Genomic DNA, 142,186 nt, shown 5'->3' with positions numbered 1-142,186 from the left:
ATTCTACCGATGATCGTATGGTGAAAAACAGGTATTGTTTTAACTTTTATAAGAAATATTATTAATATTATATATCTGATTCAGAAAATCAAATTAATATTTGCAGTTATTGATTATTGTTGCAGAAAGACTATGAATGGTGCTAATAATATCCCAACATTTATGGTATATTTCTTAAATAAATGATTTTTTATTGTTTAAAATTATATACTTTTTTTTTTTGGATATAACACCGTTAGTTTGATTTATCAACATATTAGAGATTCAGGGTCAGCAATACAATGTCTTTCGGCTATTGTTCGGTAGTGGTTTATGTTAAAAAAGGAGGCTTGACCCTAATTCTTGGTTTTAAACATGTTCCAACGTTTGTTACTAATTGCTTATTTTGGTATTAACACGGTAACAATTTGTGTTTAAAAGTCATCCTGATACTAATACTTTAATAACAACATGATACTAGCGTTTATGTTCAATCTTTTTACCCTAATCCTAAATTTTTGTGGTATATGCAGAGAAGCTATTAATCGCAAAGAATCTAAGCCGTCTCTTTTCCATTTAAGATACACGGTAATTACCTAAAAATGTTCTCATTAGTTTTTTCAATTAGATATAATATATGACATTGTTATTTTTTTTTTAAAATAGACTGCATATGGAAGAAGAAATGATTGGTGTCGTAGCAAATATTCTGGCGTGAAGAGAGTAGAAGAACAAAAATCAGAGAATAATAGGATGAATGTTCTGAGATATTATAATTGTTGTTTTTTTAATATTGTTTTAGATGGATGAATATTTTACGAAATAGTAATATTTTGAAAGTCTAATTATTTTATTAATGATAATCTGGTATGTTTATAATATTAACCAAACGTGGAATACAATTATTAACACTACAATCGAACGGATTCTAAAGTTCTTGATCATTTTCAAACTTTGAATAAATCAATTAATCGCTGTAATGATAAATATTATTTTAAAAAAATGTGATAAAATTTCGTTCAAAAATTTGAAGATTATTGTTAAATTAATGTAAGGTTGTTAATTAAAAATAATAATTATAAATGTTATGATAAAATCTTAAAAATAAATGTTATGACAAATTAAAGAAGTATTCTATATTCAAAACAGAATAGAATACATATATTATCACGATTAATGTAAAAATAGAAAATGTAAATTAAAAATTTAAAGCCGTAATGATAAACATTAAGAAGTTTACTATTTATCTCTAAAATAAAGGGAAGTGTAGAGATATTATGCCTGGAGATCTATGCAAATTAGTTAAATGATTCGCTAAACATGTATTCTTAAATATCACTTACAAAAAATAAATGTAAATAATATATTTATTAAATTACATATATATATATACGTCAATTCGACTCTCTTTGGCTTTTAACTTAAATTAAAGAAGAAGACAGAAAACAAAAAAACAATGGTTAGGTATAGCCTTTTTGATGATGTTTTGCGATTGAATTCTTCAAAATACGAATGGAAAATTCTTGTGAAGGTCTTGTGTCTGTGGGAAGAGAAAGGTCCAAGTTTGGAGATGGTTTTATCTGATATAAAGGTATTTAGTTTATTCTAATCACAAGCTCATTATATATTCCAAAAATAAAACGTATATGCAATTATACCTTAAAGTTATATTTCCAAGTTTTGAGAATAATGTTTTGACATATAAAATTATATTATGCGACAATAATTAACACTATATTTTATTAGGGTGTAAAGGTCCAATGCTCCTTTCGTGGAGATGTTTATGATCGTTTTGTCTCAAAGTTCAAGGTTGGTGATTGGCTTGATTTCGAAGACTTTAAGGTTGTTGAACAGAATGGTTCATGTTTAGCTACTACACATCGTTATAAAATTGTTATTTTGTACAATACCAAGATCAAAGAGAATTCAATTGTTGGAGGGGAAGATTTCTATGATTTCGTCGATTTCAATCTCATTCATGATGATACCCAATGTGAAGATTACTTAGTCGGTGAGGAATTATTTTAGTTATTTTGAAATTAATTTCAATTATTATTTGTAATACTTTGTATTTGAACTAATTTAAATTTTATGCAGACGTCATTGGTGAGGTTGTAAATGTTGGCGAATTCAGTTGTAATTTCAGAAAATTGCAATAAAAAGAGGAAATCAAGGGGTTGGAAAATAATAAGAAACATGTGGACGTAACACAAAGTGACAATATCCGTATGTTATTTAAGTACTGTACCCGATATGGTTCAGAGCAAAAGAAAAACATTACTTTTCATGATCACTCTGAATCAGATTGCACAATCTTTGAAGAATCTGATGATGACAGTGATTGTGGAGATCAGGACGATGATGATTATATACAAGAAGGAAGCGATGAGGAAGATGATTTTTGTTATGATACAATGGATGAAGAAGAGGATGATACTGAAGAAGAAACTGATGATGAGGGCGAATATCAATCAGATGATAGTGGTAACGATGATCATAATGACGATAAATATGTCTAAGATTTAGATGAGGATGAAAAAGAGGACGATGAGCTGCAAAGTACTGAAGAAAATCTTAAAATAAATTCTAGAGGAGAGGATTACTCAATTAAGCACAAAATCTCTTTTGATCTTCGTGATTTCAGGTAAATTATAATACTCATATATATATATATATTATATATAATCATAATCTTGAGCCATTATATTGAAACATACAATTTAAATTCTTGAAATTTTAGTGGAACCATAATAAGGTGTGAATTATTCGAAACAACGACTGCAAAATTCTACGATGCTTTAAAATCATTCTGGGGTGATCGTTTAATTTATGTTATTCGATGGGGTGTTATTGAAGATTTCCAAGGTATACATTTAATTTGATTATTTTTATTGCACAGTTCTGTTGATCGGGTATCAAAAGAATTAATCCTGTTATAACTTTGTAGGAAAAAGAAGTATATCTTCTACAGTTTGTACGCGAATAAAACTCAATCCGCATAATTCAGAGGTGGCAAAAATGATGGAATTGTAAGAATATCATCTCTGTTCATGCTATATATTAGATGAACTCTAAATTCGTTTCTAAACTTCTTTCATGTACTACTTAACTGTTTTATAGGAGACCAAGGAAGAGGACTCACAAATAGAAGACTGACTCCCTCATTTTTATGGCTTATTAGGGATTTTAGGGGATTTTGATTATTTTATATTTAAATAGTAGATGGATTATTTTTAATTCTTGCTTTAATATAAATGAAGGTTTTAATTTACTTACATATAACGATTTATGGTTAAATTAACCATAAATTTTCTTTTAACAAAAATTTGATAAAAATAGCTACATATAAAATACTTACAAAAAAATAAGAATATAAAGTCTTTTAGGTTTCCAATAAAGTTTCAACAAAAATCGTAACAAAAAAACGATAGCCCAATGCATGGTAATTAAAAGATGTCAGCATGCGAGTTGGAAAAAAAAAAGAAAAGTTAGACATGCAATCTGAAATTTAGAGTTTCAACCGTCCAGATTAAATTTTAAAAATAAAGTATTCTGAAAATACGAAAACATTGTTCAGTCTTATCGAACAAAGACTCATGCAGCTTTCCCTGTGTAGACCACGGGTTTTAATACAATCCACACAAATCTATAACTCTGATTCTTATAATCCTTATCTTCTTTGTTCTATGAATATACGAACTACAACAAAAGATATTGTAATATTTGAAACTTCTCTCTGAAACTTTTCCTTGCTTCTAAATACACGCAAAAAAAAAAAGGGCAATCGGGATGGTGATGTACTTGAAAGATCTGAATCCTACTTTACGTAACCCGAAAGTTGCTGTGAAAATTCTTAGAGAATGGCCATCTCATTTTATTCAAGGACAGCCTTTCTATCAAAGTTTGATTTTGGTAGACGAAAGGATAAATTTTCTTCCTCATCCCATTTTGCCGTTATTTTTTTCCAAATATCAAATGAGAAAAACAACAAAAATAAATCAATTATGTTTCTATCATAGGGAAATAGGATTGATGCCAAGATAGATGCGGAACTTTATGTAGACAATTACTATGGAAAGATCAATGAAGGAGACTGGTACGAGATTTCTGGATTTTTAGTGATTGAAGGTCAACAAACATTCTGAAACTCAAACCATCCGTTTGAGATCCTGATACAGAATAAAACAAAAATGATCCCAATTAATCCGCGAAGTGCTGACAATTTTATCCTTATGTATGATGCATTGACAATGCATAATGCAACGCCTGACGAGAACCGTTGTGTAGGTAAGTTTTTATACTTAAGTCATCTTAATAAATCCATCCTTAAGTGATTATATTCTACTTTAAATGATGTCTTTTTTATTTGTTTTTAAAAAAAAATTGTTTTTGTTTTCCATTGGAATTATCCTTTATGTTAGATGCCTTAGGAATGGTGGTACATGTAAACGAGGCTCAGACAATTGATTTCCTTGAACATCAAAATGGCTACATTTCAGATAATGGAGTTGTGATATTCACCATCCTTGAACACAAGTAAGATAAGATATAAAACTTTTGATGATATTTTAATACATTCGATTATTATTTAAAACAGTTATTGATAAACTTATACACCAATAATGTGTTAATCGAATGATCTCTTGTATGGCCATCACTTCTTCTTGTTTCTCAATCACAATCTCTTCTTTCAAAGCTTGCACTTCCTCTTGTTGCAAAGCCATCATTTCTTTTTTCTCAATGATCTCCCTTAGTTCCTTAAGCTTTTGTGCCTTGAAACGTCCGGGGAATGGTAGAGGCGGTTTGTAAGCAGGAGGGATGTACTTAGCAGGCTTGACAGCTTCTGACTCTTCAGCTCAATCGACCACTCGAACACTCACTCGGTCGAGTGCTTGCTCGAGCACCTGGTCGAGTGCAATACCGGATTCAGTCTGCTTTGCAAAAACTTCACTCTGAGCTTCAAGAAATGACCAATCCTCCCCAACTTGAACTTCACTGTCCTCAGTGACTTCTTCTTCAAAGATATGAATGGCTTTGGCAGTAAACTCCCTTGGGTTTTGAACTGCTTTTCCAGGGAGTTGGGTGGGTTTTGGAGCTGAAGTAGATGCTATATTGCTCTCCATATACTTCACTCTTGAGTTCAGACCTTCATACTTCATATTGAGATCATTATATTGTGATGTTAACCTTTGATTCAACTCAGCAAATTGTTTGGCTTCCTCAATCTTTCCATTGGTTTGCCCAATCAACAGCTGTTGTATCATTGCTCTTAGGTCTTGTTCCTGGCCTTGGTTAGTCTGAAACCCTGGTGGAGGACACAATTGGGGCTGGAACACCTGTTGTTGCTGCTTGGGTATATAGTTTTGTTGTTGTTGAGGTTGTTGAGGCTGTTGAGGGGGTAGAATTGATCTTGTGGGTTAGCCACATTGTTACTCCTATAAGATAGATTGTTATTCTTGAATCCTCCTTGGTTGTAACCTTTGAATCCTCCCTGGTTTTGCATGTAGCACAACTCAGCAAACTCCCTATCTCCTTCTTGAACTGGAGCTTCTTCTTCACCAATGAAGTGGATTGTCTGTGATTGGCTTAGTAGGATCTTGTAAAGCTTCTCATTGACCATCTTCAAATCCTTCTTGTACTTGTCCTCTTGATCAGTAGATGTGGACCTTATTGTTCTGTCATAGTCCTCATTATAATTTCCATCAGACTGAGCAAGGTTCTCAACCAATTCCCATCCTTCTTCCACATTCTTGTTGAGGAAGTTGCCATTTGAAGCTGTATCAAGAAGCATTCTTATTTTGGGAAGCACCCCTCTATACAAAGTGCTTAGAAGGGACTCATTGCTGAAGCCATGGTGAGGACACTGAGTCTGGAATCCTTTAAACCTCTCCCAAGCTTCACAAAAGCTCTCATTATTTCTCTGAGCAAACCCATAAATTTCATTCCTCAACCTAGCAGTCCTTGCATTGGAGAAGAACTTGGCCAGAAAAGCTTTCTTGCATGCATCCCATGTGGTTATTGCTCCAGTAGGAAGAGTCTTCTCCCAAAGATGAGCTTTGTCTCCAAGGGAAATGGGAATAGCCTTAACTTGAAGCCATCTTCACTCACTCCATTGATTTTTGTGAGTCCACATATCCTGTCAAACTCATCAAGGTGATCTAGAGGATCCTCCATTGGCAACCCATGAAATTTGTTGGCTTGTATCATGGAGATCAATCCACTCTTGATTTCATAATTATTATTGGCAACTGCAGGAGGCACAATACCAGCTCTTTGGTTGTGTGTGTTAGGTGCATCCCCAACACCAATGTTCCTTGCCCTTGGAGCTTGTTGATCTTGTTGCTCCATTAGCACTTGTTGTTCTTGTTCCTGATTGATTCTTGTTCTCTGCTGTCTCAGGTCCCTTGGTGGTCGGTTGATGTGACCAAGGAGTCTCTGAAGATTGTGATGACCCTTGGATCTTGTTTGCATCAACAAATTTGAGTACAGACTCGGACAGGCACTCGGTCGAGCGCAGGCTCGAGTGGATGGTCGAGTCGATTGGGAAGTGATGTCTATTTGTATCCGACTTCTGACTTGAGCATGAACTCGAGCACTCACTCGGTCGAGTGGAGGTCGAGTTGGAGGTCGAGTTGGTACCTGAAACTCAATCACAAACAAGCAGTAGAAGAATCGAGATCAGTAGCGAACAAGGGGATAAAGGAACTTAATCTTAGACTTCTATTGATCCTAATTGTCACAAAAACACACTCAAATAGGCAACGACGCCAAATTGAAACTAGTATCTTTCTTGTGTGTGACGGAATGTGAATGAATGATATGATGATGAACAATGATGAAAGCAAGGTGTTTCAATTCCCCTTATGCAGTAGTAGTATAAGAGGTGTCAATCAAATCTGAGTGTTTGCAAGCAATCAGGATGTGCATATATGTCTAAGTCAAGCCAAATATTAAGGATGTTTGTCACTAACAATCCTATGATGAAATGCAAAATGCAGAATGTAAAAGCTACTAGAACTAGGTGCTAAATGTAAATGAAACAGAATGATTATAACAGTTATGAAGCTAGAACAGAAATAGAAACTATGGTAATGAACTAATGCAAGGCAAGTAATGAACATGACACTAAGTAAATGCAACAGAAATGCAACTAGAATGAGACAAGAGACAAGACAGGACAACTACAAAGCATAAACGAAATTTCTGGGGATGAACTCAAGCAAGCACTCGATCGAGTGTAGATCGAGTGCAGGGTCGAGCTGGACAAATCCGGAAAACAGAGCAATGCAAGAAAAACAGAGTAATACAAAAGCAAATCAAACAACGATCAAACAACAGGATTTAAACTAGGAAATCAATAAACAAGGAAGGTCTTGAGGAGGGAATCAAGGGCTGGACTATGATTGAGGTCATCTAACTTGGTCAACAAATCTCAAACAACTTGAGCGAATCTCTAGACATATATTTCTAAGACATGTTTAATCCACTCTCATGGCAAGAAACAATCAAACTCATGCATCTCTAGACTTGTTCTCACAAAGTAAAGAATCTACACAAGCAGGCATTAAGCAATATGTCAAATACCAAACAAGACCTCTAATCTCTTAGCAAGTCTAATGGTAAACTCTAGATCTAGCCTTATCTATGCTTCTTAAACATTGGTGTGATGCTAAGATGCTTGAAATCAGATCCTACCCTCTCAGTTATAGGACCAGCATTAAGAACATCTAGCCTAGAAGTGATCTACAACAATCAAGCTTGACCAAATAAAACAAACCTCAAACTCAACCCAGCCTAACCCATCCTCAAGATCCTAAGCAACTACTCACAAGAACACATGATGAACATCAAAGTCATAAACCCAGAAAATGATGAAACTTGCATGATTAGATAGATAAATCAAAGATCTACAATATTGAAGAAGGAATCAAACACGAATTCTTAATATCTTGAAAGTTATGGAACCAACAAAATCCAAGAATCTTATGTTTTTCTCCTTCAAAGAGGTACAAGATCTAAAAATAAAAGTGCAAAAGGAATAATTCCCAAAAAGGTAAAAACTAGGTTTTTGACTCTCTAAAAAATTGGACTCTTGGTGGCTGCAGGGTACAAGGCCTTTAAATAGAAAAAGTAGAGGAAGCCCTAAAAATGCTAAAAGACAAAATAGCCAGGCGGCTCGGCCAACTCGACCCGGTGCTCGGTCGAGTGACCGGTCGAGTTGGGTTTTCTTGTGCTCCTTCCACTCGGTCGAGTCACTCTCAGCACACGGTCGAGTGTCTGGTCGAGTGGGCAGTCGAGTGGGACTCCGGACCTTGGTTCTCCAGCCTTAACTCCTTTGCTTTCTCCTCATGATTGCTTCACTTCTCCTCAGCATTGATTCCATGCTCCTTAGGCTCCAAAATCACCTATTTATGCAAGAAAAGATGAAAATGCAATGCAACTACACTCTAATGCAAGAACAATCCTAAAACTATGCAATAATGGTCAAAAAGGATAGCAAAGGATGCAAAAGATGTGAATATATTAAGGGAAAACAGGGTAAAATATGTGAACATCAACACCCCCAAACTTAGTCTTTGCTTGCCCTCAAGCAAATAAACAAGACATAAGAAGGTAGGTGAGGGTTGAAAGTGGGATCTCAGCTCCTAAAGCTTGCAAATAAATCAGCTAGAATCAATGTCCAAGTTACTAGTACTATGATGCAAGTTGAATGAGCTATACTTAAAGACTTTAGACAAACCTATCACAACCTTTACTGATTTGAGCCTTAGATGTCCACATGCATTCAAATCAACAATTTCCTTTAACATTCATTTAATCAAGAACATGGATCAATCTTATGCAATGTTTTAAACTCATTTGGCTTGGAAATAAAGGTTTAGAGACAATGATGGTCTCTGTTTAGAGTGGGGCTTATCAATATCAAGGTTCTCTCATAAAAAATGGATTGAGCTTTAGAAGAATGCTAAAGGTAAGAACACTTAGACATATACAAGAACAAAACCTTGTCTACCCAAAAGTAACCCAAGTGTTTGATCCTATCATTCTAAGCCCAAATGATCCTAGTTCTACCCTTTATCTTCTTCTCTTCTCAAATACTTTTTTTTCTCTTTTGTTTTCAAGCCTTAGGAGAGGTTTATTATTTGATCTTTCTAGTGGAATGGGAGATTCTTACGTATTTGCTATGGTTCTCTTTTCTTCTTATTCTTAAGACATAAAAGCATTTTGCTATACTCTTCTTTTTCTTTCTTTCTTTTCTTTGAATGAAACCATCTTTAAACAATATCATACTTCCCATTCTTTCACTAGACTTTGATTTTACTTAAACACATTCCCCTCCTAAAGACTCTAACCTTTTCTTTCTCTTTTCCTCTTTTCTTTTCTTTCTTTTTCAAACAACCAAATCCCAAACCCAACAATAAAATCACCTAGTCCTATCTAGTTTGGAAAATGCAAACTAGAACTACACAAGGCATTATTTTTGTCAGTTCAAACCTAACACTTTCTACCAAGCTCAATCCCAAAATAGGCCTTACACACTCAAGAATAAACATGGCTTGAAAGAAGGGTTGGTTAAGGGTATTTGAAACTGATTTTAATGATTCAATCAGCTACTTGGATCAACAAGAGTGGTAAAAAGGAGAAAGATGATCCAAATATGTATATGGTATCCATGAGTTTAAAGCAATGCACAAACTGATAATTATAAGTCAATATTAGGTTCTTATAAATAGGAAATGACATCAAATCACAACATGTTTCAATTTAGACCAAATGCAATGCAGGAATTCAAGGCTTGGTTCAATTTTATGCTTCTAACTACTCAACTAGCATCAAAGTACTATTAACTTGGGCATTGATCCTAGTTTAGTGAATTAAACAAGCTAACAAGGCAAAACTCATCATAGATCCCTAATGCAAATAATTAACAGTCCTACATGAAACATGCTAAACAAGATGCTATTATGCAATGAACACTCTTTTTTTTATAAAGATTTTTGCAAAAAATTTCAAATTTTTAGGAGTTTTTTATGCCTTAGATGATATGCAAATACTAACATGATTATGCTAAAAATTTGAAATAAGAAAACAAAACACAATGTCAAATGCTATCTCAAACCCTCCCCCAAACTTAAATCACACACTCCTCTGTGTGAAAGAAATTTGTAAGAGGATTTAAGAAAGAAAACAAAACACAATGTCAAATGCTATGATATTTACAAGTGAAGGTGATAGTGGTACCTCAAGGATTGGAGAAAAAGATACTCCACATCTTCATCAATGGCTAGCTTCTCCATGGTTTCCTTGTGTGGATATCTAGTCCCCAAGAACTCCATTCTCATGAAGGCTTCATAAAGTTGCCTCTTTGTCAAACCACAAGATTCTGCTTCTCCATTATCCTCTCCCTCTTCTTCTTCACCTTCTTTTTCACTCTCACTCTCAACCTCCTCTTGTTCAATCTCAACTGCTGGCCTCTCCCCTTTGGCCTTGTTTCTCCTCATGAACTCACTAAGATTTGGCTCCCTTTCTTCTTCACTTTCAGTTCTCTCAGGATCTTCCTCAACTGACTGATTTCTTGAACACGGCATCTGACTCGATCGACCACTCTGACCACCACTCGGTCGAGTGCTTGCTCGAGTGGGGCGTCGAGTGGTTCTTCCAGCCTCTCCTCTTGATTGTAGGCGATCATCACAACGTTGCATGGAGCTCGCAGCCGCTTGTTGAGACTTCCTAGTAATCCCTGAAGACATTTTCGAATAGAACTGAAGGGAATAGACTCAAAGCTTAAGGTTAATAGGTTAGTGACCCAAAAACTTAAAAGAGCTAAGCTTGAGCAAAAGATGAACTTTGAGAGAGATTTTAAAACTTGATTTTAGTTGTTTTGAGCAAATGAGAGAGTGTGAGAGATATAGGATCGTGTAAGGCTCTATTTAAAGAAGCTAAGGGGACAAGGAGACAAGGGTGGAGCGTCCATACCATTCAAATTTGAAATGGGAATCTTTGACCTGCTTTTTGCTGCCACTCGACCAGCACGTGGTCGAGCTCCTTGACCAAAGTTTGAAAATTCAAAATTTTCTTCTTTTTCTTCCCTCCACTCGATCATTCTAGAGAAATGGGAATCGAGTGGACCTTAGTTCTTTGCCAACTCGGTCGAGTACCTCTCGTGGGCTGGTCGAGTGGGCCTGCGAGTCTACTTCCCCAAGTCCAAATCTCTCCATACCCATCTACACTTTCATTGAAAGGCCTGCCCAACACAAACATAAAAGAAAACAAATCAAAACTACTAAGAAAATAAAGCATATTTACAAAGGATACCTTAGGGACTTCCTCCCTAGTGAGCTTGTTTAGAGTCACTAAGCTTGACTTTGGTTGCCTTCTTAGGCTTTGTTTAGATACCAAGGATGTGATGAAATCCTCCCTGGCACTTCTTGATCATTGTGAGTCTGATCCTTGATCACCTCACCCTTAACACACAAACCATATTTCTTCTTGATTTTGAGCTTTGGTCTTGCTTTCCTCAAAGACCTCTTGTTTAGCTTGACTTGGAGATCCTTAACCATACCAGTCAACTCTTGAACTGACCTCTTAAGCTTTTCCATAGAATCTTCTTGAAGAGAGAGATTGTCCTTTGGAGTTGCCACTTCACTTAAACCTTCATGACCACCTTTTTCCTTGATAGTAAAAGGTTGATCATCAATGGTAGGAAGGTTGGTTGGGTTATAGATGTTAAACTTCATAGCTATACCCTCAGAAATGTTCAAGGTCACAAGACCTTCCTTAACATCAATAACAGCTCCAACTGTGGCTAAGAATGGCCTCCTAAGGATGATAGGATCTTCAGGTTCCTTGTCCATCTCCAATACCACAAAATCTGTATGAACCCTTGCTCTTCCTATCTTGACTGGAATATTCTCCAACTTGCCAACCACATCTCTGTTTGAACTATCAGCTAGGCATATATGAAGGTTGGTGGACTTGAAGTCAGTGTGCCCAAGCTTTTGTGCTATAGAATAGGGCATCACACTGATAGATGCTCCCAAGTCACATAAGCACTGGTTGTAGTGAAGATAGCTAAGTGTGCAAGGCAGATAGAATGGACCTGGATCCTTAAGCTTAATTGGGATGATAACTCCTCCAAGGTCTTCAAGATCCTTCTCATCTTGAGCTTGAGCCTTCTTCTTTGATAAATCAAGCAAAAAATCCTTATAGAGAGGATATGGATCATACTGTTCCAAGGCAGGTCCTCTCTCTTCTTCTTGGTAAGAAATGATGATCTTTTGTATGGCCATCACTTCTTCTTGTTTCTCAATCACAACCTCTTCCTTCAAAGCTTGCACTTCCTCTTGTTGCAAAGCCATCATTTCTTTTTTCTCAATGATCTCCCTTAGTTCCTTAAGCTTCTGTGCCTTGAAACGTCCTGGGAATGGTAGAGGCGGTTTGTAAGCAGGAGGGATGTACTTAGCAGGCTTGACAGCTTCTGACTCTTAAGCTCGATCGACCACTCGAACACTCACTCGGTCGAGTGCTTGCTCGAGCACCTGGTCGAGTGCAATACCGGATTCAGTCTGCTTTGCACAAACTTCACTCTGAGCTTCAAGAAATGACCAATCCTCCCCAACTTGAACTTCACTGTCCTCAGTGACTTCTTCTTCAAAGATATGAATGGCTTTGGCAGTAAACTCCCTTGGGTTTTGAACTGCTTTTCCAGGGAGTTGGGTGGGTTTTGGAGCTGAAGTAGATGCTATATTGCTCTCCATATACTTCACTCTTGAGTTCAGACCTTCAAACTTCATATTGAGATCATTATATTTTGATGTTAACCTTTGATTCAACTCAGCAAAACTGTTTGGCTTCCTCAATCTTTCCATTGGTTTGCCCAATCAACAGCTGTTGTATCATTGCTCTTAGATCTTGTTCCTGGCCTTGGTTAGTCTGAAACCCTGGTGGGGGACACAATTGGGGCTGGAACACCTGTTGTTGCTGCTTGGGTATATATTTTTGTTGTTGTTGAGGTTGTTGAGGCTGTTGAGGGGGTAGAATTGATCTTGTGGGTTAGCCACATTGTTACTCCTATAAGATAGATTGTTATTCTTGAATCCTCCTTGGTTGTAACCTTTGAATCCTCCCTGGTTTTGCATGTAGCACAACTCAGCAAACTCCCTATCTCCTTCTTGAACTGGAGCTTCTTCTTCACCAGTGAAGTGGATTGTCTGTGATTGGCTTAGTAGGATCTTGTCAAGCTTCTCATTGACCATCTTCAAATCCTTCTTGTACTTGTCCTCTTGATCAGTAGATGTGGACCTTATTGTTCTGTCATAGTCCTCATTATAATTTCCATCAGACTGAGCAAGGTTCTCAACCAATTCCCATCCTTCTTCCACATTCTTGTTGAGGAAGTTGCCATTTGAAGCTGTATAAAGAAGCATTCTTATTTTGGGAAGCACCCCTCTATACAAAGTGCTTAGAAGGGACTCATTGCTGAAGCCATGGTGAGGACACTGAGTCTGGAATCCTTTAAACCTCTCCCAAGCTTCACAAAAGCTCTCATTATTCCTCTGAGCAAACCCATAAATTTCATTCCTCAACCTAGCAGTCCTTGCATTGGAGAAGAACTTGGCCAGAAAAGCTTTCTTGCATGCATCCCATGTGGTTATTGCTCCAGTAGGAAGAGTCTTCTCCCAAAGATGAGCTTTGTCTCCAAGGGAAATGGGAATAGCCTTAACTTGAAGCCATCTTCACTCACTCCATTGATTTTTGTGAGTCCACATATCCTGTCAAACTCATCAAGGTGATCTAGAGGATCCTCCATTGGCAACCCATGAAATTTTTTGGCTTGTATCATGGAGATCAATCCACTCTTGATTTCATAATTATTATTGGCAACTGCAGGAGGCACAATACCAGCTCTTTGGTTGTGTGTGTTAGGTGCATCCCCAACACCAATGCTCCTTGCCCTTGGAGCTTGTTGATCTTGTTGCTCCATTAGCACTTGTTGTTCTTGTTCCTGATTGATTCTTGTTCTCTGCTGTCTCAGGTCCCTTGGTGGTCGGTTGATGTGATCAAGGAGTCTCTGAAGATTGTGATGACCCTTGGATCTTGTTTGCATCAACAAATTCGAGTACAGACTCGGACAGGCACTCGGTCGAGCGCAAGCTCGAGTGGATGGTCGAGTCGATTGGGAAGTGATGTCTATTTGTATCCGGCTTCTGACTCGAGCACGAACTCGAGCACTCACTCGGTCGAGTGGAGGTCGAGTTGGAGGTCGAGTTGGTACCTGAAACTCAATCACAAACAAGCAGTAGAAGAATCGAGATCAGTAGCAAACAAGGGGATAAAGGAACTTAATCTTAGACTTCTATTGATCCTAATTGTCACAAAAACACACTCAAATAGGCAACGACGCCAAATTGAAACTAGTATCTTTCTTGTGTGTGATGGAATGTGAATGAATGATATGATGATGAACAATGATGAAAGCAAGGTGTTTCAATTCCCCTTATGCAGTAGTAGTATAAGAGGTGTCAATCAAATCTGAGTGTTTGCAAGCAATCAGGATGTGCATATATGTCTAAGTCAAGCCAAATATTAAGGATGTTTGTCACTAACAATCCTATGATGAAATGCAAAATGCAGAATGTAAAAGCTACTAGAACTAGGTGCTAAATGTAAATGAAACAGAATGATTACAACTACAAAGCATAAACGAAATTTCTGGGGATGAACTCAAGCAAGCACTCGATCGAGTGTAGATCGAGTGCAGGGTCGAGCTGGACAAATCCGGAAAACAGAGCAATGCAAGAAAAACAGAGCAATACAAAAGCAAATCAAACAACGATCAAACAACAGGATTTAAACTAGGAAATCAATAAACAAGGAAGGTCTTGAGGAGGGATTCATGGGCTGGACTATGATTGAGGTCATCTAACTCTGTCAACAAATCTCAAACAACTTGAGCGAATCTCTAGACATATATTTCTAAGACATGTTTAATCCACTCTCATGGCAAGAAACAATCAAACTCATGCATCTCTAGACTTGTTCTCACAAAGTAAAGAATCTACACAAGCAGGCATTAAGCAATATGTCAAATACCAAACAAGACCTCTAATCTCTTAGCAAGCCTAATGGTAAACTCTAGATCTAGCCTTATCGATGCTTCTTAAACATTGGTGTGATGCTAAGATGCTTGAAATCAGATCCTACCCTCTCAGTTATAGGACCAGCATTAAGAACAACTAGCCTAGAAGAGATCTACAACAATCAAGCTTGACCAAATCAAACAAACCTCAAACTCAACCCAGCCTAACCCATCCTCAAGATCCTAAGCAACTACTCACAAGAACACATGATGAACATCAAAGTCATAAACCCAGAAAATGATGAAACTTGCATGATTAGATAGATAAAGCAAAGATATACAATATTGAAGAAGGAATCAAACACGAATTCTTAATATCTTGAAAGTTATGGAACCAATAAAATCCAAGAATCTTATGTTTTTCTCCTTCAAGGAGGTACAAGATCTAAAAATAAAAGTGCAAAAGGAATAATTCCCAAAAAGGTAAAAACTAGGTGTTTGACTCTCTAAAAAGTTGGACTCTTGGTGGCTGCAGGGTACAAGGCCTTTAAATAGAAAAAGTAGAGGAAGCCCTAAAAATGCTAAAAGACAAAATAGCCAGGCGGCTCGGCCAACTCGACCCGGTGCTCGGTCGAGTGACCGGTCGAGTTGGGTTTTCTTGTGCTCCTTCCACTCGGTCGAGTCACTCTCAGCACACGGTCGAGTGTCTGGTCGAGTGGGCAGTCGAGTGGGACTCCGGACCTTGGTTCTCCAACCTTAACTCCTTTGCTTTCTCCTCATGATTGCTTCACTTCTCCTCAGCATTGCTTCCATGCTCCTTAGGCTCCAAAATCACCTATTTATGCAAGAAAAGATGCAATTGCAATGCAACTACACTCTAATGCAAGAACAATCCTAAAACTATGCAATAATGGTCAAAAAGGATAGCAAAGGATGCAAAAGATGTGAATATATTAAAGGAAAACAGGGTAAAATATGTGAACATCAACACCCCCAAACTTAGTCTTTGCTTGCCCTCAAGCAAATAAAAAAGACATAAGAAGGTAGGTGAGGGTTGAAAGTGGGATCTCAGCTCCTAAAGCTTGCAAATAAACCAGCTAGAATCAATGTCCAAGTTACTAGTACTATGATGCAAGTTGACTGAGCTATACTTAAAGACTTTAGACAAACCTATCACAACCTTTACTGATTTGAGCCTTAGATGTCCACATGCATTCAAATCAACAATTTCCTTTAACATTCATTTAATCAAGAACATGGATCAATCTTATGCAATGTTTTAAACTCATTTGGCTTGGAAATAAAGGTTTAGAGACAATGATGGTCTCTGTTTAGAGTGGGGCTTATCAATATCAAGGTTCTCTCATAAAAAATGGATTGAGCTTTAGAAGAATGCTAAAGGTAAGAACACTTAGACATATACAAGAACAAAACCTTGTCTACCCAAAAGTAACCCAAGTGTTTGATCCTATCATTCTAAGCCCAAATGATCCTAGTTCTACCCTTTATCTTCTTCTCTTCTCAAATACTATTTTTTCTCTTTTGTTTTCAAGCCTTAGAAGAGGTTTATTATTTGATCTTTCTAGTGGAATGGGAGATTCTTACTTATTTGCTATGGTTCTCTTTTCTTCTTATTCTTAAGACATAAAAGCATTTTGCTACACTCTCAGCACACGGCCGAGTGGGCAGTCGAGTGGGACTCCGGACCTTGGTTCTCCAGCCTTAACTCCTTTGCTTTCTCCTCATGATTGCTTCACTTCTCCTCAGCATTGCTTCCATGCTCCTCCAAAATCACCTATTTATGCAAGAAAAGATGCAAATGCAATGCAACTACACTCTAATGCAAGAACAATCCTAAAACTATGCAATAATGGTCAAAAAGGATAGCAAAGGATGCAAAAGATGTGAATTTATTAAAGGAAAACAGGGTAAAATATCTGAACATCATCGATTCCAGTGATGAAGACAATGAAGATGAAGATTGAGCCTGTGGTTCGAGCAGCAAGCTATAGTTCCACTTCTCAATGTTACTTATTATGTTTATTTTACTATTGTTGTTCTAGACTTTCAAAGACTAATTTGATGATATTTTGGACATGAATCTTCGTTTTTATTTATTTAATTAAGTTTGGAATGATTTTTATTAGTTTCATTAAGTATTTTTCTAATATAAAATATCTAACAAAGTAGTCTCACTTGATGCTAATTAAACTTTATTCTAAGTTTTGACAAAGAGGATCGATGATTTTTCTTGGTTAACCTATATGGGCCCGGTCTTAATAGACGCCAATATGAGAACCTTCGCGGCTCTTAGAACTAATATTTAACCGTTCTACGTCTTTATATTAATATTGTCACCTTTTGTTTTCCCCTGTCAACAAAGAGAAAAAAAAAAGGTTTGTTATCATCCATATCCTTGTGGTAAGATCTCGAACGATATTTACTTACTTTTTCGTTTCATGAATTCTTAGTTTCTAAGTTTAAAGTTTTTCATAAATATTTTTCAGAATTAGAGATGGAGGGTGGAAGTTCTAGGAAATGGAAAGAGCTCATGTCAGATTTCAAATGGGAAGATGGAGCAATCGATATGGTTAAACAAGCGTTTCAAAAAGCGAGAGACGTGGTTCTAAAGGAAACGACGAGACATTTCACTGCGATCTTTGATATGTTGAAAGAGTATATCAAGAAAATGGAAGAATCTGTTGGCTTAATTTGTCAACTTGAAACTGTCGATGCTCAGATCTCGCTAATGAACGATATCTTGGAGGGGCAAATCGACTTGGTTGCAGAGCGTAACAGGTTAGAAGATGTCAGGGTTGTTATTGAGAAAGATGTCAAAGAATGTGTTGTTCCTAATATTGATTGGGATAAACTTCGTGTTCCTTATAATGGTTAATATTCTTTAGTATTTTTTTGTTATTTTACGTAAAATATAATCGGGGAATTTATTTTATTATTCTAAAACTCAAAAATTCGTTAAAGTGATAATATAAAATAGAGATATTAACCTATTTTCGAAATCTAAAAAAATTATTTAAAAGTTTTTTATAAATCGGAAATAAACATAAATTAGTCTAGGATTTTAATAGTTTCCAAAAATGTTCATGGTTATATAGTTCCTATATTCATTGAATGAGATATGTAGTCAAATATTAAAAACTTTTTAAAGTCGTAATTTTCTAGAAAGAATTTGGAAATCTAATAATATATTTGGTGGTTAATGAAAAATGTATATATACCATTAAGTTTATCCAATGATAAAGAAATATTGAGATTTGACAATATTGTAAAATGTAAAAATTGCCAAAAACAAGGTATTATGTATATATATATATATTGTAATATTGTAAAATGTAAAAATTCCTTTTTGTAAACATGGCAGACCTTCTATCCAATGCTATTAAAAAAAATACGGGAAAAGAGACTATTTTTACGATGTGGATGACTTAAACCCCTTCATTCATGAGTGGACAATTAATGTCAAAATACTGAGGAAGTTTGAGATCCGTCATCCTCTTTTCAAATCAATAGACTTGATTGTAGTTGATGATAAGGTAAATTTACAGTATACATCCCGTTTGATAAATTTCACAAAAAAAAAAAAAAATATGTTGCTTATATATTTCTTAATGTAGGGTAAAAAAATTCAGGTAATGATCCGTCCTCCTTATCGTGAAATCTGTTTAAACGATCTGAAATAAGGTGAATGGATAACGTTATCAAGATTCTCACTACCCATGGTTGATGGGGTTTTTAAGCTAACTGATCATCGTTTTATGATACATTGGGGAGACAAGACATGGTTTAGAAAAATTCATCCTTTGTCTTCCAAGCAGTTTTTTTTCTTTTGTATCATTTAATGATATCTTAAGTGGAAATTTAGATCCTGATTATTGTGTAGGTGAGATAAAAAAAAACTATATCATAAATTTAAATATACCTTTAATTTAACTTCTAATGGAAATTTTATGAACAGACATTATTGGAAGAGTGTACACTGTTGGAAATCGTTTTGATGAAGGTCCACCATATAAAGAATGGAATGAGTTGTATGTTGTTTTGGAAAATATTGAGTAAGTCGTTCTATTATCAAAAATTTAATTTAATAATATAATCGTATTCATTAATATCTCTAATTCTAAACAACGTATAATTGTAGGTTTGAACGATTATCATGTTGTTTACCAAAAGACTACGTGAATGCCTTTTTCAATAATTGGATTCATTGTGATTTTGATATCATATGTGTGTTACGTTTTGCCAAACTTGAGACTATCAAAGGTTTGAATTATTTCTACACGTTAAAAATATTATTGCTTAGACTATAAAATATGTTAATTAATTATATATTGTTAATGTAGATACATGGATGGCAACAACGGTGCACGATTGTACAATGGTCATGATCAATCCTAAATGTTCTCAAGTCACGCAGATGTTTGAGTACTTTGCCTTAATGGAGAACTGATTTTAAGAATATTTAAAGTGTAATTTGATATATCATAAAATAGCTATGATATTTTACCTTGGATTTTAATTTGATATATTTATATTTATATGATAAACTTTTTGGTGATTATCATACAATAAACCAATTTTGAAGAAATTCTCAGAGAAAATTGAATTAATAGATTCATTGACATTAAGATTGTTTGAAATTAAATTAAATAATTTGAAACTAAACAATAATAATTATAGTATGATCTAATCAATGAATGCTATTGTAGTGTATATATATAATAACAAACTAATTATGGTAATTACATAATAAATTGTGAAGATAATATAAAATATAAATATTAATTTTAAACTGTTTTTAAAAGAAGTTTTTCAATACGGATCAGAAAAACAAAAATATGAAATATATAAAATATATTTGAATTATTTGATTATCCCGAAATGTTTGTGGAGATAACATAATTTGGAATGTAAATATCTAAAAAATATTGAATACTTATAGAAAACGGAAATTTTGAAAATATCGGGAAACATAATAATATTCTTTTAGTAATTAATGATAATTATACGTATACCATTTAAGTTTTGACGATGATAAATATTTAGAATTTTGACAATATCTTTAGATGTAAATATTCCAAAAACAGAATTATGTATTATGTATATATAAATACGTTTAAAAGATAGAATGTATAATTCTTTTTAAAAAAGATTTTTCAAACATAATATGGCTAACCTTCTATCCGATTCTATAAAAAAAAGGTTCGTGAAGAGAGACTATTTTTTCGATGTGGACGACCTAAATCCCTACGTTCATGAGTGGAAAATTAACGTAAAAATTCTGAGGAAATTTGAGTGTCTTCATCCTCTTTTCAAATCAACAGACTTAATCGTAGTTGATGAGAAGGTATATTTTTCATTATATAGTGTTTACTTAAATTTATTTTAATTTTTATGTACTAATGTATAACGTTTACGTAGGGTACGAAAATCCATGTATTGATGGATCCTCTTTATCGTGACATCTTTCTAAACGATTTGGAAGAAGGTGAATGGATAATGTTATCAAGTTTCTCATTAAGCAATGTTGATGGCGGTTTTAGGCCAACTGATCATCGTTTTAGAATACATTGGAGAGATGGAACATGGTTTAAGAAAATCCTTCCTTTGTCCTCAGATCAATTTTTCTCTTTTGTATCATTCAGTGATATTAAAAGTGGATATTTAGATTCTGCTTATTGTGTAGATAAGGGTAACAATTTATTATTATATTATAAGTTAAGTTTGAAGTGTTTGATTAGTTTAACTATTGGAAAATATTCGTAGATCTTATCGGAAGAGGCTTTAGTGCTGGAAATAGCTTGGAACAAGGTCCACCATACAAAGAATGAATGAGTTATTTGTTGTTCTTGAAAATATTGAGTAAGTTGTTCTATATTATTAAGCTTTATGTTTAAAATTCCCGATGATTTGAAAAGTACTCACTAATGAAAAATTGTAGGGGTGATCGTTTCTCATGTCGTTTACCAAAGGACTACGCGAACGGCTTCTATGATCATTGGATATATCGTGACAATGATATTATCATATGTGTATTACGTTTTGCCAAATTCGAAAGTAATAAATGTTCGTATCATTTCTTGCTGATATATTTATAATTGATTTCTCTATAAAAAAAGAGTTAACTAATTATAAATTTTTTATTAATTTAGATACATGGATGGCAACCACGGTGCACAATTGTACCAGCGTCATGATCAATCCTCCATGTCCTCAAGTCACACAAATGTTGGATGCCTTTGCTGAAATGGAAATTTGATTTTAAATTTAAAGTGTATGTTTTTTATATTTCGTATTTACAAAAATGATACTTTAAACCCCTATGATAATGTGATTTGATTTAAAATTGATATATAAAACTATTTCATTTATTATATATTACATAAATCGAATTCTTATATTATATTAATCCCCCTTTGTATTATAAATAGTTTTCCCGTCTGTATAATTCAATGATATCTACATATTCATGAATCTTTCAATTATTTAGTCAATGGGTGTGAGTGGTAACATCCCTCCGAGTCAATACTTTTGATGCAACCATTAACACCTTATAAATACTTATAGTCGAGTTAAAAAAAAATAAAACTAAACAATTACCTTTTCAACTTCTACATTTCACTCTCTTTTAAGATTTCTCTCGAACACAAAAACTTTTGATTTTTTTTTTTTAAATGACGAGATTTGTGATGCTCGACAAATTGAATCCTTGGACAATGGGATGGATGATTTGTGTCAAGGTTTTTCGTTCATGGAGAGTGAGAGATTGTTTGAATGATGTATCGACTGAGCTAATATTGGTAGACGAAGAGGTATGTTTTACAATTTTATTTCGTTGTTTCTTCATATGTATGATGTGTCTAAATACCTTGGATAATCATACTTTTAATTAGGGTACATTTGGACATGCTACCATCCCGACATCACTCCATGGTGTTGCGGAATTTAATATGTCGGAGGATCGAACTTATGTTATAGAGAAGTTCGAAGTCAAGGACGACAGAGAACAAATCCAGAAAACTAATCTCGGTTATCGGATTTTATTCACAGAAAAAACTATAATCAGTTTTGCAAGAGATCCTATCATTTGCAAACCTTTTGATAATGTAGATTTTAAACGTGTTTATGATAATGCGTTTCATGGAAGATGGCCCTACGGTAAGTCATACTTTATTATGTATTGTTTTAGAAATCTTATATTTGTTATTTATAATACATAGGAGTCTATGCCAATCATATGTTCAAAACTTTCAAACTGCGTAACAGGAAGAGGGTCTGTCTGTTCAAGATGTGGAAAGCAATAAGATTTGGAGGTGATTACATATGTTTATAAATTATTATTTTAGAAATTCAATGCGATTAATTATGATAATGAATAGTTTATTTATTTAATAATCGGTGATGCTAGATGATAATGTTCTCCTAACCAACGGTGATGGATGCTCGGAGATTATAGAGGACCCAAAGAGTGAAGAATTTGCAGACTACATGTACATGTAAGTCAGAGTCTTATTTCGGATCATTTTTCGATTTTATATTTTAAATATGTGGATATATCTGACTATCTTCAAATATGTAGGTACGATTACGTTGATCATGGAGAGTCAAGAATCAAAGATTTAGATGATACCGACTATAGGTTCGATATGGACATAAGGTAACAAACAAATCTAACTTTATTTGTTTAATGATAAATTGATATGAACAATACTGACTAAAATTTATCCTTCTGCAAAATACAGTGATGCACTTGACTCCTATGTTCATCTTGTTGTTAAGGATTCCTTTGAGAAGCATCGAAATCCTTATTGAGAACTCTGTTCAGATCCGATTTTCGATATTCTGTAATTTTATTTTTTTATTGATAAACACATTTGGTTAATTTGTATTTCAAATTATGTTGAGATTTTATAAAATAATTAAAATAACATTTTCCGGATTATTTATAAAATTACGTTAATTGCAAATGATAACATATAGATATTTGTGTACTTTTAAAATATAAAGTCCATTATTATAATTTACAAAATAACGTTTATTTTAAAGATCGACATATGGTAATTTACATTAAATTTTCAGGAGTAATAATATGTTAAATTTTCTTTTTAAATAATGATATTAAACATATTGAGAATATTGATAAATGATATGTGTACATTCTTCATCATTATCATCTTAAAAAATAAAGTAAGTAAATATTCTAAAAATAAATAAAATCAAGTCGGTTGTATAACATCTCTATAAATATTGATTAGCTAATGTGTTAAAGAGTCGTATGCACAACTCAATATGACTTCTAAAAATATGAACGTTCGTCCTTTTGTTCAGTTAGGCAATCTCAACCCTGCGTTAGACCATCATAAAATTAGAGTTCGTATCATAAGATTTTGGAAGTCATTCAAGTCCCTACAGATGGTCTTCATTGACAGTGATGTAAGTTTTAATAAAATATTTAAAACATGATGTTTATTTGATATCTCTATGAAATTTTTAGTGAAACTCGATAATAGCTTATTAACTTCAAATCGTTATATATAGGGTACAAGGATACATGCAACTATTGAAGATGGTTTGATCAGCAGATTTCAGAACCAACTCGCTGTCGGCGAGTCTAAAATAGTAGATACATTCAGCTTAGTAGATTATGATAGTAGTTATAAGACAAGTTCTTTGGGATTTAAAATCTTCTTTTATAGAACCACTATTGTGAAACCATGTGATGAATTCCCAGTTCGTGTTCCAGAAAAATATTTTCAGAATTTTACTTCTATCTTGGCTGGAGAATTAGACAAGAATATATTGTTTGGTGAGTTGTTAACTTCATTTTTAAAAGTTAATTTTACGAGAAAAAAAATATATTAATTCATATGTTTTTTTTGTAGATGTAACCGGTCAGATCGTTGGTGTCGGAAATCTTGATAGCGTCAAAACAAAAGGGAAGGATAATGTCAAATTGAGTTTCGATTTGCAAGATTTAACGTACGAATCCTTAATAATTATTCTTTAAAATTAAAATTAGTTTGAAATATCATATCTAATGTTTTATTCTTATTTCATGCATTCGTAATATAGTGGAATCCGGTTAAATTGTACGGTGCGGGGTGATCTTGCGAAGGACTTTGTTACACAAATAAAAGAACATCAAGATACTGTTGTCGTTTGTGTAATACGATTTGCATGCTTGAAGGAATGGAAAGGTAGTTTCTGACTTTCGGAAGAAATCTTAGAGCTTATGATGGTCAAATCTAACGTTGCCAATTAAATCCACGTTTCAGGGAATTATAGTATTTCCAATGCGTTCAACTCTACCGACATTCTGATAAATCCAGTTATGTCTGAAGTAGACGCGTTTCGAAAGAAGTAAGTATATATATAAGTATATATATATATATATATATATATATATATCCCTTCTATATTATTCGGCAAGACATGCTATATTCGTATACATATTCTTATTATTATCATAACTTTACAGGTTGCCCAATGATGTTGTTGATTTAATACAACTTGATGATGATCCAAGCCCTCAATAACCAAAGGTGACATTATATGAGGAGTTTTTCATTATGAACGAAAAGAGTACTATGGACCAAATCGTTTATGCACTTGAGGTAATGTTTCTAAAGAAAAATTAATATCGTGAAACTTAAATTGTTTCTGAATTCTCTAAGGGAGAATGAACGTTTGATTTATTCTTTACAGGCGCGAACATGTGTGACAATCGCGACAATTTATTCTGTTGAAGTGTTGCCTAAATGGTATTATATTGCCTGTAAAGTTTGCAATAAGAAGGTGCAGCCGTATCCACCAGAATCTCAAACTGGAAAAGATTTACTTTATAGTTGTGGAGTTTGTGATGCTGATGTTACGGATGTTGATTACAAGTAAGTTTCACTTAGTCTGTTAAAATGTTCTTCAAGAATTGTGATTTGGAACTATACACACATTTTAAGTGATGCCAAACTGTTTCAAAGGTATAAACTCATTCTTCATGTTGGGTACGGAAGTTCTCAAAAGATTAAGCTACTCTTCTTTGACGGTCTTGCCCAACTATTTATTGGAAAAAAAACAGAAGAACTGGCTTTGGAAAAACCTAAAGTAAGTATAGTAACATTTGAAGTCCTTTTGGTTTTAAAATATATAAACAAGTATTGAATGAAGCGTTCACCTATGGTCAGGATGATATTGCAGCTATTCCTGGAACTCTCTCTGTCTTAGTAGGGAAGACTATGCTGTTTAAAATTTTGATTACAATCAATAATTTAAAAAGCGACAAGTCTGCTTATGTTGTCGAAAAGTTTTGGGAAAAGGATGACATGGTTGTGCAATTTGGCAAGGTACTAAGGAAAAAAAAAACAAATACCCATAATACCATTATGAGTTCTATATCTTTTAAATCTCAATGTATATAATTTCAATGTGGGAACTCTATGGAAGGAATGAACTTTCAAATAATTCTTCGGATGTCGACGATCATAAGTTGCAAATCGCACCAACTGAAATGATTTTGTCTTTATCTAAGAGAGATCATACAGAAAGCAATGTTGGGTCGAACGGGGGTCATAGCATGAAGACAAGGAAAAGAATCAAAACTGAACCCCAAGATTGAACAATTTACATCACTTCAAAACATGATATTGGTTTAAATTTATTTTAGACTTTTTCTTGGTTTATTTTTTGAAACAAAAGTTTAAATTATTTTAGACAATTTCAATCGCTTCAACACATCTTGACGTTTTGGTATTGGTTAAAATTTATTTTAGTCATTTACTATAATTATGTTAGAAATAGATAAATATTATATTTATATATATAATGTGACATAAATAAAAAACATACTATATAATCGTTTGGGAAATAATGATAGTTAGGATATCTCTATACCCCAAAGTAAAACTATTTTGAAATAAATCAAAATTCCAAAAAATAACGATAATACATTAAAAATAAAAGGCCAAATTTAATAGTCTGAATATTTAATACGAGAATTTAGGAAAATTATCATTAACAAATATGTTAACAAAAAAAAATATATTAAAAATTTAATGGTATTCTGAATATTGTGCTTATTCAATACGAAACTTTAGGAAATATCATATTATCAAATGTAAAAACTTATCTTCTACATGTTATATATATATAAGTCTTATTATTGTACCATGTCAACTAGAAGAAAAAAAAACTGAACCAATTCTTGAGTTCTTGCTGTTTGACGTAAAAGGTAACGCAAAAATCAAGATTTTTACATTATTTTGTATTATTGTAAATTTACATTCACATGTTTCAAATGTATATGTGCAGAATCATAATGAAACGTCCATCTGGAGTTCGTCGATCCACCAAGAAAAGTTCAGTTGCTGATGAAGATGCACTCCATTCCGGAACCAGTTAAAAAAAATCCAGACAAACCAGTAAAGAATCAAGATCTTCTGAAGAGAACTCATTACCGCATCTTAACGTTTAAAATTCCATTGTTGACGGTGAAGATAGTATATTGAAATCAACGAACAAGAAATCTCAATTTCATACTTGGATGGAATACAATATGATGACTATCAATGAGTCAATTAACACATATGATAAGGGTGTTTCTGGATCTATCTGGTGTGAGAAGAACAAGATATGGATGCAAAGATCAAACATGACAAAGGATTGACTTTCGAAAATCGTTTTTGAATTTAAATTTTAATTTAAATATTTAATAATAATATCTATTTTTATTTATAATTATTATCATGATGTTCTTATAATTCGTTTTGATTTTTGAAGGGATATTATCACTTTCATATGTTTCTCGAGTGTTAGTTTTGATAACACAATAAAATTACCTTTTTAATAATAATTATGATATGATAATCCAGCGAAAAGTTCGATAATAGTATAATGTTACTAATGGAAAAATTAAATTATAAGTTGATATAATTGATTTGTTATAACAATTATGATATATAAATTAGAACAATATTATATAAAAAATAATGGTCCAATTATGATCCGATAATGATATTAAAGATTATGGAAATATAACAAAAAAAAATATATTGATAAAGACCAAGAAAGTAAATCTCAAAAAATACGTATTAGAGATCCCCATACATAATTGGAAAGATAAATAACATAAGTTTAAAAAAATTATCAAAAAAGTTAAGAGGATATATAGAAACATATGTCAATATTCGTATATATCAATAATTAGTACATTTTAGTTTACAGAATATATACGGCACCGTCTTCTTATATAAACAGACCTAACAACGAAATTCAGACTAAAATGGTCAGAATTACTCGATTATATGAATTCTTGATCGTAGTTTGATGTTCATTTTGCAGATCGCTACACTTGACGTACTATAATGAGACCTTCGAAGATTCCATATCGGAGGAAGAATGTATCGAGACATGCCGTCTCTAGAAAACGTACAGACATTTTCAATTCTTTACATTAAGAGATATGTTTCATTCAAAACTAATAGAACGTACGCAATAACATTGAAATACATGTGTTAGTTCTACGATAAATCTACCTGCTTTTACGAATTCATTGAATTTTCAGTATCCTGATCCACATAAAACGGCAAGGTTCAAAAGAATGCAAATACTGAAGTCTAAATGGGCACAAAAGAAGAAAAAAGGTTATATGTTCGTAAAGGAATTTTAAAATAAATATATAAATATATATATATATATATGCTAAATAACTAATTCAATCGTTACCTATGCAGAAAATTTTCTTCTTCCCGGACTACGGGAATATTTCGCATGTTTCGTCGCAACTGATTCGGATACGAACGATGAAAGTGATTCAGATAGCTCTACTGATGGGAATTCATTAGAGATTAATGATAACGATGTGACATCTGATATGTTTCTTGGCTTCCCTCCCGTAAAAGCTAAGTTACTAAATAATGGTATTACTCGATGCATATCTGATTGGTTATATGATAGATTTGTAAATATGTATTTAACTAATACATATTTAAAATATTTTTATTGAAAAATATATGTAGGTTATTATGATGATGGAGATCCTTATTTTTTATGTGATAATTGTGGAACATATATGTGGTATGGAGAACGGGTGAATAAAAAGACTAAAAAGGCAAAGCCGGATTTTTCACTGTGTTGCCATCGTGGCAAAGTAACACTTCCTACCTTGAAGACTGCACCTAAAACGTTATTATCGTTGTTTTATAATAACGACGACAGGGGTAAAAACTTCCGTGATAACATACGAGCATACAACATGATGTTTTCGTTCACATCGTTAGGTGGAAAAATTAACCATTCTATAAATAATGGTAAAGGACCGTATCTATTCCAGATGTGCGGAGAAAACTATCATCGTATTGGTGATATTTTACCAGAGCCAGGCAAGGAACCAATGTTCTTGCAATTATATATACATGACGTATGTAACGAAGTAGCGAATAGAATCTCCGCATTTAGGTAATTGCTAATATTTGTTATATAAATATATATATAAATATTATTCATATCTTAAAATATGTTAAATATCTTAAATATTTGTTATATGTTACTAATCATGATTATTATAAATTTATGTGTTTTGTCGTTGATATAGAACATCTGGATCTTCGGGAGATTTAAGATCTGAGATTGTTGGACTCTTAAAAAAAATGCTTGATAGTCATAACCCGCATGTTAGGGCGTTTAGATCGGCACGTGAAAGATTTAATATGGAGGATGGTAGCGAAGGTTTGCGATTAATGTTACCTTCAGAAAGAACTACTGATGCAAGAACTCATAATCTTCCTAAAGCAAAGAGGTTGCTGCTCTAATACCCGGAGATTTTACGGCTGGTGTGAATAAACGTGACATTGTTATAGAAAGTCGTTCGGGAAATTTACAGAGGATAAGTGAGCTTCATCCCGCATACTTGCCTTTACAATACCCATTGTTGTTCCCTTATGGTGAAGATGGTTTCAGATTAGGCATCGATATAGGGTTCGTGGATACCCTTGGACGTAAAAGGAAAACGGTTACCATGAGGGAATTTTATGCGTATAGAATATTTGAAAGATACGAAGAATCTTCGATTATTGTTATGGCAGGCAAATTATTCCAGCAGTTTTTAGTCGATGCATTCACTACTATAGAATTAAACAGGTTGAACTATATTTGGATGAATCAAAGCAAACTCCGAACTGAAAGAGTCGATAAGATAATTGAAGCTGCTGAAAAAGGACATGGAGATCTTGCACAACATGGAAAGAGGATATTTATTCCGTCATCGTTTACATGTGGATAGAGATATATGATGCAACATTATCTCGACGCCATGGCTACTTGCAAGTATTATGGATTTCCTGATCTTTTCATAACTTTTACGTGCAACCCAAGGTGGCCTGAAATAAATCGTTATCTAGAAAGGCATCGTCTTAGTAAAGAAGATAGACCTGATATATGTCGTCGAGTTTTCAAGATGAAACTTGATAGATTATTGGATCAGGTGACAAAGGAAAAAACTTTCGGTGTCGTAAATTCTGGTATGTTTTAAAATATTTTTATTATTATTTATATATTAATGTTTAAATATTAATGTTTATTTGTTTTCACATTTTTCAGCCATGTATACAATAGAATTTCATAAGAGGGGTCTGCCTCATGCGCACATGATTCTGTTTTTGCACCCAGACAATAAGATGCGTACAACAGACGACATTGATGATGTTCATATATTTTGCCATGTTTTTCCTTAGTATATTCACATCTTTTGCATGATTTTCTATATCATTTGTCCATTATTTCATAGTTTTAGAACTGTTTATGCATTAGAGTACATTTGCATTGCATTTGCATAGTTTTTTGCATAAACAGGTGATTTTGGATCCTAAGGAGCATGGAAGAGATGCTGAAGCAGATTGGAGCTGTCAAGAGAAGGAAACAAGGGATTTGGAGCTGAAGAATCAAGGTCCGGAAGTCCACTCGACCACCCACTCGACCAAGCACTCGGCCGTGTGCGGAGAAGGACTCGATCGGATGGGAGAAACAAAAGAAGAAGCCACTCGACCAGCACTCGACCGAGCACTTGGTCGAGTTGACCGAGCCACCCACTTATTTTGTCTTTTAGCATTTTTAGGGCTTCCCTTCCTTTTCCTATAAAAGTCCTTGTACCCTGCAGCCACAAAAAGAGAGACTTTTTAGAGTACAATCCTAGACCTAGTATTTACCCTTTTGGGAATTATTCCTTTTTCTTTTTATTTGCTTAGATCTTTTAGCCACTTTTTTTTATTTTTAAGAAATCTTTGATATTTGTTGGTTCCATAACTTTCAAAGTATTAAGAATTTGAGTTTGTTTTCTTCTTCAATATTGTAGATCTTCATCTCATCTTTCTAATCATGTAAGTTTCATTGATTTCTGGGTTTATGACTTTGTTCATCATGTTTTGTGATTGTGAGTAGTGGCTTAGGATCTTGAGGATGGAGCAGGGTGGATAAAGGCTATGGTTGTTTGGATTGGTCAAGATTGATTGCTTAATATCTCTTCTGGGTTAGATATGCTCTATGCTATTCTTATACTGAGAGGGTAAGGGTAGATCTTAAGCTTCTTAGCATCATACCAATGTCTAAGTTGTTAGATAAGGCTAATACTAGAGATTATCATGAAGCATGCTAAGAGATTAGATGTTTTGTTGATTTTTGACATTAATGATCTGATTGTTTAATGCCTGCGTGATATGTAATAGCTAGTGAGAACTGGGTCTAAGAAGTATCTTGGCTTGATTGTTATTCCTGTTTAAGTATTGTTAATTAATTGCTGCTTGCTCTGTTTCAATATTTGCTCTGTTTCTGGCATTCGCTCATCAACTCGACCATCCACTCGATCGAGCATCCGATCAAGTGCTTGCTCGAGCTCCTTCCAGAGTTCCTGTTTTATGTGCTGCATCTTCCTGTTTCATTCCCTGTTTCATTCTAGTTGCATTGTCCTGTTGCATTTCATTTAGTTTCTGTTTAATCTTGTGTCATTGCTTAGTTTGCTTACTATAATTTATGTTCCTGTTTCACTTCATTATTGCCTTGATCATTCTGTGTACTTTGCATTTAGTGTCCTGTTTTACTAGGTTTACATTCTGCATTTCATAATCATCATTAGGTTGTTAGTGACAAACATCCTTCATATTTGGCTTAACTTAGATGAGTATTCATATCCTGATTGCTTGCATCACACTCATTATGGTTTGACATCCTTTATGCTACAACTACATAAGGGTAATTGAAACACCTTGCATCCATCTCTATATTCATCATCATATCATATCATCCATCATCACCATAGAAACCAAGTTTCAATTGATAAATTCATAAGCGCTGAAATTCCTGATAAAGAGGTGGATAAGTATTTATACGAAGTTGTTTCTGATGTGATGATCCATGGTCTGTGTGGTCCTATGAACAGAGATAGTGTCTGCATGCATAATGGGAAATGCACTAAATTCTTCCCAAAACCATTCATGGATAATACTATTGTTGACGATGCTGGTTATACAATATATAGACGACGAAACGATGGGAGAGTTGTGGAAAAAAGGGGTTTTCAATACGATAATAGTTACGTTATTCCCTATAATCAGGATTTGTCCCTCCGTTTTCGTGCTCATATCAATGTTGAGTGGTGCAATCAGACACGTTCAGTAAAGTATTTGTTCAAGTACATCACTAAAGGTCCGGACTATATAAGAGCCAAAGTAGAAGAAGAAGATCAGGAGAATGAAATTAAAAAGTTTTTCAATTGCAGGTAACAGTTTATTCAAATTGTCAAACATTCTCATATTTAATTATTTACACTTTTTAAAAATTTTAAAACGTGTCTAACTAATCCGAGATTTTTTAGATACGTATCTGCATGTGAGGCTTCTTGGCGAATTTTTGCTTTCCCGATTTGTTATTGTACTACACCAGTAGAAAAACTCCCGTTTTATCTTCCAGGACAAGAATTGGCTATTTACAACGAGAATGATCGAATAGAAGATGTTTTGCACCGTACAACAAATAGAACTTCTAAATTTTTGGGCTGAATGGAATGCAACAAGATTTATCCCCAAGCCAGAGAACTCACATATGCTGAATTTCCATCTAAATTTGTGTGCAATAGGAGAGAAAAACTTTGGAAGCCAAGGTCAGAAAAACGGAAAAGTTTTGCAATAGGCAGGATTACGTACGTACCGCCTTCTGTAGGACAAGCCTATTACTTGTGAGTTTTGCTTAATAAAATTCCAGGACCAACAAGCTTTGACTATTTAAAAACAGTCAATGGTGTTCTTTATAAGGATTTTCAAGAAGCTTCCTATGCATTGGGATTACTGGATGACGATAAGGAGTACATTGCGGCTATAAATGAAGCAGGTGAATGGTGTTTTGGGGAATTTTTAACTAAGTTATTTGTGATCCTACTGCATACAAAGAGTTTACTTGTTCCTCTTGAAGTTTGGAATAAAACAAAACACATCTTGTGTGAGGATATTTTGTTTAAAGAAAGGAGAAACAGGAACGATCCAGGTACATCAAAATATTATTTTGTTTATTGAAAATATTTCATTTTTTCGAAAGACAAAATTATAATTAAGTTTTTTAACTTTATTGTGGTAGGTCTAATGTTGACACGGCTCAGATAGAAAATATATGTTTAACTGAAATAGAACTTATGTTACGATCGAATGGGACATCTCTTACGGCCTTCGAGAAAATGCCTAATCCAGATGATAGTATAATGAACATGGGAGTAAATAGGCTTATCGCAGATGAGAAAATATATAAGCCTCATAAACAACAGGAATTGTACGATAAGTTGTTACCTATGCTAACTGATGAGCAGAGACGTGTTTATGAAGAAATCATTCACTCTGTGAATCACAACAAAGGTGGTATGTTTTTTGTCCATGGTTTTGGTGGTACTGGGAAAACTTTCATGTGGACTATTCTTGGTGTTGATATAAGGTCTAAAGGTAATATTGTTCTTAATGTTGCTTCAAGTGGTATAGCTGCTTTGCTTTTGGAAGGTGGTAGAACGGCTCATTCAAGATTTGGTATTTCAATCAATCTTAATGAATATTCTGTGTGCTCGATAGATGTTGAATCTGATCTTGCTGACTTAATTAGAGAAGCAAAGCTCATAATATGGGACGAGGTTCCAATGATGAACAAGCTTTGTTAAGAAACTTTAGATAGGAGTTTGCGAGATATTATGAGGTGTGACAAGATTTTTGGAGGTAAAGTTGTTGTGTAAGGAGGTGATTTTAGACAGATACTACCAGTTATTACAGAAGGAGGAAGGGTAGCGACAGTTTTAGCATCTATCAACTCATCTGGGATGGCAAAATCAACGAGTTAGATTGTGGGGATGTGGAGATAGAAATTCCGGATGATTTATTAATTAATACAAGTGGAAATACTATTGAAGCAATAGTTAAAGAAATCTACGAAGAACATTTTACAAGGAGGACTGATCCAAAATTCTTTAGTGAAAGAGCTATTCTAAGTCCAAGAAATGACAATGTTGATAAGATAAATCAGTTTATGCTTACTAAGCTTCCAGGTATGCAAATTAAATAGGATATGGAGTTTTTTTTTTTTTTTAAATACTAATATTAAAAACATATCTAAAATTCTGAAATTTTCTTATTTACAGGTGAGGGGAGACGATATCTTAGCTCTGATAGTATTGAAACGTCGGATACAAGCGGACGTGATGATATGATCTACACTCAGGAATTCCTAAACAGTATACAAGTTTCTGGACTGCCAAGTCATGTTTTGACGTTGAGAATAGGAGCACCTGTCATGTTGCTAAGGAATATAGATCCTAAGGGAGGTTTGTGTAACAGTACGAGGCTAATTATTACTCAGATGGCCAATCATGTAATCGAAGCAAGAATCGTGACAGGAAAAAAGGTTGGTGACTGAGTACTTATCCCTAGGATGTATGTTAGTCCACCTGATGCAAAGTCTCCCTTTCGTATGAGTCGACGACAGTTTCCTGTTACCGTGGCATATGCAATTACTATAAACAAGATTCAAGGTCAGACGCTAGAACATGTTGGATTGTTTCTACCGAAACCGGTTTTCACACATGGACAGCTTTATGTTGCCTTCTCACGAGTCACAACCAGAAAAGGATTGAAGGTGTTAATTACAGATAAAGATGGGAAATGCCAGAATAAAACACTTAATGTTGTTTTCGAAGAGGTTTTTGAGACTATATAATTATGGTTTGTAATTGGAAAATTGTTTTGGATATTTAGATTTGAACTTTATTTACTCTCTTAAAATAATGAAATTTTAGAGATTTTAATCATTTTAATTATTTATGGTAAAAACATTACATCTTCTATAAGTCAGATATAGACTTTCCCATTGGAGAAAACCATTTTCTAAATTTTACTTATTCTATTTTAATTATAAAAAAAAAGATAGATATATTGTAAATGGTATAAGTACATATTATTACAATTTTCACATTATTTTATTTTAATTAGTTACAAAAATGTTATTTGCAAATATATTGTTTTGCTGAATCATAAAATATATATTTAATTATTAACTCTTAGGTACATTTTAAAAATTATTTCACATCATATCTACTGACTATAAAAACTACCTTTAATCTGTAATTATATTCATAATAATAAATATTTAAAATGTTGAATATTCAAAAAAGGAAAATTATACGTTAAAACAATTAAGACGCAACGCAGCGTTTAATCCTGACTGTTTGTTGGACGTTATTACTTAAACCATTTGATGGAGCATCAAGGTGAGAGATCAGGAACTCAGACATAAAGAATGGAGGCAGAAATGAAATAACGGTGGATTAATAAACTTTTTGTAAATGCAAAATTAAAAATAGATTTAAATGTTGGTAGTAACAGGTACAATTTTTGTAGTAACAAGTACAATGGTCTTAAAGAAAGAACATTTATGGGTTGCTTAAAACAAAAATAATAATCTAAACTGGACTTAAATTTAAAAATGGACTATAACATTCCAATTAAACTTTGAAATTGGATTTTAAAATTTCAATCTATATTTTATAAATGTAGAGAATTACTATAAAATTTTTATTATATATTCATCTTATTATTAAAAAATTAAAAAATGTAATAAATATGAAACTATACAAAAAACAAAAAAAAAAAAAAAGATCAAAGTTGTTTTGAAAAAATAACCAAAAAAAATGATTCAACAATTTAAATTTGCCATAATTCTCATTATTAATTATTGCTGTAACATATCTCAAATGATAAGATTCTACGAAATTAGGATATAGATTTTCATATTGAAAAAAACCATTTTTGTTATTAGTATCAACAATGTTGTTTGTAAATATGTAATTGTTAGCTGTATCATAAAGTCTATATATTAACTACCAATTCGCAAACACATTTAAATTCTAAAATTGCATCATATCTATTAACTACAAACTTTGTCTTTGTTCTGTTATTATATCTATAAAAATAACATAAATTAGTAAAAAAAAACAAAAAAAAAAGATGAGACACTAAAACGTTTAATACGCAATGTTTAATCGTGACTGTTTGTATTCTTACAAATCCAGAAGCCCCTTTTCGTCTTCGATAGCAGAGAAGAAACAGTAAAAAAACCTAATTTGATAAAATCATGAGAATCGATTACATTTCTAATCTTCATCGGGAAAGAATGAATTGGTGTATCCACGCTAAAGTTTTAAATTCTTGGCATGTAAGGGAATCCATCACAAAACGTATTCTTCTTCTGGTGGACGAAAATGTTAGAGAAGCTAATCGTATGACAATTCTACTTATATTTGAAATTTTTACAATGCTTATATATTAGATTACTTACACGATGATTATCAAACTTTGTAGGGTGACACAATTGAGGTGGCCTTTGTGACAACTACACTTAAAAAGCTGTGGAAATATATTTACGAAGGTGAATGGTATGATATTAGGTCTTTCAAAATCATCAATCCAACAATCAGGGAAAGGAATACTCATCATCCTTTTCAGATCAAGTTTACGGATGATTCAACCATGACCCTGCTCGAATCAATCAACTCCAAAAATTACTTCCGATTCGAAGATTTGGATGATATATTTTGTGGAAGAATCAATCATCACATCTCTTTCGGTACGTTTTTCTATTATTTTTTGTAATTTGTTTAAGTTAGACTACATGAATATGGTTAATGCTATTTTTGTGTTGTGTAATCTAGAAACGTTTTAGGAATTTTGGAACTTTGTGTATTCGTCCCTCCAATAGAAAAGTACAAATTGAACTTTTTAGCAAAATATTTACATGTGAATGTTAAAAAGCTTTGGAGACATTCATTGTAAAGATAATTCCTGTTTTTTTGCCAAAAATAGATGTTTGCGGATGTGTAGTAGCTATGGAGGACAGAAGAAATCAGGGAAATGGAAATGGTGAAAATGAAGTTATTTTGACACTATTAAATGGCAGGTAAGACACATTTATTCCACTTTTATTGATTCTAAGAGTTATAAGTTTGGCTTTATTATAGAATGTAACAAGTATCTTCATCTATAGGAATGAAACTCTAAAGTGTCGTGCAATAAATTACTATGCTAACCTTTTCATGTCTTCATGGGAGTCATCTGGATGCCATCTCACATATCAAACTGAACCGGTGTTTTGTGTACTGCGTTTCTGGATGGTTGGAGAGTATGAAGGTATGTACTATTAATAACACTTGCTAGATTTAACAAATGCTAAAGACTAGGTTGTATACTCATTTACCAAACTTTTAAAACAATTTAAACATCCCTAGGTGAACCGTGTATTGTAAACACATTGGCCTCCTCCAAGATTTTTATGAAACCGGAATTTGAAGGACTTGAGCATCACAAGGCTATGTAAGTTTTTAATGTTTATTAATATCAAGTAGTGTACCATGCTAGAGTTTAACTTATGAATTTGTTTTAATATTTGTAGCTCGGAATTTGCTGGACGTTATTACATAAATCATATCATGGAGCATCAAGGTTAATCTTCAGAGGCTTAAGCTTTAGGCACATTAGTTTGAAAACGTTTTTTTGTATATGCAAATTTTAATTTTTTTTTTGAATGTTTGTATGAACAAGTACTAGAAACCCTTTTATGGGTTGCTTTCCTAAATTATCTCAATCGTCTTCACGAAATTATGAAATATTTTGGCCCAAATCATTATTCAACCTAATTTAAATTATCCATAACAAATGTATTGAGCTCATTAAATATTTAAAAATTTGCAAATGAGCTTCAAAATCTTAATTAAAAGTTTACATATATATATTATAGAAAACTATAATAAACATCTTATTAACTATTATTATTTATTTGTCCATGAAATTTAAAGTTTTAGATACAAAATTAATTAGAAATTTTCTAACATTATAAAAAATAACAAAACTTTACTTTAAAAATTTGGACAATTAATTTAGATTTTTTTTCTATTTAATTCTTGCCCGCACAGGCGTGTGGTAACTCTCCTAGTTACTTGTTTATGAAAATGTAACCATGCCTACGACAGAAGGCAGCTCCGCCTACTAGCAATAATGCAAGCAGTTCAGATTCAGCAGATAAAAATTCTGATGAAGTGTCTCCACAAAGCAGGTGAATATATTGACTTTTTCCATGTTGCTGTGCTTGATAATTATTGTCACTGATATTGGTGGTATGGCAGTGTTCAAACGATTTACGTTGAAGGATTCGGCTCTTCACTTCCAGAGAATGATATCAAGACCGCATTAAGTAAACATTTCAGTGCCTGTGGGGAGATCACAAGGGTTTTTGTTCCAACAAACTTTGAAACCGGTTTTTTCAAAGGGTTTGTGATTTTCTCCTCAAATTGTTACAAGTTAAAGTTAAAGACGTTATAACTAAAAGCTATGTTTTTTATTTTTCTTTTGACAGATTTGCTTACATTGATTTAAAAGGAGAAGCAACGAAGGCGTTGGAACTTAATGGTAGTCATATGATTGGAAAGGAACTTGTAGTTAAGAAGGCTCTACTTATAAGAGATTCCTACACTGGACATTCTGGTAGTGATCGAGGTTCAGGCGGTCATTTTGGCAATGTTGGCGGCCGATTTGGCGGTCGTTTTGGAAATGTTGGCGGCCGATTTGGCGGTGGTCGATGTGGAGGTTATGGTAAGTGTGGCCGTTGTTGAAGCTTTAGAGGTCGACGACATTATTTGTCTTCTGTAGTTGATTTTATTTTACCAGAACAATCTGTCAATCGTCTTCATTATATAGCTTAACCAGTCCTTCAATAACATACACAGTCAAGTCAATGTTTGGTCGCCAACATATGTCTCACCGGAGTTCCATAGATCTCCCGATGAGCTCTCTGATAATGAAATTGTCTCCACTCACTTCCGATTTCAGCTTCTTCTTCTACTTCTCTCTCTGTTCACGACAAACCCGTTTTTAATTCTGATCGAGAGCTTCGAGAATCCCGTCGAAAGGAATGGACTTTCTGGTTGTTTATGTAACGATCCACCAGAAATGGTTCTCTGCTTTGTTTGATCGAAGCACAAAGATAAGAGGAAATTTGATTCTTTGAGGAGACGTCAAGTTTTAAGGAAGAGACTGAAGCATTTGATACGTTTTGGGTGACAGACTTGAGAACAGAACAACGACAAAGCTAGAAAGTATTGTTTATTAAGAGACAACGGTAACAAAATGAGAGAATTGCTTTATGGAGTCTCTCCCCTCCCCCTTACATAGTTTATCAACTCCCCGATGAAACATTCTCCTTGCCCAACCTACTACATAAGTATTACTACTGAGACCCTGTCTCCACATACTAAACCGTTACAGCCATATACTAGGACAGTAACATTTATTCATTAACTAAGATAACTCTCCAAGGCCCCATTACAATTTCTTGGAGCTATTGGATCCATTAGTTTGACTGCTAGCGACTTGGGTTTCTCTTCTTCCTTTGGTAGCGGTAGAGAATAGGAGGATGCTGGACCTCAAATGTATCATTACTCCGGCCTTTGAAATTAACCTTGTCCTCAAGGTTCAACTTGGAAATTGTCCCTTGATGGTGCTAACCCATTCCCAGAGCATTCATAGTTTGGCAACCCCCTCCATTTGATTAGGACCTCCGCTTATCCGGACACATGATTCTTGCGAGAGTCCAGCACTATTTCTGGTTCTGCTTCGAGCATTCCTTCCTCCGTGAGTTGCTTTGGAATAGAGGCTGCCACAATCTGGTCCCCCACTGCTCGTTTTATTTGTGACACGTGAAATGTCGGATGGATCTTTGTCGTGTCAGGGAGCTTCAGCCGGTAAGCCACCTGTCCCACTCTGGCCTCGATGTTGTAGGGGCCATTGAACCTTGCTGCTAACTTCTCATTGGTCCTTCTGGCCAGCGACTGGCGCCTGAAAGGTCTCATCTTGAGATACACCTGCTCCCCCACCTCAAATTCGACCTCTCGGTGGTGTGCATCTGCTATCTTCTTCATCCGCTGCTGAGCTTTATGAAGTTGTTCCTTGATCAGCTCCAACATTGCATCTCGTTCACGCAACTGAGTCTCCAACTCAGCATTAGCAGTGGAACCGTTCTCGTATTTCACCAAGGTAGAAGGTTTGCGGCCATAGACCACTTGAAAGGGTGACATTCTGATGACAGAATGGTACGACGAGTTATAGAACAGCTCTGCCCATGGAAGAAACTTCGACCAGGTGTGTGGTTGTTCCCCCGCGAAGTAGCGCAAATAGGTTTCTAGACTCCTGTTGGTGACTTCAGTCTGACCATCAGATTGAGGATGGTAAGCCGTACTGAAGTAGAGATTGGTTCCTGCTAGGCGGAAAAGCTCCTTCCATAATTTACTGGTTATCACCTTATCCATGTCCGAAACAATTGTTTTTGGGAACCCGTGCAACCGCAGAATCTCCTGAATGAACAGATTAGCCACGTCCGTGGATGTGAACAGGTGTTTGATGAGCAGGAAATGAGCATATTTGGTCAACCTATCGATCACCACCAAGATCGCATTATTACCACCAGACTTTGGCAATCCTTCGATGAAGTCCATGGAGATGTCTTCCCAAACCTTTTCTGGTATTGGTAAGGGTTGTAACAGTCCACTAGGAGCCAACGTTGAGTATTTGTAACGTTGAAAAACCAAGCAAACTGCAACATGTCGCCGTATATCTGTCATCATCCCCTCTCAATAGAATAATTCTCCAATCCTATTTTGAGTTTTCAGAACGCCCCCATGTCCTCCCAACTTTCCATTATGAAACTTTCTCATAATCAGTCTCGTGATGGCTGAGTTCTTGGGAATTACCAGCTTGCCTTGTCTTAACAGTCGGCCTTGGACTAAAGAGAACTCAGGATGGGTTCCCTCATCTTATTGCAGGCCCTTGATAATGTTGTTCAATATATGGTCCTTGTCCACCTCTGAACTGATTTCCTCTAACTGGATGGCTGCAGGGACGAATATAGCAAATAATGAGGGCACTACTTCCTTACGGGACAGCGCATCTGCAGCTTTGTTCTCCAGACCGGGTTTATAATGAATATCAAAGTCGAATCCCATTAGTTTGGTGAGCCACCTCTGATACTCCATGTTTATCTCTCGCTGCTCCAACAAGAATTTCAGACTCTTCTGGTCTGTTCTTACCAGGAACCTCCTTCCTAGTAAGTAGTGGCGCCATTTCTGAATTGCAAAGACAATTGCCATGAGCTCTCTCTCATATATAGACTTAAGTCTCTGTCTCCGATAAATTCTGGCTGTAATAGGCAATGGGTCTCTCCTTCTGCATTAGTACAGCCCCCAACCCGAATCCAGACGCATCCGACTCCACCACGAACACCTCCGTAAAATCTGGCAATGCCAGAACTAGTATTGTCGTCATAGCCATTCTGAGCTTGACAAAAGTTTCTTTGCTTTGTTTACTCCACTCGAACTGATATTTCTTTAACAGGTCCGTGAGTGGTTTGGCTATCTCGCCATATCCCTGTACAAATTAGGTGAACTCATGGCTACGCGATTTAGACCTACGAGCATTCAACGGAGGATTGCGACCAAGTCAGAAAGATTCAAGCTATGAACCAAATTTTTCTGGAATCTGGATCCATTCCATAACCACGGATATTTGTAATAACATTAAGATCAGTTCATATGTGAAAGATATGGATATCTCAAGTAAGTGGATCTATCCCAGTCTCTGTTTCACGTCTGAGCCAAAGATCGTATTACACAGATCAACTCAGCAATAATTTCGACACGAAACCACTTGTAGGATATTAATGGTTCTCTTATGTATCTAACAAGCTCAGGAACATAATATTTTTCCCACGGATCACGGGGATACACTCCATTTGCCAAAGGAGGTCAATCTAGTTCTTCACATGAAGAGTTTTAGATCTAATTGTTTAGGTGCTTCCAGAATTATGTTTGGCACCCAAGAGTTGTTTCTACAAAGCCCAAGGTGAAGAAATCATACAGCCCATGTTTTTTCTCAACACCAAATTGGACCAAGGAGTCAAAGGGAAAGACGGTCAAGGATGCACTTAATGGGTTAATTTAGGAGCTTATGGCCAAAGAGAGCATGAAAAATTCTATAAGTGATGATGTTTATCATGTCTTGTCCACTTTGAGCCTAATACAAGCCCAAAAAAGCCCAAAATAATCACTTTATTTTGTGGTCAAAGAGAAATCACAAAAATAAAGATCAAGAGTCACTTTGGAGGAAGAGAAACATGCACCAAGAGTTGGGTTTTGATTCAACTTAATATCTCTACTGTCATCTAGTTTCAAGAATAATTAATTATTGGCTTTGTTACCAAATTTCTTATCTCTATGTAAACACATGTAATCTCATCTGAGAAATAATCAATTCAAGAAATCTTTATCTTTTATTTGAGAGTGGAAAACTCCTTTGTTCCTTTTGGAATTTGTTCTTTCTCCTTGGTGGGCTACATCAAAGAGATCTCCTTGGTGGGTTACTTCAAAGAGTTTACGGTATATCAAGTGATTCTGCCGCGCTTGACGTTGCTATTCATTAGTTGAGGATTGAAGAATCATTATAAGAGAGTCTAGGGCACAAGGATTTTCGGGATTCATCTCACTCCTTGTCATTTGTCTCCGCGAAGCTTCTATCTAAAGTTTCACCGCCTTGCTTTGTTTGGTTTGTTTTAAGAGAGTTTGAGGCATAAGGATTTTTGAGTTCATCTCACGCCTTATCATCCAGCTTCGTGAGTCATCGGAGTTCTAGGATTATCAGTCTACCTACCTTAGAGTGTCGATTTCTTGAGAGAATCACATCAACTCTACTGTAGATTCCTTTGTCGTTATTATTTTGGGAGAGAAGACGATAAATTTGCTCGACTTACTTTTCATACATAAAGAATTAAAGTGGCTCAATAACCACTTATTAAAAACATAACCCACAGTCCATTAACCTTGTTTAGCATTAGAAAAAAGGGGAAGAAAAAGAGGACAAATGTCAGATATACAAGTATCAGATATACAAGTGTCACGTGGCAATCAGTTGGATTTTCCTTAGAGGTGGAAGCTTACTTTATTATATTAAATGTTTAACTTAGATAACTCCTAAGTATCTTAAACTAATCCTAATCCATATCTCGGTAGGAAATAGTATAGAACCTTCTTATCTTTGCTTGTCCTTCAAGCTTAAGCTAACATAAACAATATTGCGTCAAGATTTTATTAACCCTACCAAATAGGAATCACAATTTCCTTACACCAAATTTGATATAACAGTTTTTGAGGTTGGACTTAGTATATTAGCTACTATGGCATCAGGTCTTGATTGACTTAGTATATTAGCTAATTTCTATCTTTATTATAAACTAGATAAAGACCCGCCCGATGTGCGAGTTTAAAGTTTTGTAAATAAAATTTAATTTAATATAAATATATTAAAAATTTATTGTAAATTATTTATAAATTTTCTTTTTGATATAATACACTGATTTATATCACAAATCTTTTATGTATGTTCCCATTAAATGTGTATTTTTGTACACCTAGGTATATTGTATGTTACAAATATATTATTTACCACCACCTAGAAAATGTCTATATGAACAAATTAAACCAACTATTATATGTCTTTTTAGTTTTACTTTTGCATAGTTTCTTTAATCACTAAAATTGTTGGCTCAAAAAATATTTCAAATAAAAAATAAATTACAACACAATAGTGTATGACCAACCATGCAGAGAACCTCGGTTCTGTCCTTCTCCTTTATGGAGAGAACCTTGCGTCCAACCACCTCCACCATGGAGATAACCTTGGCTCTGCCTTTGTCCTTTGGAGAGATAACCTTACGTCCAACCTCCTCCACCATCCTCTCTTGGGGAGATAACCTTGCGCCCAACCTCCTCCACCATAGAGAGAATCTCGGCTCTGCCCTCCTCTTGTGTGGAGAGTACATGTTCACGTCTTTTAGCTATCTCAAAGTGGCTTACTCCAACAACCAATGAAACTAAAGACTCTTTTCCAGTGACACAAAATCTTTTAATAATAACTAATGTTAAAATTTCCTATGTATTCGTGGAAGTTTCTTTGACACACCATGATGTTGTCTTTGTCTCCGAACTCCTATGGATCTATCAACAACAATTTATGTTTATCCAATCTATCTATCTATGTTTGTTGTAAGTTTGTGTTTGATTAGCTTGTTTTGTCCAACCATTAGGTTGATGAGCTTCTCCTTTTTATCTCCTTTTGGGATTGAACGAATGATAATAATTATGTTTGCACAAAAAGGTCTATAACCAACCAATTAAGGTTAAGAAATTATAAAAAAAAATAATTTGAAACAATTAAAAAAATAGTAAAAAATTATAATCACGGTAATTTATGAATCTCAAATAATTCAAAGGTGAAAATATAAATTAAATAAAACAATCTAAAACTACTACAATAAATTTTAAAATACAGTATTAAAAAAGAAGATGCATATATTAATTTTCCTTTTTTTTTGTCAACATATTAATCTTACCTATTCCAAACTGAAAAATAATAAATTATGAGTATATTTTGGAAAAAAAAAAAAAAAAAAAAAAATTTGTCTTCCCATTAAAAATGTTTCACCAATAAAACAAAATTGAAAGCATTATTTTCGAATAAATTATTTTGTTAAATGAAAAATATGGGATGATCTATGTTTATATAGAAGCGATTATTTACATATTTTAGAATTAATAATTTACTGTATATTTTCCGTAATCTCTTTTCTATTTTTTGTAGAATTAATAATTTAAAATTTAAATAGGTAAATAATGTTATAAATTTAAAATAAGTATATAATCTTATAATTATTTTTAAAAACTGCTTAATTTTTGTAATTTTTTTATAATAATTATTTTTTATATTATTAATGTTGTTTAAAACAAATTTTTTGTATTTTTTTGTTGTCGTAATCTTAAGTTCCCTATTAAATATTAACTTTTACACATGTTAAAATCTTAGATTAATAACTTGATATGTGTCAAAATTATGGTAAGGGCTAACTTTGAAAACCCAATTATATATAATAAGATATTTTTACTATTTTATCACAATTTCTTATATAATGTAGAGTTTGTTACTTCATTAAGGTGATTTTTTTTGTCCAACAAAAAAAGAAGAAATTAAGGTGATTTTTTTCTTAATAATGTAGACATCCTATAAAGATAGAAAATTTCATATATAAGAGCTACATTAAAAAATAAAATAAAACATAACTATTCTTCAACACTCACGAAGATGGCCGTTTCTGGTGTGAGAAGTAATGTATTTTCATTTCTTCTTCTTCTCCTTATTTTATCAATCACCCCTTTGTCTTCGTCTTCATCTTTTTCACCGAGTGACAAAGTCACAAAAGCATTACTTGATCAACTCTGTTCACAACCAACAATTTACAAGCACTTCTGTATCCCTTGGCTAACCTCTGACCCTACAACGTTCACCCTCGACCTGAAAGGTCTTGTCCCTGTGGTCTTCCAGAAGGCGGAAATGTTGGGCTATAAGAACCTGGCCATGATTGAAGGCTTGCATAGAACAACGAATGATCCGACGCTTAAGATCCCATATGGGTCTTGCATAACAGGTTATGAATTCTCAAATACAGCACTGAAAAAAGCTAAACAGCTTGCAAGGTCTAAAGCGTACGTGTCAGCATCTAAGGCAGCTTTTGAGGCCTTTGATAGTATAAATATGTGCGAATCTCTGCTAGAAGGATTGGCAACACCAGCTAATGTTTCAAAACGCAATATGTGGTATGAAAGAATGTGTAACACTGGCATGGCTTTCTCCGATATTTTGGCTTTTGGACTATGAAAATGTCATTATCTTGGTAGTTTTTTTGAAACCTATAAAATCATAGCACTACAATAAATATCTACATTGATAGCAGTTGATAGCAGTAGAAAAATGCTATAATAGGTCATTCATAACTTTTTCACAAACGCTATGTTAGATCACTGTTATCGTAGATATCACACATACAATAGCGTCGTATAAATATGCTATGATAGAGTCTTCTACCATATTGTTATCAGGTTTTTTTAATTTTTTAAAATAATGTTATAAGTCATTTTACACAGACCAAAATGACGTATTCTTTATGTTCTTCGTACTGCAAGACAGACCAAAATGCAACAATAAATATGCTCAGTTACATTTTCACTAACTGGCAATAAGCAAAAAGGTACAGCAGATAGTAATCCATAAGCAACAATTCAGTCTTTTCTCAATTACACATACTTACAAGGTGTGTAATCACTTCACAGTCGCTACCAGTGTGGAATTGATGAGACTTGAGCTTTTCACGCAAAACCTTGTGGTTGTATATCTCTCCATTGACCTGACATCGTGAGCACATTTGATTTACTATTCAGATGATACAATTGACAAAGGTCTAGAATTTGACATTTGTTCACACATGATTGACATTGTTTCAAGTACCGTGACAACGATGGTCTTGTCTTTGATATAGAGCGGTTGGTCTCCAGAAGTTGGGTCAATGATGGCTAAATGCCCATGAGCAAGATAACAATATTCATAACAATGGACTCCACTCCAATCAGGACCTCTATGCCTCAACCTACACAAACAGAAGTAATCAATCCAAACAATCAATTCGGGTCTTCTCTACAAAGATCAAATCTTTTTTTTTCAGCCAAATCAAACAGTGACTGATTAAGCAAACACATCTTATTCCCTCCTTAAAAAAGTTTTCAACTTTTTTAAAATTCATTCATAAACGATTCTTCAGTATACAATGCGCAGCCTTTATAGATTATGAGAACAAGTTGATGGGTGATTGATAAAATGAAACAGGGGAAGATTGAGAGAGAGTACCCGCGATAGAGTTCGATGATACGAGAACGTTTAGCTTAAGTGTTGTCGATGCAACCAAGAACAGCGAGAATCCCACACACATTGTGTTAGAGTCAAAAGAGTCAAAACTTGACGAGAAGCTTGGCATGATCAGTGATTACTGCCATTGATTCCCGCAAACCATCATATCTTCTTAACAGTCTACCCTGTTACATTTACACATCTTTAGAATCAGAATTGATTTAAGAGACTTAATTAAAAAAGGTTTCATACTTTATTAAACCTTTCAAACTTAAAGTCACTTCAAAATCTTCCCACAATGCTTGGACTTTGGAGATCACTTCCTGAGTAACATAAGGAAGTTTACTTTACTTATTAGTTACTTGACTCGAAACTGTAACACTTCTACTCGTAATAAAAGAATATGTCTTTCTTATACAAAATCTAGAGAGCTTATCAATGTCGCTACCGGGTAAAGAGTGAGACTGACTTTCGAATCTGGCACATATATTCTCTTCCCCTAACAAAGTACTAAACCAAACAAATTAAACTAGTTTGATGGTACCTTCACTATCACCCATCTCTCAATGCAAAAACCTGTAAGGTAGTTAAACTTTTAGAGAAAACAACAACAACCACAATAATGTACTAACTCAACCATTCAAAATACTAACCTGTCTTGTGATTACAAGAAAAGAGAAGCTTCTCTATCTCCAAACCTGTGCGACAAACAACAACAAAAAAATTAAATAATTTGGACCACAAAAGAAGAAACCAAACAAAGTTCAGCACTTTTCCCACAATACCAAAGCAGTAACACTAGTGATAAATCAAAAATGTTTTTAACTTTTAACCCAAATAAACCTAAAGAGAATCACAAAAAAAAAAAAAAAAAAAAAAAAAAAAACATAAACGTTGCAACAGATATGAGAATGTGTTGAGTTGTTTCCTTAGGATTCTGATAAGGAAAGAGAGAGCTTACAGCGGAGAATGTGGGGAAGGGCGTGAATTGCCTCCTCGTCTTTTTCTATCTCCAAACTAATTAAACCAACCAAAAATCCAAACTTTTAGATCTCTATCTCCAACAACTTCTAAATCAACTCCCAAAAACCAAAAACCCTAACATGAGAACGAAATTGAAACTGATTTTCGGGAGAACTACTCGAATCTAAGAAATTGAAGAGGCTTACTTGCAAATCGCGATTGTGTGAGAGCGACTGATAACAAGAGCGAGGAAGAACAACAATCGTTGTTTAAGATAGAACCCTTTCAATATCCCATCACAACACCATCACAGTGATTTCATCGAACACATGGTGTGTATACGACCGTCGAAGCTCTTTGACAAAAAAAATGACATAAAGGGGGAGAGAGAGAGAGGACGACACAGTGAGAGAACAAAGAAGGTTTAGGGAAACAGTGGAGAAGAAGAAAAAGATCAGAGACGGCGAGGCTATATGGAAGAGAAGATGATCTAGCTCGTGAAAGTTTTATTTTCCTCTCTAACCAACTTTTTATTTATTTTTTAATGTTTTGATTTGGCACTTTAAAGGTTTTTTGGGGTAAGATCTGAAAATTTTCACTAAATTTTTGGCGGAGTAAGTGATTTTATCTTCCCGGTTGGTTACTGATTATTTTGTCATAACATTGTTTTAATGCTATGATAGAGTAATCAAAATAAAACATTTATCTTTCATACCAGTTTAGAAAAAGGAGCTATCTTGTACTGCTATCAATGTGGACTTTTGTAGTTAAATTATTATCTTTTAGACCGGAATATAACCCTCCGACGCGTATCCTTCCTTACATAAAATACCAAAACTATGTGTTTTCACATTTAAATGAAAAACAAAATAATTTGACTTGGAGTCTTGAACCCATAACCTCTATTATGAATCAAAACATGCTCTAACAATCATAGCCAATTATTCCGCGATGACTTCTTGCAATTCAACAAACCAATAAATATATAACCTCTTTGTATTTTTCACTCCTTCGCCCACAACACAGAAGGCCCGCCTTTAGGATGAGAGCATGCAGCTCTTCCTGTTTGTTCACTCAAGTAACAATGTAGATATGTTTGGTAGTATTTTTAGTTTCCGTATGTAATGAAACAATGAACACAGCGCTTCATTTTCACTCGTCTCACACACAAGACTAATTGGTGTCACTGGCGTGTCTCACACATGGTACCATGATTGTATCAGAAACTTGTGTAGACAGGACATGATGTTTAACGTTTTTGTGGATTTGGAAGTCCGTATCAGGTATGATACTTAGTAATTTTGGCTTTGAAGTTTTTAGCCTTTGATCAGGTCCAAACTAATTGACGCAAGTACAATAGTGGCGCTGAGATAGTGAGATGGATTCCATGAACATTGACTTATAACAACAGATCAAGAATACATAAGATCTAAACGAAGAAAAGAGCTCATATAATCATCAATCATGTTTCTCTCGTTGTATCTTCTGGCAACACAAACAAGATTACATATAGAGTGAGAAGAGAAAGAACAGTCAAGACTGTTTGCCACTGCTAGGGTTGGACTTGGGACAGAGGTTCCAGCGTCCCTTGACACGCTCTACCACTAGTGGTCCTCATCCTCCTACGGAAACCATGAGTCCTAGCCAGAGATTTTCTTGATCTGCTTCTCTTCGTTTGACACAGAGCAGTTTTTCCAGCTCTCACCACAAGGCCTCTGCGTCTCTGGCCATTCATTCCACACCAAACAATACTAGAGACTTGATCAATTAGAGTATACCCTAAAACCTTGACACACTGCCCAGAACCTAGACCTAGACAAATCCAAAATGACCCTTGAGCTAAGGTCTGTTGCTGCTAAACTAGCAAAGCTTATATAATTCACTGCTCAACTCTTAGAGGCTAGTTACAACTACATGAGCTAAAAAAAAAAAAACGCATGGCTTCCCTCACTCCCTAATCGAATCCCCCATGACAACAACTATGTTACACTAAACAATTTCCGTTTGCTAATATATTTTGGGATTTCTTAGTTTATTTTGGTTCAAGTTCGTCAAATTTGATTGTATCCAAAAATTAACCACAACATGTCTTTCTTTTTTGGAAATTTTTTTCCCACGGGTTAATACCAAATATTCAGAAATTGGAGTGACGGAGAAAGCAATGGTGGAAAAGAAAAGAGGTTCTTTCGTTTATCTCCTCAATATTTAACAACGTTTCATATAGATGTATTTATATTCATTTCACACGTATAGTAGTACATATTGAAATGCTGGTGTCTAGAACTTCAAAAATGGTTATAACGATCTTCTTATCCATGCTTTTTTGGCTTGAATAGGTTGGCATAAGAGCATATAATCATGGCCGATGTCGTTGAGTATGGTTCAACAAACTTCTGCACAACATGGTTAGTATGAATTTGATTTTCAATTTAATGGTTATACATCACTTCTGAGTTTAGAAAAGTTTGTTTAAATTTAGTTGTGTTTTGTTTTATAAATAGTAATTCTGTGCTAAATATATAACTTTTTAGTTTAAAAAATTAAGGCATAACTCTTCTTATTAGGATCCCCTATATAAATATACAGAAAAGACTCAAATAAAATCAAAAAAACTGTCTATTCAATTTAATGGTCATATTACATAAGTGAGTTTAGAAATGATTGTATAAATATAAAACTGTCTATTCAATTTAACCTCAGCTTGCTCTGCTGGAGCCAACTCAAATGCAGTGTGACCAACAATCTGTTGAGCAAGATTGTCGAAAAGGAGGAAATTGGTGTTCCCAGTGTGATCAGTAACATGAATGTGTAACTTAAACCTATAGTCAAACAATAATTATTTCGAATTTCTTAAACCTAAAAAATAAACATTTTCTACCTTAGCACAAGTATGGGATTGTCGAGTCTGCATCGGGTACAATGGAAAGCCATTGGTAAGATGTCAACAGCCTCATCCTCGTCGAGGCCATCAAGAAGGACTGGGACAACCTTCTTGGAGCAATCCTTACAGCTCCAATAATACCAACCCATATCGCTATCGATGGCTAATATAGTAGCCTTAACAATACACTTACTAACCTGTTATTTATAATACACGTCAGAATTTTTAACAAATCAATTTTATTGACAATGTTCTTCCTAATGTATATTATTTGCTATTTATAGGTACCTCTCGGGGACAAGATACGTTATTGGGAAATACCATATATTCCACTCTCTCGGGCACCATTATCGAGGCAGTCTTTTCAGCAATGTTTTCCGACGCCGGCGACGGCATGTCTCGCCGGCGTCGGGAGATCCAGCCATCTCAAAGCTTTTTCACAACGTTCTCACTTCTTTGGCTCATAGTTTCTTCATTCACTCTAAACATTTTGCATCCCCGTTTTGTCGCGGCCGAGGCTTCCGATGGAACTAGTTGGTGTCTTTCGGCGAGTCATCTTCTTTCTCTTCCTCGGTTCTTCCTCCAAGCGCCTAAGCTAGTAAAAGATGAGGCTCTCACCTCTAAATATTGTTTCTCCTCAAAATCTGAGAACTGTCTCATTAAACCACACAGATCCGTCGGATCTGAAACCTTCCTAGATACCACCGGAGAACCTTTGCAAACCCTTTCGCCGCTTACCCATCCTCCGACCAAGACTCATCACCCATCCTCCCCAAGTGGTACCTTAGCTCACCCGCATTACATGATTCCATTCTACAAACCTCGCTGACAAGCATATCGCCGCTGTTCAGCCGCCACATACTCACCATCATCCGAACAGCCAAAGGGAACCTAGGGTTTTGCTTATTGGATCTCTTTCTTTTTGGCCCAGTATGCATCCCATGTAGGCCCATCTTCAAAAGCTGTGGACCAATTTATACATCTGCTAGGTCCAGGTCTGTTATAATTAATAAATGTTTAGCTCACTTAAGCTTGATGGTCCGATACTTTTCTCGATTTGCTATGCTTGGTCGAGAGCACAAGTCGCGGCTAGTGTCGACATCTCTAAAGTAGCTTTGTAACTATCAGCTAGGAATCCTGGTCCAAAGTTCTTCTCTGATTACATCTCATGTTTGTATAAGTTCAAAGATTTTTGATTCAATGCACAACCATTTCAACACCAATTACAAGCTTGCCCCAGAAGAATCCATTCTCCGGATTTCGTTGATGGCAGGAGATAATCCTGGACCGTTACTTGCGCCTTTTCCGGTGAGTTTGTCGAGGACGCACGACAACTCTTCTTTCTGGGTGGAAACCTCCGTTATCGTTCTAATGATAAAAAGAATTATATCCGACCTTGAGGGTCTCCGGCTTACAATCTTTGCCTCTATGGAGATTTTCTTGCTGCAACCATCCTCCATTGTGGAGAGAACTGTGTTTTCTATTGATGTATTATTAACTGAGTTTTACAACAAGATGAAAAGAAAAAGAAAAAGACATTTATGAAAGGCATAGATGAAGATGAAGATGTTGATGTAGTCGCTGCACTAGTTCAGAGTACTACAAGAAGTAGTTCAACGAAGCAGATAACATGAAGCGGTTAGCAGCTAAGGCGATTAACATTCAAACCATGAAGTTTATGAAGACTAGAAGCTTGGAGAAGAGTCTAGAAGCATGAAGAGATTCCTTTTTAGTAGAAAAGGAAACATGATGAAGAATTTCCTATTCCATAAAAGAAAAGGAAATTCGCAAAGAGATTTGGCAATTCCTATTAGGATTAGAATAGGAATTTAAGCTTGTATGGCCACAACCTATTGTGTATAAATAAGGGGCTAAGCCTTTGTAGAGGTGAGCACAAAAAGAGCAAGAGAATTCTTACACATTAAGGTTATGTGGGTTTTTGTAGGAAAGCATAACGCTTAAGGGGACTAAGGGGTTTGTTTTGAGAGGTTCTTGGATTGGGTATAGATCCATGAACATGAGAGATTAGATAATTGATTGAGTGAAACTTGTAATTTTACTAAACAAATTATCTAATAAAGAAGTTTTATTTTGAAGAACTCATGTCTTAGTTTGTGACTCAGCTTTGTGCATCAGTTTCCATATATATCAATAGCTCTTGCGTTTTCATTTTCCCCTTCCCCCTTTATGGAGAGAACCATTTCATGTCTCGGATTGATGACTCTTAAGTCGAGAGACTGCCTCTTTGTCCTAACCGTTATACTGTCTTGTGTAGAGAAAGTAATGTGTCTTGTGCCGACGAGACCTATGGTTACGGATTCCTTTTCAACGTCACGTTGTCATATGACAGTGACCACTCATCAACCTCCCGAATTGCTCGTGGAAGTGCTCGCGACTTACCCTGAATTTACTTGTGGCAAGATGCTTTTTAGCTCATGTCTTCAATTGTTCGTGGATCTACAGTCGTTCTATCATAGTTATATTTATGCTGCATCTCTGAATGCTTTCTCTTTGATGTTTATAACCTTGAGTTTTCTCGGAACTCCTATCCATCCTTGTAACCAATGTTTTCCTTTTGAATGAATGAAGAAAGAACTGGTTTGACAAAAAAAAAAAAAAAAAAAAAAAAGGTAACTCTCGGGAAGACTTCACTTCAGCACTTGTTCTCCTTAGTGTATGGACAAAGAAATCATCTCTGTCAGAAACCCCACCAACAATTGCAAGGGGATTTGAGTTAACCACTGCTAAGTAAGGCTAGGTTGTCATTGGAAGCCTAAATACATATGCACGTATATGTAGTTAGTTGTGAAATCAGAATAAAGAAAATGTAGAAATCAATATTCTTTTTTAACTCAACATATCGTTTACTTACAGAGCCTTGAATTCGTTCAGAGAAGGCATGTCCGGGTTAATCATCAAAACTGAGCAATGGTAAGCATTGGATAATGAACGATTTTCTGGATATTTACATTGTGGGATAATTTATCTCAGAAAACAATATGAAGTTATAAACTCATCAGTTATTTTATTATTAAGTCAGTACCTTTCCAGATCTTGATTTTTCCAAATTGAATTGCACAGATGACAGTGGTTCCAGGAAATGCTTGGATGTTGTTGTTCACATGCTCAGCGAATGATCCCCAGAGCACAACAGTGAGCCATTCATCCCTTCAAATTGAAAAATGGTAAATAGTTAATTTTGCTGATAAATTACTTTGAAGACAATAAAACACTATACTTCGTATATACATTTCATTCCTCAATTCGATTTTCCCATTAACAGGTACATCTTCAAATTCAGTGACATTGACCAGTTGGCCAACGACGTCTAGAACAAAAACGATTATAACAGGTCAGATGTGCATCTTAATTCGTTATTCTTTTTGCAAAAATACAATAAATATAAAAAGACCTACCAACCAAGTAGTTGTCATCCAAAGTACCATCAATGATTTCTCCAAACTTCACTGGAGAAATTCTGTTCAATTCAGCAGGTAAAGGAATGTCACATTTCCTAACACGTGTGTTAGGAATGAAGGCAATCCGATAAGGATGATCTGTTGTCTGATACATGCTTGCTGAATGAAAAACAGCAAAGTTGATGATGATTCTTGAGTCCCCTTCATCAAGTTGGTCGCTAAACGTACCGGTGAGAGCATTCTTGATGGTAGCTTGAATTTTGCCGCCCTATATAGATAGAGAATAAAAGGATATATAAGTAAAATATAATATTAGCAAATATATATGTAAAAGTAAGCATATATATAGCAACCATTTGCATCTATCAAGATCATATCAATAGTTTCACCGGTGGTAGCTGAGTATTGCTTCCACTACCTGATGATCTTCACCTTGATAGAAATATTGTTGAAAGAAGCCATTAGAGAATAAAAGATATATTGCTTGTAAACTTTGTATTTGTTTGCTTGTTGAAGTGGTGGAAATGATGGTGTATGGAAACACGTATTTATAGGGAGAGTATCATATGTTTAATTCCCTCCAATTGAGCAAGTTCGAAATTATAGAAAATATTTGATTAGGTATTTGATTTCGGATTTTTTGGCTAAATTTGTTTATGGAAATCCAGGAAATTATTTAATCGTTAATATGTTAATCGCTTTTTCTACGGAAATCAAAAATTTTGTGTGTTGTAAATGATTCCTTTTCCGGTGTGTAGTATATTTTGTGTTTTTTTCGTTGAGTACTTTGGAAACTTAATCACTTTTGTAGAATAAAATCATAATATTAATTAGTAATATCTTCTTTGCTACTGTATTCAAGGTTTACGGTTATATAAATTTAATTTAAATTGAATTAATTTAGATGAATGTACTGATATGATTGTAAATTAGCTCCTAAATAAAGGACATTATTGAGTTAATTACGTCAGAATCAATCTTTTTTGAGCGAAATTTGGTTATGCAAATCCAAGAATTTTGATGATTTGTGATTATGTTAATCGCTTTTCCTACGCAAATGAAAGATTTTGTGTGTTTTCCATTCAGCTTTTTCCGGTGTGGAGTAGATTTTGTGTTATTTTCGTTGAATAATCTGGAAACTTAGGGGAGGTATTGGTTTAGGATTTAGAAAGAATTTTAATGATTTTATGTTCTTGCTGATTGTTAGAATCATAGAAAATTGAAAGTTAAAAATGAAGGATTCTAATAGATTGTTTAGGAAGTTTTTTAAAATCTTGATGATTTGTTTTGTCTAATCTTGTAAAATCTTTCTATTTAATGAAAGAGTTTTCATGACTTTTGTTATGAAGGAAATGATATAAAATCATAAACCAATAACATAAAATTTGAATTCGTTAACAATCCAAGATTCTTTTATTTTACTTGAATAACATAAAACTTTTAATGACTTTATAAAACTCTTAATCCAATAACACTAGATTTATTAAGATTTTAGATAACTTTTTACAAATCCACAACCAATAACACCAAATTTTTAAAGAGTTTTTAAAAGTCTTGATTGAATAACAACATATTTTACCTAACTTTTAAAGTCATTAAAATTCTTTCTAAATCCTAAACCAATACTTCCCCCTTAATGAGTTTTGTAGAATAAAAACATAATAATAATTAAAAATATCTTCTTTGCAACTGTAATCAAGATTTTGTGTAATTTAAATTGGATTACTTTAAATAAATGTACTGATATGATTGTAAATTTGAAGCTAAAATTAAGGACATTAAAGAGTTAATTACATAACAATCAATCATTTTCAGTTTGGTCTTTGAAATCGGAATTTTGGGTATAATTTGTTTTTACTAATATTTGTTTTCACTAATAGGATTTTGGTTTTTCCTAAATATATTAAACGCTTTTTAAACGCAAATCTAAGATCTGTTTAATAAATATAATTAATGTCGTAAATTCTTTTGTAAACTTGAAAACTTTTAGAAAAATAAAAATTGAATATACTGATTGTATTTATTTGTTATTTAGGTAACGAATATTCTCTATCTTCTCTATTGTTCGTTTCTTTGTTGTTGTCGTTGAATTAATATATAGAAGATAGGTAATACAGATAATCTATATGATTCGGTTGACAGAAACGAATATATTGTTAAACTTAAATATATGGTGATTTAAGGTTAATTCGTAGAATATCTAAATAGAAGTGCTTTATTAAATCTGGAATGGATGGGGGAATATATAGATATTATTGAAATGAAATACACATATTAAATGGATTTTGCATAATCACATAATTGTGCTTATTCGTTTTCAACTGATAGACATGAATCAATTATTTGTGCTCTATTTTAGCTTCGTTGTTTTCATGACCTATTTTTATCCTCTTTCTTCCACTTGTGAGTCCGTCTCCTTTGACTAAATATTGAAACAACTGCTTGACATTATGAATCTGACCAATTGGAACCTGTAGAAATGGAAGATAGACTGTATTTGTTAAAAGTAGATGTATATGTAGGGAATATAGAATCAAAATAAACGAAGCTTACAGAACAGAGGTTTCTCTTCCACTGTTTGGCATTGACATCATACACGAACTTGTGAGGAATCTCATGATAAACATATATAGGTGATTTGTGTTGGCAATTTCTCTTGAACCATGATGTAAAAGGATGGACATAAAGCTTTGCGATTGGGACAAAATCTGCTTCAGATGAAGGTACATCTTTAGTTTCATTATTTATTTGAAACTTTGTGTTAAAGTGGGAAACAACTCTGAAAGTAGGCATGTCAATTTCGTAGATGGAGAATTGTAAGAAGTCGGAAGTTGTTTGGTTGCTTTTGACGAAGAACATGTACATTGTGGAGATTTATGTGTTAGTGAAGAAAAGAACGTATATATAGGTGAGAGGAGAGGATCAGAGGAGATGATTTTTTTTTAATAAATACTATGGCAAGAAATTGTAAATAAATTTATGTTTTAAGGGGATTTGATACAATGGCAAAGAATCTGTACTATGCTGACACATCAACTTTTTCTTCAAATGTGCTTCTCTACTAGGAGATAAGTCTTCAAATTTTATTATCTTAGGAATATCATTAAGTGATCCATGTCATTACAATTACCACTAAATCTTGACCCCAAAATAATGGTAACAAAAGAGCAAAATACTCACCTACCCGTTAGATGATCAGATCTCAATCACAAAATAAATTATATATTTTTCATCATAAAAGAATAGTCCAATACATTTCCTCGTTTTTATTTGTTTGTTTGACTTCAAAATCGTACCCTTCTCTCTGCTTCGATTCCCCAAAGACAATATTTTGCAAAGGTAAGTTCTTAAAACCTTCGAAATCTTTCTTCAGTGTTCCAGATATGAAATTTGATCTTTGTACTAATTAGGTAATAGACAAAGATCCTCCCGACACGACATTTTCTATCACATGATTTTATGATTCCGTGATAAACGATTGTTGTCTGTAAGATTTTTTTTGTCAAAATAGTCTGTAAGATTTAAGATCGACATTTCCCGACCACTAATTTTTTCTTATCACAATAATAAGATTCTTAATGTAATCATTTGACTTGGGTTTTGGAAACTGATGTGTTTCTTTCTTTTTCGAAACATTTTTTTTAGAGTTTAAAAAAGAAGTTAATTACGAAGTTATGAATCCTAATCCAGTGATGAGTACTAATGGGTTTGTGAAACCTGTTCCAACTGAAGAAGAACAAGCAAAGGTAACTTTGAATATGTTCAGTGTTTTTAGAGTTGGATTTTCTAATCAGAATTGTGTTTTTGTTATTAATTTGGATTTTAGATAGAGGAAGTGAGGAAGCTGCTAGGCACATTACCTGAGAAACTTTCGAGCTTTTGTTCGGATGATGCGGTTTTGAGGTATTTAAGAGCGAGGAATTGGCATGTCAATAAAGCTACTAAGATGCTTAAAGAAACCTTGAAATGGAGAGTTCAATACAAACCTGAGGAGATATGTTGGGTAAAAAAAACATTGAAATTTTTTTATGGGAGTTACATTGTTGTGATCTTGTTCAGTATGACTGATGAGTTTGTTGTGTGTTTCGTAGGAGGAAGTAGCTGGTGAATCTGAGACAGGGAAGATATATAGATCGACTTGTGTCGATAAACTTGGACGACCTGTTCTTCTCATGAGACCTAGTGTTGAGGTTTGTTCCCATCATCAATTTCAAGGCACAGAGTTGCTTTATGCTTATACTTTGAGATCTCATATTTAGTTTTTGATCTGATTTGTTCAGAATTCTAAGTCAGTGAAAGGCCAAATTAGATACCTTGTGTATTGTATGGAGAACGCAGTCCAAAATTTGCCACCAGGGGAAGAACAAATGGTGTGGATGATAGACTTCCACGGCTATAGTTTGGCTAACGTATCATTAAGAACTACAAAAGAAACAGCTCATGTGTTACAAGAACATTACCCTGAGCGTTTAGCTTTCGCTGTTCTTTACAATCCTCCCAAGTTCTTTGAACCCTTCTGGAAGGTTAGATTTTGCTTAATTTCATTAAAAAGTTGTGTTGGTTTATAACGTTAATGAGTGTGTGAGTGTGACTGTTGGGTTTTATTATATAGGTGGCGAGGCCTTTCTTAGAGCCGAAGACACGGAACAAAGTGAAGTTTGTTTACTCGGATGATCAAAACACTAAGCAGATCATGGATGAGAATTTCGATATGGACAAGATGGAGTCAGCTTTTGGTGGAAACGATGGCTCGGATTTCAACATAAATATACATTCAGAGAGGATGAAAGAGGACGATAAGAAAAGACTTGCTGCCTTGGAGGGTATTGCTTCTGTTTCTCTAGACTCACTCAGCATCTTATCAGTCTCTGATGGTGCTGCCTCTGACAGTGCTCACCCTATCTCTCAGGATGTCTCTGAAGACGAGTATCATCAACCTCAGACAAAGGGACCAATCCCGTGATCGAGTTATCCAATGTTTGTAACTTCCTTCTAAGATTCTAGCTGCAACCATTGTATGTTTTTGTATTCTGTTCTCTACCGCGAAGAGATTCCATATGTATTTTTTTTTTCTCGATCAGTAATAAAACCATAACAGAGATGTGCAAGCAATAGAGTGCAACACAAAACAGAAGCTGCAATTACATTTTTAATACCAACAGGTCGCAGTAAACCCTGATAGAGAAACTAGTCGTCGGTTTCTTGGTATAGCTTCATGATCTCCGCTGTAGAAACTGGATTTCCACAATGAATTTGTTTATGGGGGAAAACAAATTCAGTAAAGAAAACTCTCTTAGAAAACTAATCTAGGCTTTGATATTAGAAGAATTAGGGTTTCTATTGTTAAGAACAAGAAGAGAACTCAATAATTGTATTCAATAATTGATGTCTTACAAGGAGAAGTCCTTCCCCCTTTATACATATTCATGAATCGCACAATATATTAACTTTCCTTATCAGACGAACTGAAATAAGGAAAATTACTCTATCTCTTAGATCGGCCGCCGGGTGAAGTGGAAGTCAGTTCTTCATCCTCGAGGCTGGGCTTCTTCTATCCGAAGTGGGCTTAAATGACCTAACTGAGTACTTAACCGGATTCCCAGTTAAATAACCAAATTGTCTTTCTGGTTTAGTTCGGTATGTGGGGGGTGCTAAATCCCGCACCAACAATTAGTCTCCCCCAGTTCTAAATATTCGGAATACAATTTGAATATTTTGAACTATGGAAAAGAGAATATCTTATCTAGACCATAAAAAATCATTTGATTTTACCCGGGATTTCCGCGCCACTTCAATGTGAACCGTCGGGATGACACATGTCGTTTGCGTCACATATGCTAGGTCGGAAGTCGAAGAGCCGCGTAGGTCATAATGACTCTTCGTAGGGTTGCCGCCCATTCGACTCTATAAATACGCCTCCTCCCTTCGTCATTTCTCATTTTCTGCCAACAATGAAAGGTCATTTATCTCCATTTTTCTTCCGCACTCTCCGAACTCACATCATGGTGGGCACTTCGGATCCCTCTTTTTCGCCGGAAAGCGAAAGCGAGCAATTAATTCGTCGCACCTCCAGACGCGTCGCACAGATCGGAGAATCCAGTAGATCGGGCTCCGAAAATCTCATCTCTTCTAACTCGCTGCTCAGCTGGAGCGTCATCATCACAGACTCCTCCACCAGTTCTTCATGAAGACGGGAGTAACGAACTGACTCAAGATGTGTTGTCGCAAGAAGAAGACCGATTCGCGCCTTTAGGAATCTCAATCGAAGATATCGATCCTTTGTTAGATCATAAAGGACGAATTGGAGGCGATAAGAGTTTGAGTGCGATCAAAACCGTGAACGACATGCTGAACTCATGCGGTCTATTTAACAGTAACGTCACAATTCTGATCCCTCGAGCCGACCAGCGCCCCTGGAACCCGCCGGAAGGGTACATATGCTTGTACGAGGGTTATTTTACTGAATGTCGCCTCCTATTCCCAATCCCAGCATTGATATCACTCTACGCCCAAAGACGCAGGATAGCGATCTGCCAATTTGTTCCTGGAGCCATTTGTAACTTCATGGCTGCCCTTACCATAGCAGCCGAAGTCGGAGTTAACATTGGAGTTCAATGCTTTGAGCAACTGTCCAACTTCAAGTCATCAAAGAGTCCGCATCGTTGGGAAGTGAATATGAGACCGGCGCACAATTTCCTTGCTGGTCAAAGAGTTTCCAAATTCAAGAAGTGGGTGAACCACTACTTTTATGTCCGCGTCGATCAGTACTCGCTCGTCAATCCATTGGGTTTCCATCGGAGAGTGTGGAATGAAAATCCTGGTAGATTTTATATTTCCAGTACATTCTAATTGACTTCGGCACCTCTGACCTATTTTAACTTTTTCATGTCTTGCTTCCAGATCGTCCATTTTGCGCAACACGTCTAGCTCCGGACTATCACCCTGTCAGGAACGCTCTGCTATCCGGGAACAATCGTCGGTGGGAATTTATTACCCGTATCCGTGTTGAAAAAGCGATGGGCAAACCCATGACAACATTCCCAAGTTTCGCGAGTTCGCTAGGACGAACTGCGGAGCCAGCTGGGTCACGTGTCATCGCATCCGATAGTCTCCAGGTCGTTCGCCGAGAAACCCAGGCTACCATCGAAGCCGACATCAATCCTCCTCAGGACAGGTCTGACGTTGATCCTGTTCAGGATCGGACCGTCATCGAGCCCACTCGGGCTTCCGAAGAAAACGTCGACACGGTCGACGTTGCGAAAGGCGATACCCCTTCCCTAGCCTTAGGGAATGCCGACCCTCCGAAAGATGAAGAAGATATTCCTCAGCTCGGAGTTGGACCAATAAAGAAGAAGAGGAAACACAAAAAGAAGGCACCGCAGCCAGCAGCAAGCCACAAACGCTCAGCTGAAGACGCCGGACTGGAATCTGCCGACCGATTCCGTCTGGCAAGAGAAAATGACAAAACGGATCGGTTTGCCTTTGAGTATTTCGGTGATACTCCTTTGGTCACAAGTCGTGATGCTTCAGGCGAACTTTTCCGAACCTTGAAGATCTCTAGTCGAATTCTTCCGTCAGCGGACGAACTGGAGTTCCAACAAGCGTTCTTTGACGTCGCCGAATCCCACTTGATGGTTAGCCTTATCATTTTCTTTAACTCGTTCAAACTTTGTTCGGGCATTACTGACGTATGTTCTTTGAATTCACAGATTGCCGCCAGGATGAATACGCTGACTCAATTGTACGATAGGCGAGTCAAAAGCGATAAAAAGTCTGGATTTGAGCTTGAAAAGGTGAAAGAATGCGCGGAACAAATCCGAGTTGCCAGCAAAGCTAAGGACGAGAGGATCAAGGAGCTTGAAGCTCTTCTTGCTGAAAAGGACGGTATCATCGCCAAATCCGAACTGAGGATTGGCGAGCTGAATTCCCGAGCGCTTATTCTCAAAGGAGAGAAATCCAAACTGCAGGGAGCATGCAACGAGTTGAAAATCAAACTCGACTTTGAGGTTAAAAGACTTCGGCGGGATCGTTTGGAGAAGGTGGAGCGAACAGCAAAGAAGGCGCAGACTCGATTGAATAAAGTCAAGGCTTATTTAGTCGAACAAGAGAAGATTCGCCCCTTGGAAGACCTGTTAAACCAAGCTACCAGAGTGCAGGAAACTGTACAATATCTGATCGAGAAGGGGGCCGTTATTCCTGAGGAGCGAATCGAGGAGATTGATATGAACAAGGCCAAAGCCGAGGAAACTATCCAAGCGATCGACGTCCTCGAACTGAATGAAGACGACCTCGTCATGTCCCCTGATCAGCTGGGCTACGGACTTCTGCATCCCGGAACGATGGCTCCGGACTCCGTCTACCATCCGTATGGCTCCAATGCCGAGAGCTTCCAAGCCGATTTGACCGGTGCTTTGGACGCTGATCTTGAATTTTTTGTTTTTGCGCCAAACTTTATTATGTGTGGGTTTGAATACCTTGTAAAACATTGCCGACTTGTTCGGCCCATTCTCCCTTTTGAAGCTTTTTCTTCCTTTTTTATTTTTTTTGTGCCGGAATTTTTCCTTTTGCCAAAAAGGAAAACTCAACGAATTCTCGAAATTTGCACTTTTGTCATTTTGCACAGACTATGGAAATTTCACCCCCCAGTGTGCATATAAATCAACCAGCGCGGTCTCCGAACTGAACAATTATTGAAAAACTTTAAACGTGAGCGATGTCGAACTCTATTAGCAGCGTGGAATCCCCTTTTATCGGGAATGGTGTCCCGACGTTCTCGAATGCCAAAGCTATTGAAAGGGGATGGCCTACTACCCGAACATCCGAGCTCCTTGGATGCTGATGTTCTGCGTAAAACCGGAAGAGAGACGTGACCTGGAAGAATTTCTTCATCAGGTGGAAGACCTTCACACGGAGTACCGCGATCGACTCGCCGCACTCGAACAAGCGCAACGCGAATTGCTGCTCAAGCTTGAGATGCTCGAATCCCACCCAAAAGATTGGATCGAGAATGGATTCGAGAGGATAGCGGCCCTGCCGCCATGCCTGGTTGCGTATTGCAACAAGTGCCGAAAGGAAGCAGATCGGAGGCCGACACACATGGATCCTACCCTGATTGGTCACTTCATTCCAGGAAACGTCAAGCCGTTTTATATTAACAGGCGTGCTAGTGATGCCGAGTTTGCTGAAGCTGATACCTTCTTTCGTCAGGTAACTATCGCGAGACATCCTGCAATATCTCCAGTACTTTCATATGAAAAAAGGTAGGATCGACCGCCAGCTGAAGACTTTAGAATCTGAAGTTGCCATACTTAAGGCAAAAAGGAAAATGACTATTGACTTGCTGGATGAGTCCGAACAGAAAGCCAGGGCATTGGATGAGACCGGGCTGCAGCTGTTGTGGCCAATGCCAAAACGACTCAAGACGAGTGTTCGTGAGATCGCGGCGAATGGTGCACCAGTTCGGAAATAACATGTGTTATTTGAAATAAAGATTATTTGAGTATGTAATAAGATTCTGCCGCATTATAGCAGGCGAATTACACTATTTGAGTATTTAAAGTTTGCTATTTTTATTACTGAAAAATGTACCCGGCTTATATCCGACAATTTTTATTAAACGATGGTAGAAAACTTCAATCAAACTTTAAAAATTAAGCTTTTTAGCCCTAACGGGATGCGTTTTGTCGGAGAGCGAGATACTGGGCTCGGCTTATCTCCCTTGCTTTAGTTTGGATGCCGGTCTGCGAAATTATTCTCTGGGTTCGGCTAACCATTCCGTCCGAACTAAAGTTTGGGTGCGAAATAACTACTCTGGGTGCGGCTTATCCCAAAATTAAAAGATCGGGTGCGGAATAAATATTATGGGTCCGGCTTATCCCTAAATTAAAAGATCGGGTACGGAATAAATACTCTGGGTCCGGCTTATCCCTACATATGAAAGTCAGGTGCGAAATAACAACTCTGGGTTCGGCTTAATCCTGAAAACTAGTGCGTAGTTACGCGAGTTGATCACTTGGTCAGGGTGTCAACGGAGAGTGAGTTCGGTATATACCAATACTTAACCCAGTTCGGTATTATTATTATTATTATTATTTTTTCGCGGTCTTTGAGAATTATTTTCGGGACGCGTCAAAAATTATTTTCGCGGTCTCTGATTGGTGGATTCCGCGGCGGTTACTTCCCACGACCCTATATAAATAGGGTTGAGGATTGGGGGAAAGAGACATTCCAACTTTCACAATTTCTTGAAAAAGAAGGATGGTAATCCTTCCGCACTAGATCCGCATGGCTAAGACGGGCCCGGGAAAGAATAGATGCTTCGACGAGCAATGCCGGGTGTACTGAAGCGTCGGGTAATCCTTCCGCACTAGATCGGGCGGAGACGTTTCTGGTTCGTGCACCTGTCCCTTTCGTAGATATGACTGGCGTGGAGGGGAGTCTTATATGCCAAGAACTCCGACGGTACCGAGCTCGCCGCTATAGGTTGGGGGCTCATCTTACGGCGAGACGTCTGAGGCTCGCCGAGATCTGTTGGTTCTACCGCTTAGACGGGACTGTTCGGGTTCTGAACGAGATGATTGCCGAAGGTTTCTTCTTGGCGAAGTGGCAAATGACCCGGTTGCTTGCCGCGCGTGCGACGTGCCAGGAACAGGTTGCGCGCATGGATGTGCTTGCCCTACTCGAGGCCGACTGCCAACCTCTGGAGGATATCGCGCATCTGTTTATTACGGACATCTGGCCTATCGGGCTTCCCTGGAAAGGTTGAGGCGATATGCCAATTTTTTGGAATCGGCTGGCCCAATCTTTCGCGAAAGGCATTTGGTCGAGGGCCCATGTACCTTCCTGGAAGATTTGATATCTCATGTCTTCGAAGTCTCGGCGGATAGACTTGAGGCCTTAAGGCAGGCACGCCGGTTTTGGCGAGCCGAACTAATGAAGATGGAGGTGGAGGAACCTTTGGAGGACGATTTGTCTGGTCCTCTTCCTCCACTTCGGCTGCAGGATCATCCAGAACGGTTATGGTGAGCCTCGTACCGCGCCAATCTTCGAAGACGAGCAGTTTTTTTTTTTTTTTTTTTTTATTGTAAGAGAACTGGCGCTAGGAGGAAGGGTTTTCTCCTTTGTGTCTCTTTTCTCCGCTTTTTTTTTTGTTTTATTAGTCGGTCCAATCTCCAAAGCATGTAATGGCGATTGATCAAGAATTTGCTTCACTCGTATTATCCAATTTATTCAATGGAAGTTTTCCATTTGTACTTGAAAATAACGATTGTAGACGAAGTGTGATGGAAATTAATCCAAACGACTTTCAGCGTAATTTGGCGTACTGCCGGTCGAAGTGTATTCGAAATAAAGACTTTATTAATATCTTAGTTGCATTCACTTAATCTTGAAAAGACAAGGAATTGCCTACGTACCCCGAAACAGGGATCAAGCCAACCGTAGTTCGTATTACAAAGGAAAGATGAATGGAGTTTGGATTCCCGAAAACTCCTAGTTAGGATCGTGAAGACGACTTAGCAGTAATAACGCTTCAAGTGGGTTGCGTTCCACGAATTTTTGATCCATTCTCCGGCCATTGTTACAAGTTCGTAGACGTCTGGGCGAACTGCCTTGGATACGAGGTATGGACCCTCCCACCGAGCGCCGAGTTTACCAGCGTTGACTTGTTTGGTGTTCTCGAAAACTTCCTGTAGAACCAGATCGCCTTCGTTGAAGCGTCGCTGACGAACAGTCTTGTTATAATACCGAGCAGCTGCATCCTTGTAGTGTTGTACTCGGACTAGGGCCTGATCGCGCAGTTCTTCGGCAAGATCGTTGTGGTTAATCAGCATCCTGTTGTTAAGTTCAGGATTGCTGACCATCATGGTACGTCGGAGTGTCGGGACTCCTGCTTCGGCAGGGGCGAGTGCTTCGAGGCCATACGCAAAGGAAAAAGGGAATTGTCTCGTACTCCGCCGCGGGGTTGTTCGATAGGACCACAATACGCCATCAAGGTTGTCTGCCCACGCCCCCTTTCTTCGACCAAATCTCTTTTTTAGTCCGTCGACGATCGACTTATTAGTGGCTTCAGCTTGTCCATTTCCTTGCGAGTATCGGGGAGTCGAAGTGATGAGGCGGATATGCCACTTCGCCAGGAAACGTCTGGTGATCATCGAGGTGAATTGTGTGCCGTTATCGGTGACAATCTCATATGGAAGTCCGTGCCGACATAAGATGTTATTCCATATGAAGTTGGTTACGTCCAAGGATTGGATCCCCGTCCAAGAGGATGTATCTGGCACTTCGAGCCTTTAAGCGTCGGGCTGCCCATCGGTCTGGTGGGACGACGCCGTCGGAGATATAGAGTTTGATCTCAATTTGCCAGTCTTCCCGAGGCTTCGTGACGTCCGTCAGATCCTCTACTAGTTCGCTGACCTCCATCGGAACTGAGTCGTCGTTGATTACTGCTATCTGATTGTCGGGGTCGATGTTGGGAGCGTCGATGCATTCGATCGGGATGGTGCGCCGTAAATCAGGGTCGGAGTTGTTTGCCAGGGCTGCGAGGGCGTCGGCTGATGCGTTTTCGTTCCGTGGGACCTTCGTCAAAGAAAAAGATGTGAATTCCCCGGACAATGCTCAGACCAACTGCCGATACGCCCCCATTCGCTTATTTTTGGCGTCGAACTCTCCACTGAATTGGCTGACTACGAGTTGGGAGTCACAGAAGACTTGCAAATGTGTCACTTCGAGGACGGCCTCGTACTCCGTTTCGTTATTAGACGCTCTGAATTTGAGCTTTAATGCTTGCTCGAGAACTTCACCGGTGGGGGACCGGAGAATGAGTCCCACTCCGGATCCTTCATTCGTCGACGATCCATCGACGAACATTGTCCAATGCTCTTCCCTAGGATTGGGGTCGTCAAGGTCAGGAGACAGCTCGGTGATGAAGTCGGCCAGAACTTGCGACTTCAAGCTTGGACGGGAGCGGTATTCGATGTCATACTCACTTAGCTCGACTGCCCGTTTCGCCATGCGTCCGGATTGGAGGGGGCTATGGAGGATAGTTCGGAGTGGTTGATCGGTTAACACGACGACAAAATGTGACTGGAAATAGGATCGGAGTTTCCGTGCGGTGGTGATCACTGCGAGTGCGAGCTTCTCCAGCGTGGAGTATCGTATAGAAGATAGGTTTTTGATCCCTGCAGTTGTCTCGAACCAATACGCCGCTGACAGTCGAACTGGAAACCGAGACGTAGAGGTACAGTGTTTTGCCGTCTTCTGGTTTGACTAATACTGGGTGGCAAGTCAAGTACTCCTTCAATTGCCGGAAGGCGGCCTCGCATTTCTCGTCCGAGTGAAAATCCTTATTTCCGCAGAGGAGTTGGTAGAAAGGGAGGCATTTATCTGTCGATCGAGGGATGAAGCGATTTAAGGCTGCAATGCGGCCGGTCAGGCGTTGCACTTCTCGTTTGCTGGTCGGCGACGGTAATCCAAATATGGCCTCGATTTGTTTAGGGTTCGCTTCTATCCCCCGCTCAGTGACGATATACCCCAAGAATTCACCTGAAGTGACTCCGAATGTACACTTCGTTGGGTTCAGTTTCATCTGGAAATGATCCAAGATATCAAAGCACTCAGCGAGATGCTCGATGTGCTGCTCTGCGATCAAAGATTTAACCAGCATATCGTCGATGTAGACTTCCATGGTTCTTCCAAGCAAACTAGCAAACATCATGTTTACCAGCCGTTGGTAGGTTGCTCCAGCGTTTTTCAGCCCGGACGGCATGACCTTATAACAATAGGTCCCCCTATCCGTTATGAATGCCGTTTTTTCGCGGTCAGTTGAACTCATGGCGATCTGGTTGTAACCTGAGAAGGCATCCATGAATGAGAGCAGTTGGTTTCCAGCCGTGGCTTCGACGAGACGGTCTATGTGTGGCAAAGGAAAGCTATCCTTGGGGCAAGCTTTGTTGAGATCGGTGAAATTCACGCATACCCTCCATTTACCGTTTTTCTTCTTTACCACGACTGGATTGGCCAGCCAGTCAGGGTACTGGACCTCCATTATTTGGTCAGCTTTGAGCAGCCCCTCGACCTCGTCCTGAACTGCTTTGGCCCGATCTGGATCCAGGCGTCGTCGTTTCTGCCTTACTGGTCTGAATGTGGGATCGACGTTGAGCTTGTGGCAGATAACATCGGGGTCTATCCCGATCATGTCCTTCGTTGACCAGGCGAATGTGGAGGACCGAGATTGCAGAAAAGCGATCAGCTTTGACTTTATGTGCTCCTCCAGTTCGGCACCGATGCCAACAGTTCGTGAGGGGTCGGAGGGATCGATGTTCACCTGTAAGATTCGGCACTCCGGAGACTTGAGGCGATCTCTTTCCGACTTATGGGGACCGATAAGATGGTCCCCGCTCTGTAGTTGCTACGCGTCTTCAGTCTTCCTCTGCTTCTTCTCGATAACAGAGCAAGTTTGGGCTACCCTCTGGTCACCATAAAGTGTGCAGATTCCCGTGGTGGTTGAGAACTTGAGGCAGAGGTGATAGGTCGATGGTACGGCCTGCATCACGTATATCCACGGTACCCCCAAAATGGCGCGTCGATGACTGCGAACTTGGTCTTCCGGGACAATCCGCCGGCTCGCACCTGCAGCTTCACGTCGCCCATCGAAAGTTTGGCGACCCCATCATAGCCCGTCAGTGTGCGAGATTCGGGTTTCAGTTGTTCCGGCGTGACACCCATTTTTTCTAGCGTTTGCCAGCATATCACATTGACGGTACTTCCCGTGTCGACCAAAACCCGTTCAACGTCGATGACTAGAGGGTCCGAATGGGGGTGTTGGATTCCCTTGGCGTCTTCCGAAGTAAACGATACGGGGTCCGAGCAAAGTGGAGGTTCGCTTAGGGCTGCCTGAAGGCTGCAAACTTGACGCGCCCTCTTCTTTAGTGCGCGGACGGAGTCTGCGCAGTCCTCTAGTGGGCCAAGTATCATGGTTATTCGTCCTCGGACGGGAGAATTGACCCGCTCGGGATTTTGCCCTCTCTGTCGCTTGGGTGGGCCAGGCAGCTCGTCCGCCTGGAGCATCTCCTCTTGATGGTTCGCCAGTACTTGGTTAGCCGGCTATTGAACTCCGTTGGTCGGACCGTTGTGGCCTCGTCCTCCTCCGGCGCCGCGGCCACCGTTAGATCGTCCACCACGCCATCCCCCTCGGCGGCCTCTGCCTCCACGAATGCTCTTCAGCTGAAAGGTGGCTTCGACTTCGCCGGAAAGATACTTTCCGTACAGGAAATTCTTCAGATGGACGCATTCGTGTGTGGAGTGGCCGACGATCATGTGGAAATCGCAGTACAGCTTCTTTGGGTCGGATGGCTGTTTGTTTTGGTCCTCCACCTCGGAAACCGCATGAACGACACCCTTTTTTCGGTCTTGGGGGTCGTGATGCTTGCGAGGTTCATGGTGCTCGTCCCGGCTCTTAGCCTTAGGGGGGTGCGACGGTTGCCCGATTATTTTTGCGGCTAACTGGGCGTCTTCATCTTCGTCGAGCGCGAATCTGGAGGCTCGACGTAGTGCGTCGTCGAGGTCCTTGGGCTCCCGTATGTTAAGATCTTTTCGTAATGGCGACCCGGGAATCAACCCCTTTATGAAGGCCGCCATTGCGGCATCCTCTGGGACGGTAACGCGCGTTAGCTTTTCCTTGAATCTGCTCAGGAAACTGCCGATGGATTCGTCGGGTTCCTGGGTCATCTCCCAAAGGTCGGAGCTCGTCATGCCCCGTTCGATGAGAATTCGATAATGCTTAAGAACCACACCAAGGCAGGGCTGGGGAGGCTATCAACGAATAACTGACAACAACCAACATCCCTCTGTTCTTCGGTGAATCGTGCCTTTGTCATGGTTGCCATGAAGGACGTCATGAAGTGGACGGGGTCTTTGTCGCCCAGGTAGGTTGGGAGTTTCAGCTTGACGTTTGGGATGGCGGCTCGCAAGATCCGTTGAGTAAAAGGGGATTGTCGGGTTACTTCGACAATCCTGTCGATTTCTGGAGCCGTGCTAATGGCCCGATTAAGAAGCGTGTTCATACTGCTGATCTGCGTCTTGATTTCTTCGATTTCGAGGCAAGACCCCGCGTTTGTGAAGCGGGCGACTGGGACGGCCGAATTCTTGTACACACGTGAACTTGAATTCGTAGGTCGAATACTCGATGTCGTCTGAGGGGGAGGATTCCTCCGTTCGTATTGGACGTCCGAGGAGTCGAGACGACGAGTGAGACCGTCAGTGCCGAGTATGGGCGACTGTCCAGCAGAGATTTGCGATGGGGTTGTTTGAGTTATGACGGTGTCGACCCTTCGGTTAGTTTCGGAGATCATCTGGTAGATCTCTTTCGTCATGGTGCCGAACAGGATCTTGAAATCTTCCATGGAGACGACCTGTGGATTTTGGACCGCTGTCGTGGTGCATGCATCTTCCTCGCTTGGTTGTTCATCGGAGAGCTCCGTGTCGCGGTTGGTTGTCTCTTCTCGAGTTCGCCCTGCTTCCTGGCTGGTCTCCCCTTCAGATCTGGCCTCAAGTGGGAGTTTGGAGGAGGCATTAGTCATGTTCCTTGACTCGGTGACGGGGCGGCGAACATACACGGCGGTAGCCGGCCTGATTGATACATCGCGCTGTGTTGCAACGTTGTCTTGAGCAGGTGCGATGCCCGTGACATCGGGTGTGTTGGAGGTGGTACGGTTTGCGCCGGTTGACTTCGCTGATGATTGAAGACATTATCGTGGACTTTTCGGAGACCTTTTTCGGACAAGATTGTCTTTCTTAGAGAGTAACTTTTAGAGACGATTTGCGGTCCCCACAGACGGCGCCAATTGTAGAAACTGGATTTCTACAATGAATTTGTTTATGGGGAAAAACAAATTCAGTAAAGAAAACTCTCTTAGAAAACTAATCTAGGCTTTGATATTAGAAGAATTAGGGTTTCTATTGCTAAGAACAAGAAGTGAACTCAATAATTGTATTCAATAATCGATGCCTTACAATGGAGAAGTCCTTCCCCCTTTATACATATTCATGAATCGCACAATATATTAACTTTCCTTATCAGACGAACTGAAATAAAGAAAGTTACTCTATCTCTTAGATCGGCCGCCGGGCGAAGTGGAAGTCGGTTCTTCATCCTCGAGGCTGGGCTTCTTCTATCCGAAGTGGGCTTAAATGACCTAACTGAGTACTTAACCGGATTCCCAGTTAAATAACCAAATTGTCTTTCTGGTTTAGTTCGGTATGTGGAGAGGTGCTAAATCCCGCACCAACATCCGCACAGTCTGGCATTGGTGCATCCCTCAGAAATCCCATAGTGTTAGCAAAACGCTCATCTGAAGCAATACCGTTAAAACGGGTGAGAGTCACACGGGCACGGTCATGGCCAGGGGAGAGAGTGGAACAACGTAACTGAGAGCTGCTAACCAACGTTGCATCACAGAACTGATCATCATGGTCTTCGTTAACCAAGATCTTGTATGATCCTGTTGAGTCGGTGCGCGCCTCGTGGCTATAAGTTAACTCCATTGTTCTCCTGTCTTTACATTCCAATCTAACCACCGCACCTATATATATATATTCATATTTCATAGTAAAGATCTCAAATCTCCTATATAACAAAACCCGAAAACGTATAACAGATTCTCAAGTTTTGTATCAAAACTTTACAAAAAACACAGATCTGCAAGTTCAAAACTGATACATAGTCCAAAACACGATCTAAAAGAAAAAAATGTAAACATAGGAAATTGCAAATCTGATTCATAGGAGATTTGGATCTTGGATCTTGGATGTTAATGTAAAACGTTACCAGGAATGTAAGTAGAGGCTGATGTTTCGAAACCAGCGAGGCAAGTGTGGCAATAGACACGGCCTCGCACGACAAACGGGTTCTTATTCGGCCTAGCCGCGATGGTTAGAACCGGTAAAAAGCAGAGAGCCACCAGTAAAACCGCTTTGGACATTTTTGCAAAAGAAATATTAATAACTGGAGTAATGAGAGAGAGGGACACATAAGAGAGTAATGAGTGTGAATGGGAAGTGGCCAGAGTAAGCACTTAAGTGTCTTTTAAACGTGAAACAAACAAAATGATTGGAGCGCGTGGAGTGGTGTGTTTTCTCTGTCGTACGCGCCGAATTAGAGAAACGGTTACTAGTGTCACTGTAGTTTTGCAAAAGAGTGAGTATTTTGGTTGGGTCTTAAAAGTAGTAGCTTAGTCGTCAGTCATTAAAGCAGTGGCTTTATTAAAAAGTGAAATGCCATAATTAGTTATAGACCTTATGAATATGATGATCAAATTTGTTTTGATCGAAGAGTATCCAATAAGCAAAGTTGTTTGTCACATATTAGTGAGAGTTACAGAAATGCATTTAAAGAGGAGTTATATTTATTTATTTTTTAGGCGTTTAATATTCGAAAATTGTTTGGAGTTATACCTTAGTACGACCAATATGTAACTTAATACCAAAAAAAATATTTGTTATTTACATATATCCACGTGATCATGACAATTTTTAAAATATTTTACCCTTGTTCATCAATATTAGTTATTATTATTATGCTTACTATTAATCGAAAAACATTTTAACAAAGAAACCTTAGTTTTATAAAAAATTACAATCAAATATTATTAAAATTATGACTATTAAATTATTTCCGTGGAGGGATACAACTGTCATTACGCATTAACTCCTAAACGGATAAACACGCGAATCTTTATAACATGGTAATCTGACCCAATTATATGTTTTAATCTCAGTCGTTCATTTTTTATGTTTATTTAAAATCCTGACCGTATATTTTGAGATTCTTTTAATTTTCACCACTCATGTCAATATTAAAACAAAAAAAACAAAACCCTTACTCGAATCTTCTTTTTCTCTCTCGCCTCTCTCTCTCTTTACCAAAGACAAAGAGTGGAGGAGGAGGTTCTGGATTGCTGCAGTACATTGAGATTTGTCTCTCTCGACAATATGTAAGATCTGTTTTTTGTATTCTAATTGCTTATTTTTCTTTCGTTCACTAATAGATATGTAAGATCTGTTTTGATTCGGATTGAAGTTTTTGGTTTTGGATTTTGTCAATGTTTGCTTAATTGTGTCAGGAATTGAGCTTAAAATGGAATAATCATAGTTGCAGTGAATGTGTTTCTGATTCTGAAAATATACGTTTCTCATGTTCACTGCTGCTCCGTATCTCTCTGCCGGAAGTGAGCTTCTTCTCGAGATCCTTGGCCTTGGAACTGTCGGTGGTTTGTTCCTTCCCATGCTCGGCGCGCTTCCCCACGCTATGCTTATCATGGGTATGTCTCAAATTTTGAAATTTTCCGAATTTTTAGATCTTTGAGATTTCATATGCTTCGATCTAAACAGTTTCATGCTTGTGTTCCGAGTTTTGCGAGAATATTAGATTTATTTGGGTGAGAAAAAGTGAGTTTTTTTTTTTAGTTTTGGCTCTGATTGAGATTTGCCAGGTTCTGGGAATCAAATAGTGAAACGGTGATTGCAACGGGTGAACGAACTTTATAACTTTTCACCTTGTGCTTTTTAGTCAAAAGTCTTAATCTTTTTTTTTGTACAACTTATTGTCTTTGCTGTTTCTTCTTGATGGGTCTTATATGTTTGTGTTTCTTTCGTTATAATTGGATTTCATAGTGTCTGGACTTTCTGGAGACATTATATTGATCTTTAAGATCCTTTAGCTTTCTTAAATTTTCAGGTGGCAGATTTGGTGGTCTCCTTATGTGAGACACTGGGTGATTCTTCATCTATGAAGTGTTTGGCTGAGACACCAAAGAAAAAAGAACAAATATGACTGAGATGTTGGGTATGGTGCTCAAGCCCTATTTTTGATTTGGTTTGGTTTTTTAGGTGCTACCCATTACTCCATCCAAGTGGCCCAGGTAAACGATTGTTAAACCTTATCCTCCCCGTCTGATTGATACTGTTTGATTATTATGAATTTCCCCGTAAAAGTCTTTATGTTTTGGTTATTTCTATTTTTCTTTGTTTGTATGAAATCTGGATTTTAGCATTATCATTTAGTAGCCATAGAATCTGCAATAAGACTTTATCAAGTGTCTTTTAATTTGAATGTTGCAAGGTTTTCCAGCTGAGGAAAGAGAGAGATGTAAAAGAAGATATTACTTCATATGAGAGTTTCAAATTAAGGAGATTAAGATTGGAATCAACGGTGAGTTTCTGTTCATGATGAAATTCAATTAGTGATGTGAATCTCTTTAGTGAGTTTAGCAACCATTGCCTCGCTTGACGATTAGATGGGTCTAAGCAAGAAGCTAATCATAGGAACAAACAACTGTGGTGAATGAGAAGTTGAGATATCGACGAGCGTTATCAAGTGAGGGAGATAACCAAATCTGCTTTAGCAGCTGCTGAAGAGACTGCAATTAGCGCAAGAACAGCTTTAATGGCAAACCCTTATGTGTCAAGTGGAGCTTCATGGTTTTCAAACGCGTTTGGTGCAGTGACAAAAACGTTTAAAGAGAGAGCTGAGAATGGAGGAGAAGGAAGAAAGGAGATCATCCAACTTGATCCTTCTTCACCTAAAGTTTCTGTTGTTGTTCCTGTTAAGCTCAGTTGATGCAGATCTCACCGAATCAAGTTTTTTAAGTCCATTTCATCTTAATTCTTTTATAGGTTTGCTGTTCATAGAGATATATATGTGATTTCATTTACTAAACAAAAGATAAAAAGACAAAAACCTTATAAGTTGTTCTTACATTCAGACAGAACTTTTCTTCTCTCAAAAGAGATTATTAGCACATTCAAGGAAAAAGTAGCAAATGACTTGAAGGACGATGAGAAATTGGTCTCAAGAACTGAGTTGAAGAAACTTTCGAGTCATTGGATGCTTAACGTGTGAAAGCTCACTCGGTTTAAGAACTTCAACAATCTCACCGTCGAGAACAAGGCAAACGACATCAGCAACTTTCTAAATCTGCTTGATACTATGAGAAACAATCACAGTTGAATCCTTCTCTCCTTCAAAAACTAAGCTAATAAGTCCATCTTGAAATGTGTTTGTCTTTCTCCATTTTTTCTTTCTTATTTATTTTATTATAATTTTAAACGTTAAGGATACAAAATAAGCCAAACAAAACAACAAGCCAGACAATACTGAACTATTATTTAATAGCCTACATGTAACCCAATCGTTTAGACCCCATGACAAGGAGAAGGATAAATTATTTTGTTAAGTAATCGTTACACTATCAATAAATTATACGCATGTTTTAAACTAAAAAAATAATCATATTGGAAATTTGTTTTTCGCACATCTGTATATATTATTTCAAAAATATACATAAATAACATAATCCTATCTTAAACCACATAATAGTAATTCTGACGAGAGATACGTATTGTGCAATCTGTATAAGTAAACAACAAACTTAAACAAAAACCAGTACTACTTGAGTATAACAAATTTACATTGGCACAAAATGTAAATATAAATTTTTCCCGTGGTATATAAGGGTACTTTTTTCGAGAAAGGACAAATACAGGTATTAATGAATATCCTTATACAATTAAAAATTATAAACCCAAAATCAATTTAAGAACTTAATGAATAAACTAAAATATTGAAATAAACTATTTTGTTGTTTATTTTTTTGTTCCTTCTTGGATTATATTGCTTATTTATTGGATTGTTGCTTTAAAACATTCATAAACTTAATGAATACAAACAAATATATTTTCTATTATAAATGTTATACCAAAGAAATATATCTATAAATAGTAATATAATCCAGCACATATGTGCGGATACAAGATCAATAAGTTTCACAACTTAAAATTAATAAATCTATTAATATAAAACTCTTCTACTACATATTTTTTTTTAAATCAGTCGTGCAAATATATTATCGAATTATATTATCGGATACAAAAAGGGACAGGACGGGATGGATCGAGACAATACATGATGGGATGGGACTGAATTAGACTAGATTTAATACCCAGTAAGAAAAATTACATTAATATTTTCAACAAACACGGATAATGCTTGATTATTATGGATCAATTGCAAAAAATATATAATTTCGAGGTGATGAAGATGATGATCATGTTTATTTTCGGTACGGGTTGCGGGATTCTACATATACACCAAAATATTGACAAAACACCGTAAAACTGTGGCCAACTAATTTTAAAATTCTAATATTAGACAATTAAAATTTTACAACCTAAAAGGGTTTATTATTTGACTGAATATAATAGATATTTTTTCTCAATGTGTTTTGAGGTAATTTTATTTTTCTAATCAAGTACATATACTTTAAAAAACAATGATTAAATTTTGAGAAAAAGTCCAGTCTATTTATGGTATTAAGACGAGAAATAGTCTGTAAACTGAAACGGATAATTCGAATAATGAGAACTAATATATTGAACGATTTTTAAAAAAAACGGACAGAAATTAATGATAAAAGTAATAAATTAAAAAATATAAGTAGATCAATTCAAGTGTCAAATTTTCACGAATTTGGATACAGATTGACTATGCGACATGTAATTAACCATTTTAGAACAGGCACTTTTAACATTTTGGTATTTTTGAAAAAAATTATATAGTTTTTAAAAATTACAATTATTTGGATAATTTTTTTTTTGAACAAATTATTTGGATAATTTCAACTAACTAAATAAAAACAAATATTCAAGGAAGAGCTCTGGCATCCTGTCTAATTTTTTTACCCAATCTCTTTTAGTAAACATTGTGTAACGAGTAATTATTTAAAAGAGAATGAATATAAGATGAAAAATTATGATGGATATGGGACGAGATGAGACTAGACGAGACGATACGAGACAAGACGATACGAGACGAGAAGGGATGAGTTGGAATGTGAGGGGATGGGACGGGACAGGACGTGTTTCCGTTCCATAAATATGTTTAGGTTTATTTTTTAAAAAAATACATAAAAATAATGCACCTATGCTACAGCACCCGAATTAATATAAATCTTAATCAGTTTACGAATATAAGATTTATATGAAAATATTTTGTTCTGTGTTGTAGCACGGGTTACTACCTAGTATAATAATAAATAAAGAAATATTTATTCTAATTTTTCCATTATATGATTTATATCTCTATTTATTAGTAATATATAATTTCTTAAATGACTACAATAAAATACTCATTCTCATAATCAGTTCCTGATTGGTGTCTCTCTTTTTCCATCTTCATCTTCCTTTTAATAACTTAGGTAAGAATTGAATTTCAAATTTCGAACTTCTTTTTAGGGATTTCTCCGGCGTAGAAGATGGTCGTTGAATCGAGGATTCATGTCTGCGTCAAACCAAAACCCCTTGAGAAAAACGAATCATCTCCCTGGAAGATCATCGCTTCTGATAATCGCATATACATCCCTAAACAGACTGAACAATACCAATTTGGTAAGTAATCTCACTTCCTCTTATACAGTCTCCTTGTATCGACGAAGTAAAAGACGATAATTGTGGCGAAATTTTTTTCTCCCACTACACTACAAAAACGCAAATTCTATTTTTATTTCTTCTTCTCTTTCTGTTTTTTTCGGTCTCACCTCTCAAACAATTTGGATTTTAATTTATAAATTTTTTTTGAAGATTTCAACAAAATCATCAAAAGTGAATAAGTGAAAGATTTTTAAGTATTGCTAGAGAGTATTCTATAGTTTTGTTGTTTAGTTTTCTAAAATCTTGTAAAGTACTCTAAATAATTTTCTGTATTTTTGTGATACTTTTCATGACTTTATTTTATGAAGAATGAGTATAAAATCATGAAAAAATATCATAATAATTAGATTCATTAACAATCCTAAATTCTTTTGTTTTAATTGATCAATAACACAAAACTTTTATTGACTTTATAAAAGATTGAATTCAATAACCCAAATATGTTAAGAGTTTAAATGATTTTTTACAAATCAGAAACTAATAACAATAAACTTTAACAGACTTTAACAAAATCATGATCTAATAACAACATGTTCTACATTACATTTAAAGTATTTAAAACTTTATTCAAATCTCAAACAAATAACCCCACTAAATATCACTCTCAATAAACACATTTGAACTAATTTGGCACTGTAATAATTCAAAAACATTCAATGACTATAAAATCTATTTATAACCAGTGTTATAATATTAGTAACATAAGGAGTTTAATAAAAAAATATTATTACGCCAACAATTTATATCTTAATTCATCTCTACCAACAAAAAGAACAAGCATCAGGAGCAGATAAAAATTTTATTTGAATAAAAGAGAAAATAGACCTTTTTCCAACTATGTTTGTGAATGGCTTCAATGGTGGATAGTGAGAATCGCGTCAATGGTGCAATGGACTGGATAAGAGCTCCAATTTATCCCAATATCCCTCTTTTGCTTGAAACAAAATCATCTATTTTATAGAAAAAATTATATCAAATAAGGGCAAAATTGGCATAAATTTAGAAAAGGTAAAATTAAAAATAGATAGAATAAAGATATTTTTTAAAAAGGATACCAAAAATAGGCATTATTCAAAGATTCTATTAAATATATACTCTATATAATAGTTAAGCATCTTTATTTATTTTTTAGAAGTTTCATATTCAAAGTCTTCGGCTGGACAAATTATATACATACTAATAAAAATGCATCATTTAATATATAAAAAGTTAACAATATTATTTACACATTCATGTTCTCGTAACAAATTTTTTTTTTTAAGTTTACCCCTATTCATCTATTAATTATTAATAATATATATAACTTTAAAATAGTAATTACTAAATTACTAAAAAACTCAACTGGGATCTCTATCTTTCTGGAGTGCATGGAATGAAAACTGGATGTTAGCGTAACATGTCTAGTGTAAGGGAGAGATTTGTTGGAGTCGTATGAAAACTAATAAGCTTGTTATTTGTTAGTTTGAGACTTGGTCATTGTTAGTTTTGTTGATTTGGTCAATAAACCGAAGTTATAGGTGACTGGAGTTTGCAGAGAAGCTGTAGGCGCCTTAGAAGGAGGTTTTGAAGGCTGGTCTCTGTTAAGGTTTTCTCGTGGCAACTAGGATGGGACTCTAGTTTTTCGGAGTTGTGGAAATCATGTAAATTTCCAAGTTTAGTATCTTGGAATCGGTGTTTCGTCTTCTGTTTTTGCTTTGGATTTACGTTTCGTATTTAACTCTTTTGTTGTCGTCTGTTTATTCTGTAGATTTTGGTATTTTCTGCTACTAGTATTCTTTGTAACTTCTGTCACAAATTTAAAACTGGTATAAAACTTAACTTTTTACCAAAAAAAACCCGAAGTTATAGGAACTGAGCCACGTTAGAAATAGTTTTGCTTAGTAATCTTAATTTTTTTTTTTTAAGTTACTAAAAGTCTGAGTGTAAGCTCGTACATGATCCTTTTTGCATGCTGGGAACTATAATAGTTTCTCCAACAGTGAGAAAGAGTGTGAGATTCTTCAATGTATTAATTTAATCATATTCTTTATTTATTTCAATTTTAAATAATAAAAAAAATAACTAGTTACATAATGACAAATGGCAAGCAACATTTTCTAGATTGCTTAAATAAGCAACAACTCTCTTTTTTCCTTCTTCCTTTTCTATTTTTTATTATTATTATAATTATGGAAATGGTGCTAGAAAACCCAGCTGGAAAAACTCTAACATTTATATGGTTCTTTCTCTAAGTATTTTTTTTTTCTACTTTCAGTTGTTGTAAAGCTCTTTAAAAGCTATTTTGATTTCAGTCTAAATGTCTAATGCATTAGGGTATTATTTTTTTATTATTATGAGAAGCCAAATTTTTTATTTTAAAATAGTATGATTGTTTCACGTATTTTACTTAATCGTATTATCCTAACAGAAATCATCAAGAATAACAGATAAATAACGCTTTACAAACAAAAAACGGATAGACAAAAACGGGGTAACTTAACTAACACAAAGCATTCAAATCGATGATAACAAACTAATAATAACCTATTCAACAATAATGTCAAGACTCCAAGATTTAAGGAACAAGAATAGGACTTCAAATTCAAAAAACAAACAACACAATCCTTATCTTTTTTTCTTTTTCTTCTTTGAAAATAATTCTTATCTTTTCTTTTCCGAGCTTCACTTCCATATATAAAATCCCCATTCCTGTATATATTATCTCAAGCAAAAACAATTAGAGCTACCAAAATAAACTCAATACGCTCTTCAAAGAAAGAAAACAAAAACTAGCAATAATGAAGCAATCTCTTCTTCTTTCCATCGTTTTACTATTACTATCATCATCATCACTCGTTACACCGATCCATGCACGTAACAAGTCACATCCGGCAAAGTCCCCCGTTGGAGCTCCAGCACCAGGACCATCAGGCGCTGATTGTTCTTCGGTGATATTAAACATGATGGATTGTCTCACTTACCTTAGCATCGGATCAAACGAGACTATGCCAGAGAAATCTTGTTGTGATGGGATAGAGACTGTTTTGAAATTTAACCCACAGTGCATTTGTTCCGGTTTGGTGAGTGCCAACAATATGGGAATCGAATTGAATAACACAAGAGCTCTTGCCACTCCTAAGACTTGCAAACTCTCCATTTCTCCTCCCCACTGCGGTTAGTTTTTATAAGAAAAAAATTATTTTATTTTGTCTCAATTGCTAAGCTAGCTTCTTCTTCTTTTTTTTTTTTTTTTTTTTTTTTTTTTTTTTTCTGCAAGTATGATGACTCCAAGCGGTACGACACCAGGTGCATCTCCTGGTACGTGTTGACTTAATTATTTTCATGTTTTCTTAATTTTTATTTTGTTTTTGCCTCAATTAGATAGACCGATTGTGTGAGTAATTAATATTGAGGGATTTTGTTGTTTCTTCCCTTAGGGGATTGATTCAAAAGGGTATTGAAATAGTGTAGTATTAAATCTAAAATATATGTATACATGCATTTTCTTTTTGGCATTAGCTAATTTCATCATTAGATTTTCTTTAATTGTTCAATTGTCGCTTTCACTCGATCAAAGAACACATTACATTGGTAACTAAAACAGAAGTTTTTGTGTTCTTTCATTTTCTCCTTTTTGATGAATGAGAAGGCGTTTAAAATGTTAGTGTGGTTTTTAATTTTTGTATTTTTTGTTTTTTTTTTTAAATGTATGCTGATGTGAGAATTCAACTCCACATCATTGAATCAAAAACAAATCGAACATTACCAACTAAGCTAAGACGTTTTATTTAGAGTTGTTTTAATGTTTTTAATAAAGATTTATTTTGTTAGTTTATAGCCCTTTATCAGACTTTTTCGGCAAACCTATATATAAACAACCTCTAGACCCATAAATCATTACATTTTTTTTTTTTTTTTGGTTCTGAATTGGTTTTCATTTTTAAATTAATAAAATATCGTTGACAAAAAAAAAATCTCAACCTTTTTTATAAAGCTTTTACTGCTTATTATTCTTATTCAATAAGAATTTCGATATACCGTAATTGTTATTGTGTTACTCGCATTGCATTTGTGTTACTCCTTTCTATTTTTACTAATAAATACTTTCGTATGTTACTTAAAAAGATATATAATATGTATAATTATGAATGTTATTATGGATTCAGTTTCCCCATCGGCTGGAACACCCAAGACTTCCCCATCTGCAGCCAAGTCACCATCTGCAGCCAAGTCACCGGCAACTTCGCCATCTTCGGATGAGACACCATCAAAGACTGCACCATCACCCACTTCTGGCACAAGCATCATCTCAGTTCCTGCACTCACCATCGTTGCCGTATTAGTTTCTTCTATTGCTTACATTTCGGCTTTTCCCAATTAATCACAGCTTTTCTTTTATTATTTCTTTGTATTTTCTTCGATGAATTGAACATTGTTATGGTCGTCATTTGAAGACATGATTCTTTTAATGTTTTTGGATATTCAGGTTAGATTTCTTCAATCATGCAACCGTCGTATTATATGTTTGGTGTTATTTGATGTGTATTTTGTTTTCTTTAAAACAAAGTGAAAAAATGTGTTGGGCTAGCTGCTCAATTATATTCTATTAGGATTAGATCTTATAAAATAAGTCTGCTCAGAGCCATACCTAAGGCCCAAGACGAATATAAGAAATGGAATAAAATATGAAAAATGCAATAATAATTATAATTCAAATTAAAATATGAATCTAAATCTTCGTTAAACAACATTAAACACAAAAGGTTTCGTATAAACTACATGACATATTTGCAATTGCAAGTTTGACCTAATTGTCTAGCCAGTGCAGGAAAGGCTAATGGAAAGTTCGAAGACCATCGTCCATATATAAACCATCTTAGCTTGAGTAACCACTAAAATTTGTAATTTTTTTTAATAGGCTACGTATTTCATTTTCTTTAAAAATGGAGAGGGTCGTAAATAGATTACAAAACTTAACTCAATTTTAAATTTTAAACTAGGTTTTTTTTTTTGTTAACCTATATATATTATTACTTGTATTTTGATATTATTGGTTTAGTAGGTCATTGCTTTAGTTGACGTTTAATTTTGTTAATCTTATAAATGTCAATCTTATGCCATGGAACAATGATGGATGTATATACCCTCCTAACCGGCTCTATGAACAGTATCTAGCTGTCAGCTAGTCACACAAATATCCCAATCTATTTTAAAAATGCCAATTAGGAATAAATTAAGAAAATGATTTAGGTCGAGGTTGATGCAGATCATATCCGATAGATTGAGATGGGATGGTTATGCTGACCTCTCTTGATTTCATACGTTTAGTTCAATTTAACAGATAAAATCATACTTACATATAAACTCTTTAAAATTAGTATTATTTAAAATATTCGGACACAAAGATTCCAACTCATAGATCAAATCAAGAAATAAACTAAAATTCAATTAAATACTAAGTTGAATGTTTTATAAGCTAATAAAAATTGCGGAAATTGATGAAAAAATCAAATGAATATTCTGACAAATAAACACTTCCCACAATTTGGGTTACATAACACAATTGTTAACATAGTAAGTTGGAAGTACAATATTCAACATCTCATATAAAACACAAATCACGAGAGAAATAACATTCGAAAGATGGAACATAAAATAAACAAATAAATAAAAGCCACTTTTTCCCCATTTCACCTTTGTTTGATTCAAACAAAAACTCAACAACCATGCATATATTACACATATTATCATACCATCTCAAGAAAAGAAAACAAAAGAAAAAAACCATAGTTCTTAAATCAGTTCCTCTCATATATATACACACATACGTATATGGATGTGTGTATATATATATATATTAATAGACGATATTAAGCTTGCTGCTCGGCCAATTTCGGAGAACAAGCCGCGACCGCATCGCCAACACTAAGGAAGATATTTTCCTCTCCAATCTCCTCGGCGAACTTGGAAGCAAAAAGTTTCTCAGTAACCACTGGTCCCGGATTTGCTAGAATTAACTGTTCAATTTCAAGTCAATTAATCAATAAGATTGATCGCGTATTAACGACTACTAATACTAATACCACTAATTTAGGTACATACACAACTAAAGATGTATTTTTTGTACTTCGGTTATTGTATATTAAGAAACCTTTTAGTTTAGTAAAATTAAAAACAGTATACCGTAAAAAGAATGATATCTCAATTAGTATTCTTACAAAAACAATTACTAAATACATCTAAGGTTTTATTGCTATGACCGAGCGTTATTTAATTTAATTTTAATATAAACCTCTAAAATAAATATACAATATATTTTTTGCTTATGTAACTATAAACAATTTAAAATAATCGATTTTTCAACCAATAGATTGTTACATTGATCGAAAGAAGATTAAATACCTGAATATGTTGCTTCTCGAGGCTCTTGTGAAGTTCTTCGATGGAGTGGATACCACTGGTATCGATATCAGTAACCGCTGCTCAAATATATATGTATGTATACCATCAATAAATTTGTAATTGTACCATTACTTTATGTTGTTTTAATAGTTTCACTATATATAAGATCGTCAAGTTAGTTGAATTATTATTATTATTATTATTATTATTATTATTATTATTATTATTATTTTTTTTTTTTTGTTAGAGAAGATGATCAGTATAACTAATAGAAAGATTATTCTTACGTGACATCTCGATAATCACAAATTTGATTGGGGGCATGCCCTCTGCTTTAGCGTGTTCTTGCTCTTCTCGCAACCATCTTGATGCCCTGTCACCAAATTTCAATTATTAATTAGTCCATCTAATCAACTCTTACATATATACATCAAAGTGAATTAGTCCATCTAATTATCCCCCACGACTAATTAAATTTTGTATAATTTTAATATGAAAGGAAGCGCAAATCATTTACATCCAGTTTTGGTTTTTTTATCATATTTTTTGGTCAATAACGTTTTTTTATTGAGTAGAAAAAAAAAAGATATTAGCATAATGAAGGATGTGTAGATATATATACCTTTCTCGGACATAGTTGGAGTTGGAAAAGTAGATGGCGGAGTCAACACGGATGATCAAGATTCCGGGAATCTTGGCAGCGTCCGGGTACTGTAGAGTGTTCCGATACACATTTGTATTTGGAAGCTTCCCTAGAATCGCAGTTCTTGGTCTTGTCACTTGCAGCAGTATCTTGGCAAAAGATATCGCCACCTATGTAAAATAGTTTCACCAACAAACGAAAAATAAGTAAGCTTTAAATATAACAATCTATTATATAAGTGAGATGTCTTACGGAGATCAAGAGGCCAATCTCAACGGAGATGAAGACGACACCAAAGAAAGCTCCCATGCAAGCCATGAAGTCAAGTTTATCAATCTTCCATATGAGAACAGCTGCGTCAATATCGATAAGACCGAGGACAGCCGATATAATGATGGCTGCGAGGATAGCATTTGGAGTGTACTTGAAGAGAGGTGTGATGAACTCTAAGGTCAGAGCTACCACTATGGCCATCACTATGTTTGAAACCGCTGTGTGGACTCCAGCCATGTAGTTCACGGCAGATCGCGAAAACGAACCTATAATTTTGTTATATGTGAGTTACTCATCATGACCGTCTTTTATCAAAGAAGAAACGTATACAAACATCACATGTAAAACCATCATCAGATATTTTCGCAGATAAGTACAAATCTTTATCTCTATTTGTGTATTAGAAAAAGTAAAAAACATTATTAAAATACTCAAAAATGCGATTGTAATATTGTAAATAATAAGTAGGATATCCTTTGAAACCTATATTGACAATTAATACTATAACATTCAATGTTTTCGCAACTTACCGGTGGCAATGTAACAAGAAGTAAGTGAACCGACGACGTTCATAGTCCCCAAAGCGATCATCTCTTTGTTCCCATCGATTTGATAGTCTTTCATTGCCGCAAATGTTCTTGCAATCGCTACAGCTTCCTAGAAAATATTATTTTCCGACATAATTTGGCGAATTAGAATACAAAACATTAATGATCTCTTACTTATATGCAGATGTGCATGACTTACCGTTAAGGCGACCATACCAGCAATGGCTCCAATTCGGATTCCTTCCGTAAAATATTTTCCGGAGAAGAAAATCTTGTGAGCAGAAATGGGATTGATTCCTTGATCTATATGTCTCACCTTCATAGTTTAAATGATAAAATATTGTTGGTTAAACTAGGGAATGTATCAAATATTACTCATTAATGACGATTTTTTTTTTTTTTTAAAAGAAACATATAGACATGCATGCATGCATGTGTAAGCTTACAATTTGGACTCCTTGTTTGTCAGCACGAGTTATGAAGACAAAGAAGGTAGAGATAATGACGGAAATAAGAGGAGCAATTGCCGGAACCCAAAAGAGTTTCTTGTTTCTCTTCCCCTGTAATCAAACTGTCATATCAGAAATGGAGTACAAAGATGCACACATATATATCGGAGATGAAAAGTAAAAGGATTACGATGAATTTGGCGACGAGAAGAAAGGTCAAGAAACTGGCGCCAATGACTATAGTTTGCCAATTCCACTGGAAGAATCATAAATAAACGAAAACGAATGAGATATTAATGTTTAGATATGAACTATGAAGTATTGAGTAATCATAAAATAAAACAAAATAAAAGAAAGTTGAATAATCAAAAAGGTACCCCATGACGAGCAGCCGCGAATACGGATTGCATAACAGAAACAATATCAGTTTTCTTGGTAAATGTCTTGATGCCAAGAAAGCCCTTAAGCTGTTGGAGAGCGATTGTGATGGCTGCTCCTCCCATGAATCCAACCACCGCGGCATGTGACAAAAAGTCAATCAAGAATCCCAACCGCAGAAAACCAAGGCCGGCTTCGAAAATACCAGCGAAGAAAGTGGCAGTGAAGGCAAGGCGGAGGTAATCAGCAGGGTTATCATTTGGGTCGATCACGGCCTGGCACAACGTTCCTAAAAGAAGAGACACCACAGCCACTGGTCCTATAGCAATATCTCTAGAACTCCCCATCCCCGCGTACACAAGTGGTGGCACAAAGCTCGAGTCTGCCAAAAAAAAACAAAAAATCATGCATTCACATATTTGCACACAAGAGTGTACTATAAACGATATATATTATTATCAACACTTGTAATTTTTTCTGATAAACAAAACAAAATTTAGGTAAAATGTATTGAGACTCACAAAGTCCGTATTTTGGATCCAAATTCGCGAGCTTTGCATATCCGATATCCTGTCATCCATGAAACATATAAATGAGATATAGATATGGTTTGGATATGAAAGGAAGAAATGCAAAAAAGTAGTACGTGGAGTTGAGAAAAATGGAGTCATAAATTATAAATAGTAAACCTGAGGGATGCAAAGACTAGCAATGGTGAGACCGGCAATGACATCGCCTCTAAGTTTGCGAAGATTGTAATCTCTTGCCCACCCAATGATCGGGAAGACAGCCTGGATCCCGAGCAACACCTGCTTAGATTTGGTCTGGCCCTTGAATTCCCTAAGTGGTGCATCATGGAAGAAAGTTTCTTGAACCACTGACTTGAAGTCCTTGAGCAAACCCACTTTCGGAGGAGCTAGCACTCTCTGGCGAACGTGTGTTGTCTCATCATCTGATGTCTTTCTTGAACCGGACCCTCCTCCGTCCGGTGGATTAGTCCTCGCCATGATTGTTGAAAAATTAGTTGCCTGCAGAAATTGTTACAAATAAGCATTACTAAGAAATGAAGTAATGACTAGCTTAATTTGTAAGGTGTTAATGAGGACTAGTTTTAAAAACCTTAGACGGGAGATATTATTATTTGGGGTACTGTAGATTTTTATTGAGGGATTGGAATGTTGCTTCGTAGTTTATATAAGTTGCAAAACATCTGAAAGTCAACTCTGAAGATCACAATTTGGATTTCATATTTTTTGTAAGAAAAAACATGTTACACTTTGATAAATTCAGCGAAGGCCAACATACTGTAATTTATTAATAAATCAAAATATGATAATAACATTGAACAATATCTGAGGTGTTAACTTAATTGATTTGATATCGGGTGGAGTACTGAAAGACCAAAAGGTTGACTTTGGCAATTTATGCGGTGTAGATCAGATACATACCCCAAAAAAAATACTAATTATACTTTAAATTCAAGAAAATGCTAGTGCAATTCAAATTTAAAATACTAGTCCTTTAGTTCATTGAAACAAAACATAATTAAAATGTGACATTTAATTTTAAAATATATAAAATGGTTACACCAACATACTAAAAGTTTCAACGATTCGAGAAACTGGTTACTATTACGATCGTAGAAATTTTGGAGAAGTGAGTGATTATCGATTTCAAGTTACTATTCAAATGGTGGAAAACAAGTGTTTTGCCACAGATTTATGACTGATTGACCAGCAAGTACGACATCTATTAAATTAAACAAGAAAATTATCATATATAATATAAAAAGTATTAAAAATCAAAGCTAAATATGAAAAATAGACATATTTAATAACAAAAAACTATATGAAGTACTAAATAATTCCTAAAAAATGAAACGGAAAAAAAATAATAGTAAAACACCTATAACTATCTATATTGGCAGATTAAAGCTAGAAAATGATTATTTTTTAACAATTAACAATATATATATATATATATATGTATATAGTAATTTTGACCAGTTTGAAAAAAAAGAAGTAAGATTTACGAATAATTGCGCAAAGAACCAATCAAACTTTAAAATGCTTAATAACACGTTTAGAGGAGTACTTGTTCGCAATGAACCTAACTCATACATGTGGCACATACGGAAGACTGCTTAAATGGACGGTAAAATACTCCACATCGCTCTGTAATCTTATATCTCACTAAACATATCATAAAAATGTATACTGAAACGTTTACTAAGAGACATTGATTTTTATAAAATTAGTAACCCAAACACTCTAATAGTAGACGTGTACCTTAACTCAAACGATTGGGTATTTTTGAGATATTAACATAGAGTGATGCTACCAAAAATATGTTAATTTATTTTTCATCTGTATCTTACGTGCATTATGAAAACTTAACCAGAAATTGTGACACATCGGTGACACTGGTACAAATTATTATAATAAATAACTTGGTCAAAAAAGTTGATTGGACGATAATGTTATCAGATCCATTTTAAAGGGATGAATAAGAAAGGTTCAAGCCTTAGTGATGAACCCAAAAATTATCCAATTTACCCCCCACATTATGTGTTAATAATCCGAATCATTTAGATGAACTTTGGACATGAAAAATAGAAAGTCAAAGGTACAAAATAGAAAGTACATATACAACTGTACTGTCTTCTACTGCTGTCATCCCATTAAATGTACAAAACACAAGTGGTGCTCATAGATTTGTTTCTCTCTCACTCCGTCCAGGTTCATTGTGTGTCAATTCTAGGAACATAAAACAAATTCAACTAAGTATATTAGTATTAACAAACAGCTATATAAACTATACTGTATTTAAGAGCTAGCTGATCTTCATTTTAAATCAGTATTTCGACGAAATAAAAAGATTGAATTTTTTTCTGTTTTACCAATTCGTAGCATTCGCGGTGACAAGTCCTGAAGTATATCTAAAAAGTTAGCATCATGTCACTATTAATTCGAAAATGAAAGAAATAAAGATATGGTTTTGATAATTCACTACAAGAAAAAGAGTTAGACTGTTTCACTTAGATTTTTTTTTTTTTGGTTTTTTTTGAACAAACGATTGTATCACTTAGATAGGATCAGAAAACTATTGCTGTTAGTTTAAACTAGGTTGGTATTCGTGTTATGCCGCAGGTTGTTTTAATTTATTTTTTGTTATTAATTTTATTTTTGTATTTTTTTTGAAATACTATTTGTTTTTATGTTGTTTGAAATCGAATATCATAATTAATAAGTTTTTTTTGTAGTGGTCAATGGTATTTTTTTTTTAGTATTTTTATAATTTGTTGTAGTTTTCAAAGTAAAAAATGAAGAAAAAAATTAGACTTAAACAAATTGTGATTAAAATAACTTTTGTTACACATTGGTACGTGAGTCCGCATAAATGATTTTCAAATAAAATAAATACTTAGATAAATAAACATTAAATTTTATTTTAATGATATATAAATTAGATGATAGTGTATAAAAATGTGAATTTTTTTTTATTATAACTAGAACTTACTCATTATATATCACTACCAAGTACAATATTTTTGCCAATCAAGCTCAATAATTGAAGCCATCCAATTTAGTTCAATTTTTCAATACAACATGATAAACCGGGATAAGATTTGCCTTTGTAAAAATTATTCGTGGACGTTAATAAGCTAGCTTGACAACTTTGGAATAAAGTGTTTGGTTTAAATCATTGTCTCCTACTCCACAAGATATCCTTTAGAAAGCTTTGAAGTCTTGGTCATGCTTAGGAGAACCAACGACTTGAACCAAACATATTTAATCACTTTGTGATATTAAGGTGGTGATTCTGTTTTTAATGGTGTTCTCTATATGGCATGTGACTGTAGTAGGTGAGCGATAAAAATTGCGATGAAGTCGTTATTTCGTTCTGTCCATAACTCATATATTGAAGCCTGCATGCACTTCGAAGTGCGCCTCCAACCATTCAAGATATTGCAACTATATAACCGACCATGATTCCAATCTATCATCTGTTGTTTGCTACAAATCAAAGATGAAGCTTTTGAAATTTACTAAGATCGAAAGAGAAATAAAAAATGATAACATAGAGGGTTCTGGAAGTAGTAGTAAGTAACATGTATTATACTAAACCTTGAAAAAAGAAAATTTTTGGGTCCCAAACAGCAATTTGCTCAATATCATCTTCATTCAAAACCTAAGTCAACAAAGAAGAGGTGAGTCAATTTACGCAAACACTAATATTTCTTCTTGAAGCAACTCTATAAGCTTGAATAAAATTAACATCTTTGCCTCAATTAGACCTGCAATTCTAAAAGAAATTAATGAACTTTGTCATGTCCAAGTTGCTCTTTTGTGAATTTTTTAATCTTTTGTATATCAGACGACAATTGTGTGGTTAGGGAGGGGCTTACCTGAGGAATTGATATCTATATGTCTCTCTTCTCTTCTTCCTTCATCTTCACATCACTATGTCTCTCTCTCTCTCTCTTTTCTCCTTCTCTCTCTATTCTATTTTTTCAAATTTCTTCACTATCCTTATTTTTAACCTCTTCTTCCAAAGAGTTCTCGATAACCGAAGAATTTGATTTCAGAATCTGTAGATTTTGATGAAATTCTTGTTCGAATTAATCAAAGGTGAATTTGGTGAGATTGCTTTGCCTCTTTAACAATGACCTATGCTTCTTCCATGTCTCATGCCGCACGAGTCGTGCGTTTTCTTCTTTTTATGTTTGTTTCATCGAAAGCAAAACTTTGTGACGATTCTTTTGTTTCTTCTCTCTAACTGAATTCAAGAGCAGTCTTATAGTGTGAAGGAGACGAACAAACCCTTAGAGGCTTTGTTTTTTTTTCTTTTTATTATTATTATGTCGGCAAGGGTTTATGAAGTGAATGATAACGTGATGTGGCACATAGAGGTGTCAATCGGGCTGGCTCGACTCGGTCCGGCCCAAAATCCGCAAAACCCGCATATATTTGAGCCCTTCTCGGCCTGGCCCAAAATATTTCTGAGCCTATATTTCAAAGCCGGAACCGATTTTAATAGGGTTACAAGACTTTTCGGCCTTTTCCAGACTTATCTTACGAATCATAAATTCAAATTTATAAGTTATTTTATAACAGGTCTTAAAAAGCAATGTTTAAAGGTGCAATGTAAAATAAATCAATCAAAATTTAAAGAACTCATTTATAATCACTAAAACCAACTTAATCTAAAATAAAAAAATTAAAACCAAATAAACTTTTATACTTAAACCAAATAAAAATATATATAATTCATATAAAATATCAAAGAGAAAGATTTTAAAAATATTAAGTAAGATTATTAAGTAAATATGAAAACTAAGATTAGAGTTTTAAACTTTATTTACAATCAAATATTGTAATCAAACAAAAATGGTAACCAAAAAGTACAATTATATTTGTACAAGGGCTTTTCAGGCCGGCCCGAGCCCGATCGGGCTAAGCCCTATAAACTTTAAAACACCTAAACGGACTGAGTCCAAAAGGTCCAATTTTTATAGAAATATATTTAAGTCTGAACCCGGTATTTTTCAAGACCGGACCGGACCAACCTGCAGGATTTAGGCCTAATTGATATGTCTAGTGGCACATAGTTTTTATATTGGTTTAGAAATCTTAGCTATATTAATTCAAATGTTTTTGTTGGCTATTGATTTTAATTGAGGTGTCAACACCAACTTCAATGTTGAAGCTGATGTGTCACACAAGAAAAACAACACATTTTTTTTTATTGTATTGATTATTTATTAATGCAAACTATGTGGTTTCACAACTTTTAAGTCCATAATCTATCTACCAATCTACTTTTTCTAAAATATAATTTACAATATAAGAGGAGTTCTAAATAAGTTTTAGTGGTCAACTGGTACGAGTCCTTGTGAGTGAAATTTTGTTACAGAGTTAACTAATTATTGCATATTTATGGGTTTAGTCATCTTCCACGCATAAATTTTTAGTAAAAATAAAAATTACATAACAAATACTAGAAATAATTTGTAAATAGTACTCCCTCTGTCTCACATAGATTGATGTTTTAGAGAACTTTCTTTGTCTCTTAAAGATTGATTTTCTACAATTTCGAATTAATTAAAGTTAATAGTTTGTAAACTTAAAGAAGTAATTATTGGAAACATTTAAAATTTTGAATTGTTATTGGTCTAAAATTAAGTAATATATTTTTAGTGAGAGAAAATAATATAGTTAAATTCAGTAATCATTATTTTCTTAAAATGTGTAAAAACTCCTAAACATCAAACTATGAGGGACAAAGGGAGTACTTGTTTAATTAATACAGAAACTAAGAGTATGTGCAATGGGGATTTCTAGTAGACTATGGTCCTGGTTGGTAACGACTGTAATTTGTGGTTGTAGAGACTTTGACTGTAAAAATTTAGCTGTATAGAATTTGGCTGCAGAGAGTTTGGCTATAGATATTTTAACTGTTAAAATCTGATTGTTTAAAAAAAAACTTTAAAAGTTGTGACTGTAATTTTATTAATAAAAAATTGTAAAAAAATACAAAAGTGATGATAAAAATAATATATTTGTGAAGAGAAGTAGATATCAAAAGAAAGTGAAAAATGCTGATAATTAGTCTACAAAAAAAGGTTTGTGTAAAAAAAAAATATATATATATATATATATATATATATATATATAAAAGGTTGGTTTTATAGCGTCATTTTGAAGCTTTAGAAAGGAAGGAAATAAAGAAGGAAAAAATTAAAGTGGCTGTAGAAACTTTAAAAAATAAAAAAATCATTAAAGCTTGATTGGCAAATAAAATGCTTTTAAGACTTTTAAATAATTTTAAATGATTTAAAAGTCTTCACCAATCATGGCCTATATTTAAGAAACAATTAGCAATAGGCACTCCAAACAAAATAAATGAAAACTCATAATGATTTGCAATTTTTTAATATTTTTTAACATCAAATCATATACAATTTTTTTTATATATACATACTTTTTTAGCTCTAAACTAAAACAAAAATTATTATATATGCTATGTTCCGACATAATATACTTGTTTAATATTTTGATCATATTTCTCTTAGTCAAGTTTATCATTCTGCAGTTATACAATGTACAATCATGTATCTCTCAATGATATGATTTTTGCTAAATCATGTAATTATTTATTTTTATTGTTTCTTAGATAACTAAAGAAATTGTTTTGATAAAAAAAAAAGTTAACTGAAGAAATTGTATCAATTTTCATCACATATCCCCTATATATTAATAAAGAAGCACTCTCACAAAAAAGCTGAGGTGTCGCATTCACAGTGCTCATGTATATTTTTTAATAAATGCCCTTACTTTTCATTGTTATGTACATAAATATGCCACTGAAATATTATGAGCCAATGTTTTTTCTATTAGTTTTTAAAAATGAAAGATTTTTAATCAACTATTAAACCAAAAAATATATTTAATTATCATTTTCATAACCTATTTACTTATTAAAAGTAAATTACATTTCACAAACAAGAAAAAAAATATTTATTTATTTATTAGTTTTATCATTTTTCTCATTGCATTTTTAAACTTAAGATTAGTTTAAATTAAATCAATTAGTTTAAAAATATTGCTTTATCTATTTAATGGTATAGTGATATAGATAATAATGTGAAACATACAATATGTCAATTTGATTTTTAGAAACACAAAAAGACATCAAAACTTTGTACACCACCTTGAAATTCTTTTCCAAATTCAAATATTTCACTTTATAAACGCAAATTTGAATAAATGAAAAAAACTTTACTTACATCTTTTGTTTTCTACAAACAAATCTTAAATCTCAAATAATAATTGTATTCATATTATTTTATTTAAATCGATTTATCCCGCATTTAATGGTATAGTGATATAGATAATAATGTGAAACATAAAATATGTCAATTTGATTTTTAGAAACACAAAAAGACATCAAAACTTTCTACATTACCTTGAATTTTTTTCCCAAATTCAAATATTTCTACATTCATATTATTTTATTTAAATCGATTTATCCCACACATAGTGCGGGTTGGTACCTAGTATATCTTTATATGTTTCTGCCAATTGGTTTATGCAGTAAAACCTTTATGAATTACTACTTAAAAATTAATAATTTTTATAAATTAATGAAAACATTTTGGTCTCAAGTTGGGTCAGTCTAATTTTGAACACAATTCGACAACATAATAAGATATATTTTTTTTGAAATTCCTCTGTAAATATTTGGTCCCATCCATAATATAAAACAATAATTATATATAATTATCTATATATACATATACATGTAAAAGAAATTAGTGAAATATGATTCTTGTGTTATGGTAACAAAAGTTTTTTATGTTCTATTCAAAACATGATTATTATTGTTTTCCTTGTAAATGATTCAAAAAAGTATTGTTTATATTGATTATATCTTATTTTTAAATATATATATATATATATATATATATAAAATATCAAATTAGGTATGTTTTAGAAATTAATAAATTAATATGATTATAAATTAATAATTTTTTTTGTCTCAACATCATTAATTTATGGGGGTTTACTGTATTTGTGGGATAAATTTTATAAAATAAATAGAAATAACAGAAATATCTAACAAAAGGATACTCCAAACTAACTTATGTATAAAAAAGAGTTTGAAGTAACAATTATCATAGTATATATGTTAGTATAGGCGATTCATTAGAAAATATGTGAATGTATTCAATTTTCACGTCATTCCAATTTTTTGTTTTCTCAAGTTTTTTCCATTAAACATTCCTATTTCATGGACAAAGTTTCAAAATTATAGATTTTTTTTTGTCAACCAAACACTAATTAAAAAAAAACTCCCAAAATTGGCAATCCAAATAGTAGGAAAAGAGTTAACAAAAGAAACAACTTATAGTAAATATCTAGACGACCGAACAAGACAGTTCATCTTCAAATTCGACGAGCGGGATATCTTGGACAAGAAAAAGAGAGGGAAGACGGCACGTAATTGATGGAAATCATCTACAATATTAAAAAATGCGGGCCAGTTCTCAAGTGTTTGAATCATCGCTACTAGAAATTTTTACCAACTATATATACTATTTTTTAATTTAAAGAGCTTACATCCTACTATATTAATTAAGAAATATAAATATGAAATTAAACTTATAAAGTGTAAGAAATTACATTGTCATGCTATTGTTAATAAAGACAAATGTTTAATTTTTTAGTAAGGGTAAAAACGTAATTTAAATATTATAATAATAAAATCTTTTAAATAATTAGTTAAAATAGATTAGTTTCTCACACTAATTAATTATGAACAAAAATTACTAACTAGTTATTAAATATTATAAACCAATCATAATTTGAAAAACTACGATTTTATATCTAAATATACAATATGATTATTTTTAATAACTATATCATGAAGATTTTGTTAAGATTTTAAATTATGATTCTTCTATCATTTTTATTTTATTTCATTTTTTTTTGAATTATCATATAATACATATGATTAATAAAGATGTAAAACAAAATTTTCATATGTTGTGATTTTAATTTTAAAAACCAAAGATAAAATTTTTAATGTGTGTAAAAAAATATATGTGATTCAATGTTTCACATCGGCGGATTGGTAAAATAAATTTTATTTGGTTGATAAATTAATAAATTTTATTTACTCACAATTACAATATTATAATTTCTATTTTAAAATATTTCATAAAATGATGATACAAATTCAACAAACAAACAATATAAAACTATAATATATATCAAACAAATAAAATACTACAATATTTGAAAATAATTAGTATTCAAAAAGATATATGTAGATTTACCAAACAATTGCAATATTAAAAGTAAATAATGTTGGTCTCAAACAAAATAAATTTTTAAATAAAATCTAACAATAATTTTTTCTAATATTATAATATTTAGAAAACATATTTACACTTGAAAACACAGCTTATGTGTATTGGCAACATAAAAGAGAGTTTGACTTAAAAATTTATGTATACAGTAAAACCTCTATAAATTAATAATGTTGGGACCATGAAAATCTATTAAATTATAGAGGTTTTCATTTCTCGATAAATTAATAATTATTAATTTATAAAGAGACTTTCCTAATTTGGTAAAAAAAACAAAAATAAAATTTAATCGTTATAACTAATATTTTTATAAATCAATTCCAAGAAAAATAACATTATCATGTTTTGAAAATAACACTCAAAGGTTTTTATATAGTAAAAATATTAAAAATAAATTCTAATAAAAATTAATGTGTATATATATACATATATTTAGATAATTTTATATAATTATTAATTTATATTATTGATGGGACCATATATTTATAAAGGATTTTTAAAAAAATTATTATTTTATTATATTATCGAATAGTGTCCAAAATTACACTAGTCCCAACTTGGGACCAAAGAAAATTATTAATTTATAGAGATTATTAATTTTACCGAGTATTAATTTATAGAGTTTCTATTGTACTTACTTCCGCTATTACCATAAGATTCTGAACCAATGAAGTTGTAAAACATGGGTCCTAGAATCTCTGAAAAGATGGCGCCATGTCGGATAAAATGTATTTAGCCTTACTCCTGTCTAGGTTCGAGTTCAGTCCTTAAGGCTTTGTCTCCTTCATGGTTTCTTCAAAGGTAGTATTTAGTATACTCGTTCTTTTGATGTTTAATCTGACCTTTAGCCTTACGCTTTAGCCAAGTTTTACATAATCAAACTTTAAGATAATATATATCACACCGTTATGCGAGTAGACTTTCATTTACATTTTTAATATATATATCTGTTACAACTAGATAACTTAACAACGATATACCGTTCAAGGTAATAAAGGATGAAGTAATATTTTATATTTTAATTCAATAGTTTTAACAAAATAGATATCAATCACACAAAAACATTTTTTTAAAAGGTTCATAGTACTTTACATACAGAAAATATATTCTATACAAACAAGTTTTTTTGAGTTGCAAGAACCTGATTTTGTGCCGTTTGATATGCTTGTAGCAACATTCTTTCACTTGATTTCAAGAAAAGAAAGTTGTAGAGAGGTCGTTGGTACGTAATTAAGATTCTTGTAATTCAGAAAAAGCTGTAAACATGATCAAGGAATCATATGTATAAGTAACCATATTGTGAATATAAATCATATTAATTTGGGTAAGAGTTGAGATTGGAAAAAGTATATCATCTAGTTAAATTACGGGTTTTATTCTTCTGGTTTTGTTTTTCAAGGTTTAACTGTTATAGCCGTCCAGCCGAATATCATATTTTATACGTTAACGATTGCAGCCAATTGTGATCATTTCGAGAATTAGCGAAGAACTTGATTGAAGACATCCTCGTTGTGAATTTTAATATGTGCCAGCGAGTATGACTTCCTACACACTTATTTAGCCTATATAATATAAACCACGATTTTTTTTTTCCAATGAACCAAATACTATTTTATCGTCGTAAAGGGATATGTTCATATATTATCTTCTTCCTAATAGCTGTAACCTGTTGGCATGACACCTTATTTTTTTAATGCCCACAGCCTACCAATACATAGGAATCGGACTTACATAAAAAATAATTGATATTTTTGTTAAACTATATAGATAAGTTAACCTAAAGAATCAAGCTTGCTGGTAAGATATATCGAGCTGCATGTTGCTCTCGCAAGATATCAGAAGAAAACTGTGAGCACATAGTCTAAGTTAATATATCGACTGTTCTCGTGGACTTCAAAGCATCTATGTTTCACATTCTCGCGACGGCCATCTCGAGTTTTATCAGTTTTTTTATAGCTCGAAGTGTGTATATATTTATCCCACTCACACAAAAATCCAACGAACACACACAATAACCTTATTTTATTTTGAACAAAAAACAATGTGCAATAAGATTCATAATACAAATCATGTCATACCCAATTTTATAAGCAAACAAAAATATGGATAAATTTGCAAATTCCAAAAAAAAGTTATCTTTCAAGTTTCAACTAATTATTCTCATAACATTCATAATTCTACAAAAAACCTTGAAGCAATAACTACAAAAACAAAATAGCAAGATACTGTAAAATTTGTAGTAGTAAAAAATCGTGAAAAACTCGCTGCTTATAAAAATAGTTATCTGCTATTTTTTTTTTCGTTTTTATCACATTAACGTACTTTAAAGTTGGAATCTATAATATTTGAAAATTTTCTAGAAAAACATATATATTGTATAGAGAAAAATTTAGAGGAAACAAGGTTAATACAAATCCATGACAATCAGTGATAATCTACAAAAATATCTGAAAATAATCATTGACTAATTTAAAACCAATCAATAAACTCTACTCAAATTAAAAAAAAAAAAAAAAAAAAAAAAAAAAAAAAAAAAAAAAAAATCCATCTCCCAATAACCCTAACTAAAGTGTTGGAAAAATGAAGAAACATATCCATTTGTAGCACGATCTAGGTCCAGGCCCAACCAAAGGCCCAAGAGTAACCGTCGTTTGATACTACTATACTCACTTCGGTCTCTTCAAAATTTTAGTGTCCACAAATGCTTTCACACTCAGTTCTTTGATTCATAGGAAAATTAAAGAACTCCATCACCGAAAAATCTAAGCTTTTTCTATGGTCTTGTCTCCTTCCTCATTGTGGGGTTGTTTTAACCTTTTGCAACCTCGATGGAGCAATTCTTGTGAATGCATGGTTTGTCTTCCCTCTCTCAAAACTTTGCAGCTTAAATATTCAACGGCTTGTATGTGTTAAAACTTAAAATGTTTTTAATATCAACGCATATATGTTTTTAATAACATATTTAGCTATATCTAGAAAATCTCTTATTTAAATTCGGATTAAGTAGTTAACAGAAATTTCAGGTTTTCTCACGTTAGCACATGAAAACTCAAACCCCACACAAGGAGTCGTCTTACCAAAATTCAATAATAGTATAATAATATAATCTATTAGACTTACTTAACTTACAAAAAGCACACTCTTCCGATCTACATGATAAAGCAAGAATTAGGGTTCTCGTCACTAAACATAATGGTGTAAGAGTCATCGACGGTGGTCTCGTTGACGGAAGCCGTGTCGGGGACTTTCCGAACCATGTTTGGTGGTGCCTTCTTGTCATATGCCTGAGATATGTACGGATTCGCCACCATTGTGTATGGAACATATGGCCATAGCTCAACTTTCTTCTTCGTCGACTTGGCCGCTTCCAAAACCTTCTTCGGGTCCACGTATCCCATCACCGTTACCTTCTGCAGCTTCATGTCCACGTCCACTGATTTCACCCCTGCCCAAACAAGTCCAATGTAAATTAAATCAAATTTTCATATTATTATTTTCTTAAAAGTCACATTTTCTAACAATCAACGAGTACATACCTTTGACGCCAGAGAGGATATGTTTGATCTTACGTTCACAACCTTCGCAGTCGATACGAGCGACTCGGAGAGCTACTGTTTGCATTTGTTTCTTCTTTTTCCTCTTCCTCTGCTTTAAGAAGTCCGATATATACTCCATCGTTCCTTCCACACCCATCTTCACTCACACCAATCCTTTTGGGGTGTTTTCTTTTTGTTTTGTTGATGAAGAACTAATCAAGAGGAGACTAGTAATATATTTAAAGAGAATGGGGAAGTGCGGACGAAAGGCTCTTAATTTCTTTGTACCACCTTTAGTTACATATATCTACAGTGAATGCACTGCATTTTCATATAATAAAATGGATGTGACTCATGTGACAAATGGCAGATTATTTATTTAATTGTGAGTTATTTTTCTTTTGTTTAATTAGTAAAATAAAATAGGAGTACATTATTTGAAGGGAAAGAACAAAGACCATTTATTGCTTTTGGGCTCTCGTGGAGAGTGCAAGAAACTTCCACTGATGTGAAATGAAATCTTTGGCTTTTATACCATTATAACCCATTCAAGCTCTGGTGGTGATTTTTTTTTGTTGATATCGTACGAATTTTAAATTTGTTTTCGTGCTTAATTTGTTTATTTCTCTAAAAAAAAGACTATCTACGAATTTTTATCAAATGAAAGATGATGGATTGATGTATGTAATCAAGAAAAATATTTGAAGTCTTAACCAGTTTGGCATTCGTAACTAATTTTTTTTCCTAAGCACCATGTCTCACATACTTCTCTATAACTATTTCTATATATATTTACGTCAAAGTTTGGTATTTCCGTCCGTTTAATTTGCATACTAACAAAAACGAGTTTCTTTTAGAAGCCGGTTTTAGATTAAGTTGTTCTTAATATTATGCACTTATAAATACCAGGATTTCGTGTGTGGTAAGGAGTTTGTGAAGTTTCACGTCTAAGAAAAACTAAGAATCCAATGAATGATACAAACTGATATAAGTTTTTTAGCGATTACACCCAAAAAAAAAGTTTTTTTAGCGGATAGAGAAAATAGTTAGCGATATACCAAAATATTAAAGCTTTTTATTCAAAAAGTTTCATACTATTTTTGTTAACACTTTAATTTCACTTTTTTCAGTTTTTGATTGGTATTCTTAAAGCGCTATATATATTCCATACCATATCGTTTCATGGTGTGATCAATCAAAATCTAAAATATTTTTTTTTATCGGAAGAGAGTATTAGCCGTTGAAAAAAAAAAGAGTATTAGTTTGATAGGTAACAGTACGTCGGAAAATGTTTTGACATAATTCTAAAGCAATATTTAAATAATTGAGGAGGGGATTTATTGACAAAGGAGAAAAATTGGAGGACACATGGCAGTGAGTAATTGTGTCATGTTTCAATGGTACGTACTGATTCAAGTTTGTGATTGGGGTCAGGTGCATTTTAAAAAACTAAATGAATTGACAATATGCAAACATAGCCAAACAAAATACAATGAAAATGACATTGAGACATCTGTTGATACAATACAATGAAGTTAGAAGCAGAACTGTTGATGCGATGGGGAGTTTTGGTTTTAAAATATATAAATTTTAAGCACCACCTGTTACTATGTAAAACCATTGAGTCTATAAAACACTAAAATATTAGCCTATGACTATACATATCAAGATTATATTATAAACTAATTAATTAGAAATATATATGTCTCTTTATATTCTTTGTACATATTAATTTCTAGTAATGTATTTTGTTTTTTCTTTAGGAGATTATCACATTTGCAACTTGTATAAATAAAATTTATGGTGAATGAATAAAATCATTAAAAAAACTCAATATGTGTTATAAGTTTTTGACATGTTCTGTTTGGACGATCGAGAAAATAAAGCAAATAGTTAGGAGCTTTCAAACTGTTTGCAATTAAGAGGCAGCAACTCTACCCCTCAAGTTTTGATATGTCCCATTCCATTCCATTATGAATCACTTAATTTTTTTTTTTGGGTAGAAGACGGTAGAACTAGTCTCCCATTTATTGAATCAAAGCAAGAAAAATTACAAACGTACTTGACGTGGCCGGACAGACCCAGCTGCATCATCCCTCAATAGAGAACTAACAACAGATGGTATTGTATCGAAAAATAGAAACCAACAGACAAAGAAAACGCATAGTTAGATAACCCATTTGCAAGACAGTTAGCCTCCCTATACACATGAGAAAGACGGACTATCCAGTCCTTTGATAGAAAGCCATGGCATAAACGTACCAAAAATGACAATGGATGAGCATCGCTAATCTCTGTCGTAAGAAACCCAACTACAAGCTGCAAATCCACCTCCAACTCCAATCGAGGCACTCGACGCTCCCAAGCAATACAAAGACCATAGTCATTATGAATCACTTAATTAATCTCGTTGCTTGAGTACATGTGTCACCTTTATTTCCGTTAAATAGTATATAGTCATTATCGAAGAGCAATATCTATATTTCAAACAATAAATGAGGGAACCGCGCTCGTTCCGTGATAGCATTTTAAGGAACTAATAAGCCAAAGCATTCGAGGCTCTACCAGTTTTAGATATTACATAAATATCAGTGTAAAACTGTAAACACACTATATGTAGATAAGTTCTTAGACATTAGTATATTACATATATATACATATGGTGGATAAACATTAACCAAACTTGTGCAAAATTGGTATTTTATTTGCATATATAAATGTTTCGAAAACACATGCATGCAAACTTGGTATTTTACGTTGAAATCGCCATGACACCTTTGTATAAACCATGATTCCGACTCAAATTGATACTGACTTCGAATATGTGAAAAAGCTAGTTATTATCTGTTTTATACATTCTTACATATATATATCAACGTAAAAAAAAAGATTTGCGTGTTTATATAGTCTTTTTTTTCAAACTAATTATTCACTAACAACTATTAAAAATTATATTATTCTACTGACTCAACTTTAAATTTCTTAATTTAGAGTAATTATTAATTTAACGGATATTAATTTATAGAAATTTTACTAGACATTGGATATAGATCATCTTTAAACTTTTTTTATGGTGTCATGAAGTTAATTAGGTTTTAAAAAGTCCATTATATTGTCCTTAATTTCATTGATTGAATCAAATCTTTACATACGACAAGGTTGTTTTGGCAACTTTCGCTAAGCTTTTCATTTTATTTTGACAGAAGCTGCTTTTTCAACTTAAAACAAATTAGTAGGTGAAGAAAAATTGTAATTTTTATGCATGCGCTCCACTGATGTTCTTTTTTGTAATTTTTATGCATGCGCTCCACTGATGTTCTTTTTATAAGAATGGAAATATCATTTCAAGAAATGAAAGTTTAGGATGTGAATCCTAAATACATGGTCCCATACAAAAAAAAAAAGAAAGAAAAAAACATGGAAGCATAAACATAACCATAAGCGGTGAAGCTTATAGCAAGACTATGAATTGGACTCGATAAAGAGACTACCGTAAGCAAAAACATGGCAAGAAGCAAGAGCAGTACGAAAATGAGATAAATGATGACGAGAAAGCGAGGCGGAAGTCTCTTTAACATAAGCCCGAATGAAAGAAGAATCGGAGCTACACGAGCTTAAGTCGGCATGCAATACTGTCCTCTACCAAGATCCTCTCCTATTGTCAGTAGCATGCGCTCCACTGATGTTGTATTGCTTTTTAGCAAGATGATTTCTTTATTGCATTGTCTGTGCTCCTAGTCCTACCAAATGATCGTTATGGTAACTAGTACTGAGACTGAGAGTCTCTCAATCTAAGATAGTTTACGTGGTACAACTATCTACGTTGGCCCGGAACTCTAATGTTGTGTGGTTTATATCCATTGTTCTCAGCTGCACCGTTTTGCTGAGATCAAGAACCCTCACATCATCGCAAAAATAAAAATATGCTAAGTTTTCGAACGGGAAAATGCTAACTTTCCTCATGTTTCATCAAAGATATTACAACAAACCCAAGAACTACTTGATATGTGATCATGTTTAGGTTGATGAGATGTGAAAAGAGTTAGTGTTTTAGTGTTTTGGGTTTTATTATTTAATTTATTTTGGTTTAATTATTTAATTTAATTAATGCATTAGGATTGGTGTTTACGTTTAATTCTAAGTTGTATCATGACCTATAGGTCTTATGCTAATGTCCAAGCTCCAACAATTAACCTACTTCTCAAAGAGAGAGTTGGGTTAAAAGGAAGCTTTAGCTTAAAGTCTTTCTTGTTCTTTAACAAAGGTATCAATTACGAGTTGAAGATGAATTCTTTGGCACATAACACCACTTCTTCCGGGATGTCCAAGACTCAGAGTATCTAGCAATCATATCAGCAAAGCTTAACTTAAGGCTGAATTGTTTGACAGAGGAATTGATGTAGAGGAACAGATTCTCCGCGTTGAAAAGACTGCGTACCCCAACTCACTACACAGCTTTCAAAATGTGAAATTTATTCTCTATACCAACTCACTACACAGGAACATTGTTATTCATGTTGGTATAGAGATGAAACAGCTTCGATTTAGCAATAGAGCTGTCATTCTCCATCTTAATTTGTTATATTCTAATCTAAGGTTTTACTTACTATTAAATAGCTTTTAGAAAATTTCACTACAAAAAAGAGAAGTACATTTGAAAATATATTCCTCTTTTGGTTTTTCCAACTAAAACCAAATTAAAACTGTTATCAGCATGATATAGCAAATGCAACCAATACTTGTTTGACTGAGAACTGAACATTCCTTAACATGATATTATCATACTTGATAGAAAGAATGAAAATTCACTGAATAACATAATTTATATAATGATGATTGATCATTATGTTCAAAACCATCAACGAACCTTCTGGGTCCGACTTCACAAACCAAAAAATACTCAAGTTTCCAACACTCAGAGTTGTAAAGAGAAGAGTGTGTTGGTACAAAAAAGAGATAACTACGGGATCAAACCAAAAAGAACCAAGTTATTTGCTGGTGATTCTTCTAAACCCTGTATAAGATAGATGATGAACCAGTGAAAATGATGAAGACAACAAAGAGAAGACATGTCCAAGCCATCCTCATAATCTTGCTCTCCTTATGATACAAACCTTGAACTGGCTTTTGACTCGAAGGTGGTGGCTTCATCCATCTCCAACGACCCTCTCCTTCCTGATCAAATAAGCGTATATTATCAGCATGTTACAGTGGATGGTTTACCAATATGATCATGCAGAAGAAAATTCGATATCTGCTTCACTTGCCAACTGTTGTAATTGGGAAAGTGATCAAGGTGTCTAGGAGGAACTTACATCAAAATCCCATGATGGACTCTCACTTCTCTCAAACAGGTCTGTGGCCCTATCAAGCTCTGCAATACTAGGCAAAGGTCTTGGACGATCTCCATGCTCATCACTGCAACATATCACAGCATTACACTTCAAATAGAATGTACTTTAGAAAAGGCGCTTTCAAAAAGTAGATCAAACCTGGTCCAAGGAGCTGGCTCATTGTCACATCTGACAAACAGATAGCGACAGACCTTAAACGAATCCTGAAGAAAACATAAGAATACGTCAGGACAGAACAGGTGGAATATTACGGGTTGTTAGCTATATATACTTACATGCATTCTAGCTATTCGCCAGCACTTCTCAATCCTATAAACACCATCATATCTCACTCCTTCCTCAGGGGCATATGCAGAATTCTTCTCTCTGTACGACCTAGGTAAAAGTACTGAAATTATGAGGAACACACCAATAACTCAGAGGATAACTGGAGCAAGCTTTAGCATAACTCTCCAGTACAAACAAGCTATTCTTTATTCAATCAAGAAAACAATTTCATTGCAAAGAGAAACAATACAGAATTGAAGAAAAAGCGCAAATGTGAGAAAGATGTTGAGTGCTAACCTGACAACCCGAACAGGATAACCAAATTTGCAACTAACTCTTAAAGCTTCATTCAATTCTTCAATCTTCTGATCCTCGCTAGTTCTTTTTTTACCACTGAGTGACATATTCAAGACAAACACAGATAAAGTCTGTCAACAATCTAAACACATAAGAGAAGTCAAATGGACTAAAAGCTAGGAGTAAATGAAAGGCAAACCTTCCTGTGAATAGAAACCACTCCCCATGGTCCTCATCATCCTTTTAGCCACCTGATATCGCTACAGATTGAGCTCCATAGTGTGATTGTCCAGCAATGCTAGACACATGTGAGAAATGAACTCCCCATTGACGACACTCTGCTAGGTCCCTCCAGCATTCTCCTACTAAAACCCCTTGGTTTCTGGCAGGATCATTAGAAGCTGGTATAGGACCAAAATAATCTGTTGGTGTTGTAACAAATATTCCAGTATTCCCCTTCTCAGTTGTCTTTGGGCGCGTAGCTCTAAAGACATTTTCTGGACCAGCACTTTCAGCGACTTTTGCAGATCGGATGATAGACACCAGGGACGAGTTAACACGAGGATTACTTACCGTTTTGTCAGGAATCTGGCTACGGCATTTTGCACAACTAAGATTCCCTCGGTTAATCCACTTCTCAAAACAGCTTAAGCAAAAGTTGTGTCCACATGGTATCTGAAAAAAAAACACATACAAGATTATTATCCATCAACCTTATAACTTCATTGTCTCATATCTTTGTCATACTTGTAAACAATCATATATACAAATAGTGTTTATCGTTCGTTGACAAGAACACCAACAAACATGAACAAAAAGAAACAGCCCATAAACGGCAACGAAACACCAAAATAGAATAAATAAACCATCAACAAAAGTGCACACAACATTTTCAAAACACAATAAGATTTGTTACAATGATGAAACTCCAAACTAACTTATCCAACCAAAACAAAGTATTAACAACGTAATGGCACACCCTATCTATAAATGTAGGTGAAAAGATTGACTTATAGATCACAAATGGTAAGCACAATAAATTCCAAATGCCGTTGTACAATAAAACAAACTGCCAAAAGAAGGATTCCACTGCTGAATTTGTAATACCAAACAATCTTAATCTCAAAGTAGTAACTCAAGTGTAAGACAACCATATACAATAAATGAGATTAGACAAATAAGGAGAAACACTAAAGAATACACACTAGATAGAGTACATACAACAAGCATAAGAACGAGCCTAGAATCCACAAAAAGAAGCAACGACCCAGAGAGAGCAAACACATCAACATCAAGACTCGAACTTTTCCCCTAGAAAATAAAGGTGCTCTCCCTTTAAAGGATCTCTCTTTTTTTTTCTTGCTCATGCTCATGTTTTGCCAAAATTCCACAACACAGTCATATCTAGTAATGTGATTAGACAATTACAGAGAAAAAGATGCGAACTTTAACAACAAAACGAGTCAAAGAACCCAAAAAAAAACACAAGAGAGAAGACGAACCGTGACGGGTCTTTCAGGCAACTGAAAACACAAAACACAATTCAAGCTTTCACCAAACGCATCGACCGCAGCGAACTCATCAACATCGAGTCTCTCGATTTCTCCATCCCCATCGGCTTCACCACTCATTAACTGTTCCTTCTTCTCCTTAGCCCCATCCGCGTCAGCCAAAGACCCATCGGGAGACTCGTGTCCCACGACGCCGGAAACAGGAGGAAGAGGATCGGCATCGCCGGAGAAATCAGGAGGAGATGAAGTACAGGTCAGGCCGCAATTGAGAGATTCATCCGCGTTGTTGGATACACCGTCGCCGTCAGGAGCCATTTCCGATGAGAGGCAACAAGATCGGAGAGAGAGAGAGAGATATGGAGAGAGAGAAATGTGTGGGTTTCACTTTAACCCTAGATTTCGAGTGATATTTTTATAGGGGGAGAGAGAGAGAGAGAGAAGGAAGATTCTAGAGAGAAACGAAAAAGTGAAGAGGCCGGTTTTTAAAAAATTTTGGGGACGAAAATTGAAATTTTTTTCAAAAGGAAACTCAAAATCAAATCGTTGACTGTACATTTTGTTTTTATGGGAAAATAGTTATGTTTGTATTGAACCGGAATTAACCAAAACCAGACTTCAGTATTGTGGGACCTGTCCCATTTGCATGTTTTTAAATTGATAAATTAAATTAACTTTTTTTACAAACGTATTTAAAGTGAGGCTATTGGTTTCATGATTTTAATGGATTTGAATGATTTTAAGGCGGGACAAATGCAGTTTATACAAAATAAGCGGTACACAACAAAATTTGATTGGTGAACAAAACTATGTGTGGTTTACGATAGAATGTTTGAATGGTAAAAATGCAAGAAACAATAAAAATTACAAATTATAGATAAAATTATCAAAGTACATGGTGAAACCCATCTTTTTGTTTTTTTTTTGTAAAAATGGTGATGTATTACATATTATATGTTTATATAAAATTATCTTTTAATTTTTATTATAATAAAATAACTATATATAATTATATACTAAGTATATTTATATATTTACAAATGAAATATATACCCTATTATTGTAATAAAATCTTGAATTAAGGAAATAAAGATTAATTCAACTATTAGTACATAAGAAAATAGTATAAGAAATTTTTTATGATCTCATTGTGTATGTGATTTTTTGAAAGATAAGTATAATATATATAGCAAATATTAGTGAATTAAAAAAATAAATTGAAATTTCAATTGACTAACATTTTTTTCTTTAACTCTGCTTTTTCATAAAAAATCATTATTTTATAATTTATGAAAAATTAATGAAGTAATTATACTAACTGGTATAACATAAAAACACAAAACCGCTAGCTAATTGGTGAGTCATAACACAAATGTGGTCCATGAGTTAAATTGCTTCCTTAAAAAACGCAAACAGTTTTTTTTTCTCTTTCTTAAATAACACAAATTAAGTTGTTGTTTTGTGAATGGTGTAAAATTCAGTTTTTTTAAAACCACACTTCCAATTACGTACTTGATATGTCACCATTCATGGCCTTAGTAAATATATATAGTCAATTTTAGCAAAAAAATTTACTCGTTTTTTTTACTTTAATACACTAACTAGATAGTGACCCAGTAAAGTGTGGGGAAATATTTAAGTAAATTTGGATTTTTTTTGTTATAAAATAATAGTAAAAAATTATTTATTCTATACATTTTATAAATTTATATATTTAATTTACTTAATTTCATATTTTGATTTCCACCCGTAGTCGGTATTACTATCTTTGTTTGGGTACAATATCAAATTCGCTAATAATAAATTCGGTAAAGTCTGGAAAAAACCCAATAAAACATGTATTGACCTATGATATGGTATTACAAATTAATGTGATCGTGTTTAGAGATCTTAATATACTAACTGATATTAACAACATTGCAGTTAGTAGAATAACATGTTAGGATATATTAACTTTATATGTGAAAATTACAATTAGATTATGTATATGTATATTGTCAACATTATACACTTAGCATTGTATATATAGTGAATATTGTGTATAAGAAAATAAGTTTTAGCCAATTAAATATATTGTTATTGTATCCTAAGATTTCTTAAACAATAAATAGAATCAGTTAAATAATTTTAAAAATATTGTTTTTACTATTTTGTAAACAAAGATAAACTTTCCTTTTGTTAGTTATTAGATTAATTAAAATATTATAGCATTTTTCTTAATTTGCCACATCAAAGCTGATTAAAGTTCTAACAACATTGTTTAAATAAGTATATAAAGATATTTTTTAAATATAATTAATGTTGTATCTTAGTTTAAAAATATATCTATCATTATTAAACAATTTAGATATGCAAATATTTAATCTTAGTTTTATAAATAAAATTAAGTTTTATAATTGTTCTAAATAGTTTGTTATTGTTTCCTAAGATTTCTGAAAAAATAAATACAATCTTCTAAATAATTTTGAAAATATTGTTTTATTATTCTGTAAATCAATATAAGTTTTTCTTTTATTAGTTATTAAATTAATTTAAATGTAATGACATTTTTTGTAATATATCACATGATAGTAGGGTTAAACTTTAACAACATTACTTAAATAAATATATAGAGATTTGCATTTCTATATTTTAAATTTAATGTAACAATTATCACAATTATCGACTAAGTTAAATTATCAATAACCAAAAATTTTGTCAAATATTCATTAGTATTATTATAATTGCTAGATTAAAAGAACGTGAATTCACAATCTCACCTAAAATATTATTCTATAAATTATTTCATAAAATGTTTTAGATGCAAACAACCAGTTAAATCATTATCTTATTTACATCTATATATAATTTATCATATGTTTTACCATTAAAAATATGTTTTATTGATAAAATATGTTGTTTATCCATCACTTATAACATGACTCTATGTTAAGCCGATTTTATGTTATAGAGAGAGAGGGGGGACTTTCTTCTTCATTGTTTGTACCACCGCCGTTAATAATCGAATTAGGCGAGGTCAAGAACGGTCAAAGGCAGTGGACGACAAGGTGGAAAAACTACTCGGTGCAAGATCTACTGTGGAGGTCAAGTATCTAGACTGGCGGGATAATCCAGTCAGCCAGAAAGTTAAAAAAAATATGAGCATAATATTCATAATATAATATTTTAAATACCCAAGAACATCAGGTAGCTCAACTAAGTTCCATGTCTCACTCTTTTCTACAGATGCATTGCTTTGTACCACTCTGTTTTCTCTGCAACCGCTCGTAGGGATCTGAAGATTTGAGAGAAAATAGTAGTGAGTCGTGATGTTGTCTTTGATGAGACAAAAAGACTTGAATTAGTATCAGAGCCCAGGTTGAAATAAGTGGACCTAAAAAGGTGGGCATGGACTAATGTTTGGTGTGGGGATGCCCATCAATGTGATACGATAAGAAAGGTACCTCAAGAATACCTTGCGAATAAGTAGCACCAAGTCAATGGTGACAAGATTTCGCAGAGGAAGAGGCCTAACGTTCGTGGTCCTTGGTTTGAGGGAGAGTATTGTTGGGATACAAACCAACGTCCCACAACGAAAGATTAGAAAATAAGTTTTGATATTAAGATTAAAGATTGTACAAATAAATTAAATACATAGAAGTCGAAAGCCAACTAGTACATATGAACTAAGTCTAAAATTATTGGTGGCAAACATGCACATACATATTTCACTAAAGACCACATGATCATGATGATGCTTATCCGCCTGTTTCTTCATAATATCTTGAGCTCACTGCAAATTAGCCATGACATGATGGCTTTGAAGCAGTGAACTGCGTTGTTAGTGTTTTTGGGGCCATAATGTGTCACAATCCAATGAATATGATTGATTTTTGGAGATGAGATTCCTTCTCAGATTGGGCACATAATTGACATTATTCAGAACTTTAATCGATTTTCCATGAGTGTTAACTCTAACAGAACCTTGTCCCTATGACTCCACTGAATGATCATCAACACTGAATGATCATCACCAAGAAGAATTGTTGTTGATCCTCCTTCTTGAAAACTACAAAACCAATCCCTTATGGACGTCATGTGAGACGTACACCCAGAATCAAGCACCCACACAGATCTTTAACCATCTCATCATTAACACTTAGTGATGGGTTCTATTGTGTCACTTGTTGCTGATTTCAAGGATAGTATGGTGAAGAAGTTTAAAATGTCGAACTTGGGGTTGCTGTATTATTTTCTTGGTTTGCCACCGTTGTGACTATAGGAGTTAGACGAATTAGGGGCTAAAATTTACTGGTGAGCTTCTTGAAGTTCAATCACACAACTATGTTGAATTGGACGACCACAAATTTGACACACAGTTGGAGAAGAAGAGTTACCAGATTGATTCCAGCTAGAGGAACTTACTTGCTGAGAAAAACCTCTACCACGAGTGGAGTATCTGCCTCGTCCTCGATTGTTGCCGCAACCTCTTTGTAGTTACATGAAAAAGATAGAATCTCTTGATTGTGACTTTTTAACAAGATAGTCAGCACATGTATTGTTACAGCGTAGAGTAAAATATAAAGTGAAAGAGGAAAAATAGAGTTTCAGCAGGTTAAATCTTCTAACTCCGAAGGAAAAGCATGTCACTCATCAAGAGTGTCTATCAACTGAATAATCTCATGGAAATCTGACTGAAATGCAATATTTATAATAGATATCGATATAAGGGACCTCATCGCCTAAAAGAGCATCTCAAATTCCGCATGAAGGGGGTGGGGACAAACAACACCGAAGACCTTTTAAACCCAAATGCCAGAGGTGCTAAACAGGTGGCTCTATTGGCGGCCAGAAGGACTGAGGGACCATAATCGATGTTTTTGCTCTAGCGAGGTGGAAAGAGCCTGCTTCTTTGGTTTTATGCTGGAAGGTGTCATCAGGGTGAGTGTCTTTGTTCTCAAACACCTTGGAATTTTGAACCTTCTAAATAAACCACATAATCGATAGGAAGTTTGAAAATAACTATGTTTGGAGAACCAAATTCAATTATTTTCTAAGCCAAGTAAATTTTGTGCTTGACCAAAAATTATACCAAATAAACTACAGACTAGGTAATAACCCGCACTACGTGCGGAGTAAAATAATTATTAAATAATTTTACTATAATAACCCGTTTTCTGAGCAGCTATCTAGCCTATTAGCTTCTTGCCCGCATCCCAAACTACTTATTTACAAAATCTATTATACTTATAGATAAAATCTTATTTGGATCCTAAAATTTGTTTGTGTAGTATATAATTTTAGTTTTATTTGAATATGTAAAAATTTTGTATAAAAATTAAAATTTAACCGTATAACTATTCTAATATCAATTTTATATAATCACACATGAGTTCTTGAAATTCATTTTAAAGGTTTTATAAAAATGTAACAAAGGGTTACAATTAAGTTAAAAATCTAATATAAAAATTCGATTTTGGGTGTTCTTGACTTTTGTGAAAAATACAATGGTATGTACATATAAATATTATAAAAAATTGAAGACACAATAAGATATAGTGACTCGAACTCTCTGGCGACTACACATCAGCTTTTTTTACAGAATGTTTCTCTATTAATATATAAGGGATGAAAATTTAACTTAGGACACACATGACACCACATATTACTAAAGTGTGAACAAGTAAATATGATATAGATTTTTTCTTACAAACATAGATATTGGGTAATTATATGTAAATTGTTATTTTCAAATTTTATCATCTTAACTATAAACAAACTAAATAAAGTAGTTGATATTTTAATTATAAAATAAGAAGACATGAGATGTTGTTGAAAAAAAGAAGTCTTCATAGTACTGTATGTGTTCATACTCTAAATGTATGAATTGTATGAGTTAGTGGTATATATGGATCGATCATCAGATTTACAACAACCAACTGTTTTTATTATTAATGGTGAAAAATATAATACATAAAAGAACAAATTGAAGTTTAGGAACCCATCATCAGAAACAAAGTTAAGAAAAATAAATAAATAAATATATAGCCACATGCACAAAGATGTTAATTTAATTAAACGTCTGCAGAGGAAACCCTTGGATTAGTCTGGAGGGTCTTCTTCGATTTCTTTGTTTTCCAGAATTTACTCTTCTTCTCTTCAACGTTGTCCTTATTCTCTTCCTCTACTTTTGTCTCTGCAAGCTTCATCTTCATCTTTTCCTTATAAATCTTCCTCATCGCGTAAGTCTCTACAAAACTTGCTGTACTCGATCCACCAACACCGTACATCTTCCCAAATATAATTTATCTAAGAATCTACCCGAAACTTTTAAAATCAAGATTGGTCTGAAAATTATATGAGAATGGGTTTTAAAGGATAAGAGAGGGTTTGGTGTTGTATTTATAGGGTTGGTTGGTAGGGAAGGTAGGTACATGGAATTTTGCCATGGGCGGCCAAATTTGATTTTTCTTCCGTTTTCTTTCTTGTTTCCTCATTTGGGATTTTCTTTATTTCGTGGAAATATCATACAAAACGTAAGAAATTGGAAAAGTAAAAGTATATTTGCTTGGGAACCAAGGGATTGATTCTCTCTAATCTCTACCATACAAGCGACCAAAACAATCCCTATCACTGACAAAACACGACTGACAGGCCAACTTAAATAGGAGCGTCCATTGGTGTTTCCATCCAATGTCAACTTAGTAAGGAAAACTATACATTAGATAACAATCTGAACCAAATAATTAAGTAACGCTACTAATATGTTGATTAAGATCTTAAGGTGACATATTACACTTTTAGATGTGATTTCAAAAGAATTAGTTTATGAGACCGATTAAGTAGGTGAGTGGAGAAGCAAAATTAGATGCATGAATATGAAGATGATTTACAAAGACAAAGTGATTCTCTTAAGGAATTGCGGATGATGAGTGACTATGATGTTTTTGAAATATGATTATGTAAATAATTTTGATGGCAAAACTAGTTAAAAAAAACAGAATATTAAGTGAAAGTAATTACTAAATAAGCTATTTGATGGTGTCATGCATGACGATAGGGCCAACAAATAAACTCTTTTAGTCAATTTGCTTATGTCATGGATGACGATAAGTCCAATATGACCTCTTTTAATGATATAGCATATCACATGTAGGATGTAGCATTGTATAAATAATATGAATTCTTCGTTACCACAACAGTACTATTGAAAGAATTAGTAACTAACCTTGTTCCTTTTTTAGTCACTGAAAGAATTGTGAGATAATTCACATAAGCTTAAACAGAGTAAACACAGAGTAACTATTGTGATAATAATAAGCTATTTACAAGGTAGCAGAAATGGTGGATACTATCTGTTGTTTAGGTTTCTCTTCTGAAAATGTAACTGACTGTTGTGTTGTTCTTTAGAGAGTTTCATGAGACACTTACTATAGAGAAAACTAGACACCTTAAAATTCCAGCAACAACAAAGTTGAGATTGGTTTCTAGCTCCCTCAAGCCACATAGAGAATTCTTTCACAAAAAATGTTCCATCAATTGAACCAAAGTTATAAAATTATGTTGTTGTAACGATATAGCTCAAAGTAAAGCGGCATGAGTCCCACATGTTGCAGATACATAAGTCTTTTTAGTTGTTAAGCCCCCAGTCATATCGTTGGTACTTGACTTCAAACTGAGTATCAACTAGACAATCAAACAAAGCTTCTGAAAGTTGTGGCTCCAAGAAGGTTGATGCATGCTTCAGTACCTCCTCTTTACTCTTTCCAAAATCCACCCCATACCTGTAGAAACAGACGTGTTTAAGTAAATCGACATAACCATGTAACTAAATTTAATTTGAATGAGATATGTTTGAGACTTAACCAATTAAAGATTTGGCTGATGTATGCAACTTTCTCATTGAGATCAACTATGAGTCCACCTCCTCTTAAGAAATCACGAGCTGCTTCCATGAGTTCTTTATCAATCTCTCCAGGCGTGAAACATCGAAGAGCTGGTCCAGACCGAGTTCCACAAACCAGAGCAAAATGAGTCAGAGGCTCTGCATAAGGCAGAGCAACCTAAAGACAGGAAACATATCAATAAGCCATGAGACTTGACTCAACATACTAAGCACTAACAAGTTTTACCTTGGAACGTTTATACTTTACACCAAAGGGTTTTATAGGATTAAAAATCGGTCGTTGGTTACCCCTTAGAATCCCATTTTGTATAGCCGAGAGCGAGTAAGTGTGGCCACCAATCACATACTTGAAGTCCATAAACATCTTCGTTCGATCAAAAGTGCCAGCTGGATGACCACATACTAGTATTGAATGTATAGCCATCATGTTATAAAGGTTTATGAAGAACGCAAGCTTTTCTTCTTTCTGCATATCTTCAATCCCTACTCTATGAAGCTCCTGGATTGTTCTTAGGTACCTTTAAGAATCAAATAAAACTTAACTCAGTGATTAACACACAAAAATAAAAATAAAGAAGGCAATTATAACCAAACCTTGCAAACTCTTCACTCCCATGGACGCTTCTGTAATCCACATGTAATCCATCTGGAGAAGTGTAAGCTTCAAGAATTGCTAGATATACAAGTCTGAGCCTAGACTCGATTTCCGCGACCGACCTTGGCTTCAAATCAATTATTCCTCTAGGGATGTTGTGGCATTGAGATGAAACTAGAGGGTCATCGTCTACAAACCGATACAAGTGATTCCCATTTTCAAACAGATTCTCCCTGGTTGAAAGAATGCAAAATAAGAAGCATGCACAAGCTAAAGGAGAACCATTGGTGTTTGTTTTTAAAAAGCTTACTCTACAACATGTTGAAAGAAGAGTTGTCTTGCAAGCTTTCGAGCAACTTCAACTGCCTATACAACAAGATTGGATTATAACCCATCAACTCTTAAAAACGTCACAGTACTGATCATACAATATTATTACTTACCGCTTCTCTTTCAAGACTTTGATCCTCGCATAAGAAATCCACAGCTTCTGAACCTAAGAAAGAGTTTTTGAACCTTCGCATTTTATAAAACCGATCCTTAACAATGCAAGGCTTCATCTTAAGCACTATTAAAGCTAGTTCATCTACAGGATCTTTACTCGATGCATCATCTTCCCCTGAGAAAGGTGACAGAGGAGCTTCCCGATGTGGTGCTTCTTCTATAAGATGTCTAATCTTCTCCTCAAGCTCTCCTGACTCCTCCAATATCTTAAGCTCCTTAAAACTCCCAACTAACTCTTGATTAAATAATACCTTAGGAACATCATCTTCTCCTCCACAAATCTTTTCAAGCTCAAGCTTCCTTGTCGGGTAAATATCAATGTTAATCTCGATGTATCTTAGTCTCTTCTCATGCAAAAACAACCTACATTCTCTGCACTCCTCGCATCCTAATCTTGTATACAGTATAATCCTACCTTTCATCACTAAAGACTCCAATACCACTTCTTCTTCTCTATCAATCGAATCATTATCGTCGTTCTGCATCATCTTCAAATAACTTAAAGGATTCCACATAGACTTACCTTATGCTTTTGGAGATTCCAATGATTTCACCTCATCATCTCGAGTACCACTGTCAACATTTAGTTTCCCCGAGAGGCGACGAATCAATGTATGTACCGCAACTTCACTCTTCACTCTAACGAAGTTCTTGATCGCTGCTGCTTTCTTTGTCCACGCAGAAGAAGCTGATGATGAATTAGCATCTGTTGGTGATGATGAATGGTGAGAGTTGCTTTGTTCATCAACCGTTTCCTCCAGAGCTTTCGATGTTTCATGATCATCTTCATGTTTTGAATCAGCCGAACTCTCACTATCATCATCATCACTATCTAAAGACTCCATCTCCTCTTCCTCTTCATGGATATCTATAGACTCTATCTCCTCTTCCTCCTCCATCGTCTCCTCGATTTCGATAACGGTTTACGAGAAACCTCTTCGATATCAATAGATTTTATCTCTTCCTCTTTCTTCTCCTCAGTTTCTTCCACATTGTGTTTATGAGACACTTCTTTAGCAATGATCTCAGCAGATTTCGTCATCTCCTCTGATTGTTCCACATTGTGTTTAGCAGACACTTCTTTGGCGATGATCTCAGCAGATTTTGTCATCTCCTCTGATTGTTTCACATTGTGTTTAGGAGACACTTCTTTGGCGATGATCTCAGCAGATTTCGTCATATTGTTCCACATTGTGTTTAGGAGAGCTCTCCATATCCATCGACGACGATGCTACAACAACAGATTCGGAAGCAATCAAACAGGAGACAAAACAAAAACCACAATTACTGTCACATCTTCAAAACACTAATTTAGCTTTCAGTTATTAAAAAAAAAAAAAAAAAACTCGAAACATATATATACCACAAATAATGATTCCTAAATCAATTCAACATAACATTAAGAATAAATCCAAAAAAAAAAACGAAAATGTATTGAGAAACTTACGGATCCGGAGAGAATCAGAATGGATTCACAGAATACTACGATATGGATGTTACAGAGAAATGAAAATTTTCAGGTCACGAGTCTAATACTTTGTGTACAAATCAACTGAATATTTTTGATGGAAATCGAATTGGAAGAAGAGGGAGAGCGATGTTCAGACAGAGGCAAGAGCGAAGCAAAGGAACCGAGCGAGAGAAGCGGGAATCTCATGGGTTGGGGGGGTCGATTTGTAAATAACTCTTAACTTTGGGGGGGGGAGGTTCCTGTTTTTTAGAGCAACTCCATATATTATATTATTATTATAATTTATACTATAATGGACTTACTGTTAATTATAACTAGGTTAGACCCGCGCTACGCTGCAGGATTGAATTTTTATTTTATTTTTTTATATTTTTTTGTATTTTGTATTTTTTTCCGATTTCATAATTTAATATTTGTTATTTAAAATTAAGTTTCATAAATTTATGCTGTTTGAAATCAAATTTCATAAATTTTTGATAATTTCATTGGTGACTTTGTTTTTTTTTGTTATTATTAGATACTTGAATTTTTTATTTCATAAAGTTAGTTGTTGAATAGATTTTAATTTTATTACCCTAAAAATAAGTTTAGAGATTTCAAACCCTTAGTTCTTGATTTGTTTGTCACTAGTAACATAGATTATTCTTTGATGTCTACATTGTGATTTTTTTTTATAGATCGTAGTACAAGTTTAGCCACTTCAACATTTGTCTCCTTAATCTCACATAATTTATCTCTTACAACATATTTACATATTTATACTTGTTCTTGTCACTTAGTTTATTTAATTTTTCTGTTAATATTAATTCTGTAAATAAAAATTGCAAACATAAATAAACAATTACATAAAATTATTCAAAAATTGTAGAGTTAAATAAAGAATTACAATTATTTAATAGAAAAGTGAAATAAACATAAACCCAAAACCCTAAACCCTACGATACAAAAACCCAAACTAAACTAACCAACCAAAGAAGATGACTGATTCAAAATCAAACAAACAAAAGACAAAAGACCAACCAACACTTATATATGTGTTAACCTGACGGATAAAACTCGAGAATTTATTGTGCTTGAAGAATCTCGGAAGAAGGTCTCTAGAAAACTCCGGTGGATTCCAAACGATGAAACTCTTGTTGCTCTAACTCCACGAGACGATCGAATCCGATGAAGAATCATCAACCATCTCATATGTTTTTGTAAGAAAAGGTGGGAGTGAGCTTGATGCACCTCCATGATTACTCTCATCCATCTCTAAAACACTTTCAAAATCTTTAAAAACTTTCAACTCTTTGATTCAATCTATTGCCACAAAAAGCTATACAAATCACACTAAAAAAAAGCAGAGCAAGAGAGTCTTTACATCAACTATAAGTTTAAGAACCAAAAGATAAAAGCTTTTCATGTCAATAACTTTAGTACACAGAAACTACAGTTAAAGACTCAAAGAACTCTCACTGATTTCGATCAAAACTGGATAAGATTCAAAACCCAAAATTCCCTTAAAAGAAGAAAGCTTCGAACTTGAAACAAAAACCCCAAAACCTCACCACTGTTTCTCAAAATGAAGCTAAAAGCTTCTAAGAAGCCCTTAAAACCATAAACCCCTTTAAAATTCAACGAATCTAGAAACCCTTTTAACATTAAAATCTCACTTAATCAGAGAAATAAAAAAAGGATTAACCTTTATATTGCTTCTGGAACCTTCTCTGCTTCTCGAACACAAAGAAAGAAAGAAAAAAGCTTCTCGATTTGTGTGGGTATTTAAGTAAATCAAACAGAGAATATCAAACAGAAACGATTTGTCTTCTTATGTGTACCTCTTTTGTTCAAAAAAAAAAAAAAATGTGTACCTCTTTCCCTACCATTATTGCTGCTAAAATATCAAAGTTATCTGTGGAGAGAAGACCGTAGCTTGTAAACCAGATGGATAGAAAGTTATTTTTTCTTTTCTCCTAAAGTTATTTTATCAATACTCTACTATACACATAACGCTTGATTGAACCACATATACTAGAGCATTAGCATTATGCACCATAAGCATTAAGGTACATATGCTATGAGTAATATAACACATTTAGTTGATTGGTATAGTAGTAGAATATTAGATATTATATTTATATTAATATATAACAATAATTAAAAAATATAATTTAAATATGTTTCATTATTAAAATTAATTATCACTCATTGCTATATAATTTTTTAAAAATATATTTTACATTTAATAAATTTAATAAATTGTTATATATATAAATGTATAATTTAATAATTTTTAATTATATATTTCTAATGTAACACATTAATTACAAATAATTAATATATATTATAATTTTTTTTATAAAAGTTTATATCTATATTTGCATTTTTAATTTCAATAAATTTTTAAAATATATATAATATAATAGATTAAACTAAAATAAAACAATAATATATATTATAAACATTATATCCACATTAATATTTTAATGTATTAAATAAATTATTATATTATTTTCAATAATAACATTAAGTAGTTTCCCATATATTATCTTATAACAAATAAATTTATCTTTTATGAAATCATAATTTTCTATTTTTACAAAATAAATTAATTATTTAAAATGATTTTAATATATATTAATATTTTAGAGTTATATGCTTAGGAAATGTTTCAGAACATATAAGAAGAGAGCATATGAAAGCATCTGCAGCTTCTAAATGCTCCCTTATATGCTCTCCTAATAAATGTTGATTGGATGATAAAATAAAAAAAGCTTCTTTGTATGCTCTTCCAATCAAGGCCATAGTGATAAGCTTTAGTTTACTGGCGTCTTTGACGGACTTACCCTTTCACACACATAGACAAAACAAATATTAATCTCACAGTGATAAGTTAGTATTATTAACTAACTTTATTTTGTTTCTTGTAAGCTCACCTTATTGGAAGCCCTCTCAAGACAATACCACTACAATAAATCGCAGAAACAGCACTTTCTGCCTGAAATACAGGCAAATATACATAACAGAAACCTACTACCCATTGTTAACTGAAACATACAAGCCATAAAATCCACTAAAGTTTCTTTCTCTCTCTGTCATTTACAAACAAAAAGAGAGTATGACAAAGCTCTTTTTACCTCTGCATCAGAAGCGAGCACACAGAATGAACGCAAGAGCCAACTGTTGTCCTGCAACATCAAAACAAAATGCATAATTAAGATCATATCTCTCTCTCTGTCATTTAAAGGAAATAGAGACAATTGCATCAAAGAGTTCTCTTTGACCTCTGCACCAGCAGGGAGTTTAAAACAAGAGCCAACTGTTGTCCTGCAACATACCTGGAACTCTCCTCGTCGATGCAAACAAAATACCAAATCAGAAACATATTAGATTCAATTAAGATAATACTTAAGTCAAATTCTTTCAAAAAAATTCTTCAAATCTACCACTTCAATCCAAAGAACCATTATATATAGTGTCACACTTTTGCTCAATCACACAACTATGCCCACCCAAACCACTGCCATCATAATCAATCTTTTTATGTTTTACTCAAGTTACAAAATCTCAGATGATCCTAGAATTTAAACAACTGATATTATATTCATACCATAAGCTTTCCAACACAACTAAGCTCACGGCAAAAAATCGAAAATGAGAGAGTGAACCGGTTTACGAAACCACAAACCCCACCAAACTAACAAACATAACACACCTTCGCAAAGGAGAAATCATAAGGAATCAAGAGAGAGCAGAATTACGACTTGGAGGCGGCAGAGGATTCTTCTTCGAGCTAGTGACGGATGTGCTTGACGTTACACCTTACGACGGTGGCAGTTTGCTTGACGTCGCCCTTCAATAGCAACACCACGGCGCCTACTCCAACCACCGTCAAATCCATTCTTCCGATTAAAATCCAAACAACAAAGGACCCTAATTTTCTAATTCCCAATTCATATAACCCTAATATTAATCAGATATAAACAACACTAATTCATCAAGATCTACCAACGAAAACGAGAAGAATTGTACCAGCAGAAGCATAGAGCATGTCTTCGTTTTCGTCATCACCGTCTCTCGAGCACTAGAGAAAGAAAAAAAAGAAACAAAAAAAAAAAAACTTTTGTCTAAAATTTCGGCCAATCGGATCTCGCGTTTTGCTACCCCTGTTTTTTTGTTGCAACGAAACGATCTTAAATCTTACGTGTATGATTTTTCTGTTTTTTTGTATGATTCCTAAAGTTAAAGAGAATAAATAAAAAATGACGTGGAAGAAAATAAATCTTAACGTGTATTAATTAAAATGTTTTAATTGGATACTGATTTTAACTGATCTGTCAATCTATGCTTTAATATTGAAGCTGAAGTGTCAAGCTCTAGAGAAAAAAACACCTTTATCTTTTATTGTATTGATAAGTTTATGAATAGATTTAACTGTTAAAATGAGTAATAAATTATAATTATTGGATAAACAACTAATAGTACATATATTTTGGGAAAGAAAATGAAGATAGAGAAATTAAATATCAACAAAAGCAGTTTTGAGTCAACTTCTTATTGAAATTAAGATAATAATATTTTGGAAATAAAACAATACAAAATTAGAGTCAGATATTTTATTTTCCAAAAGCCAAAAATTAATTGAAAACATTGTAATGTATCATATGTGTAAAAAGGATTTAATGTTTGTTTATTTATTTACTATGAGGTTGACTTTAGTAAATAATTTATGTTTTATATGTAGGTAAGAAAAAAAGGGAGATGAAACATGCACAAGCTTATTTTTCTATGAGAATATTTATTTTAACAAACTAGGTTTTGAACCCACGTGTATCGTGGGTTTATTTGATATATTTTGATAAAAATTATATATGATTGATTACGGAAAATTATTACTAAGGAAAGAAATTAAATTTCAGATACACAATTTTTTAAAATATAAAAATCAGTTGTGTTATAAAATCAAATCTGTTAAAAAAATCATAAATTTAACTTGACGTCCAGGCGAGGCAAATCAAACTGATGACCTCACATATCCTAAACCATTTTTTTTACCACCAGAAAAATGAAACAATTTTATAATCATGAATTTAACTCATTTTCATATTTAATTCATCGCTACCACCTATGTTTTCGTGTTTTTTATTCAATGTTTTCTTATTTTTCATATTCTTTCTTGTCATTTTCATTGTCAAATTTTGTGTTAATTGTCATCATAACTTTTACTATTTGGTTATTTGTGATACTCTTTTTCTTCTTCTTCCTCGTCAATTTCTTCACATTCTTCCACTGAAAAACCTTTTTTAGACTACCACACAACTTGTTAACCCATCAAACTCCAAGAACAAAATCATTTCTTTTCTCATAAAATTTGTGAAATTCATGATTACCAGCATAGTCAACACATGCACCCAATTATTGACAATTTTATCCATATACTTGTTTGGTTTTAGATCCACACGTTTAGAAACTTCTCAAACCAAAATCCTTACTTAGTTTATAATATTTTAAAAACATTATAAAATATACTAATAATTATTTATTTAATATGAATCATATGATATATAGAAATCTATATATACATTTTTGGAGACATTTAGCAAATAAATCCTAGAGTTGGAACCTAATTACAATCATGCCATTGACATTAATTATTTTTAATTTATTATTAACTATTTATTAAATTATGATAAAGTTTCCAATTTTTGTAAACAATTATTCTCCTATAATTGCAACTTTCCAAAAAAATGGAACTACTACTATTTACAATAAATAGTAATTAAATAATTATTTAAATAAATATAGCATTCCTTAAATTTGAATAAAAAAAGTTCTTCCTAATCAAAGTAATAATGCGTAATTCCTAATCAAAGGAATACTTTTATTACGTATTTAAAACGAATTTTTACTTTCACGGGTTTCGTATGATGAGTTTTTGCGGATTAAAAATCTTTGAACATGTTGCGTGACCCGCCTAGCAGGGCGGGTTTGGACTATAGAACCAACACTACAAGCTATTAGTTTATCTCATTTATACTATAGATTTGTAATCCTAGTTTTGAAAATTAACTTATAAATTATTAAGTATATGAACTACAAAATATTACACATACTATAAACATTCTCAATATTTCAAAAAAAAAAAATATATACACATAAAAATATACACTAACATACTATATATGCAGATACTCTGTTTAATTCTGGAGAATATAACACATCTAGACTTTTATAAAACGTAAGAAGAAGAAAAAAATTCTAAATTAATTGAAATATTGAAAACTTAATAAATTAAAAATTATTATTTAAAATACAATAATTTATAATTTAGTCCAGCGGTGTACCGCAGGTGAAATCCTATTATGAGTACACTATAAGAACATATTAATTATAAATAAATAATATCAATTATATTATATCATCAAATAATATCAACCGTATCATATTATAAAATAACCTTAACCGTATATAACAGTAACCGCTTGAACCGTAACCGTATTTAAACGTAACCGTTTAACCGTTTGTTAAACGGTTCTGGTTAAGGTTACAAAAATTTCTAACCATAACCGATGGTTAATAAACCTTAAATGTAACAACCGTAACCCTGATCATGCCTATGTATAGCTGATAAAATATGTGTGTTTGTCGTCCATTCTTCTTCTTTAAACCTCAAAATTTGACTCAAACATTAAATTAAGGTCTTGCGATGTCAATCCTTCTTCCTTAGACCCAAAAATAAAAAATTAATGAAAGAATATCAACTCATCTATAAAATCATACATAAAAATATGTTTTACACCTCATAAGAAATAAAAAACACAAATGTAGATAAATAAGATAATTTATGTTTTGCATCAATATTTATAATATTTTAAACTTTTAAAAGGTTTCGAAATATAAAATTTGAACCTTTTAAAAATTTTCAATATTTATAATATTTTAAACTTTTAAAATTTAAAACTTATAATATTTAAAATCTTTTTAAAAGCTAAGAACTTTTAAAAGTTTCAATCTTTATAATATTTAAACTTTTAAAATTTTTCAATATTATAATATTTTTTTGAAACTGTTTAAAGTTTTAATTTGATCAAATAAAAACCAGATCAAACCAAATAAAACTTTAAACTTGGACGCCTGATAAATCAAGCTTTCCTGCTCATTCGTTGTTGGAAGCATATTAATCTTATTTATACTGGTTCTGAATCATTGTCTAAAAAAATTCTAGCCGATGTGGGATATTGTGCTTAGTTCTTTGATTTCCATAAATTTAAAATTTTTCTTTTTCTAAAAAATTCTGTAAATTTAAAAAATGTTAATGAATGACATGTCAAATCATGATAGGTTGTTTAAAATAATTCTTAATATAGAAAATTCTGGAAATTGTATAAAATGTTAATAAGTGATTTGTTAAATTTCTATTAGTTGTTTAAAATCCTATGTGGACGGCCTTAGGAGCTTATAACTCCTACTTTTTATTTTCTTAATATAGAAAATTCTGGAAATTGTATAAAATTTTAATAAGTGATATGTCAAATTTATATTGGTTGTTTAAAATCCTATGTGGACGGCCTTAGGAGCTTATAGCTCTTACTTTTTATTAGTATAGATTTGCAATTTATCTAAAAAGAAAATTACTAATATTTAGCAATATATATATATATATATATATTAGTAATATATAATATTTTTACTAATATAAAGTTTTACTAATATAAAATTAAAACAAAATTAAAACAATATATATATATATATAAATATTATTTTACTAATATAATTAAAACAAAATTGTATGTACGTTTGGGTTTACAAGTGGTTAGGGTTTAGATTTTCTAATTAAAACGAAATTATGTCGGTTTGGGTTTACAAATGAGATGGTTAGAGTTTAGATTTTACAATTAGAACGAAATTATATGATAGTTTGGGTTTACAAATGAGATGGTTAGAATTTCAATTTTTATAATTAAAATGAAATTATATGCCGGTTTTGGTTTACAAATGAGATGGTTATGATTTAGATTTTACAATTAAAATGAAATTATATATCGGTTTGGGTTTATAAAAAAACGGTTTCAGCTTTTAATTTTATAATAAGATATATATATATTTTGTTTCCTTATTTTTATAAAGAGATGAATAAACAAATTCTTAAATGTATTATGACAAGGCAAATTCACATTGGTTAAAATAAAGTTAGGGGTGAACCCAAGAATTGTTTTTAATAAGCTCAATTTAGAAATTGAAATAGTGAAACTTACACCAAAATAGTAAGATTCGTCTGGTCTTGTTCAGTTCTTAAACGCAAGACGAAATAGAGAATCTACCGATGATTTGTGTTTCTGTACATTGTAAGACATATATACAAAAGTATTCGCTTCACTCAACAAGCAAGAATCCACCCTTCATTTCTTCTTAGCATCGATAAACATAGCACGAGTCCAGTGTTCAACATCCTCGGACTGTGAAGGTGGTGGCGGGTACTTAGGATGCTCCACCAAAGCCCATCCATTCATATCGTTGTTCTTCCGGGTTGATGATGCCGTTGCAGAGAGATAACTGGCTCCTGAATTTGGATCCTGGTTATAACTTGCATTCCTCTGCTCGAAAATATTTAAGAGTAAGAGGTGTCGTTAGAAAGAGACCGTGAGGCAACAAAACATATGAACTGCTTATGCAAAACCAAACACCAATCAATCCAAGTAAATGTCAACATCTACAAAGTTTCGTCATTTGTAAAGGATTTGGATGAAAAATCTAATGTGTTACGACATATCTGGAAGTTATATAAATTTTTAAATCGTTTAATGGGTCCTTAAGCTGTTTTGAACATGTTTGAGGGTTTCCTACAAAAAAAAAAAAAAAAAGGGAGAAAGAGGAATTAGCATATACCGGAAGATGGGCACTTTCAAGTAAGGAGCTTGAGATGACAGAGTTAGCGTTCCAAATGGATTTGTTGAGTTGTTGAGCCTGCTTGCATGATCTGCATCATCAGAACACATAAACGTATCAGCAAACTATTCACTTATATAAAGATTCAAATACAAAAGGAGAAAAAAGAAACTACATGTGAAGAGGATATCCGAAAGATGTGCGTCAAACATAAGATTGGTTTACCTTGAAGAAGCCATTTTCAGGGAGAAAACAGACCGAACCTCCTTTGATGACGAAAGTGTGGCCAATAACTTGGCGAATGCTTCAAAAGTCGAGGCCTCGGGAGGTACTTCGAGGAAAAGTGAACTGTAACAATACGCTGTCAAGCACGCAACACTTTTCTTGAGAAGAGCTATCCCTTTCTGCAGATCTCTGTGTGACTCAATCGAATGAGGAGAAGCAGCGGAGTACTTAAAGCTGCTGTTTCCAGTAGAGTCCAGACGGGATTCTTTTCTTTCGGATTCCATGGAAGCTACACCAAAGTTGCTGGAGTTTTTATCTGTCCATGAGTTTTCAACGCTGGTTGAGCAATAATTTCGGCGGGGTATGAAGAGAGGATACTCGTTGCTAAAACAGAACAAATGACAGGTTTAGTTTCATTTATTTTTACCATCTTTCAAAGCACACATATATGTAGAATGATGACTCCAAAAAGGGGAAAAAGGATTGTACCTTCGAGTAGGAGGACTTGCGTCCCAATAGGAATTTCGTTGCCATATACGGGAGCAAGAGCCCTGTGCGTTGAAAAACCAACAGACATGGACGAGTTTACAAGAGGAGAAAGTAAACTATAATCTTTTTGCTGATAGATGATTTCTTGCAATGCAAATGTATTGAAGACAAAACAATCATACCGCAAAACCTGAGCTATGTAGTGCAGGAGCGGCTAAGTTGTGAACAACAAGGTTCAGCAGTTGGATCATATACCTGCTCCACATGTCCAAAATTTGGTCTTACAAAACCGGATATATACCACGGAATAGGAAAGGTTGAAACCCAAATGCATAGCCTTAAAAAAGAAAGAGTAAAACATTACCCTAAAGAGACAGCAAGCTCTTCTGATGGGATGGAATGAGGGTCCAAACCACTTGGTAGACGTGAATTGCAAATAAGATTATATTGACGACTTGAACCGTTCTGATTCTCTCCGTCAAGACTAACCTAAATACAGTACAGAGAAACTAGTGTAAAAAACTACTCCAAAAAGATAAACAGAAACATAATATACATACCCGGCGTAGAGGGAACAATTTGCATATTTGCTTCACAACCACTGACTGCTTATGAAGACGCTCAGATGAAATTGCCATCTACAACCAAAAAAGAACTCAACTCTATACATTACACATTACAAAATTACATAACCTATAAATCAAATCCAGAGCAAAGGTTTCATACATGACCAAGGCTCTGTGTACATATTAGATTAGGAAAATACTTCTCCACTTGTTCAACTCTTATTTTCTCCAACTGCAAAACAGAGTAGTTATCAACAGACTGTGTGTATCCATCATGCTTATGATACATAAAGCATTGAACTTTTTTTCGTACCGTGGAACGAGCTGAATCAAGAACACCATATTTAACTTTAAGATCACAAGATCCTCTTTCAATCTTAACCTTCCCTTGATTCACTAATTCCTTACTACTCTTAAGTTTACTCTTCAACTTTGAAAGCTTCTCGTTTTGAATCAATCTCCAATTCTTCTGATCATCAGCTTTACCCTAAAAAAATACGAATCCAAAACATAAAGCTTTTTTCAACAGAACAAGAGAGATGATGATACTTGAACAATCTCAAAAACCAAACCTTAGATTCTAATAGCTCACTCAATCTTGAATGTAAAGTATCTCTTCGAGTCTTGAGTGACTTCAACAAAGTGTTATACTCGATCAATCTGTAGATAATTAAAAAAAAAAAAAAAAAAAAAAAAAAGAAAAAAAAAAAAAAAAACTATCAGAATTCGGAAAAAAAAAATCGAGAACAAAGCTATGGAGAAATCGATGTAAACCTATGATTAACGCAAGCACTACAGATACAAGCACGATTAGTATTATCGCAAATAGCGCAGTTGCTGGATCGTTTTATCATCGTTTTATTCGAGAAACATATTCCCCGGGGAGAATCACCGGCGATTTAAGGTCGGAGATAGAGAGGGTCGGCGACAAATTGGGAAATTAAACAGTTTGTGTGTGTGTGTGTGAAGGGGTAAACGTCGTAGTTAAGAGAGATGCGGATATTTTCTTAGGCTTTGATTTGGTAAACGGTAAACCGGTATCGATGCGGTATGAAATTTAATGGTTTGGATAACCAATGTACCAAAATCCAAAATAGGTTAATTTTTTTTAGGGTAGGTTTTAATCCTCGCTACATCGAGATTTTTTCGGGGTAATTAGTAAGAAAAAATGTATATTGTAAAGGCTTTTGTTTTTGTTTTAATGCAGTTGAAAAGCTTTATTGATTTTGGTTAATTAGATAAATTTATATATAGTAAAACTTTTATAAATTAATAAAGTCAGAGTCATGAAATTTTATTAATTTATAGAGGTTTTAATTTATTAATAAATTAATAAATTATTGATTTATGAAGAATTTTTTTTCATTTTCATAATTATGAAAATTTTCTACTAAAAATAAGATATTCTTTTGTTATCGCTCACATATTTATAAAAAAAATTTAATTTATAATCTTGGCAATAATAATAGGATGAATGTCAATAGTTTACTATATTATACAGGTAAAAATGATAAATATTAGAAGTTTAGAGTTTATAAGAAATTAGTGATAATATACTTCATAGTAATGATGAAGTTGTAGAAGGTATTGTGGTAGCTTTATAACTAGTTGCATGTAAAAAAACACTTATCGTCTCTACGACTCTTCATAATTTTTAGATAAGATTTGAGAAGACAACACTAAAATTTTTTGATTCAATAAAAAGGATTAGAAATAAGCTCCAACTAGAATGCATATTCAAAAATAGGCAAAACAACAATAAAGTCATATTTCACTAAATTATTTAATACATATATATATACATATATTATATTATTATTAATTTATGATATTGATTGGACCATATTTTTACATAAGATTTCCAAAAAAAAATCTTATTATTTTATCGAATTGTGTCATTTTTTACACCGGTCCAACTCGGGACCGGAATAAACTATTAATTTATAGCGAGTATTAATTTAAAAAGTATTAATTTATAAAAATTATACTGTAGTTTAGGTGGAATTGGATAGAATTTAAATCATATAAGTGGAATTTGATAGATGTGAAGGTACAGTGGGAACCTAGTTGAAAAGGGAGACTAGTACATGCATGAGAAAACGGCCAAAATCAACTCAGACTATTTGCGGAACGCTTTTTCATACACAATCTATGATATCATGCATTAATCAATGCGAATTGACTATTAATTAAAATTTCATACCTAAACTTTATAAATCCAAATTGATTATTAATTCAAATTTCCTATCTAAATTTTATAAATTTAGCCGATTTCAACATTTTTCAAGATTCTAACATGAGAAATCAGAATAAAAAAAACTAGCTCGTAAACCAATAGGACATATTGACTTCCACAGGTTTTTGTGAACAAAAAGATAATATATTATCTTCCGTCTCCCTTCTTATTCTTCAGTTACCTAGAAAATTGAAAATCTGGACTTCAAAACCTAAAATCAAAAAGTATCAACATTATTAAAAACAAATGAATCTATTCCTGTATAGAAGATTACGGGATCTAGATTTTACAAAATTCAGATCTACAGAAATAGAAACCCTATTTTTGTGAAGGGGATTGATACTTCAACTTCCGCCATGGATAAAGTATGTGAAGATAAAGAATTCTCATTTCTTCATGAAGAATAAAAACATCCTCTCATACTATACTCAGATCAGTGCTTTCATGGCTAACTGAAAAAGAAGAAGAAAAACGGAAGATAATATATAAACTTTTTGTTCATGAAAACCATATAAATCAATATATAAACTTCTTGTTTTTAAATGTGCTTTCCTTGGTTTGAATCCTGGTAACAACATTTTATTTTAGTTTTATTTGAGCTATAAAAACGACGTGGTTTTGATGTCTACATGGCACATGGTCATCTTGTAATATTGGCATCTCACTCAGCGCCGTTAAACGGTCAATTAACACCGTTTATGAAGATATTGAAATCGGCTAAATTTATAAAGTTTAGGTAAAATTTTTGAATTATCAATCGATTTGGGTTGATAAATGCATGTTATCATAGATTGGGTATGAAAAAGGCGTTCCGCTAATAGTCTCGGTTGATTTTGATCATTTTTCCAAGCATACCATTCTAACCATAAAAAGCTTATATTGTATATATTTTATATAAAAAGTAGGTTTTGAAGTCACGTTATGTGTTAGTTTATTCGATATAGTTTGGTGAAAAATATATAATGATAGTAAATAAATATTATCTTATAAAAAAAATTAAATACTTTCAAATACACGATTTTCAAAATTATAAAAAACAATAATGTTTAAAAAAGAATCATGAATAATCTTGTTTTTTCATATTCAATTGGCTATTAACACCTATATTTTCGTATTTCTCTTCATGTTTATCGTTTTTCTTACTCTTCATATTTCTTCTTATCATTTTTATTGTCAATTTTTCATGGCTCGTTGTCATCTTCACTTTCACCATCCATTTATTCGTTATACTCTTTTTCGTCTATCTTTTCTTCCTCGTCGTCGTCATTTTAATGTCCTCACTTTATTTCTCATACACTTTATCTTGTTCTATGTAAATTTTTTATCGTTATATGGTTAAAAACAAATTAAGAAATCTAAATTTACTAACCTTTGCAAACCATAGCTCCATAAGCCTATGAAATAACTATCCAAAAAAATATTGCTCATTTGACCTTATGAACTCGATATTGGACCTTTTTTTTTGTCAAAACTCGAAGTTATATGTTCATAGTGGCAAAAGCGATGAATATATATATATATATATATATATATATAAAGTGGTGCCATTAAAAGTAGTAATCAACACTAATTGTGATCGATATCTCAAAATTATGATTGACTACAATGCCTTTGGTTATTATTCATATTGAAAGATCTAGGTTTAGTTGAATGTATTCATATATTGTTTTTTTTCAAAATTTTACATATCTCTTTTCTATATGTTGCTTTTTTTTTCCTTTTTATTAATATTTTTGCATATAAATATTAAAATTAAAAAATATTAATTAATGAGTTGATAAAATATGTTAAAAAGTGAAATGGTTGATCCCAACTGGTCGTTTAAAGTCCTACGTGGAAGGATTCAGAAGCTTAGCTACAACTTTTTGACAGTATAGATTACATAATAACTCTCTTACCACCATCCATATCCCCCACAACCACCACCCCTGGCCATTGCCGGCGGCCACCACCTCCGACCATTGCCGGCGGCCACCACCTCCGACCATTGCCGGCGGCCACCACCTCCGACCATTGCCGGCGGCCACCACCTCTGGCCATTGTCGGTGGCCACCACCTCCAGCCATTGCCTGCAGCCAACATGGCCATCTTCGCTGGCCACCATATCTGACCACATCCGGCGACCATTACCTCTGGCGATCACCACTTCCGACCATCTTCTCCAGCCACCAGCTCTGGCGGCAATCAATTCTGACTACCACTATCTCCGATCTTTGGCTGACGGTCATTACTACCACCACACCACTACACCATCAAACACTAAAATGGTAATTTTCTCTACCCTTAATTTTATTTTTCTAATTTTGAAAATAATGTGCTATATTTTTAATTGTATTATTGATTTTGGTTATTGGGTAAATTGGCTCATTTTTAGTTATGATATTAATTATATGAATTAATATAATTTCCTTAGGACCTTACATTACAGAAAATGAAGGTCTTTAACGGTGTTTTATATAGAGGTTTAACGTTGGTACATAACCGACTTAATTATATTCGCGTTGGTTTTTAATGTGACATCTCACCGTTTGATGTAAATTTTTTTTTACTTCAGTTATAAAAACGACGTAACTTTAGTGACACAAAACTAACGTCGGTTTCCAAAAAGTTAACATCAGTTAACAAACCGACGCCGTATGAATATGTCACTAAAATAAAACTACTCTTTGTTTCTTTCAATAGACTTAACTAACTACTGTTTCATCTCTTTTCTCTCTCCTAATACAGGCGACTCTTCATGAGAAGAACTTTTCCGATCTCTCTGCGTTTTTTGGCCGGCGCTGGCTTCTCTAGCGTCGGTCAGATCCTTTCCCTTGCTTTAGTTTACTTTGATAGATAATTCATATCATCGACATATGATTCCCAAAATAAATTGTTCGATGATGGATATCTGAAGTTTTATTACTTTTTTCCGCTTTCAAGAGAGTTTCGTTCCAACCACAGTCTGACATCAGTCTCGAAGTAGTGGCGGTGTCTTTCGGCTAGGGTTTTGTCCAGGCGGCTTCGTTATCTCAATATTGAATATGTTCATCTCCAACATCGTCGAGTCCATGACTATGATGATGTTAAATTCTTCAAATTGAGAAAAGAATTTCAAACCCAGATTTGGGATCCAGGAGGGCCTATTTACAGATTTGTAAAAGGTGGAATACGACTCTGGACGGATCATATCCACAAAAACCGCCTTATGTTTGTTTTGGCGTTTGAGATCTCAGATCACCATCACACCACAACGTCAACAATTTCATGTATTTGTGGTGAAGTATTCTTTTTTATTCTCTGTTTGTTTCTGTTGGCTTTAGGGATCTATTGTTTGACTCTAAAAGATGGATTCATCTTGATTTTGATGATGAACCGGTGTCACTTTCACAGTTGTCAAAGGAAGAGATGGATTTGGTGATTTGGAGAAGTCTATAACTTTTTTTTGTTTGGATGATAACAATCCATCTACGGTTTTCAAATATCCAAGATAAAGTATTGAAGTTCATTCCACTCTCGATACAAGAATGGAGACTTCATGTTGAGTATCTCCATACCATATTATTGACATCATAGAGAAAGCAAATCAGACTATTGAAGACTATCGTTTTGTCTCTACTTCTGACCAACATGATCTTACAACCGTCTACAATAGACATGCGAAACTTGTGTGCCATATTAGATTTAGTTTCAAATATTTATTGGTTACATATATGACAACAATCATGGGAGAGAAACCAACAGATATATCATGACGTACATAGAGATTCTTTGTGGGAACCATCAAATATTTTGATTTTATGCAACGGCAAGTTCGACAAACATTTCTAACGACATTTAATTTCATTTTAAACTAATGTAATGCCAAGTGAATTTTGGAGTTTCAGGTATATGATGTTAGCCAATAAAAAGTGTATGAAGAAGGGACATAACAGATTATATCGGTTAGTGTATCAATACAATAAAACTACAATGTATTTCTCTCCGGCATCTGACAATTCAGCATTTTAAACTCTTCTCAGCTTGACACCTCAGTGAAATCTTCAGCCAATGAAAACATTTCAAATAATACAACTCATCATATGTCAACCTATAATAAGTCTACTTTATTCCATGTCATTTATTCTTAAAACTTAATCTCATTTTGTTGGGCTTATTTTAAATAATTAGGCTTAAAATCACCCATAAAGAATGATGAAATGACGCAAGATGTATTATTGTTCTCTCTCTGATGGGAATATCGTGATGATCTATGATTCTAATGAAAATGTGTAATCTTGATGGGAAGTGGGAAGCTGACTGATCTCAAGAACTAAAGTCGTTGTTTCGAACTCTATTCATCTCTGCCAAAAACATTTCACGGACTTTGGAGGGAGGCAAAATTCTGAGATACTCCTGAGGAAGAAATGAGGAAAGCACGCGATTCTCTGGGTGTATAAGGCATATCTAATAAGAGAAAAAAAAAATCAGGAAGATACGAAATGATTACGAAAAGAAATTGAGTGAAAGAGAGAGAGAGAGAGAGAGTGGAAGAGCGGAGGTGAAAATCAGTAGAAAGGTTGGGATTTCTGAGTGTGTCTATTTGAAAGCTGCGGAGGTGAAAATCAGTAGAAAGGTTGCAAGTCCATTGCATCAAGCTTCAAAGTTCGGAACATCCATTGAACCAAGTAGATTAGTCTTGTCGGAAACTAAAATTGCTTACGCAAAAGTGTAGGATCGATGAACATGTACATTTACTAAGGTTTATTTCAATATTTCTATGTTTGTTCCTATTGTTGTATATTCGTGAGGCTAATCGAAAATACTTTGATGATGTGTTTTTGGAAAGAAGTGTGAAAGCACTGTGACCATTGACAAACAAAGAAGCTATTTTTGCATTTTTACGTATTTGAATACTTTAAAGACAGTTTAGTCATCATCCTACTTATCTCGGTAAAACCAAATTAGATTTTCTTATGCATCACAATCTAGTTCTTAATGATTTGACATTATCCTAACCTTAAACTATAATCCCTTAGTATCATCTTTAAAGCAAAGTAGAAAGCAATGATATAGCTGAAGTAGTGAATGTTGTGAGGATTAACTTCGTATGCTGCATTGGGATACAAAAGGTGACTACAGAGCAGAGCTACATAAGTTTAGTGTGTAATAACAATTTACACTAACCAAAAAACTTGGATCAATGACTTTGGATTTCATAAATTCATAGTTGAAGTTGATATAAAGCTTGACTTGGTCTCTCCATCTCTTATTAATTTTTCCAAGGTAGCTTCTTGGCAATGGTTTCAAACTTTTCAAGAAGAGTATTTCCAGTTTATTTAGTTCATAAAAAACCTACTTTGTCCAGTTGCTATGTGATAATGTCGTGGTGAGTACTTGAATGTTTACAGACTATTGGTTCGATGGCTAAATCTACTGTATACTCAGATATATGAAACTCTGTATTCTACTGCTAAAACTAATGAAATCTGCCAAGTTAATGATCTCTATAGCCAACAAGGAAGAGTTTATAAAAAGAAAAATTAAACCCAAGTATGGCCAAAGAGAATGAGACTCAAATGACTATGTATCTAGCAAAAGAGATGTTTTTGAGATTGAGGTCAAATATTGCTTAGATGAAAAAGTAATTAATGATAAAAGTTATGAATTGATTCATCTTGTGAATTGGAATTTTTGATCTCATATCCTGAATTGTATTGCCATCTCATATTGTTTAGGTTAGCAACTTGGGTCGCTATCATATTCTCAGAATTGATGAGTTACCGAAATTGTTTTCTTGGTTTATTGTTTTGTTTTTATTATATTTTTGGTGAGTTGTTTCCTCTGGTTTTTCCTGATTCGTTCAACAAAAGTAAGAACAATGTTGTTTGTCTATTTTACTTAAGATTATTGGATTAAAATAATAATAAAATGTTATGATAAATATAGGGAGAAAAACAGATAAGAACCTGCACTGAAATTTTAATAATTTTGCTACTTGATATCAAACAACTTACATTGAATTATGATTTCAAAAAAAATCAAACTATATTTTTGTATTATATAAAATATTCTTGAATAATCCCACAATATATATTCTCCATCTTTCTCAACCTAGTAAGTCTAAAAATAGCATAGTTATTCTCCATCCTTCATCGAAATTGTAATAATTTCCTATATTTGTGTTATCGGTAGTTTAGAAATGTTTATGTTTCTTCGAAACACTTTTTGATATCAATATATTTGATTTACCAGAAAAAAATCTGCATTCGGTTTTATTACAATTTATTTTATTTTTGTTTTCTTTACTGTATACAAAAAGAAGCAAAAAAACTAAAATTAAGAAAGACAATTGCCCCCTATAAAAAAATTCTTTCGTAAATATTTAGTTTTTACATAATACAATTTTTCCTAAAAATATAAAAATCTTCAAAAACAATTCACGATATGCCCATTGTTTGCTCTTCAAAGTTTTAAATTGTGGTCTTTGAAAGCCTTTGTAAGCTTATTTACCTGAAATCAAATATAAATTACAAAATCAGACTATAAAATTCTTATGTAAAAAGTATGATATCAAAAGGAGATATAATTTATAACTTGAGAACTAGATATCTTAAAAGCTTTACTAGAACAAAAACTTTGAACCTCAAGTCATATAACACAGTTTGGTACAACCGTACAACCATTAGTTAAGTTCTGTTTTTCTTTGGAAATTTCTTCCACTCCAACTAATTCTTTTTTCTGCAAGTTACCCCAAATCTATACTACAATCTTAAAAGTCACCCGCAATATAACTCTCGGATATAAATAGATTTTACAGACCATATAAATTTGTATATAAATTTTCAAAACTAAATCGTTTGGGCTTTTTAGTCAAAAATAACCAACTGCGCCACAAGAGATTTTGTTAATTGTACAAATTGTTATTGTAACATCCGCAAACCGGAATTCCGGTTTAGAGGATGCATCGGTCGATGCAAGGCCGGTTTTGTACGGACGAGTTTAAGTTAAACGCTGCGTTTTGGGTTAGAGAAAACGCTTAACTCGAGTTTTTGTCTCATTCGACAAGTTTAGCCGTTTTTGAGGGAAAAGAAAGAGAGGAAAGTGTTATTGAGGATTTTGTGGGATTTGAGGCTGATCCTATAGAGATCTGTAGCTGGGATCGTTGTAAGAACTTCCTGGAAGTGTTTTCTTGCTTGTTTAAGGTTCAGAATCGTCTTGGCAAAGGTAAGTGCATGACAATAGCTTATCTAAGCTGGAAATTTCTCTAATCTGCTTGTTATGTGTTGTTAGGCTTGTTAGTATGTTATTTGGGACGTTAGGAAGTTTTCTTGTGGCTTGGGATCGAGTTTTGTGGCTGTAGGAACGAAGATCCGGCGAGAAGCTTTGGGGAAAAATGATGCTCGGCATGTGCGTCGGTCGATGCAAATGTGACGGCGCGTTAACCCTAGGATTGTCGTGCTATGTCGAGCATGCGTCGGTCGATACAGTGTGCGTGTCGATCGTTGCAACCCCAATCGGTGTCGGTCGATGCATGGTCGATGTCGGTCGATGCATGGTCGGTGTCGGTCGATGCAAAGTCATGGTTTGTTATTGATGTTTGTTGTTTGTTGATTGATGGTTAGAGATGTATCTATTTCTTGTGTGTATAGCCCAGTAAATGAAAGGATTGCCTTACTGAGTGTTTATTAAATACTTATGCATTGCAATTTGTGTTTGTGGTGCAGGTAAAGGCAAAGTGTGATCGTGGAATCAAGGCAATGAAGAAGAGGATGTTCTAGTGGCTCGCTTGGTTGTCTGGCTTCTGTTAGGTTGCTAGTGTTGAGTCCTAGAATGTTGTTTAGGATTTCTGGTTCTCTGGTTTACGTTGATTGGATCTTTAGTTTATGATTGGAATTATTATTTGATATTGGTTATTGGTTTATTGGTTATTTGTTGGATATGGTATAGTTTATTATTTTCGTTGTTTGGTGTGTTTGTGGTTAGGTGACTAGTGAGTTTAGGACCACTAGCTGTAGAGTATTTATTTAGTTATTATTATTATTATTTATTATATATATTAAAAAAAACGGGTCGGATAGTTTCAGTTTGGTATCAGAGCCCTAACGGTTCTTGGTTTGGGTTCACTAGGCTTTGTACTGTAGATGTTTGGGATTGCATATCTTGATTGATTATGTGAGTTAGTCAATTGTGTCTGGCATGGGGTCCTAGAACATCAATCGTCGAGCCTACAATGTGATTCCACAATGAGTTTATGTTTTTGTGTTATGTTAATTGTGTGTTTAGCCTTCTGTTCATGGTAGTGCAGATGGCTAGAGAGGGTGCTGTTGCTGGTCGTGGTCGAGGACGCGGACGTGGTCGTGGACGCGGACGTGGTCGTGGTAGAGGTAGAGTCCCAGCGGTTAGTGAGACTGCAGACCAGAGTGTGACAGCTGAGGGTCTTGGCGAGTCGCAGGGTGTCCATGAGGATTCCATGAGTGTGGCCGAAGGGGGCGGTGTTGATGCTCCAGTGGCCGGTGATGCTAGGGTCCTGGGTGTAGGAGTCCCAGTAGGTGGAGTCGCTGGTGTCGATCTTGCGGGCTTGTTATTACAGTTGATAGAGCGGTTACCGGGAGTGGTACCGGCTCAGGCACCAGTAGTGCCGCCAGTGGCGGCGGGGGTGCAGCAGCCAGTGGCTGCGGATGTAGGGGTTCACTCTCGTTATGTCTGTATGTAGAGAGAGATGAACCATATTGGTACTGAGCGGTTTTCGGGAGGTACTAATCCTACTGTTGCTGATGCGTGGAGGACGAGAGTGGAACGTAACTTCCAGTCTCTCAGATGTCCTGAGGAGCTTTGGGTTGATATAGCGGTTCACAACCTTACTGGGGATGCTCAGATGTGGTGGAGTTCTGTGACTGCTAGGAGGGTGTAGAGGGAGATGTCTTGGGCTGACTTCGTCTTGGAGTTCAACCACAAATATTTTCCTAGGGAGACTCTAGATAGGTTAGAGGTGCAGTTCCTTCAGCTAGCTCAAGGGACTCGGTCAGTGCGGGAGCTTGACTTGGAGTTTAGTTGACTTTTGAGCTATGGGGGTCGGGCTATGGAGCATGTGGAGGCTCAGATCAGGAGGTTTTTTAGGGCCCTACGTGACGATTTGAGGGTTCACTGTAGAGGGCGGAGTTATGCTACGCGTGAAAAGCTGGTTGAGACTGCGGTAGAGATCGAGGAGGACATCGGGGCACAGTCGGTGGCGGTTAGTCCATCAATTCAGCCTAAGAAGGCTCAACATCATGGACGTTCTAGCAAGGGCTGCAAGCCTGCGCAGGGAACCAAGAGAAGGTGGGAGGTTACGCATAGGCCGAGTAGTGCATGTTGCTTCGGTTGTGGGAGCATGGATCACAAGGTTGCTAACTGTCCCAAGAGGAGTGCTCCAACGGCAGCGGCTCGTGTATGCTATCATTGCAGGGAGCCAGAGCACATCAGGCCCTTGTGCCCCAAGTTGCAGCCGATGGCATTGGCGGCATTGCTGCAGGTAGTGCAGCCGGGAGTGCAGCAGGTAGCACAGATTGAGCAGGCGCCACGGTTTACACAACTACAGAGACTGGTGGAACCAGTGCCGGGGCGATCACAAGTACAATTTCTGGTACTTAAACTTTGTGTATTCCAATAGGTTCAGATTTTATGTTTTTCCTGTGATAAAGTGTTAGGTTCTCAACACATGGGGTTTGTGTAGGGACCTTGTTGGTGGGCGGGTTTAAGTTCCATGTTATGTTTGATTTTGGAGCTTCTCATAGCTTCATTACTCCGGAGTGTGCAGAGAGTGCTGAGATCAGAGGAGATCCCGTAGAGCATACAGAAGTTGTCAGAGTTGCGAGAGGCAAATTTCTGAGGGTCATTGGACGAGCTAGGGGAATTGATATTCAGATCGCAGGAGAGTCGTGGCTAGTGGATTTGCTTATCAGTCCAATGGATTTGTATGACGTTATCTTGGGGATAGAGTGGTTGCATCGGCATATGGTTCATCTTGATTATCATCGGGGTAGAGTGGATTTTGAGCGTCCAGGAGGGAAGTTTGTTTTTCAGGGTATTAGACCGACTTCGGGGAGTCTCGTAATCTCGGCCATGCAGGCTGGGAAGATGATCGAGAAGGGCCGTGAGGCTTATTTGGTTACTATATCTATGCTAGAGTCACTAGGGCAGTCTACGGTTAGCGGTATTCAGGTTGTGGAGGAGCTTAAGGATGTGTTCCAGTCGTTGCAGTGGTTACCACCTTCTCGGTTTGATCCTTTTACGATTGAACTGGAACTGGGGATGACACTGTTATCCAAGGATCTTTACAGGATGGCTCCAGCAGAGATGGCAGAGCGTAAGAAGCAGTTTGAGGATCTGTTAAACAAGTTATTCATCGGTCCTAGTGTATCACCGTGGGGAGCGCCGGTGTTATTCGTTAAAAAGAAGGATGGGAGTTTCCGCTTGTGTATTGACTACAGGATTCTGAACCGGGTCACTATGAAGAACACGTACCCTCTTCCTAGGATCGATGAGTTGTTGGATCAGTTGAGAGGTGCTACTTGGTTCTCTAAGATAGATCTGGTGTCGGGTTCCGATAGATGAGGCAGATGTGAGGAAGACTACATTCAGGACGAGGTATGGGCATTATGAGTTCGTAGTGATGCCTTTTGGGTTGACTAACGCACCAGCAGCATTTATGAGATTGATGAACAACGTGTTTCAGGAGTTTCTGGACGTGTCTGTCATCATTTTCATCGAAGACATCCTGGTATATTTTAAAAGTCCTGAAGAACATGCAGTGCATTTGAGGGCAGTTTTGGAGAAGCTGCGGGAGCAGAGATTATTTGCTACGTTGAGCAAGTGCAGCTTTTGGCAGCGTGAGATGGGGTTTCTGGGTCATATTGTTTCTGTAGAGGGGGTTTCTGTAGATCCGGAGAAGATTCAGGCGATCAGAGATTGGCCTAGACCGCAGAATGCCACAGAGATCAGGAGTTTCCTTGGTTTGGCAGGTTACTACAGGAGGTATGTGCAGGGGTATGCGAGGAGAGCACGTCCTATGACTAAGTTGACAGGGAAGGATGTTCCTTTTGTTTGGTCACAGGAGTGTGAGGAAGGCTTTGCAAGCCTGAAGGAGATGTTGACTACTACGCCAGTGTTGGCTTTGCCTGAGCAGGCAGAACCCTATGTGGTTTATACTGATGCATCCAGAGTTGGTTTGGGGTGTGTGTTGATGCAGCATGGGAAGGTGATTGCCTATGCTTCACGGCAGTTGCGGAAGCATGAGGGCAACTATCCTACTCATGATTTGGAGATGGCTGCTGTAGTTTTTGCCCTGAAGATTTGGAGATCTTATTTTTATGGTGCAAAGGTACATGTGTTTACAGATCATAAGAGCCTGAAGTATATATATAATCAGCCTGAGTTGAATTTGACACAGAGGCGGTGGATGAAGCTTATGGCAGACTATGATTTGGAGATAGCTTATCACCCTGGTAAGGCTAACTCGGTTGCAGATGCTCTGAGTCGGAATAGGGTAGCTTCGGCTCAGGAGCAGGATATGGAGTCTCTTATAGGAGAGATCAGTGCGTTGAGTTTGTGTGTGGTTTCGCAGGAGCCATTGGGTTTGGAGGCGGCTGACAGAGCAGTTCTTGTGAGTAGAGTGTGGTTGGCACATGAGAGGGATTTAGGGGTGGTGGATGCCTCAAAGGATGCTGGTTCTGAGTATCAGGTTTCAGCTAATGGAACTATTTTGGTGCACGACCAGATTCGTGTGGCCAAGGATGAGGACTTGAGGCAGGGGATCCTGAAAGAGGCTCATGCGAGCAAGTTTTCTATTCATCCTGGAGCGACTAAGATGTACCGTGATCTCAAGAGGTACTATCACTGGATCAGGATGAAGAAAGATGTAGCTAGTTGGGTCGCGAGGTGCGATGTGTGTTAGCTAGTGAAGGCTGAGCATCAGGTTCCAGGAGGGTTACTGAAGAGTCTTCCCATTCCAGAGTGGAAGTGGGATATGATTACTATGGACTTCGTGGTGGGTTCGCCAGTGTCCAGGAAGTTTGATGCTATTTGGGTCATGTGGACCGGTTGACTAAGTCGGCACATTTTCTGGCCATTAAGAAGACTGATGGAACAGCGGTCTTGACTAAGAAGTATGTGAAGGAGATATTCAGGTTGCATGGGGTGCCAGCGAGCATTGTGTCTGACAGGGATTCTAAGTTCACTTCGGTGTTCTGGAGAGCATTTCAGATGGTGCATATGAGTACAGCTTATCATCCCCAGACAGATGGACAGTCGGAGAGGACGATCCAGACGCTGGAGGATTTGCTGAGGATGTGTGTGTTGGATTGGGGTGGCCATTGGGCAGATCACTTGAGCTTGGTAGAGTTTGCTTACAACAATAGTTATCAGGGGAGTATTGGGATGACTCCATATGAGGCTTTGTATGGGAGGCCGTGTCGTACACCGTTATGCTGGACTCAGGTGGGGGAGAGGAGCATTTACGGGGCAGATTTTGTTCAGGAAACCTCAGAGAAGATTCGGGTTCTCAAGCTGAACATGAAGGAAGCTCAGGATCGGCAGAGGAGTTATGCCGATAGGAGGAGGAGAGATCTTGATTTTCAGGTAGGAGACAAAGTGTACCTCAAGATGGCCATGTTGCGGGGTCTGAACAGGTCATTGACTGAGACTAAGTTGAGTCCAAGGTATATGGGTCCATTCAGAGTGATTAAGCGGG

At 34.6% G+C, this 142,186-nt stretch overlaps 14 protein-coding genes, 6 long non-coding RNA genes, 2 other non-coding genes and 1 pseudogene across 47 annotated transcripts; 9 read left to right on the top strand and 14 right to left on the bottom strand.

Moving 5' to 3' along the window:
* Positions 1–5,825: 5,825 nt before the first annotated feature.
* LOC147940098 (small nucleolar RNA R71) lies at positions 5,826–5,932 on the top strand. Its single transcript, XR_015564848.1, has one exon. It is a non-coding gene; the product is annotated as a small nucleolar RNA R71 (small nucleolar RNA).
* A 7,529-nt stretch (positions 5,933–13,461) lies between these two features.
* Positions 13,462–13,568, top strand: LOC147940097 (small nucleolar RNA R71). Its single transcript, XR_015564847.1, has one exon. It is a non-coding gene; the product is annotated as a small nucleolar RNA R71 (small nucleolar RNA).
* Positions 13,569–28,716: 15,148 nt separating this feature from the next.
* Positions 28,717–29,597, top strand: LOC147940096 (uncharacterized; annotated as a pseudogene).
* A 15,030-nt stretch (positions 29,598–44,627) lies between these two features.
* On the bottom strand, positions 44,628–48,078 carry LOC104707184 (uncharacterized). 7 transcript variants are annotated; one of them, XR_015563157.1, is made up of 9 exons: positions 47,577–48,078; positions 47,369–47,424; positions 47,061–47,105; positions 46,952–46,983; positions 46,670–46,730; positions 46,408–46,592; positions 46,012–46,150; positions 45,815–45,910; positions 44,628–45,416 (listed from the first exon to the last, which is right to left on the bottom strand). It is a non-coding gene; the product is annotated as an uncharacterized LOC104707184 (long non-coding RNA). The 7 variants fall into 7 exon arrangements; XR_015563159.1 differs by lacking the exon at positions 44,628–45,416 and adding an exon at positions 45,596–45,682 and having other exon boundaries at positions 46,660–46,730; XR_015563156.1 differs by lacking the exon at positions 44,628–45,416 and adding an exon at positions 45,596–45,682.
* A 1,338-nt stretch (positions 48,079–49,416) lies between these two features.
* Positions 49,417–52,834, top strand: LOC104709537 (uncharacterized). Its single transcript, XM_087461146.1, has 5 exons — positions 49,417–49,622; positions 49,707–49,775; positions 50,101–51,793; positions 52,197–52,252; positions 52,375–52,834. Exons 3-5 carry the CDS (start codon positions 51,452–51,454, stop codon positions 52,832–52,834), a joined length of 858 nt encoding a protein of 285 aa, XP_087317272.1. The 5' UTR covers positions 49,417–49,622; positions 49,707–49,775; positions 50,101–51,451.
* A 498-nt stretch (positions 52,835–53,332) lies between these two features.
* Positions 53,333–56,288, top strand: LOC104707181 (uncharacterized). Its single transcript, XR_754576.3, has 3 exons — positions 53,333–53,436; positions 53,535–53,603; positions 56,193–56,288. It is a non-coding gene; the product is annotated as an uncharacterized LOC104707181 (long non-coding RNA).
* LOC104707182 (uncharacterized) lies at positions 55,905–56,362 on the bottom strand. Its single transcript, XR_754577.2, has 2 exons — positions 56,224–56,362; positions 55,905–56,141 (listed from the first exon to the last, which is right to left on the bottom strand). It is a non-coding gene; the product is annotated as an uncharacterized LOC104707182 (long non-coding RNA).
* Positions 56,363–56,733: 371 nt separating this feature from the next.
* Positions 56,734–58,782, top strand: LOC104707180 (uncharacterized). 2 transcript variants are annotated; one of them, XM_010423481.3, is made up of 7 exons: positions 56,734–57,009; positions 57,316–57,416; positions 57,497–57,673; positions 57,762–57,860; positions 57,951–58,193; positions 58,283–58,493; positions 58,580–58,782. In XM_010423481.3, exons 1-7 carry the CDS (start codon positions 56,862–56,864, stop codon positions 58,588–58,590), a joined length of 990 nt encoding a protein of 329 aa, XP_010421783.1. In that variant the 5' UTR covers positions 56,734–56,861; the 3' UTR covers positions 58,591–58,782. The 2 variants fall into 2 exon arrangements, with proteins under 2 accessions (XP_010421783.1, XP_010421782.1); XM_010423480.3 differs by having other exon boundaries at positions 58,283–58,782.
* An 839-nt stretch (positions 58,783–59,621) lies between these two features.
* LOC109125938 (meiosis-specific protein ASY2-like) lies at positions 59,622–62,353 on the top strand. The gene is made up of 5 exons (XM_087461145.1): positions 59,622–59,628; positions 59,816–60,490; positions 60,571–61,304; positions 61,380–62,147; positions 62,294–62,353. The coding sequence occupies exons 1-5, from the start codon at positions 59,622–59,624 to the stop codon at positions 62,351–62,353; spliced, it is 2,244 nt and encodes a 747-aa protein (XP_087317271.1).
* A 2,830-nt stretch (positions 62,354–65,183) lies between these two features.
* LOC147940095 (uncharacterized) lies at positions 65,184–65,822 on the bottom strand. The gene has a single exon (XM_087461144.1). It carries the CDS (start codon positions 65,820–65,822, stop codon positions 65,184–65,186), a length of 639 nt encoding a protein of 212 aa, XP_087317270.1.
* A 64-nt stretch (positions 65,823–65,886) lies between these two features.
* Positions 65,887–66,681, bottom strand: LOC147940094 (uncharacterized). Its single transcript, XM_087461143.1, has 2 exons — positions 66,292–66,681; positions 65,887–66,246 (listed from the first exon to the last, which is right to left on the bottom strand). The coding sequence occupies exons 1-2, from the start codon at positions 66,679–66,681 to the stop codon at positions 65,887–65,889; spliced, it is 750 nt and encodes a 249-aa protein (XP_087317269.1).
* A 1,396-nt stretch (positions 66,682–68,077) lies between these two features.
* Positions 68,078–68,736, bottom strand: LOC147940093 (uncharacterized). Its single transcript, XM_087461142.1, has 2 exons — positions 68,299–68,736; positions 68,078–68,212 (listed from the first exon to the last, which is right to left on the bottom strand). The coding sequence occupies exons 1-2, from the start codon at positions 68,734–68,736 to the stop codon at positions 68,078–68,080; spliced, it is 573 nt and encodes a 190-aa protein (XP_087317268.1).
* A 2,139-nt stretch (positions 68,737–70,875) lies between these two features.
* LOC104709535 (protein DOWNSTREAM OF FLC-like) lies at positions 70,876–71,686 on the bottom strand. Its single transcript, XM_087463606.1, has 2 exons — positions 71,495–71,686; positions 70,876–71,249 (listed from the first exon to the last, which is right to left on the bottom strand). The coding sequence occupies exons 1-2, from the start codon at positions 71,646–71,648 to the stop codon at positions 70,891–70,893; spliced, it is 513 nt and encodes a 170-aa protein (XP_087319732.1). The 5' UTR covers positions 71,649–71,686; the 3' UTR covers positions 70,876–70,890.
* An 837-nt stretch (positions 71,687–72,523) lies between these two features.
* LOC104707179 (uncharacterized) lies at positions 72,524–74,452 on the top strand. Of its 5 annotated transcripts, none has more exons than XR_015564484.1 (5): positions 72,524–72,659; positions 72,789–72,986; positions 73,403–73,586; positions 73,787–73,876; positions 73,990–74,452. It is a non-coding gene; the product is annotated as an uncharacterized LOC104707179 (long non-coding RNA). The 5 variants fall into 5 exon arrangements; XR_754574.2 differs by having other exon boundaries at positions 73,962–74,452; XR_015564486.1 differs by having other exon boundaries at positions 72,529–72,659; positions 73,386–73,586.
* A 2,308-nt stretch (positions 74,453–76,760) lies between these two features.
* LOC147940092 (uncharacterized) lies at positions 76,761–78,078 on the bottom strand. The gene is made up of 2 exons (XR_015563291.1): positions 77,977–78,078; positions 76,761–77,091 (listed from the first exon to the last, which is right to left on the bottom strand). It is a non-coding gene; the product is annotated as an uncharacterized LOC147940092 (long non-coding RNA).
* A 1,731-nt stretch (positions 78,079–79,809) lies between these two features.
* On the top strand, positions 79,810–81,664 carry LOC104707178 (non-specific lipid transfer protein GPI-anchored 4-like). Of its 3 annotated transcripts, none has more exons than XM_010423478.2 (3): positions 79,810–80,304; positions 80,437–80,448; positions 81,297–81,664. In XM_010423478.2, exons 1-3 carry the CDS (start codon positions 79,929–79,931, stop codon positions 81,509–81,511), a joined length of 603 nt encoding a protein of 200 aa, XP_010421780.2. In that variant the 5' UTR covers positions 79,810–79,928; the 3' UTR covers positions 81,512–81,664. The 3 variants fall into 3 exon arrangements, with proteins under 3 accessions (XP_010421780.2, XP_087317084.1, XP_087317083.1); XM_087460957.1 differs by having other exon boundaries at positions 79,814–80,306; positions 80,409–80,448; XM_087460958.1 differs by lacking the exon at positions 80,437–80,448.
* Positions 81,665–82,788: 1,124 nt separating this feature from the next.
* LOC104707177 (sulfate transporter 1.1-like) lies at positions 82,789–87,033 on the bottom strand. Its single transcript, XM_010423475.2, has 13 exons — positions 86,943–87,033; positions 86,513–86,851; positions 86,345–86,393; positions 85,823–86,205; positions 85,636–85,701; positions 85,443–85,556; positions 85,196–85,312; positions 84,979–85,105; positions 84,428–84,714; positions 84,155–84,345; positions 83,820–83,905; positions 83,533–83,609; positions 82,789–83,147 (listed from the first exon to the last, which is right to left on the bottom strand). Exons 2-13 carry the CDS (start codon positions 86,828–86,830, stop codon positions 83,001–83,003), a joined length of 1,962 nt encoding a protein of 653 aa, XP_010421777.1. The 5' UTR covers positions 86,831–86,851; positions 86,943–87,033; the 3' UTR covers positions 82,789–83,000.
* An 11,754-nt stretch (positions 87,034–98,787) lies between these two features.
* LOC104707176 (Heavy metal transport/detoxification superfamily protein) lies at positions 98,788–99,497 on the bottom strand. The gene is made up of 2 exons (XM_087463055.1): positions 99,234–99,497; positions 98,788–99,142 (listed from the first exon to the last, which is right to left on the bottom strand). Exons 1-2 carry the CDS (start codon positions 99,388–99,390, stop codon positions 98,847–98,849), a joined length of 453 nt encoding a protein of 150 aa, XP_087319181.1. The 5' UTR covers positions 99,391–99,497; the 3' UTR covers positions 98,788–98,846.
* Positions 99,498–104,533: 5,036 nt separating this feature from the next.
* On the bottom strand, positions 104,534–107,112 carry ORTHL (ORTHRUS-like protein). Its single transcript, XM_087463284.1, is given in 6 exon segments — positions 104,534–104,651; positions 104,726–104,790; positions 104,863–104,962; positions 105,152–105,247; positions 105,351–105,826; positions 106,654–107,112. Coding segments are annotated over 6 exon segments (1,179 nt in total). The 5' UTR covers positions 106,978–107,112.
* Positions 107,113–112,561: 5,449 nt separating this feature from the next.
* LOC109126042 (uncharacterized) lies at positions 112,562–113,039 on the bottom strand. The gene has a single exon (XM_019229105.2). The coding sequence runs from the start codon at positions 112,926–112,928 to the stop codon at positions 112,713–112,715; it is 216 nt and encodes a 71-aa protein (XP_019084650.1). The 5' UTR covers positions 112,929–113,039; the 3' UTR covers positions 112,562–112,712.
* A 1,229-nt stretch (positions 113,040–114,268) lies between these two features.
* LOC104709533 (uncharacterized) lies at positions 114,269–116,667 on the bottom strand. The gene is made up of 6 exons (XM_087460665.1): positions 115,583–116,667; positions 115,450–115,505; positions 115,139–115,372; positions 114,771–115,062; positions 114,505–114,701; positions 114,269–114,422 (listed from the first exon to the last, which is right to left on the bottom strand). The coding sequence occupies exons 1-6, from the start codon at positions 116,156–116,158 to the stop codon at positions 114,269–114,271; spliced, it is 1,509 nt and encodes a 502-aa protein (XP_087316791.1). The 5' UTR covers positions 116,159–116,667.
* Positions 116,668–117,948: 1,281 nt separating this feature from the next.
* Positions 117,949–121,291, bottom strand: LOC104707174 (uncharacterized). 13 transcript variants are annotated; one of them, XR_015563137.1, is made up of 6 exons: positions 121,129–121,291; positions 120,812–120,972; positions 120,381–120,434; positions 120,234–120,284; positions 120,033–120,143; positions 119,709–119,943 (listed from the first exon to the last, which is right to left on the bottom strand). It is a non-coding gene; the product is annotated as an uncharacterized LOC104707174 (long non-coding RNA). The 13 variants fall into 13 exon arrangements; XR_015563138.1 differs by having other exon boundaries at positions 120,033–120,094; XR_015563140.1 differs by having other exon boundaries at positions 120,234–120,276.
* Positions 121,292–125,305: 4,014 nt separating this feature from the next.
* On the bottom strand, positions 125,306–128,290 carry LOC104707172 (uncharacterized). The gene is made up of 11 exons (XM_010423472.2): positions 128,037–128,290; positions 127,835–127,922; positions 127,576–127,749; positions 127,423–127,494; positions 127,257–127,334; positions 127,061–127,185; positions 126,879–126,951; positions 126,697–126,758; positions 126,208–126,591; positions 125,983–126,073; positions 125,306–125,690 (listed from the first exon to the last, which is right to left on the bottom strand). Exons 1-11 carry the CDS (start codon positions 128,114–128,116, stop codon positions 125,496–125,498), a joined length of 1,422 nt encoding a protein of 473 aa, XP_010421774.2. The 5' UTR covers positions 128,117–128,290; the 3' UTR covers positions 125,306–125,495.
* Between the last annotated feature and the right edge of the window lie 13,896 nt (positions 128,291–142,186).

This window comes from Camelina sativa, chromosome 8 (genome assembly GCF_030686135.1).
Source record: "Camelina sativa cultivar CO46 ecotype springtype chromosome 8, ASM3068613v1".
In the NCBI taxonomy this organism is placed as follows: Eukaryota; Viridiplantae; Streptophyta; class Magnoliopsida; order Brassicales; family Brassicaceae; genus Camelina; species Camelina sativa.
This window is presented reverse-complemented; position numbering and strand designations above follow the sequence as displayed.

Excerpts from the sequence above, each read along its gene's own strand:
- LOC104709537 (XM_087461146.1), top strand. The coding sequence starts at position 51,452 with ATGCACAACCATTTCAACACCAATTACAAGCTTGCCCCAGAAGAATCC. Across the intron at positions 51,794-52,196 it reads GAAAAAGAAAAAGACATTTA|GAAAGCATAACGCTTAAGGG; the intron begins TGAAAGGCATAG and ends GGGTTTTTGTAG. Across the intron at positions 52,253-52,374 it reads TTGAGAGGTTCTTGGATTGG|CTTTGTGCATCAGTTTCCAT; the intron begins GTATAGATCCAT and ends TTTGTGACTCAG.
- LOC104707180 (XM_010423480.3), top strand. The coding sequence starts at position 56,862 with ATGATCAGATCTCAATCACAAAATAAATTATATATTTTTCATCATAAA. Across the intron at positions 57,010-57,315 it reads AAAGACAATATTTTGCAAAG|AGTTTAAAAAAGAAGTTAAT; the intron begins GTAAGTTCTTAA and ends CATTTTTTTTAG. Across the intron at positions 57,674-57,761 it reads AACCTGAGGAGATATGTTGG|GAGGAAGTAGCTGGTGAATC; the intron begins GTAAAAAAAACA and ends TGTGTTTCGTAG.
- LOC109125938 (XM_087461145.1), top strand. Across the intron at positions 60,491-60,570 it reads AGTGTGGAATGAAAATCCTG|ATCGTCCATTTTGCGCAACA; the intron begins GTAGATTTTATA and ends TCTTGCTTCCAG. Across the intron at positions 61,305-61,379 it reads TCGCCGAATCCCACTTGATG|ATTGCCGCCAGGATGAATAC; the intron begins GTTAGCCTTATC and ends TTGAATTCACAG.
- LOC147940095 (XM_087461144.1), bottom strand. The coding sequence starts at position 65,822 with ATGATCACCAGACGTTTCCTGGCGAAGTGGCATATCCGCCTCATCACT.
- LOC147940094 (XM_087461143.1), bottom strand. The coding sequence starts at position 66,681 with ATGGCGAAACGGGCAGTCGAGCTAAGTGAGTATGACATCGAATACCGC. Across the intron at positions 66,247-66,291 it reads TGGGGGCGTATCGGCAGTTG|GTCCCACGGAACGAAAACGC; the intron begins GTCTGAGCATTG and ends TCTTTGACGAAG.
- LOC147940093 (XM_087461142.1), bottom strand. The coding sequence starts at position 68,736 with ATGCTCCAGGCGGACGAGCTGCCTGGCCCACCCAAGCGACAGAGAGGG. Across the intron at positions 68,213-68,298 it reads TGGGCGACGTGAAGCTGCAG|GCCGTACCATCGACCTATCA; the intron begins GTGCGAGCCGGC and ends TACGTGATGCAG.
- LOC104709535 (XM_087463606.1), bottom strand. The coding sequence starts at position 71,648 with ATGTCCAAAGCGGTTTTACTGGTGGCTCTCTGCTTTTTACCGGTTCTA. Across the intron at positions 71,250-71,494 it reads AGCCTCTACTTACATTCCTG|GTGCGGTGGTTAGATTGGAA; the intron begins GTAACGTTTTAC and ends ATATATATATAG.
- LOC104707178 (XM_087460957.1), top strand. The coding sequence starts at position 79,929 with ATGAAGCAATCTCTTCTTCTTTCCATCGTTTTACTATTACTATCATCA. Across the intron at positions 80,307-80,408 it reads TTTCTCCTCCCCACTGCGGT|ATGATGACTCCAAGCGGTAC; the intron begins TAGTTTTTATAA and ends TTTTCTGCAAGT. Across the intron at positions 80,449-81,296 it reads GACACCAGGTGCATCTCCTG|TTTCCCCATCGGCTGGAACA; the intron begins GTACGTGTTGAC and ends TTATGGATTCAG.
- LOC104707177 (XM_010423475.2), bottom strand. The coding sequence starts at position 86,830 with ATGGCGAGGACTAATCCACCGGACGGAGGAGGGTCCGGTTCAAGAAAG. Across the intron at positions 85,702-85,822 it reads TCGCGGCTGCTCGTCATGGG|TGGAATTGGCAAACTATAGT; the intron begins GTACCTTTTTGA and ends TGATTCTTCCAG. Across the intron at positions 85,313-85,442 it reads ACAAACAAGGAGTCCAAATT|GTGAGACATATAGATCAAGG; the intron begins GTAAGCTTACAC and ends TAAACTATGAAG.
- LOC104707176 (XM_087463055.1), bottom strand. The coding sequence starts at position 99,390 with ATGGGTGTGGAAGGAACGATGGAGTATATATCGGACTTCTTAAAGCAG. Across the intron at positions 99,143-99,233 it reads TATCCTCTCTGGCGTCAAAG|GGGTGAAATCAGTGGACGTG; the intron begins GTATGTACTCGT and ends TTGTTTGGGCAG.
- LOC109126042 (XM_019229105.2), bottom strand. The coding sequence starts at position 112,928 with ATGTACGGTGTTGGTGGATCGAGTACAGCAAGTTTTGTAGAGACTTAC.
- LOC104709533 (XM_087460665.1), bottom strand. The coding sequence starts at position 116,158 with ATGTGGAATCCTTTAAGTTATTTGAAGATGATGCAGAACGACGATAAT. Across the intron at positions 115,373-115,449 it reads TTCTTTCAACATGTTGTAGA|GGAGAATCTGTTTGAAAATG; the intron begins GTAAGCTTTTTA and ends TCTTTCAACCAG. Across the intron at positions 114,423-114,504 it reads ATCAGCCAAATCTTTAATTG|GTATGGGGTGGATTTTGGAA; the intron begins GTTAAGTCTCAA and ends CTGTTTCTACAG.
- LOC104707172 (XM_010423472.2), bottom strand. The coding sequence starts at position 128,116 with ATGATAAAACGATCCAGCAACTGCGCTATTTGCGATAATACTAATCGT. Across the intron at positions 127,923-128,036 it reads AGTGCTTGCGTTAATCATAG|ATTGATCGAGTATAACACTT; the intron begins GTTTACATCGAT and ends AATTATCTACAG. Across the intron at positions 126,074-126,207 it reads CTGAAAATGGCTTCTTCAAG|ATCATGCAAGCAGGCTCAAC; the intron begins GTAAACCAATCT and ends CTGATGATGCAG.